A 125115-nucleotide genomic window follows, 5' to 3' on the forward strand; every position below is an offset into this window, starting at 1 on the left:
GGAGCACTCAGGTGTGTGTGTGTGTGTGCATATTAAACTATATAGTGTATGTAGTACACACCAGAAATCTCACATCAGTGTAAATGTGTTTGTGTGTTTTCAGTTCCTTCAATAACATTCTGAGTAATGTTGGGTACGTGATGCTGGGCCTGCTCTTCTTACTCATCGTTCTTCACAGGGACATCCTTCATCAACGCGCTCTCCAACGCAAAGACACCGCAGCCCTGGTGAGACACACCACCAGCACCAGGTCACACAACCCTACACACACAAAGAGTATCATCATAGGAAGGTTTGTGTGTGTTTGTGTTTCAGGAGTGTGGTATTCCAAAGCACTTTGGCTTGTATTATGCGATGGCCACCGCTCTCATGATGGAGGGTCTGCTCAGCGCCTGCTACCACGTCTGCCCAAACTACACCAACTTTCAGTTCGGTAAGTGTGTGAATGAATAGATAAATACACAATTTGTTTTATTTGTGTTGATCTGCACCGGTGTTGTGTTGTATCTAACAGAAGTGTGTGTTTCAGACACGTCATTCATGTACATGATCGCTGGATTGTGTATGTTGAAGCTCTATCAGAAGAGACACCCGGACATCAATGCCAGCGCATACTCAGCATACGCCTGTCTGGCTGCTGTTATATTCTTCTCTGTGCTGGGGGTGGTGAGATCACACACACACACACACACACACACACAGCTGTGAGATATCACACCGTACATTACCATCACAACAAAACCCATATGTGACTCTAACTTCATTGAAACACGAGAGAAGATATTTGGAGAAATGTCTCAGTGGTTTTGTGTTTAGTCAATGGAGTTCAGTGTTGTTCAAAATATCTTCCGTTGTGTACTGAAGAAGAAACAAACTCAAACAGGCTTGAAGTGAGGACGACTGAAGGAATGTTCAGACCATCACTCAGATCTCATCGTCCACTATTCACAAGTTTGTGTTTGTGCGTGTCAGGTGTTTGGTAAAGATAACTCGGCATTCTGGATTGTGTTCTCCGTCATACACATTCTGGCCACACTGCTGCTGAGCACACAACTGTACTACATGGGCCGCTGGAGACTGGGTGAGTCACACAAACACACACACGTGTGTTGTGATCTGTTGATTTAGTCGTGATCTGTGGCCTGTGTCACGAAGCCAGATGAACAAAGGCTGTCACACAAATTTGGGTCCGAAATTTTTTGTATTTGGCACTCGTTTATATGGTGTCTCTGAATTGTCAAAACACCTATCAAAATCCTTTTTACGGATGCGAAAACGTGAAAACATGACGTTGTATTTATTTTTTAACGTGCAGAAATTTGGGTCTCAATGTGCAATAGGCTTTAGCAGAAAAATATTTTCCCTCTAACATATTTGTTTTAAATCCGGGTGAGAGATACGAGGGGTGTGGCTTCACTGCGTCACAAAAACGTCCCTTCCTCACAGCTGATTGGTCCAGTTTTGGTTTGCGATCTTTAACCCAAATAAAAGCCTGCCGGAGCAGTCTAGCCTAAGTTACCATGGCGACGAAACCCGCTCCAAACCAATCCAGCTTCTTGAGCCTGAAAACTGGGAGTATGCTCAAACTAAACGCAAACTTACCTGGATAAAAACCCAAACTGGCTTCATGATACAGACCACTTGTGATGTTAACTGTGTGTGTCTGTTTGTGCAGGGGTGTGTTTACCATTTTGGGGGCCCTCGTTTGTCTCTGAAACATACCATGAAGTTTGCTTTTAACGCTATCTTGAGCCAGCGTCTTGTTATGATACAATTTTGTTGTCATTGCAGCCTAAGGTTTTCTGCAGCAAAACTTACGCTGCATGACTCCACATAAAGAATGTTGTTCCTGTTAATTTTAGCAATATGTAATAAACGGATGATTGCGCCTCTGGCTGAGCGTCAAAGTGAGGGTAACCCACCCTCTAGCTTTTGAAGTTTTGATTGGTTTAACAGATTATGGTTATTAGATGCGTCCGCTGCAGCGCACGCAGGCCGATTGGCGTCAAAAGCAAGCATCAAACAATTTAAGCGCTTGTAGCTACTAGGGGGCCCCAGAGCTTGCGGGGCCCTACCCATCTGCGTTATGTAGTGGTTAACACCGCTACTATGTGTTTGTGTGTGTTTCAGACTCTGGGATTTTGCGCAGGATGTTGCATGTGATCTACACAGACTGTATACGACAGTGCAGTGGACCCATGTACATTGTGAGTACGCACGCACGCACACACACAACTGTCAGAGTCAATGTGTGTTTGATAACTGTGTGTGTTTTTAGGATCGGATGGTTCTGCTGGTGATGGGAAACATTGTGAACTGGTCTCTGTGAGTAACATGTCAAATCTCTCTGTGAATCACATAAAAGCCACGTTTGTGAGCCGTGTGTGTGTTTTATAGGGCAGCATACGGCCTCATCCATCGACCCAATGACTTCGCCTCGTACCTGCTGGCCATTGGTATCTGTAACCTGCTACTTTATTTTGCCTTCTACATCATAATGAAGGTATGACTCTCATATTGGCTGTCACGATTATGAAATAATCGCCTCAACGCGATCGTTTATTCACTTGTTCTGCATTGTCTGTATATGTGTTTCTGTATGTGTATAGTTGCGTAGTGGTGAGAGAATCCAGTTTCTAGCTCTGGTGTGTGTTCTCTTCACTGCTGTGGTTTGGGGCTTCGCTCTGTTCTTCTTCTTTCAAGGTCTCAGTACATGGCAGGTGAGACACACAAACATACTTGATCTCGCTATAATCAGTCTGGCGAATTGTTTTGCTATAAATGCTAATTGGTCAATAGAGCTTTGAATTTGTGCTAAAATACTCACCATCAGACGATAACATTATGTTTTGATTTGAGCTTTAGTTTTGTGGCTGCGTGCGTGTTTAACAAATAAAACACGAGACCTTATTGATTATATACGAGGACTTTCATTACCTGTGTGGAGGTGTACTGATCCCAATCAAACTGTGTCGCCAGAAAACTCCAGCCGAGTCTCGTGAACACAATCGCGAATGTATCCTGCTGTCGTTCTTTGATGATCATGACATCTGGCACTTTCTGTCGTCAATCGCCATGTTTGGATCCTTCTTGGTGAGTGCAGAGCGTTGGTCCAACCTGAAGAAACCAACCTAAAATAATACAGTCAAATGAACACTTTTCTGTCTCTTAGGTTCTTCTCACTATGGATGACGACCTCGATACGGTTCAAAGAGACAAAATCTACGCGTTCTAACGATCAGCTTTCTACTGACCAACACAGAGACGAGGTGTCCACCAATGAAATGAATATCTTAAACTAACAGTCAAAGGTGGTGGAAGGAGCCTCACACGGGAACTAATGCTATTAAGACATTGAATGTGCCAATCAAACTGCCAGTGCTCCTCCTCGCATTGCCATGGTGACGGTTGATGTAACTAAGTTACTCTGCAGGGCTGTATTTTTGTAACGGTTGGTTGTTTTCTCTTCGCGTTGGTGTCAGTCTGTGGCCTTATGTGTCGTGGTTTTGGATCCATGTGGTTCTGACTGTAAATCCGAGCCGAGTTGCTTCCATCAATGATCTAATGATGATTCTAATGAGAAAAACTGCACTTCTTACAAATCGTGTTTTTACATAGAATGGTTAATAAATAAAGACTTTTTACAGTTGGGTTTCACTGTGTTATACTGTGCATGAATATTAGACAAACATTAGTTTATATGCTTAAGTTTGACAAGGAGTGTTGCTAGCTGTGCCACCAACTTAAACCTAAAAGCTGTTGTTTATTGAAAGTAACTATTTACTCTTCTTATCACTAACATACTTCTTCTTCTGAATCAGAAAATATCCTAAATAAGAAAAAGCATGCGCGTCTGTACGAGTTTAACTGCTCCACCGAGCTTTAATTTTATTTCTCTTTTACATTCGCTTCAGCAAATGATTTGTCTGAATAGTCTGAGACGTATATTCATCATTTAGCTGTAAAAACGATTTTACATATCTACGAGTAAAACAACCCATAATAAATAAAGAAGAATACTAGACATATATTTTATATATATATATATTTCATGATAATTTGCTGAATACGGTGGTGTACGTTTGGGGATTAAGTCAGGTACATCACTTGTATGTTTTTATTTCCTCATTCCCACCAGTTGAATTACAAATGTTATGCTAATAATACTCTCACGTGCTACTTATTTAGTTATTATTAAAATTAGTCGAAAAGTAAGTGTCTTACCTCAGTAAATGGCAGCCTGCTACAGACCATGCGCGAGCTCAGAACCGTCGATTTTGGCGCGCTTAGCTGCTGCACGTCTCCTGCGCGTTGAAACCGTTGAGTGGCCTTTTATGGAACGCGAACGGGGACAATATGTATAACGCGAAACGCGTGAAATTTGGACGCGTCAACACGATCAATTTGTACGAGTAAATACGAATGTTGAGCTCGGGTGTTCGCGTCAGACCGTACACCAGCCAATAGCGTTGCTCTATTTAACATTATATTTGCATTTGTGATGCGATGGCACGTTGCTATATACGTATATAAACATCATACGACCATTTTTTGCGTGAGAGATGAGGCGCTGTTAGGTAATCAAATACCTATGCAAACGTCACACGTAACATTTGTTCGCGAATGAGATCGTAATTGTACGTTGGCATGTTCGTAAGCAAACGTAGAAGTTCTGAGTGATACGTTGGTTGTGATGTCAGTCATGTCATGGGTTGTCATCTCATCTTTCGTCCCAGAATCCCCGTTTAAACTTCTACTGTCAATGAACCTTTACGGACTGCATTGGATTGGCTTCCTCTTATCACACAGGGTGATTTTAATATTATCAAGCTTGCCTTACGTTTACTTTGAAATTTGCCCTGCACATAACATACAGACAGGCCTATGAAGAGATATAGTATGGTGGTCAAAAGTCATACATCTGATTCTTAAAGTACAGTGAGACCTGGAAAAATGATGACAGTGTGTGTGTGGTTTTGTGATAGTTGTTTAAGGGTTTAAAGTTGTCCTGTTCCATTAAACTGTTCCCTGGTCTTTGATTTTCAGCACTTTCTGCATGTTTGTCCAGCTGTGACTATACAATGTTAGATTCATTTTTACAGACTGACAACAAGCACTCATACACAACTATTATATGTCAGTGTGTAAAGATCAACTCAACATCAGAGTTACTGCAGGGCAGAGGTCGGACATGCAGAAGATACTGAACATCAAAGAACATGTGCAGGACCTGGAGGATTTCTCTGAAGATCAGTGTACAAGTTAAATGGCTCATAAACAAAAACTCTTAGACAACAGTCAGACAACACAAACTATAATTGATTGTCCAGGTACATCAAACAGTATTATAAGAATAGGCAATATGTAAACTTTTGAACCGGGTGATTTTTTTTATATATTCAGGTTTTATTCTGTTTTGTGTAATATGTGTGAAATAATTTGTTCAAGGCAGTACTAAAATAAAAACAAATCTTTAAAAGTTCAGTTATTTGAATACATTTAATTTCAAAAGTTTTTAGGATTTTGCAAGGTGTATGTAAACTTTCGACCACTGTGTATTTTCCATATGATATCATAATAGAAATGATGACAATGAAAACCACACACTCTTTTATTTATTCTTATTTTTTAATATCAGAATCAGAAAGAGCTTTATTGCCGAGTATGTATGTTAGCACATACAAGGAATTTGTTTTGGTGACAGGAGCATCCAGTACACAGAGACCATAACACAATAGAATACAGTACACAGATGATTTAAATAAAGGCCTATGGGTATAAAAATAAGAAATACAATATAATAAACATAAGATTTAGACGTAGAGAGTAAAGCTATGTGTGTATGTAAATATACAGTTGTGTTCAAAATTATTCAACCCCCACTGAAATAGATTTTTTTGGTCGGTTTGACATTGATTATGATCATTCAGTCATCCTGCTTACAATTAAATCAAAGAGGCACGTGTAGGTCAGACAAATATAACATAACATTTATAATGAAATAACCACAAATGTCTTTTCTGAGCTCACATCATTATCAGTTTTATTCAACCCCCAAGTGACATTCAATCTTAGTACTTAGTACAACATCCTTTTACAGTTATAACAGCTTTTAAACGTGAAGCATAGCTTGACACAAGTGTCTTGCAGCGATCTACGGGTATCTTCTCCCATTCATCATGGGCAAAAGCCTCCAGTTCAGTCACATTCTTAGGCTTGCGCACTGCAACTGCTTTCTTCAAGTCCCACCAGAGGTTCTCAATCGGATTTAAGTCTGGTGACTGCGATGGCCACTTCAAAATGTTCCTGCCTTTAATCTGCAACCATGCTCTAGTGGACTTGGAGGTCTGCTTGGGATCTTTGTCCTGTTGAAAGGTCCAACGTCTTCCAAGCCTCAGGTTTGTGACGGACTGCATCACATTGTCATCCAATATCTCCTGGTACTGAAGAGAATTCATGGTACCTTGCACACGCTGAAGCTTCCCAGTACCTGCAGAAGCAAAACAGCCCCAAAGCATGATTGACCCCCCGCCATGCTTCACAGTAGGCAAGGTGTTCTTTTCTTCATAGGCCTTTTTCTTCCTCCTCCAAACATAGCGTTGATCCATGGGCCCAAACAGTTCTAATTTTGTTTCATCAGTCCACAGAACACTATCCCAAAACTTCTGTGGTTTGTCCACATGACTTTTGGCATACTGCAGTCGACTCTTCTTATTCTTTGGGGACAGCAAGGGGGTGCGCCTGGGAGTTATGGCATGGAGGCCTTCATTACGCAGGGTGCGCCGTATTGTCTGAGCAGAAACTTCAGTACCCACATCTGACAAATCTTTTCTCAGTTCCTCAGCAGTCACACGGGGACTTTTCTCCACTCTACGCTTCAGGTAGCGCACAGCAGTCGAAGTCAGCATCTTCTTTCTGCCACGACCAGGTAGCGTTTCAACAGTGCCCTTTGCCTTGAATTTGCGAATGATGCTTCCTATGGTGTCTCTTGGTATGTTTAACATCTTTGCAATCTTCTTATAGCCATTGCCCTTCCTGTGAAGAGTAATCACCTGTTCTCTTGTCTTCCTGGACCATTCTCTTGACCTCACCATGTTTGTAACCACACCAGTAAATGTCTAGAAGGAGCTGAGTATCACAGTCATTTTAAAGCTGCCTAATTGGTGCTTATTAGGCTTTATTGCTGCTCCCTGATATCCACAGGTGTTTTCAATACCTGATTTAAAACACTTCATTGAACTTCTGTTCTTCTTTAAGGGGTTGAATAATTATGTCAATGAAGAATTCACAAAAGAAACATTTACTACTGTATTACAAAACTAATTGTTGTCATTTTAGTTGCATATGGTTCTTTAAGAAGTCCTTGTAGGATTTCATTCTGAATACAATTACAATTGTACACTAAATTCCCTAAAACCATTTACAGCATTGGGGGTTGAATAATTTTGAACACAACTGTACAAGTAAAAACTAATAATCAACTATTGTAATACAAGGTATGTGCTATGTACAGCAGAATTAAATATAATCTACATAAAAAGTTGTATTAAAATAGATGGTGTATAATCTGGAGGATATAATTAATATTGCACTTAAGTATTATTGCACAGTTATTAATTGCACGGTGGGTATAAAACATTGAACAGATCAAGAGGTAGATGGCGTGAGGGAAGAAGCTATTTTTGTGTCTGGTTGTTTTGGTGCTCAGTGCTCTGTAGCGCCGACCAGATGGCAGCATTGTGATGAGATGATGGCTTAGATGTGAGAGTTCCAGGGTGATTTTCTGAGCCCTTTTCCTCACTCTGGATGTATAGATGTCTTGGAGGGTGGGCAGGGGAGCACCAATGATCTTCTCAGCAGTCAGAACCGTCCTCTGTAGTCTTCTGATGTCTGACTTTGTGGCTGAGCCAAACCACACAGTGATGGATGTGCAGAGGACAGACTCTATGACCGCTGAGTAAAACTGTTTTAACAGAGTTTGTGGTAGGTTGAACTTCTTCAGCTGATATAAGAAGTACATCCCCTGCTGCGCTTTTTTAGCAATGGAGCCAATGTGATTGTCCTACTTCAGATCCTGAGAGATGGTGGTGCCCAGGAACCTGAATGACTCCACTGCTGCCAGTGCTGTTCATGATTGAAGAAGCTGGAAGTTTTTAAGTTAATGCCTGGAAAGGTTGTCCTTTTAGGGCTGTTTATCTCTCCTTGAATCAGTACAACGGTCTCTTTAATGTCCTTTGGTATTCTAACCATGCCTTTAATTGCTCCCTTATCCACATACGTGCATTTTGGACTTAATGGTTACATTGAAGCATGAAAAACATAGTTTAAACCCTTTTCAACAAACACATTTTATTTGATAAATATCTTCTTTAAAATTCTGTATTAAAACGTATATAAGACATAAGTGATGTTATAGGCAGTAATATGTGTGTGCAGTGACCTTTAAGTTGTAAATAAAAACGTAAACATATGTAAGTTATACACCATACAACACAGGATAGAATATAAATATATGTATGCCACAAAATAACCAATTAAATAACAGCGATATATAATTAGTGATTTGAATTTATTTATTGACCTCAAATTGTCAGCAGTTCAACTAAAACAGAAAGATTAGTATGTCACGTTTATGAGAGTCAAAATATTACACGCTAAAAAATGACCTGTTTACACGACAAAAACGTTCATTTAAACAAAACACGGCCAAAAAGATTGCGTTATGGCGATACAAACGATAATGTCTTCAATAAATGTTTCGCGTTTACACGGAACAAAAAGTCACGTTTAAAATTGTACGCGTCCAAATTTCACGCGTTTTGCGTTATACATATTGTCCCTGTTCGCGTTCCATAAAAGTACGCGTATACCACGCGTGAAAAATCGATGCATACTCTACACGCAAACAATGCGAGTAGAGTACGCGTTGTTGAGGCGTTAAAATTCGCACGTTTTTGACCCTCCTGGCGTTCCATACTGCTTTGATATGATGCAAAAAGCGCTGTAAAATAAACCTTCATAGACTTGTGAGATTTACTTTATTAACGATTAACTTAAGTGGACGAATAATGTTCCACATCAAATCACGATGTGACGTTGCCTGCCTGTTGTTGTTGATATTTTGTCCCGTTGAAACGTCTATCTATTAAACCACGTTCCACGTAAATTTAATAACTTCTCAAAATATAAGTTTGAAAAGAAACCAAAACATTTTTTAATTTTAGTCTATCAAATGTTGTGATTGTTTCTAAGGGTCTGTACATGGATGCTGGGTTGGGTATGGAAACCTTACCAGGGTAAGACACCTGAGCACAAGTTTTGTTCAAGGGCCGGGTTTGCTTTTCATTTGATGATGTTTGAGGAGAATTTGAGGAGAATTTCTGTGTTTATTCTGGGTTTTACAAATATATTGCAGTCCCATCATGATGATCCATGAAAATATTTACGCCAAACAAACTACTAACGTCATGAATGGATATCATAAATGTCTTAAAGGACCAAAAAATGGTCCCCATTGACTTTCCATAGTAGGACATTTTCACGTTAACAAATAAATATTTGCAAGTCAACGGGAACATTTATTGGTCAACTATTTCTTTAAATATGTTAAAAAAAACTCCATTCACACAGCTCATTGCTAAAAAACACAGACAGTTTTACCTAAATACAAACAATTTATTGAGAGTACTTACAAAAATATTGTACAAATGAGATTTATACATTGCACACAGAAAGTGTGTGTAAATCCTGACTAGATCTTACAAAACACCTGCTGAAGAAGACATGATGTGTTTGGTGAGATGCTGAAGTGTTGCGTGTAGCTTTAGTAATGATGAACTTTGATCTGGTTGTTGTCGTCTAGGCTGAGCTGCATGAACCCGCTGCTGCTGGACGGAGTTCTGAGGTTTGGGAACAGAGGACTGTGATGCTCAGGAAAACAACACAAGAGGAACAAATAAAAACATGACAAACATTTACTTTATTTCTCAAGTGTGTAAAGATACATGTTGCGGTTTTTCCGTTGGGCCTCCAGCCAACGTTTATTTCCTTCAATGAGACTCTGCAAACGGTGACCTTCGACCTCGGCTGACGGACGCAGAGATGACAGACTGCACAGACAAACAGATAATCTGCCTTCATGCTCAACAGCTCGTATCACAAGAAAAGCACTTTCATCTGTTCATTTATAGGAGAGAGTGAATGTGAGTCCTCACCTTGCTGGTGTGTATCCTGAGTAGGTCATGTGGACTCGGCTTGTTTCTATGGAAACAGAGATCAGGTATTCAGTTGATACTGCAGGTGCGTGTGATGTAAGCGTGTGTGTTACCTGTGTTCCGGGCGGACCAGGTTGTCTGCAGCAAATCCGTTGGTCTGTGTGTATGAAGTGAGGGGGAGGGGTTTATAGGCCACGCCCACGAGGAACAGGGTAGTTGAGTGGTGGTCAAAGAGGGAGGGTTCTGTTTTTGGTTGAGTGACCCCAAAGCACCCAAAACTGAGTTTAGCTGTCCTGAGATCACCTGCAGGGAATCAGCCAACTGCTGCACCTTTACAGGAACTGACACACACACGCACACGTTTATCCCTGTACACCTAATCATCAACTGAAAGCGTGATTGGTTGATAAATATTAAGACACCTGTGATGTGTGTCTCACCTGTTCCCTCGTGTCCGTACACACTGCTCGTCTCCGACTCAGTCACATCAAATGTCACTTTACGATCAGCTGACCTCTCGTCATCCTCACACGACACCTCACAAACACACACAGACCATGAGTATCATGAATATGTAATTGTGGTTTCATCATGTGACTAGGAGGAAGTCACTGAAGTGGTCAGTATCAGTGATCAGTACTGATGATTTTATATGAGTGAATGTCAATAAACCTGTAGTGTGTGTGAGTGTGAGTGTGTGTGCCCATGTGTGGTGTGTGCGTGTGTGTGTGTGTGTCGTACCTCTTCAGTTAGTGATGTTTCCAGCAGGTTTAATTTTTCCTCTTTTTCTTTGAGTAAACTTTGGCCCTTCTGAAGTGTCTCTCTCAACTCAGACAGATCCTTCACCTCCTACAGACAGAAAGACAGACAGACAGACATGTTTCTTATGTCTGAGCATACGCACCACACTCAGGGTTTTTCTAGTTATGAAAAAAATCATTTCTGGTTGTGGTTTGATGAGAAACACACACACACCTGCTGCAGGTTGTGGTAGAGCTGATGTTGTATGGCGGAGCTCTCAGTCGTGGGGTCCTTCAAACTGCTGTGAGCTGCCTGCAGTGCTGCCTGTCTGTCTGACACATGATCACTCTGTCTATTCAGAAACTGACGGGCTCTGAAGAGAGAGACGCTCTCATTCCACATGTACTGTCTCACACTGACAGAGAGAGAGAGATCACTTCAACAGGTGCAACAATAAAAAAACAACACAAACACACAAGAGTGACACACACACACCCGTCCACACTAGTGTCACTGTCTGAAGGTGAACTGGCCGGAGCCTCGAGATCCTCCAGACGAAGATGATTCTCTCTCTTCTTCATCTTCTTCTGCTCGTCCACTGCTTCACCTTTAACCCTGGACACTGTGTTCTTCTGCTCCAGTTCACTGCACACACGCCAACAATAAATGTAAACACACACACAGAAAATAAAATGTGATCCTGAATGTGTGTGTTTGTGTGGTACCTGACTCTGGAGGTGAGTTGTTCACATCTCTCCTGTAGGGGTAACAGTCTCTTCTCCAAGCGCTCTCTCTCCTCCATCACTCTGCAGCTCTCTCGCTCTCTCTCTGCTCTCTCTTTCTGAACATCTGCTCGTGCTCGCTGCAGCTCATCATGAAGATCCTGATTCTCCTTCAGCAGCAGCGGTAGAGACTGAGACACACACACGTTTCATCTCACAGTGATTTACCCCCCCCAACACACACACACACACACACACACACGTTTGTTACATCTGTGTGCAAACACTATAGATTATTTACGTCACACACACCTGTACTCCTCTCTGAATGTCATCGTGTTCCTCACACAGCTGTTGTCTTCTCTTCCTCACGTCTGATTCCTGAAAATGTCAACATAATTCATCAACACGGTTACGATCATCACATCCACACAAAACCTAATAAAACCTTTAAAACTGACTCACGACAAATCTAAATGAATGAACCCTAACAACAACAAAATACACAACTAGAAAGTCTCATGATTTAAAAACTCAAGTGAAAGGTTCACACACTCTTGCCTGCAGTTCAGTCTCCTGTGTGTGAAGTTCTTTGGTTTGTATCTCCAGTTTCTTCATCAACTCCTGTAACACTGACTCCTACACACACACACGCACGCACACACGCACGCACACACAGAGATTAGCATCTTGTCTATATTTCTGCAGTTGATGTGTGATGATTGTGGAGTTGTGTGAGCGCTGACCTTTTGTGTGTGTGTCCTGCGGATTTCCTCTAGTTGTGTGTCCAGCATATTTTGGAGTTTGTGTAGTTGTGTTGTGTGTTTAGAGATGAGAGTCTCTCTCTCCTCCTGAAGAGAATGTAGTAAACGCTCTCTCTCTCGGCTCTCCTGCGCACACACACACACACACACACACACACAGACAGACAGACAGTTATATATAGTTATATCTTACAGAAGTGTGTGTGTGTGTGTGTGTGTGTGTGTGTGTGCACCTGTTCCAGATGTGTCTCTCTCAGGTTTTGGAGTTCATGTTGATGTTCCTCTTTCCGTTGTTGGAGTTTTCTTCTGTGATCTCTCTCAACTTCCTCGCGAACTTCCTGTAGCACGTCAGTCAGCTGACAGACACACACACTTACTCACGTTGTGTTTTATGGGGTCTTTTCATAGATATCATTTATACTGTACAAACTATATATTGTGTTCTGTGTTTGTGTACCTCTCTCTGGTATTCTGCTAAAGGTTGTTCTGGTCGTGGACTTCGTAAATCTTTCTGTCTGTCACTCAGTTTAGTCTGAAAAACACAATGATGTTGTGTGTGAGTATTTTGCTCTTGGTACTCAATACAGCAGTGTAACTAAATAACATCACACAACACACTCAATGAAAGTGTTTAACTAGTATGAACAACATTTGCAGTACACACACACACACACACTTCTAGTCTGATGGAGGTCAGCTGCTCGTCCTTCTTCTCCAGAAGCCGCTTCCTCTCTGCTCTGAGCTCCTCCTCTGACTCCGCCCTCAGATGCTCCAGACTCCGCCTCATCTCTGTTTCCACCTTATCACGCTTCACCTCCAGTTCTGAACGCAGATCTCTGAGTTTCACCTCACTCTCATCCCTGCACACAGCAGAACGACATTTATATGTTTGTGTGTGTGTGTGTGTGTGTGTGTGCGCATGTGTGTATGCGGGTGGTTGTGTGTACCTGACTCGTTGAAGTTGTGTGTGTCTCAGTGTGTTTAATTTCTCCTCCTCGTCTCGTGTCTTTCTCAGCAGCTGCTCCTTCAGTAATCTGACGCACATGAAGCAAATGTATTTGACACACCTTAACATGACATCTACTGTTCGGTTCTATAAGAATCTCCCCACCGAACAGGGCGTCAGGAAAAGACACGTTGTTATAACTCGTTGTGGTTTTTATTAAGTCCACAAAAGCAGCCACAAAAAGCAGGTTATAAACCTGTAGAAATAAAAGGGCTACAGTGTAAACAACAATATTGATAGTCATATACACCATAAATTCTGAATATACAAATATTAATAAGTATAAATTCCAATATGGTCAATATTTAATACTATAATTATACTTGGTGTTTAAACTGAATGACTAAACAAAGCACATGCATCTAAACACAGAAACACAACTTCACACACACCAAGTACACAAAAGTCAATGCCACACATCAAACCAATAGCCAAAGGTGCCCTCAGCATGTTAGCTTAAAGTGAAAACAGTGAGTGTAGTTTTAAGTATCATCGCTGAGCATAGTAATCCATTACCAATGTAAAGTGGTTAACTACATTACCCATCCAGCACCGCAAACAGGAAGTAAATCGTGTGACAGTGAAACGCTCCAATTTCAAACATTTGCTTTTATAGCCACGGATACTATCGAGCCGACAACATTAAACATTCGACCGCTCCCAAGGTTTTATCATCGTGACCAAAATAGCAGTTATTAAGAATGTAAAAACCGCGCAAACATACAACGGCCGCACAGCAGTAGCGCAACAGACAACAAACTCAATTGATAGAAACAGCAGCTTACCGGTGGCGTATCTCTCCTGACGAGGAAACATGCCGAACTAATACTCGCTCCCACTTATAGCCCGCATATAATCATTTCTGGATCCTAACACCTATCCTGCGTTACATTTCCACTGAACACCAGTGACGTAGTGAATGCGACACCTCCCACTTGACCGATTGATCATGTGATTCAAGGCGGTCACAGACAAAACATTACATTACACCACATAATATACACTTTTTTTTTTTTTTTTTTTTTCATGAAGAATAGGGCACCATTGTCACTGTTCACGCACCTCCCCTGACAGATGTATTCTATTCTGCCAGGTTTGGTAATATGGGGTATGTACTCTTCATTCTTCGTGAATGGTGGTGCATGTGGTGGTGAAGGCAGCATAGAGAGAGAGAGAGAAAGAGAGTGAGAAAAGGAGAAGCATCCTTAGGTAATGCCTTCAGAATTGGGGTTTGGGCGTTTAGGCAGCGCCTACAGAACTGGTGGCCGAAGAGACGGGATCTAGGAGTTACTGGTCTTCCACAGGTATGAGGACTACCAGTCTCCTCACGTCTCTCCGTAGGATGACTAACATCAGCTGCTGAGTATTTCTCTTAAGTTGCCCAACTATTAGGGAGGCGGAGGGGCCTGCACACGTCTTAACGTCTGCGTCTCTCACAATTCCTTTCTTGTCAGGATACACGGCCTGGATCCGTCCAAGCCGGAATTGCCCTCGCAGTGCGTTTTGATCAGCGATCCAAACAATGTCACCGATTGCTACATTTCTTTGAGTCCGGTGCCACTTTGGCCGAATGAATAGATTAGGTCCGGCAAGTTCACTCCACTTCTTCCAGAACATATCTACACCAATCTGGATGGATCTGAGACGGCGCCAGGGATGGATGCACAAGTCAATTCCTCCTGTATCTCGTCCTTGCCTGGTCCTCCCGAGAAGCAGAGTATTGGGGGTCAAATACTCTATAGAGTCTTCTTGTTCTTGTGCCCGGGCGTCAATTGGCCTTTCATTGGTGAGGTTAGCTGCCTGGTAGAAGAGGGTTTGTAGCTCACCCCAGGTGAGTGAGCTTGTAGTCCCTCCGAGGCTAGTGAGAGCCCTTTTTATGAGCTTAACTGCAGCTTCCGCAGCCCCGTTGCGATGAGGTGCGTCAGCCGGATGAAAGTTCCATGCCCACACTGTCCCATTCTTGGCGGCTTTGTCCTCTATGGATGCTTCCCGTAAGCTAGACAAGTGCCTATGCAAGTCTTGTAGGGCAGGTTTTGCCCCAATGAAATTGGTTCCCCTATCTGACCACAATTTTCTGGGACTGCCTCTCAATGCTACGAAGCGAGAGTACGTCTGGAGAAAGCTTTCAGATGACTGGTCGTCAACAAGGTCCACATGGACTGCCCTTGATGCCATACAGCAGAATACTATGCCGCAAACTTTTTTTTCCTGTTCTTTTCTTTACAGAATCCTTGATTTCGAAGGGGCCAAAGAGGTCTAGTGCGGTATACTCAAATGGGTTAGCACGCTGTGAGCGTTCTGGTGGCAGATCACTCATCATCTGCTGGCACATTTTCCCTTTCAGTTTGCGACATGTAATACAGTCGTTTGCAACTTTCTTTACTATCCTCCGACCTTGCACAATCCATACTCTCCTCCTGGTGCGCAAAAGCGTGGCAGCAACGCCTTCATGATTTTCGTCATGAGCTTCTCTTGCCAGTAGTGTTGCGAGCCATGAACGAAATGGAATTAAAGGAACAGCTGTTCCATCCTCTTTCCAGGACTGGATTCGTCCTCCACAGAGAAGGATTCCTGTCCTCCTGTCCTTGTGGACCACCAAGCGGTTCAGTGTTGAGTCCAGGACCTGACTGCCATCCTGGGCTGCGAGGACCAGGTCTCGGAAAGCTTGCGCTCTCTCCTCAATAGACAGGATAAAGCGGTTTACCTCCCACTTTGAGGAGTCTAGTGCCTGGCGTTTTCTCAGCCAGGTTTCTGCAGCCCGTCGAGTCCAAGCTATGGAACCACACAGTTTAGACAGAGAACTGAAGCGTTGAGGTTCCACAAGGCGTACCAGACTAATTGCCCAGGGCCTTCTCTGCCTGTCTGCCGCTGATTTTGCACCCGGAACAGCTGGTGATGTCGGTCTACCTGATTCTCCATACCTAAGGTCCGCCTTGATGTCAGGCTCGTCAAGGGCAGTTCTTTCTTTTGACTGAGCTCTGGTGACCACTGCTGAGAAGGCTTTCCGCTGAAGTTTTCCCACATCTTCAGCAGCAGAGGATGCAATCTCACTGGCCATCTTCATAGGCCAGTTGGTCTTAGGCCATTTCAGGAACTCAGGACCTTGCTGCCACTCTGACCCTTCATTAAGTTCCTCAGGAGTTGCACCTCTGGTAAGTATGTCAGCAATGTTTCGTTTGCCTTCAATCCACCTCCAATCTTCCACATGTCCGGCTTTCTGAATCTCACCGATTAGATTTGCGAAAAAGGTCTGAAAGCCGTAGCTATCCTTTTGGATGGCTGCCAGGATTGTTTGGCTATCCACAAAGTGAATCCATTGCTTGACTTTAATGAGGCAGTGCTTCTCAAAATACTTTTTTAGGCGTGTAGCGAAGACTGCGCCACAGAGTTCTGCTTTGATCACATCTCCCTTTTGGTCGAGAGGGGTGAGTTTAGCCTTGGATTCCACCAACTTTATTTCAACTTTGTTTCGGGTTTCCCACCGCAGGTAGTGTACAGCTCCATAGGAGGATTCGCTTCCATCTGAGAACGTAATCCCTGTTGGTGGGCATGTGGCTCCAGGCGGCGTGAGGCTTCTCTCAAACTTTACCTGGCCAAGTCTCACAAATTCTTCAAAAAGCGTTATTGCGCCTTCTCGAAGTTTTGGTGAGAGAGGGACATCCCATGTATCTTTAGATGGGTTGTCCTTGCCAGCTTCCTGAAATGATTCTCGTACCAACATCACTCCCTTCTGTTTGGCTGGTGAAGCAAGACCAACCAGGTCGTATAATGCGGCAATCTGGCTAAGAAGTATGCGTCGGGTAAGGGGATTTGGGGTTCCCTGTCATCCTCCATGCTCAGATTTAATCCTGTCCTCATTTTCCCTCTTTTCTTAGAGAAGTTGATAGAAGTCAGCAACCGAAGCTTGTCTGTCTCAGGTTCGTAGCCGACCCCAAGCGCTCTGTTCTCCCATCATGCATTTGGTTGGGCAGTACCAGGGTCCTGGGTACAGTTGTTTCAGAAGGGGCTCCACTCCTCCCACTTTGGCGTGACAGAACCCACGGTTTGAGGAAGAAGCCTCCCGCTTTTAAAATCTCCTCAACCCCTTTGGTTATCCTTTCAAGCGTTTTGAGGTCATCGTGTGATGTCAGGATGTCATCCACATAGCTGTCCTCAGTCAGAGCTCGCCGTTCTTCAATCATATCAGCAAACTGAGGGAGGTTGGCCGTCTCCTTCATTGCAACATGGGCGATACATCCTGCGGGTTTATCACCGATATTTACTCTGACGACTGCAAACACCTCAATGTCGTCCTCAGGGTTGTCTCTCCAGAGAAAGCGGTGGAGGTGAACTTCATCTTCTTTTAACCAAACTGAGTTATACATCTTTTTTACATCACCCAATGCAGCATGGAGTCCACTCCTGAATCTCAGAAGGACACCTCTGATTGGATTGAGTACTTCGGGACCCTTGTGAAGGAGATCATTTAGACTTATGCCTCGGAACTCTTGGCTACTATTCCACACAATTCTCACAGGGGTTGAGGAGGAGTGAGGGTTTGGTGCAACCAGATGGCTGATGTACCATTTAGGTCCTTCCCAGTTGTTAATTTCCTCCTGTGAGTTTTGCCGCAGCCCCTCTTGAAACCATTTCATGTATTTGTTCTTTGTATGCAGCCTTCCACACAGGTTCCTTCTCCAGACGTTTCTCAGTGTTTCTGAAGGTCGCCTCCACTGCCTGCCGATTGTTTGGCAGTGTTTTGAGGTCTGTCTTCCAGGGATAAGCTGCGTCCCAGTGGGGAGAGTTGCTGTGTTTATCCGCCAGCACGTATGTTAGGCATTCTTTTATCTTTTCCAGGTCCCGCTCTTCCTTAAGGGTCATTTCCTTTCCACCAGGGGGGCACCTACCACACTTGCAGCCGCCACATTGAGGACTGCACGCAGCTCCGATGCTGTCCCACCTGAACCACTCGAATACCTCTTTGTTGGCGGTTGCGGTGCTCTGGACAGGCGCATTTCCTTCCTCCTCTTGAGGTATGATGGTCTCTTTATATGCCATAGAGGCTGATCTCATGGTTCTTGCAAGGTGAGTTTCAGAGTAGTACACAGCCAGGTCGACTGTCTCAATGAGATCGGGATGGGTTCCCCCAACAGTCTTCCCTAGCGGACCGTCCCAGAGAACGAGGTCTTCCACAATCCTGATTGGCTGGGGAACAAGACGACCTTCCCGATGGCTGATAAGGAGGACAATCTTTGTGGGACGGACTAGTTCGACTCTGGGTACATTTGGGAAAAACTTCTGCAGTTGCTCGGCAGTGACTGATTGAGTCACCTCCGCAATATTTTCCAGGCCATAGCAAAGAATTCTATGCTCTGCCACTTTTCCCTTCGATGTCTTCACCTTCAGCCGCAGTGAATATCTTTTGGTCAGGACAGTCTTCTTCATCCCCCCGATTCCATGGACTATAAGCCTGATGTTCTCACCGCACAGTCCAAGGCGATTGGCAGTTTCATGGGTGATATAATTGGTATCAGATGCGAGGTCGATTAGGGAACCAATAAGGCAACCCGAGTTTGTCGTCACTTCCATCAGCATCATCACCACTGGATGTTCTTGCAGTCCATCTTCAACCTTGGCACATACAGTTGATGATATTTTATTTGAGAACGCATTCTTGTATTTCTCTCTTTGTACTGGAGTAAGTTCTGCCAGGAACTCCTCTTGTTTGTTGGTTAGGCCAAGTTTCTTTCCTCCAATTTTATGGTACTCTGCTCCTCACTGCTGTTGTCCTTCTTTGGGGTCGGTGGCTTAGGACACAGAAGGTAATTGTGGTCCGACACCCCTTCTCTCCGACAGTCCACTTTTGGGCAGAGGTATCTGGGTGTGCATCCTTTACCATCCTTAGGGTGGGGCCGCAAACACTTGGAGCACAACCCTAGCTTCTTCACATGGGCCCTTTTTCTTAAGAGATCTTGCTCCCTGAAGATCTTACACGCAAATAGCTTGCCGGCATGAGAGTCATCTGCACAGACAGTACAGCTGGGATAGTTGTCCTTCTGACCTGCTGTGGTTTTAGTGAAAAACTTCCTGCCTCTCATATCTGGGTAATCTGCAGCACCCTTTTCCACAGGGCCTCTATCTGCAGGGCTTGGTTCCAACTGATCCAACTCCTCAAGAATCTCCTCCTGTCTTTTCAAGAATTTTAGAAGGCAATCAAAATGATACAGTGGAGAGAACTTATTTGCTGGGTCAGTTTTGTGCATAATCCACTCCTTCTTGAGTGAACTGGGAAGCTTGCTTTCAAGAGATTGAGCAACAACACGGTTCTTCACGGCATCCTCTTCACCAAGAATCTGGAGGTTGTACAGTGCCCTTTCAACAGCTTGGATCAATTCAATGGTTCTTCTTGGATTATTTCCTTTGACGGGGGGAAGAGACTGGACCTCGTTGGTGATCATCAGGACTATTTTCGCTTTGTTCCCGTATTTGCTGTCCAGCAGCCTAAACATATCGTTGGCGGATCCACAGCTAGATAGAACGAGATCCTTCTTGACCTTTTCGTGGAGACTATTCAATAAGTGGAACTTTTTTATACATTCCACACCTTGTGGGTTACCCAATTCTTGTAGGTCCTCCCACTCTGTCTTCCAGCGGTAATAGTCCCTTATGTCACCAGAGAAAGTGGGTAGCCGTGCTCTTTCAAGGCTGATTTGAGGCTTGAGATTAAAGCTTTCTTCGGACCTTTCTGGGCTATTTTGCTGTGAGAGGGGCCGGGTGTTCATTTTCAATCCCCCCGTGTACGTTTTGGGCTTCAGCTTGAGACCGGCAGACATGTCAGGGAGAGAGAGAAAAGAAGCATCTTGTGTCGGATCACCAACCGCGCTGCTATCATCTCCCAGATGACTTTCTCTACCCTTTACTTGGTCAGCTTCGTCTTGGTTCAGTTTGTCAGACAACGCCAGGACCCTCTTCTTTAATGTCTTGTAGCGTGTCCTGAGATCTAATGCCTTTGGACCAGGAACCAACTCCTTCCACTCTTCCAGCATTTCTTCGAGTTCACTGACCTCTCTCTCAAGACCTCTATTTCTCAGCCTGCGGTCCTTGATTGAATTCCGAGGGTTAACTTCCTCTTCCTCTGCCTGAGTGATGGCCGACTCCGCTGTTTTAGCCTGCTTAAAAAACGCCTCCTCTGCGTAGCTGGCCCAAAAGGTTTCCTGGGTGGCATTCTTTACCTCAAGGAACCTGTTCTCACACTCCGCTGTCTTTACATCAATTTGGTTTGCAGATTCTATGACCTCCTTATCTGTTGACTTCCTCAGGGCTTCAACATACTCATGTCCCGCATCTATGGTTCTAGAAAAGTCTGTCCTGAAAATCTTCCATTCCCTGAGAACTTCAGTTGATTCCAAGAGTCCTGGTTTGGTGAGAGTATGAGCCCTTCTTGTGAATGAAGCCTGTGCTCTTGATCGCACACTTTTAAGCCTTTCCAAGTCTGCCATTGTTACTCCCTTTGTGTTGACTGGAGAGCTGTCCATGCCAATGTGCACACGTGCTCCTTTGTCCCTGATCAACGGGCAGCTTGATTAATGATAAACTTGGGGTCAGTCTCAGAGGTGAGAGGCCACCTGAACCTGGGTTGATTAAGCTTCCTTAATGAAGCAGTCCGTGGCTGTTTTTTAGCTGCATTCAATTTAGTGCAGCGGGCCGCGGTTTATAACTGTTCGGTTCTATAAGAATCTCCCCACCGAACAGGGCGTCAGGAAAAGACACGTTGTTATAACTCGTTGTGGTTTTTATTAAGTCCACAAAAGCAGCCACAAAAAGCAGGTTATAAACCTGTAGAAATAAAAGGGCTACAGTGTAAACAACAATATTGATAGTCATATACACCATAAATTCTGAATATACAAATATTAATAAGTATAAATTCCAATATGGTCAATATTTAATACTATAATTATACTTTGTGTTTAAATTGAATGACTAAACAAAGCACATGCATCTAAACACAGAAACACAACAATTTCACACACACCAAGTACACAAAAGTCAATGCCACACATCAAACCAATAGCCAAAGGTGCCCTCAGCATGTTAGCTTAAAGTGAAAACAGTGAGTGTAGTTTTAAGTATCATCGCTGAGCATAGTAATCCATTACCAATGTAAAGTGGTTAACTACATTACCCATCCAGCACCGCAAACAGGAAGTAAATCGTGTGACAGTGAAACGCTCCAATTTCAAACATTTGCTTTTATAGCCACGGATACTATCGAGCCGACAACATTAAACATTCGACCGCTCCCAAGGTTTTATCATCGTGACCAAAATAGCAGTTATTAAGAATGTAAAAACCGCGCAAACATACAACGGCCGCACAGCAGTAGCGCAACAGACAACAAACTCAATTGATAGAAACAGCAGCTTACCGGTGGCGTATCTCTCCTGACGAGGAAACATGCCGAACTAATACTCGCTCCCACTTATAGCCCGCATTTAATCATTTCTGGATCCTAACACACCCTTTTGGGATTTTACTGGTCCACGTTTCACCTTTTGACTGGTCTGTGCTTCAATCAGGTAAGTGAACCTCCCACCTATCCTGCGTTACATTTCCGCTGAACACCAGTGACGTAGTGAACGCGACATCTACTCACAGAAATAATCCACAATGCAACAGGTTGCTTACTCACCTCAGCTGCTCAGCGCTCTCCTCCCTCATCCTCAGCTCCTCCTCTTCCTCCTCCTTCATCAGAGTGGCTCGCAGGAGCTGCAGTCTCTTCTCCTTCTCATCTGTCAGTCTCCTGCTCTCCTCCTGCATCCGTCTGTCTCTCTCCTCTTCATCACTCTTCCTCTTCTCCTCCAGCACTGTCTGTCTGATGGCCTGTCGCTCTTCTTTCTTCTGCTCACTCTTGTCTCTATCACCATGAGTGCTGATGTCACTGCGGCCGCGAGCGGTCGAGGGTCGGCTGATGTCTGCAGACTGCAGGATCTTGGCAGACGTCACATCCTCCAGCCTGTGAGCACAAGCACAAATACACCAATCAATCATAATCATCACTTCATCATTATCATGCACAACATGTGGACTGCAGTTACACAAACAGAATGGATTCAAGTCACAGTTTGTTTCTGTGTGTGCAGCAGTGTGTGTGTGTGTGTGTGTGTGTGTGTGTGTGTGTGTGTGTGTGTGTGAGACTCTCACCTGATGACATCATCAGAGACCTTCCAGCTGTCCACCTGTAACACTCGCTCTGCCTCGTTACTCTTCTAAGAGAGAGAAAGAGAGAGTGAGAGCGAGTGAGAGTGAGACGTGTGGTTGGTGACATCGTCAAAGGTAAAAATGACAGTTGTTAATGTTTGTAGAGAATAAATCCATCAGTCCAGTCAAGCTTTAGTTGATGACACGTGCATTGATGTGTGTGTGGTACCTCTGCAGGTGACAGCTCCATCAGGTCAAACACATTCTCTGAGAACTTTGTGTGAAAACTACCCTGTTGACACACAGATAGAGATGTTCATGTTCATCTGACACATACACTTATATGTGCCGTGTGTGTGTATGAGGTCATACCTGGACATCATCAGTGAAGGACAGTGACTTCACAGGCTCGATAGCCTCAGATTCCTGTCACAACACAGGAAATGACATCACACATTACATTTATCTGAAGTAATTTAGAGTAATTAAGGATTTTTTTCAGGTATTTATCTCACTATATTTACTACTAACACAATTGAGCTGCAGAATACAGATACACACACAAATGAACTGAAACATTACAACAAACTCACACTGACACAAAACACACACCCACAGATAGCACACAACAAGCGAATGACTGAGAAAGACAGCCGGAGAGGATTCTGGGAATGAATGAGTGCATGGGTGGATGGGCAGGGCGGGCAGCACACACAGCAGTCTCTGACACACTGATCGTCTGATGCATGTTTACACTGGAGTGTCTGATAATCTGATGCATCAGCTGATGTTTGTCATGAATTCAATGTTTGCACTCATGAATCTCTGCATGTTGATGTTGAAATGTTTGAAAGATGAATCAGATCAAATCACAACACTGCGTCACATCAACACAACACAATCAAAGCAGCTGCAACACAGTGAAGGGAGGGGCCAGGTAGCGTATGTGGGCGTGGCTTCACAGGAAAGGGGCGGGACACTCAGTCATACCTCACTGCACACAGGATTCCACTGAGGAACAAACTTGCGTGTGTCTGATTTCATGTTTGTTATACGAGCAGGAGTGTCAGGACTGTGAAAGAGCTCGATCTCTCTGTCGGTCTGATGTTTGCCGTCTCTCTCGTGACGTGATTGTGAACTCATCAGGTGCGATGTGCTCTCGGCTCTTTCCTCACTCTGTTCTTCTTCATCCCTCTCTCTACACTCTTCCTCCACAGAGCAAACACTCTTCTCACTCTGTATTGTTCTCTCTCTTTCATCCTCTAATGCTTCTGCTTGTTTTCTCTTCTCTGCCTGATCTTTTTCACTGTCTGATCTCTTCTGTTTCTCCTCTATCTGATCTCTCTCTAACTCTGATTTTTCCTCTGTCTGATCATTCTGATTATATGATCTATCTTCTGTATGATCTCTCTGATTGTCTGATCTGTTTTCAGTGTGATCTCTCCAAGTTTTTGATCTGTTTTCATTTTGATTTCTCTGGTTGTATGATCTGTCTTTAGTCTGATCGTATGATCTGTCTCTAGTCTGATCTTTCTGAGTGTATGACCTGTTTTCAGAATGATCTCCCTGATTGTATGATCTGTTCTCCATCTGATCGTCTAAATTGTCTTCAGTATGATCTCTCTGATTGTGTGATCTGTATTTAGTCTGATCGTTTGATCTGTCTCTAGTCTGATTTCTCTGATTGTCTAATTTGTCTTCATTTTGATCTCTCTTAGTGTATGATCTGTTCTCCGTCTGATCAATCTGATTGTTTATTATGTCTTCAGTATGATCTCTCTGATTGTTTGATCTGTCTTTAGTCTGATCGTATGATCTGTCTCTAGTCTGATGGTCTAATTTGTCTTCAGTCTGATAACTTGGAGTGTATGATCTGTTTCCAGTTTGATCTCTCTTAGTGTCTGATCTGTTTTCAGCCTGATCTCTCTTAGTGTGTGATCTGTTTTCAGTTAAATTTCCCTGGTCGTCTAATCTGTCTTCAGTCTTATCTCTCCGAGTGTCTGATCTCTTCCGTGTCTGGTCAGGTCTGCTGAAGCTCTCTCTCTCGTCACTGTCTCTGTTGTTCCTGGCGTTCTCCTCATCTGCACATGTCTCCTCCATCACCTCCTCCTGCACTCCTTCGCTCCTGTCACTCATTTCCTCGTCTTCCTCTCGGACACTAGACGCCGCAGCCTCAGAGGTTAACGGGCAGGAGGCTATGCTGCTGTACTCCCTGCTGCCCCCCGGTGGTGTGGATGGGAGGTGACGTCCACCCGAGGAGCCCTTGCAGTTAAGGGACGGAGGTTAGAGACAGACAGACACATGCACACACTCCTCGCCACAAACAAACAGACCAATTATTAATAAGCCACACAGAGACAGGTGAGAGGAACACAAAGAGAAGAGTCAACATCAGGCATGTCAGAGACAGACCTCTGGGCTGTGATCTCCAGATAAAGCCAGATCTTGTAGTTCAGGTTCTGTTCTTTCTTCAGGCGGAACCGTGCCACTGACCTCACTCTCCTGAAACAAACACACAACGACCCTTCACATATTTCTGCCAGTTGCGGCCATCTTTTTCACAGCAGGAACCTTGTGATGGACACGTGTGAGGTGCCTTGAGGGAATACGCCAGTCCAACAATAAACAGACATCAAACTAAAAAACAGCAAAAAAGAAGGTGGATGACGGCCAGTGTCTGCTGTTCACCTCGTACAGAAGACCTCCGCCCAGAGCATCCAAATCCAGATGAAGGTTGTGTAGAAGCCCACCGGAGTCCCGCAGTCTCTACAGACACACACACACGGATGAGTTTCTGTTGAGGTCTGTGTGTCTGATGTTTAATGTGTTTGTGTAACACACCTCTTGCTCAGAGTCTTCCTCAGCGCTCCGCTCCTCGTGACGGCTCACCCTCGCTCCCTGACACACACACACAGCATGACTTATACACTCACCCAAAGACACGATTCATGAGTGAAAGATGATCCTGTTTTACCCCTAGAGATGTTTTAAGAGGCTTTAGTCCAGACAAACTGCCCAAGGCACCTCTGAGAGGAGCAGCAGAACCCTCAGACAGACCCCGGATGGGAGCCAGAGCACCTGACACCTGACACACACACAGAGAGAGAGAGAGAATCAAGAGAAGACGAGGTAAACACACACTTCTGTGAGCTGACAAAAAACACGAAGGATTTGTGTCATTGATTTAACAGATGACATCGCGTGAGGAGGCGAGAGATGCCGATGAGCAGACTATATGATTGTATAGTTTGTCTTCAGTCGGATCCCTCCGGTGTCAGATCTGTTTTCAGTCTGATCTCTCCAAGGTTCTGATCTGCTTTCAATCTGATATTTTTTATAGTCTAATTTGTCTTCAGTCTGATCTCTCTGATTGTCTGATCTGTCTGTAGTCTGATCGTATGATCTATCTCTAGTCAGATCTCTCTGATTGTCTGATCTGTCTTTAGTCTGATCTGTCTCTGGTCTGATTGTATGATCTGTTCTCAGTCTTATCTCTCTGATTGTCTGATCTGTCTTTAGTCTGATCTGTCTCTGGTCTGATTGTATGATCTGTTCTCAGTTTTATCTCTCTGATTGTCTGATCTGTCTTTAGTCTGATCTGTCTCTGGTCTGATTGTATGATCTGTTCTCAGTCTTATCTCTCTGATTGTCTGATCTGTCTTTAGTCTGATCTGTCTCTGGTCTGATTGTATGATCTGTTCTCAGTCTTATCTCTCTGATTGTCTGATCTGTCTTTAGTCTGATCTGTCTCTGGTCTGATTGTATGATCTGTTCTCAGTCTTATCTCTCTGATTGTATGAGCTGTCTTTAGTCTGATCTGTCTCTGGTCTGATTGTATGATCTGTTCTCAGTTTTATCTCTCTGATTGTCTGATCTGTCTTTAGTCTGATCTGTCTCTGGTCTGATTGTATGATCTGTTCTCAGTATTATCTCTCTGATTGTCTGATCTGTCTTTAGTCTGATCTGTCTCTGGTCTGATTGTATGATCTGTTCTCAGTCTTATCTCTCTGATTGTCTGATCTGTCTTTAGTCTGATCTGTCTCTGGTCTGATTGTATGATCTGTTCTCAGTATTATCTCTCTGATTGTCGGATCTGTCTTTAGTCTGATCTGTCTCTGGTCTGATTGTATGATCTGTTCTCAGTCTTATCTCTCTGATTGTATGAGCTGTCTTTAGTATGATCATCTGATCTGTCTCTAGTCTGATCTCTCAGATTGTACGATCTGTTCTCTGTCTGATCTATCTGATTGTCTTATTTGTCTTCAGTCCGATCTCTCTGATTGTCTGATCTGTCTTCGCTCTGATTCCTCTGGTCGTCTGAACTGTTTTAAGATGCCGATGGGCAGACTCACCACCGGAGCTCTTACACTCTCCTGGTCTTTTCTCTTCTCCTTCTTCTTGTCTCTCTTCTCTTTCTTCTTCTTCTCTTTGTTTTTCTTCCCCAAAGCGAGTGCGGGCGCCACCGGAGCGGTTCTGGCCTGCTGGGCACGCTCCCGCTCCAGAGACACAAGGTGACGGTAATGCTCGTCGCAGGGGTGATCCCAGGTGGACTGACCCGTGGAGAAGTTAAAGTAGTACACTTCACCCGTCACGTCCTGACTACAGAAAGCACAAACACACACCCTCACTTATTGTCTCCACATCAAACTCCACTGTGTTGTCACGGAAACGTGGGTTACCAGGGTTTCCATTCGGGCGGTAGGAGGGCCACCCTCCCCTCTCTGGCCAGCCATAGCAGCTCAGGCTCTCGCTCGGGGTCGATGCCGATCTCTGTAGCATACTCGTGGATTTCTGAGAGACACAGAGGGGAAATTCGTCCTAATCCCCCACGTGACACTGATCCCATACCAGGGCACCACTGAGACATTTAATGTTAGGTTTGTTTGTGGTTATCAGTTAAATAAACAAACAAATATGGTCACCTTGCTCAGACGGGATGTAGTTTTCATCATAGTCTTCCTCGAGGACGAGCTGGTCTCCGATGTGAAGCCCCGTGGTTGTCATGGTGACGCCTGGAGGAGCGGGCACAGGCCTTCTTTGAATAATCTCACCTGATAAATCTTACAAAGAAACGACTGTCATCAAAACACTATTACATACAGAAAACTTCTGCTCAATAAACAAAATCTATTCAAAACGTATCAATCATATACAAATGATTCTGTGATATTGCCAATAAGAGTTGAGGCGATTAGTTTAATCCACACCTCTCTCGCGCGTTCACGTGTGCAGGGGTTATCTCATTGTTCTGGGTTTACAGCTCATGTAACCTGTGCTTCAGATAGTCTCCGTTTTAAAGAATTTCATGAATTTAGAAGAAAAAGTTTAAAAAATGAAGCGCCGCGTCTCCACCACAGCAACCAGAGACAAACATGGCGGCCGCCTCAGCCGCGCTTCAAAATAAAAGTCACTCAACCATTGACCGTACGCGAGAGAACATTCACATTTAGAAGCTTTTATCCAAAGCGACTAACAAATGTGGAAAACAATAGAAGCAATCAGAACCTAACCCAATATATTTAGATATATAAATACTATTTACATACAATTTCTTTTGTAATGTATAGAGAAAGTGTAAACGACATCGAAATCGGTGTCTGTAATGTGGGGTCTGGTGTTGACGAAAAGATCTGTCTTTGGGAAACTTCCATACTGACAATAATTTTGAGCAAGATCATTAAAAAAAATCTAAGAGATACAGGAAGATCAAACGGTTCGCCATAACTTTCATTAAAAATGCATTCTTGCACTTGCTGAGTAAAAAGTATGTTTAAAGTATTTGGTATTTTTTAATAAAAAAACATAGAATCATTAAATTGGACAAAAATGCAAACAAGAACACACACAAAATGCCCCCACAAAATATCAAGTTTAATAATATGTGCTTTTATTACGTCCTACACAGCAGTGGAATTATTCACACTAGATTTTAATAAATCAAAACGTACATTTTAGGCAAAAGAAAATAAATAAACATCAGTGTAAAAAACGAGGCAAGCTGTGATAAGAGATGCTCTTGAAAAAGTGCACGATGGTCCAAAATCTTCCGACAATCACCATAAGCTCTTAACATCCTCACCGTCTGCTCACTCATTCACATCTATCCAGACTCGACCTGTGCGGTGACTCGTCTACATGTACAAAATATTCAGTAAAAAACAGCAAGTTAATTTTATAAATCTGCTAACCTTGTTCCGTTTTCGCGAGATCTTCATGTCACTTCAGAGAAAAACTGGGATGCAAAAGATGCTTTTTCCCTTTGTACTGTCTCCAAGTCAATGAAATATTTTTTTGTCAAACTGTTCAACACACATGAAATTAATCATTTACATTCTAATATAGTGTTGATGAGACGTTTCATTTAAAGATGAACAGAGAATGATGTTTCTCAAACTTCATGTGTAGATTCTCACTGGCACATCCGCATGTGCAGCAAACAGACGCAGAATCCCTCATGAATAAAAAAAACACACATGCAAACGTTTGCATGTGTGTCTCTTGGTTAAATGTTGTTGATTTGTTTACTCAAACATGTATGTCGACACTTGATCTGTGAATGTATTGAGTGATCCAGACAGCGGGACGGAGCTTCAAAGATGATACATGGTTGGTCCACGACATCAACATTCACGTCAAACTAATAAAGATTAAACCAAGTCCACTCCTTCACCTAATGTAGACTATCAGCGGTACCGCCTGACCAATCCATAAGCACCAGTTTCCAGTGACGTTTCATCCAGTGGCTGCCTGTGATATGTGTGATCCAGCAGCGAGAAGATCATTTATGAATCTATAAAACATTTTATGTCCTAGAGGAAACTCACGTGCACAGAGGAAACCCACGCAACACTCTTCTTGATAAAAACAAAAATATTGTAGTTGCAGCGCTGTGTTAAAGGGACAGTTTAACCCAAACACGACAGTTCTTTTCTACCTCCTCGTGTCCTGCATGAGTTTTTTTCTTCTTCAGGACACAACAGAAGATGTTTGGAAGAATGTTGATCATCGAACTCCACTGATTTCCCTTGTACAAAACCGCAGAGACATTTCTCAAAATATCTTCTTTCGTGTTCCTCTGGAAAATAAAAGCCTTGCATACAGAGTGAGGGGGAATGAATGACTTTCGAACGAATCGTCTCTTGAGATACTTGAACCCTTCGATGCTAACATGAGGAGGAGGAGTTACACCGCAGAACGTCAATCAAACATCAGAAAGGCACTCGCATCTTTTGTGTGCAACAGAGGGTCTTACAGGAAGAGGAATGGCACTTTTGGTCTCGTTCCAGACGTCTGTCTCTCACTCCCACCAGGCGTCCAGCCTGCGGATGCGAACGCGCTGCTTGTAGTGATACTCCTTAAGGTGCTCCTTCAGCGAGTTGGGGAGCGGCAGCGCATTGATGCCGTCGTACGTGGTGCAGCCGCTGATGACGGCGCGGCAGATGTGATGCAGGCTGAAAGGATGCGTCCGGTGTGTGGGGGTGGACAGCAGCGGCTCGAAGAACATGCATGAGTTGGGATCCTTGTAGTGCTCCAGTAGGCCCGTGACGGTCGGCGCGTGGAACACGCTGGGGTCGTGCACGTCGAAGCTGAAGTTGTGGTTCCACTGCTCGATGCGCGCGTGCAGCGAGCGGCCGTACCGCCGGAAACTGACGGAGAACAGGTAATCCTCCTGTGCGGAGTCGCGGAGCAGAAACGTGCCTTCGGGTTTGCCCTCCAGCAGGGTCTCGGCCTGGTATCGGTCCATGACGCCCCAGTAGCAGGGCAGGTTGGTGATTTGGAGCAGGTCAGGCACCAGACAGTGGATGTAATCGATTTGCGTGTGCACGCGATGCTGTCCGTCTTGCGATTTGGGGCTTTCCGTCTGAACGAACGTCACCCCGGTCAGGGAAGGCGCGGAAGGAGAGGCGGCGGCCAGTTCGACGTCGGCCGTCATGGAGGATGTGGCGGCGACCTCGTCCAGCGTGTCCAAACAGCTTTGCAGAAGCAGCTGGTGCAGCGTGGCCCGCTCGTCTCCGGCCAGCTCGTTCATTCCGTGTGCCAGTTTGGGTCCCAGTTTATACTGCGGGTTTATCTGAGCCGTCACCTCGAACGTGTGGATCAGGGCGTTAGGCGGCGGCTCCACGCCTTGCTCGATGCTTATTCGTCGTCTCTCCCTTAAACGATCTTCCTCATCCTCCACGGGCGTGGCGATGAGCGTGGTGGTGGTGGCGGAGGAATCTGGGATGGGCGCTTGAGAAAGGGGAGCTGTGTGCTGCTTGATGAGGTTCCATTTCTGGGCCAGGTCGGACCCGGGCGGGAACGGACAGCTGTCCAGCATGAGCTCGCTCAGGAGGATCTTACGTCTGGAGGAACACAGGGCTGTCGCTGGGGCAGGCTGTGACAAACCCTGGCTGTGGCTCTTGATGGGGAAACACTGTCCTACAGCGTCCTGGATCTTCTGCCGGAGCGTGCGGCTACCACCAGAGGACTTGCTGTCCGCGTCACAGCCGGGGTCGGAGGCGGGCGAGCTTATCGACGGTCCGGCAGAAACCTTCTCTGATAACAAGGATCCCGATGAGCCCAGGACCTGCCATCTCCTGTGTTCTATTACGGGAGAGGAAGAGCCGCCTTCGCTGGATCCGTGCAGGCCATTCAACAGATCGCCGTACTCGAAGCCATCACTCACGGGCCGCACGGAGGTCAGGTCATGTGACGGGTGGTTTTTCTTTTTCCCGCTCCCCCCCTTTCTCCTTGCCCCGTCTCTTCTCTCCTCGGACCGGCTCTGGCGTACTTTAGGGCGTGCGCCGCGCTCTCTTTCTTTCCCGCGATCCTCGGGCAGAGACATGACGGCAGTGTCGGGATTCAATTCAACGTTCAGGAGACGAGAAACAATTCTCAATCAGCAGCAGACACATGGGTCACTTCACATCTGCTGAAGACACAGATTTTCCATAGGTCAGGAGAGATGCAGAGATCACACGCAGACCACGATGTCAATCTGCAGAAATTAAACACATCTTTATTACACTGGTGTACTGTTCACTGTGCTCTTATTATATAACGTGTACATACAGATAATATCACCTATGTACTACATCTTTACATTTGCAGTACTTTGTGTACAGAACTCACAAAAAGTTTGTTTTCATAATTATATTTCCATTTTATTCTTAATATATCTTTATTTATTGCTTTTTTATTACACCATGTGTTTTCTGTACATCTGCTTTGAAACTCTTAAAGTCTCTATTAAAATTAACTTTGTTTAAAAATGTTCAGTGTAGAATCACTGTCAGTGCCCAAAAAACACCGATGAACCGTCATAAGCCCATGTGACGTGATCAAAAATAAATAAAATAAATATCTCAGCTTTCAGAGTTTACTTATGTCACTAACACATAAAGAGTTTGATATCAGTTGAGAGAAAAACATGAGACATTTCTAATACAAACAGTGAATAACAGAGATATTGTGTACAATATTACAGTGACGGTATCATACGGTAAATAACTAACGTTGACGTCATCATGATGAATACATGAAAGATGAATAATGGACATACGAAGAATGACTGATGAATAATGACTGACACACGCACCTGCACGCGCACTCCGCGGGCTCGCGCTGAGACACATAACTTCTGACTGATCAAAATCTTTATCGATAAAACTGGCTGAACAAAACCATATTCATATTTCAACTTTAACGAATAGCTAGCCTTCACCACAACCCTTGCTTTACTGTAGTGTTTACGTCATTTCCTGGAAAGGCAAACACACTTCCGGGTCAAATTCAAAGCATTCATTTTGCCGATTTTTCTCCTCATTCATTAGATCAGGGTTTGTGTAAAATTATTATGTTTCCAAATACTTTAATTTATTTATAATAGCATCCAAAGGTTTGTGAAAATAAAAAGGATTTTTTAAAATACGCTTTAAAGAGATTCGGCGCTGCGCACACCTATCGCGTTCTACATAGAAGTGTCGCGATAGCGATCCGAAAGCATATGGAGCATTCCGTTATCGCGATACTTCGATGTCACTCTGCGGTCTTCGCCAGACACGAGTGTTATTTGGAATGTTTCCGGAAGCGCTGCAACAGAGTGATCGTGTCGTGTAACTTAACTTCATTCCGTTTGTTATTGTTTCATGAGTTTCACTTCCTGTCAGCACAGATTCACGCAGTAAAGTTGTATTTATTGTGTTTGTACGTACACGCACACAGACTCGTGTCTGCTTTCTGTAAAGACATCATAATATTGATTTGTGGCAGTGAGTTATCAGCGTGTTTATCGATTAACACCTTATTTGCCTCGTTCTTCACCTTATTCACGTGTATGTCGATGTGTGTGCGCGCGCCCGTGTGTCTGTAGTGATACGGAGTGTGTGAAAATGCTGGTGTTTTTCTGTATTTGTCAGGTGTGTGATTGACTCTGGTGTTTTTCTGTATTTGTCAGGTGTGTGATTGACTCTGGTGTTTTTCTGTATTTGTCAGGTGTGTGATTGACGCTGGTGTTTTTCTGTATTTGTCAGGTGTGTGATTGACGCTGGTGTTTTTCTGTATTTGTCAGGTGTGTGATTGACGCTGGTGTTTTTCTGTATTTGTCAGGTGTGTGATTGACGCTGGTGTTTTTCTGTATTTGTCAGGTGTGTGATTGACTCTGGTGTTTTTCTGTATTTGTCAGGTGTATGATTTACGCTGGTGTTTTTCTGTATTTGTCAGGTGTGTGATTGACGCTGGTGTTTTTCTGTATTTGTCAGGTGTGTGATTGACGCTGGTGTTTTTCTGTATTTGTCAGGTGTGTGATTGACTCTGGTGTTTTTCTGTATTTGTCAGGTGTATGATTTACGCTGGTGTTTTTCTGTATTTGTCAGGTGGGTTGTATGATTGACTCTGGTGTTTTTCTGTATTTGTCAGGTGGGTTGTTTGATTGACTCTGGTGTTTTTCTGTATTTGTCAGGTGGGTTGTATGATTGACGCTGGTGCTTTTCTGTATTTGTCAGGTGTGTGATTGACGCTGGTGTTTTTCTGTATTTGTCAGGTGGGTTGTTTGATTGACTCTGGTGTTTTTCTGTATTTGTCAGGTGTGTGATTGACTCTGGTGTTTTTCTGTATTTGTCAGGTGGGTTGTTTGATTGACTCTGGTGTTTTTCTGTATTTGTCAGGTGTATGATTGACGCTGGTGTTTTTCTGTATTTGTCAGGTGGGTTGTATGATTGACGCTGGTGTTTTTCTGTATTTGTCAGGTGTGTGATTGACGCTGTTGTTTTTCTGTATTTGTCAGGTGGGTTGTTTAATTGACGCTGGTGTTTTTCTGTATTTGTCAGGTGTATGATTGACGCTGGTGTTTTTCTGTATTTGTCAGGTGTGTGATTGACTCTGGTGTTTTTCTGTATTTGTCAGGTGTGTGATTGACGCTGGTGTTTTTCTGTATTTGTCAGGTGTGTGATTGACGCTGGTGTTTTTCTGTATTTGTCAGGTGGGTTGTATGATTGACGCTGGTGTTTTTCTGTGTTTGTCAGGTGGGTTGTATGATTGACGCTGGTGTTTTTCTGTATTTGTCAGGTGTATGATTGACTCGGGTGTTTTTCTGTATTTGTCAGGTGGGTTGTTTGATTGACGCTGGTGTTTTTGCTGTATTTGTCAGGTGTATGATTGACGCTGGTGTTTTTCTGTATTTGTCAGGTGGGTTGTTTAATTGACGCTGGTGTTTTTCTGTATTTGTCAGGTGGGTTGTTTGATTGACTCTGATGTTTTTCTGTATTTGTCAGGGGTGTGATTGACGCTGGTGTTTTTCTGTATTTGTCAGGTGGGTTGTTTGTTTGACTCTGGTGTTTTTCTGTATTTGTCAGGTGGGTTGTTTGTTTGACGCTGGTGTTTTTCTGTATTTGTCAGGTGTGTGATTGACGCTGGTGTTTTTCTGTATTTGTCAGGTGTGTGATTGACTCTGGTGTTTTTCTGTATTTGTCAGGTGTGTGATTGACGCTGGTGTTTTTCTGTATTTGTCAGGTGGGTTGTATGATTGACGCTGGTGTTTTTCTGTATTTGTCAGGTGGGTTGTTTGTTTGACTCTGGTGTTTTTCTGTATTTGTCAGGTGTGTGATTGACTCTGGTGTTTTTCTGTATTTGTCAGGTGTGTGATTGACTCTGGTGTTTTTCTGTATTTGTCAGGTGTGTGATTGACGCTGGTGTTTTTCTGTATTTGTCAGGTGTGTGGTTGACTGGTTTTTTTCTGTATTTGTCAGGTGTGTGATTGACTCTGGTGTTTTTCTGTATTTGTCAGGTGTGTGATTGACTCTGGTGTTTTTCTGTATTTGTCAGGTGTGTGATTGACGCTGGTGTTTTTCTGTATTTGTCAGGTGTGTGATTGACTCTGGTTTTTTTCTGTATTTGTCAGGTGTGTGATTGACTCTGGTGTTTTTCTGTATTTGTCAGGTGTGTGATTGACGCTGGTGTTTTTCTGTATTTGTCAGGTGGGTTGTTTGTTTGACTCTGGTGTTTTTCTGTATTTGTCAGGTGTGTGATTGACTCTGGTGTTTTTCTGTATTTGTCAGGTGTGTGATTGACTCTGGTGTTTTTCTGTATTTGTCAGGTGGGTTGTTTGATTGACTCTGGTGTTTTTCTGTATTTGTCAGGTGGGTTGTATGATTGACGCTGGTGTTTTTCTGTATTTGTCAGGTGTGTGATTGACTCTGGTGTTTTTCTGTATTTGTCAGGTGGGTTGTTTAATTGACGCTGGTGTTTTTCTGTATTTGTCAGGTGTGTGATTGACTCTGGTGTTTTTCTGTATTTGTCAGGTGTGTGATTGACTCTGGTGTTTTTCTGTATTTGTCAGGTGGGTTGTATGATTGACGCTGGTGTTTTTCTGTATTTGTCAGGTGGGTTGTATGATTGACACTGGTGTTTTTATGTATTTGTCAGGTGGGTTGTTTGATTGACGCTGGTGTTTTTCTGTATTTGTCAGGTGTGTGATTGACTCTGGTGTTTTTCTGTATTTGTCAGGTGGGTTGTATGATTGACGCTGGTGTTTTTCTGTATTTGTCAGGTGGGTTGTTTGATTGACTCTGGTGTTTTTCTGTATTTGTCAGGTGGGTTGTATGATTGACGCTGGTGTTTTTCTGTATTTGTCAGGTGTGTGATTGACTCTGGTGTTTTTCTGTATTTGTCAGGTGGGTTGTTTGATTGACGCTGGTGTTTTTCTGTATTTGTCAGGTGTATGATTTACGCTGGTGTTTTTCTGTATTTGTCAGGTGGGTTGTATGATTGACGCTGGTGTTTTTCTGTATTTGTCAGGTGTGTGATTGACTCTGGTGTTTTTCTGTATTTGTCAGGTGGGTTGTTTGATTGACGCTGGTGTTTTTCTGTATTTGTCAGGTGTATGATTTACGCTGGTGTTTTTCTGTATTTGTCAGGTGGGTTGTATGATTGACTCGGGTGTTTTTCTGTATTTGTCAGGTGGGTTGTTTGATTGACGCTGGTGTTTTTCTGTATTTGTCAGGTGGGTTGTTTAATTGACGCTGGTGTTTTTCTGTATTTGTCAGGTGTGTGATTGACTCTGGTGTTTTTCTGTATTTGTCAGGTGTGTGATTGACTCTGGTGTTTTTCTGTATTTGTCAGGTGTGTGATTGACTCTGGTGTTTTTCTGTATTTGTCAGGTGGGTTGTTTGATTGACTCTGGTGTTTTTCTGTATTTGTCAGGTGGGTTGTATGATTGACGCTGGTGTTTTTCTGTATTTGTCAGGTGTGTGATTGACTCTGGTGTTTTTCTGTATTTGTCAGGTGGGTTGTTTAATTGACGCTGGTGTTTTTCTGTATTTGTCAGGTGTGTGATTGACTCTGGTGTTTTTCTTTATTTGTCAGGTGTGTGATTGACTCTGGTGTTTTTCTGTATTTGTCAGGTGGGTTGTATGATTGACGCTGGTGTTTTTCTGTATTTGTCAGGTGGGTTGTATGATTGACACTGGTGTTTTTATGTATTTGTCAGGTGGGTTGTTTGATTGACGCTGGTGTTTTTCTGTATTTGTCAGGTGTGTGATTGACTCTGGTGTTTTTCTGTATTTGTCAGGTGTGTGATTGACGCTGGTGTTTTTCTGTATTTGTCAGGTGGGTTGTATGATTGACGCTGGTGTTTTTCTGTATTTGTCAGGTGGGTTGTTTGATTGACTCTGGTGTTTTTCTGTATTTGTCAGGTGGGTTGTATGATTGACGCTGGTGTTTTTCTGTATTTGTCAGGTGTGTGATTGACTCTGGTGTTTTTCTGTATTTGTCAGGTGGGTTGTTTGATTGACGCTGGTGTTTTTCTGTATTTGTCAGGTGTATGATTTACGCTGGTGTTTTTCTGTATTTGTCAGGTGGGTTGTATGATTGACTCGGGTGTTTTTCTGTATTTGTCAGGTGGGTTGTTTGATTGACGCTGGTGTTTTTCTGTATTTGTCAGGTGTATGATTGACGCTGGTGTTTTTCTGTATTTGTCAGGTGGGTTGTTTGATTGACGCTGGTGTTTTTCTGTATTTGTCAGGTGGGTTGTTTAATTGACGCTGGTGTTTTTCTGTATTTGTCAGGTGTGTGATTGACTATGGTGTTTTTCTGTATTTGTCAGGTGTATGATTGACGCTGGTGTTTTTCTGTATTTGTCAGGTGTGTGATTGACTCTGGTGTTTTTCTGTATTTGTCAGGTGTATGATTGACTCTGGTGTTTTTCTGTATTTGTCAGGTGTGTGATTGACTCTGGTGTTTTTCTGTATTTGTCAGGTGGGTTGTATGATTGACGCTGGTGTTTTTCTGTATTTGTCAGGTGGGTTGTTTGATTGACTCTGGTGTTTTTCTGTATTTGTCAGGTGGGTTGTATGATTGACGCTGGTTTTTTTCTGTATTTGTCAGGTGTGTGATTGACTCTGGTGTTTTTCTGTATTTGTCAGGTGGGTTGTTTGATTGACGCTGGTGTTTTTTCTGTATTTGTCAGGTGTATGATTTACGCTGGTGTTTTTCTGTATTTGTCAGGTGGGTTGTATGATTGACTCGGGTGTTTTTCTGTATTTGTCAGGTGGGTTGTTTGATTGACGCTGGTGTTTTTGCTGTATTTGTCAGGTGTATGATTGACGCTGGTGTTTTTCTGTATTTGTCAGGTGGGTTGTATGATTGACGCTGGTGTTTTTCTGTATTTGTCAGGTGGGTTGTTTGATTGACTCTGGTGTTTTTCTGTATTTGTCAGGTGGGTTGTATGATTTACGCTGGTGTTTTTCTGTATTTGTCAGGTGGGTTGTATGATTTACGCTGGTGTTTTTCTGTATTTGTCAGGTGGGTTGTTTGATTGACGCTGGTGTTTTTCTGTATTTGTCAGGTGTATGATTTACGCTGGTGTTTTTCTGTATTTGTCAGGTGGGTTGTATGATTGACTCGGGTGTTTTTCTGTATTTGTCAGGTGGGTTGTTTGATTGACGCTGGTGTTTTTCTGTATTTGTCAGGTGTATGCTTGACGCTGGTGTTTTTCTGTATTTGTCAGGTGGGTTGTTTGATTGACGCTGGTGTTTTTCTGTATTTGTCAGGTGGGTTGTATGATTGACGCTGGTGTTTTTCTGTATTTGTCAGGTGGGTTGTTTAATTGACGCTGGTGTTTTTCTGTATTTGTCAGGTGTGTGATTGACTCTGGTGTTTTTCTGTATTTGTCAGGTGTATGATTGACGCTGGTGTTTTTCTGTATTTGTCAGGTGGGTTGTTTAATTGACGCTGGTGTTTTTCTGTATTTGTCAGGTGTGTGATTGACGCTGGTGTTTTTCTTTATTTGTCAGGTGGGTTGTATGATTGACGCTGGTGTTTTTCTGTATTTGTCAGGTGTGTGATTGACGCTGGTGTTTTTCTGTATTTGTCAGGTGGGTTGTATGATTGACGCTGGTGTTTTTCTGTATTTGTCAGGTGTATGATTGACGCTGGTGTTTTTCTGTATTTGTCAGGTGGGTTGTTTAATTGACGCTGGTGTTTTTCTGTATTTGTCAGGTGGGTTGTATGATTGACTCGGGTGTTTTTCTGTATTTGTCAGGTGGGTTGTTTGATTGACGCTGGTGTTTTTTTATCAGGATGGTGTGTGAGCTGCTCCTGTCCTGCATCTGGTTCCTCTTCGTGATCTTCTGGTTGGAGAGCATCAGTGTTTGGCTCTTCTTGTGTCTGTATTATCAGGACCGAATTTTCTACCATTGGGGTTCCCAGTGAGTGAAGCAGTAGAGCAGATAATTCCATGATAATACCAGTAATAAACTGACTTTGGCTGTTGTTGTTTTGCAGGGAGTTAGCAGATGAACCTGGTCTCCTGTATGTGTTGAACAGGTAACAGAAGTGCTTAATTAACCACGAGGTTTGTGTGTTTGTGTTCTCGCAACCTTTGTGACTTTGTCGTTTTATCTCCTGGCACAGAGTCGATTTCTTTACACAAACGCAAACGTGAGAATATGATGTCGTGCCAACCAAGAGGGACGTGGATGGACCAGAGGGTCAGAGGTCATGGTTATGTCATCACCTTCCAAAGCACTCGAGGTGCGACAGCTGTGCTGGTTGAGTGCCTGAACGAGTTTCTAGAAACTACCTTTAGATACACTTCACTCCACAGCCTGTAGTTTCATTGAATCCTTTCTCTCATCTGCATGTTTCTATGAGACATTTGAGAAAATTTGTTTTTGAAAGAAAGTAAAATTATACATTAATCAGCAACGTGTAAAATGTGTGTTCTTTATCATGAAACTAGTTTTGTTTTAAAACACAAACCCTATTTGCAGTTTATTGAAGCAACACAATGGAATGTTTGATTGATAAGATATAGATATGATCATAGTATATATCTTTACATGATTTCACATGTTTATAGGAGTCAAATGCTCACATGACTGTCACACATTTATATTTCAGGATTGACAAGGTTTTCTTTCTCTTAATCTTATTTCTATTTTGTCATTTTTCAAGAAAATAAAAATAAAGCAGTCTGTTTTGCAATGAGTGTTTCTTAATACATGTTATGTTGATAAGCCTCCTCATTTGAGGTCTGATGAGAGTTCTGCTGGCCATTCATGTCCAAATCCTACCAGCAGTATCTTCATAAACACAGTCTCATTATGATTTATGTTCTCATAACTCCTCATGAGGAAATAGCGACGCCTAATAGAGCGGTCAAGTATATCGAGATTATATGAGTAGTTGGAGACAAAACTCCGTGGAGATCGTGAACTATTGAAATAGGATTATAGACGTAAACGCATTACAGGACAGCTTGCCCGGTCCAAAATGGCGGCGCCGTTGACGGTTCACATCAATCCAACAAATCACCTCATGTATTCATTGATTTAACTTCTTTATTTCAAAAGAAAAAGTCTTATTTTTTCGTACCGAAAAACATAGTTCGTATTAACCACAAAATCATTGTTTGTGTTCGGTGAACGCGTTGCGTGTTTGAATCAGGCAGCGCTCTAGGCAGCTGCGCGCGGGGTCCTGTAGTGAATGTCCTGTACGGGCTGCACTTGGTTTTTCTCTACACTTGCTGGAGGTCTTAAAAACTATTAATTTTCTTTCCGGTCGCTCTTTAAACTTCATTTTCTGCGCAGAGACGCGTTTATTTCTCCATGGCTCCCACGATACAGACGCAATCGCAGCGCGACAACGCGCACCGGTGAGAACGTCAACGCATGAATAACATTAGCTGCAAATCACATATGACACATTCAACACATAAATTGCTCGCATGTCAATACAACATATCAGTGATTGACTGGTTTTATCATTGAATGAGGTTTAAACTTGCTGATGTTGAAGTATTGTGCTCATGTGTCACGTGTGTGTAGTGTTTAATGAGTGTGTTTTGTGTATGTTTTTTGCAGGAGTTCATCACACAGGAGTGTCCCAGAGAGGTAGAAAATATTCACACAAAATCTGTGTGTCTGTGTGTATATATATATATATATATGTGTGTGTATAATAAACTCTCGTGTGTGTGTTTTGCAGGTCTGGTGTTGTGTGCCGAGTGAAATATGGAAATAGTCTTCCTGATATCCCCTTTGACCCGAAGTTCATCACCTACCCGTTTGACCAGCACAGGTACTGATGTGAGATCAGTCTGATGTTTGTGTCTTTATCCACACCGCTGTTAGAGCTCTTGAGATATTTGTGCTGTTGTGTTGCAGGTTTGTGCAGTACAAAGCCACTTCACTAGAGAAACAACACAAACACGAGCTGCTGACTGAACCGGACCTAGGCGTCACTATCGATCTTATTAATCCTGATACATACCGCATAGACCCCAGCAGTAAGAAACCACACACACATATAATATCAAGCAAGGAATGACTCTTATTCAGCCTAACACACACTCACAAACACACACTCCTCGCAGTGTGTGTCCAGTTGACTGTAACTCATCGTAGGTGTGTGTGTTTGTCTTCAGTCTTGTTGGACATTGCTGATGAGAAACTGTTGGAAGAAGACATTCAGGCTCCCTCCAGCTCAAAGAGGTACTAAAGAGATTCTTTTTCTTGGACCTCTTACCTTTAACCTGTAGTGCTGACACAGGTGTGTGTGTGTGTAGGTCGCAGCAGCATGCGAAGGTGGTACCATGGATGAGAAAGACGGAGTACATTTCCACAGAGTTCAACAGATACGGCATCTCCAATGATAAGGTGGAAGTCAAGTGAGTGAGACACAGCAGAAACCTGTCGCACTGACACCTCCAATGATTGTTTTATCACCTGACATGTGTGTGTGTGTGTGTTTGTTTGTAGGATCGGTGTGTCAGTGAAACAGCAGTTCACAGAGGAGGAGATCTATAAAGACAGAGACAGTCAGATCGCAGCCATTGAGAAGACGTTTGAGGACGCACAGAAGTCGGTCAGCAGTAATCTGATTCTGTCTGATATCACACGTCTGATCACATGCTTCCACACTCATTTCTTCATTTGAATCTTTTAGATTACTCAACATTACAGCAAACCAAGAGTCACACCTGTGGAGGTGCTGCCCGCCTTCCCAGACTTTAAGGTTAAACACACGCACACATCCACACACACACAAATAAACACACATGTCATCGTAAGAGCCAAAATATTACCATATCACACAATACTACAATACAATTATAGTGCACAGAGAGCAGAACACACACTCATCTCTCTCTCTCATACACACACTGTGTTCACATGTCTCTCTCTCTCTCTCTCTCTCTCTCACTCACACACTGTGTTCACATGTCTCTCTCTCTCTCTCTCTCTCTCTCTCACTCACACACTGTGTTTCACATGTCTCTCTCTCTCTCTCTCTCTCTCTCTCACTCACACACTGTGTTCACATGTCTCTCTCTCTCTCTCTCTCTCTCTCTCTCTCTCTCTCACTCACACACGGTGTTCACATGTCTCTCTCTCTCTCTCTCTCTCTCACTCACACACTGTGTTCACATGTCTCTCTCTCTCTGTCTGTCTGTCTGTTGATTCACAGATGTGGATTAATCCATGTGCTCAAGTCATCTTTGATTCAGACCCAGCACCTAAAGATGTGTCTGCACCTGCAGGAGTGGATATGATGTCACAGGCCATGATCAGGTGTGTGAGGTGATCTGTGAGAACAGATGTTTGTGTGAATGCAGAGATGAATGCGTGTCATGAACATGTGGTCATGTGTTGTGTGTGCACAGGGGTATGATGGATGAAGAAGGGAACCAGTTTGTGGCGTACTTTCTGCCCAACGAAGAGACGATGCGCAAACGCAAGAGAGACGTAGATGAAGATGTGGAATTCATGCCTGATGAAGTGTAAGATACACAAACACACAGGAACACACTCACAATCTCACAAACGGTTATCTGTAATGTGTGTGTGTGTGTGTGTGTGCGCGTGCAGGTACGATTACAAGATCGCTCGTGAGTACAACTGGAACGTGAAGAACAAAGCCAGTAAAGGTTACGAGGAGAATTACTTCTTTATCTTCAGAGACGGAGATGGAGTTTATTATAATGAGCTGGAGACCAGGTAAGCACTGACTCCGCCCACAAATGCAAATCTCTGCCGTGTTATAGAGAGCTTTAGTGACCGTGTGTGTGTGTGTGTGTGTGTGTTAGGGTGCGTCTGAGCAAGCGTCGTGCGAAGGCCGGAGCTCAGTCATCCACAAACGCTGTGCTGGTGTGTAAACACAGAGACATGAACGACAAAGAGCTGGAAGCTCAGGTCAGTACACAATTTTTGTTGTGTAGTTTTTGAAATTAAGGTTTGTTGTATTGATGTGTACATGGTTTGATTTTCGTCTCATGTAGAGTGTTTCATCATTTAGTTGTTTTCTTGAATAAACCGGTTGAATTTAGGGTCATATAAACAATGAGAATCCGTATGTTAACACAACCTGATGTGTGTGTGTGTGCGCAGGAGGCCCGCAAGGCTCAGCTGGAGAATCACGAGCCAGAGGATGAAGAAGAGGAGCTCAACATAGACAGAGACATGCCGGACTCTGGTAACATCATCATCACATGTGTGCGTGTCATGAATGTGTTCTTAGCATGTGTCATTAATGTGTGTGTGTTCAGGTGAGGAGAGAGAGAAAGCGAGCGAATCCGAGAACTCTGAGAGCGAGTCCGAGCGTGAGGAGGAGGAACGGCCGGCAGAAGAGGATCTTCCTGAGAAGAAGGCCAGCAGCAGCGAGAGCGGTGAGGACCGGCAGGCGCGTGATGAAGAGGAGATCTTCGGCAGTGATATTGACAGTGAGGATGATGATGATAATGATGGTGACAGGCGAGCGAGAAGCAACACCAGCAGCGAGAAGCAGAGCGGCAGTGAGGGAGCGTCAGAATCCAGCGACGCCAGCGACAGCGAATGAAAGCCTGACACATCACACACGGCCCCTCCCTGCCTCTCTCTCTCTTTATTATAAGCTGAACGAACATCTCTCGGTTCTTCTCAGATACTTTGTTTCTCCGTCTAGATGAAATCTATTTTTGTTCTGATTGGGTTCTTTTTTAGTCTTCAACACATCACTCTGTGTTGTTTTAGTGTTGTGCAGGCATATTACATTAGAACACGTCCAGGTCACTGTTCACCCTAAACATTTAAAGGATCATAATTACATTTTGCTTGAGGATAAAGAATGCTCCCCATTACTGTAATGCAATATAATGAAAGCAATCTGCATATGGTGTATGTCAATACATAAAGCTTAAACTGCTACAAAACTACCATGATGTACTATTTAAATCATAAAAATAAATAAATACAACTGTTCACAAAAAAAAGGTTTCGTTAAGGTTTAGGGTGAAATCTGGATGGATTTCGTCTGAATACGAAAAATGAAACTGTATAAGAATTGAAGTGAGAGAGGGTGTTTGAATGAAGTTATACTTCAGATTTTGATGTGCCGGTTGTTTTCATACATAAGTGTAACTGTATACGCATTGTAAATAAACAAGGATTTTGTTAAAACCGAGTTTGTATTTTAAATGAAGCCTTTAAAGAGTATAACATGAGATCTTGAGATTAACATTTCATGCGGTGTGTAATGTTGTTGTGTTTGGAAGTAAGCAGTCTGCCAAGTTGTAAATCCGAAGGTGAATGAATAACAAAATTATAGGCTTGGTAAAAAGAGAATCAACTCTGAATCACGCAAACGAGTCGTCTCTAGTCCGATTCGTGAACCGCGGCGGATGTACGTCACTACATATAGTCCCCGCTTATGTTTTGCTAGGACTGCCCGCCAAAACTTCACTCTTCTCCCCCAAACACTGTAGCTTGTGCGTCTCATTCGCGGCAGACCAATCACATCAGACTAGATCATCTGACCACTCACATCAGACTAGACCATCTGACCAATCAGACCAGATCATCTGACCACTCACATCAGACTAGACCATCTGACCACTCACATCAGACTATATCATCTGACCAATCACAGCAGACTAGATCATCTGACCAATCACATCAGACTAGACCATCTGACCAATCAGACTAGATCATCTGACCAATCACAGCAGACTAGATCATCTGACCACTCACATCAGACTAGACCATCTTACCAATCAGACCAGATCATCTGACCACTCACATCAGACTAGACCATCTGACCAATCACAGCAGACTAGATCATCTGACCACTCACATCAGACTAGATCATCTGACCACTCACATCAGACTAGATCATCTGACCACTCACATCAGACTATATCATCTGACCACTCACATCAGACTAGATCATCTGACCACTCACATCAGACTAGATCATCTGACCACTCACATCAGACTATATCATCTGACCAATCACAGCAGACTAGATCATCTGACCAATCACATCAGACTAGACCATCTGACCAATCAGACTAGATCATCTGACCAATCACAGCAGACTAGATCATCTGACCACTCACATCAGACTAGATCATCTGACCACTCACATCAGACTAGATCATCTGACCACTCACATCAGACTATATCATCTGACCACTCACATCAGACTACATCATCTGACCACTCACATCAGACTATATCATCTGACCACTCACATCAGACTATATCATCTGACCAATCACAGCAGACTAGATCATCTGACCAATCACATCAGACTAGACCATCTGACCAATCAGACTAGATCATCTGACCAATCACAGCAGACTAGATCATCTGACCACTCACATCAGACTAGACCATCTGACCAATCAGACCAGATCATCTGACCACTCACATCAGACTAGACCATCTGACCAATCACAGCAGACTAGATCATCTGACCACTCACATCAGACTAGATCATCTGACCACTCACATCAGACTAGATCATCTGACCACTCACATCAGACTATATCATCTGACCACTCACATCAGACTAGATCATCTGACCACTCACATCAGACTAGATCATCTGACCAATCACATCAGACTAGATCATCTGACCAATCACATCAGACTAGACCATCTGACCAATCACATCAGACTAGATCATCTGACCACTACATCATCTGACCAATCACATCAGACTAGATCATCTGACCAATCACATCAGACTAGACCATCTGACCAATCACATCAGACTAGATCATCTGACCACTACATCATCTGACCAATCACATCAGACTAGATCATCTGACCACTCACATCAGACTAGATCATCTGACCAATCACATCAGACTAGATCATCTGACCAATCACATCAGACTAGACCATCTGACCACTCACATCAGACTAGATCATCTGACCAATCACAGCAGACTAGATCATCTGACCACTACATCATCTGACCAATCACATCAGACTAGATCATCTGACCAATCACATCAGACTAGATCATCTGACCACTACATCATCTGACCAATCACATCAGACTAGATCATCTGACCAATCACATCAGACTAGGTCATCTGACCAATCACATCAGACTAGATCATCTGACCACTACATCATCTGACCAATCACATCAGACTAGATCATCTGACCACTCACATCAGACTATATCATCTGACCACTCACATCAGACTAGATCATCTGATCAATCACAGCAGACTAGATCATCTGACCACTCACATCAGACTATTTCATCTGACCACTCACATCAGACTAGATCATCTGACCAATCACAGCAGTCTAGATCATCTGACCACTCACATCAGACTAGATCATCTGACCACTCACATCAGACTAGATCATCTGACCACTCACATCAGACTAGATCATCTGACCACTCACATCCTACTAGATCATCTGACCACTCACATCAGACTAGATCATCTGACCAATCACATCAGACTAGATCATCTGACCACTCACATCCTACTAGATCATCTGACCACTCACATCAGACTAGATCATCTGACCAATCACATCAGACTAGATCATCTGACCACTCACATCAGACTACATCATCTGACCAATCACATCAGACTAGATCATCTGACCAATCACATCAGACTAGATCATTTGACCAATCACAGCAGACTAGATCATCTGACCACTCACATCAGACTAGATCATCTGACCACTCACATCATACTAGATCATCTGACCAATCAGACTAGATCATCTGACCAATCACAGCAGACTAGATCATCTGACCACTCACATCAGACTAGACCATCTGACCAATCAGACCAGATCATCTGACCAATCACAGCAGACTAGATCATCTGACCACTCACATCAGACTATATCATCTGACCACTCACATCAGACTACATCATCTGACCACTCACATCAGACTATATCATCTGACCACTCACATCAGACTATATCATCTGACCAATCACAGCAGACTAGATCATCTGACCAATCACATCAGACTAGACCATCTGACCAATCAGACTAGATCATCTGACCAATCACAGCAGACTAGATCATCTGACCACTCACATCAGACTAGACCATCTGACCAATCAGACCAGATCATCTGACCACTCACATCAGACTAGACCATCTGACCAATCACAGCAGACTAGATCATCTGACCACTCACATCAGACTAGATCATCTGACCACTCACATCAGACTAGATCATCTGACCACTCACATCAGACTATATCATCTGACCACTCACATCAGACTAGATCATCTGACCACTCACATCAGACTAGATCATCTGACCAATCACATCAGACTAGATCATCTGACCAATCACATCAGACTAGACCATCTGACCAATCACATCAGACTAGATCATCTGACCACTACATCATCTGACCAATCACATCAGACTAGATCATCTGACCAATCACATCAGACTAGACCATCTGACCAATCACATCAGACTAGATCATCTGACCACTACATCATCTGACCAATCACATCAGACTAGATCATCTGACCACTCACATCAGACTAGATCATCTGACCAATCACATCAGACTAGATCATCTGACCAATCACATCAGACTAGACCATCTGACCAATCACATCAGACTAGATCATCTGACCACTACATCATCTGACCAATCACATCAGACTAGATCATCTGACCAATCACATCAGACTAGGTCATCTGACCAATCACATCAGACTAGATCATCTGACCACTACATCATCTGACCAATCACATCAGACTAGATCATCTGACCACTCACATCAGACTATATCATCTGACCACTCACATCAGACTAGATCATCTGATCAATCACAGCAGACTAGATCATCTGACCACTCACATCAGACTATTTCATCTGACCACTCACATCAGACTAGATCATCTGACCAATCACAGCAGTCTAGATCATCTGACCACTCACATCAGACTAGATCATCTGACCACTCACATCAGACTAGATCATCTGACCACTCACATCAGACTAGATCATCTGACCACTCACATCCTACTAGATCATCTGACCACTCACATCAGACTAGATCATCTGACCAATCACATCAGACTAGATCATCTGACCACTCACATCCTACTAGATCATCTGACCACTCACATCAGACTAGATCATCTGACCAATCACATCAGACTAGATCATCTGACCACTCACATCAGACTACATCATCTGACCAATCACATCAGACTAGATCATCTGACCAATCACATCAGACTAGATCATTTGACCAATCACAGCAGACTAGATCATCTGACCACTCACATCAGACTAGATCATCTGACCACTCACATCATACTAGATCATCTGACCAATCAGACTAGATCATCTGACCAATCACAGCAGACTAGATCATCTGACCACTCACATCAGACTAGACCATCTGACCAATCAGACCAGATCATCTGACCAATCACAGCAGACTAGATCATCTGACCACTCACATCAGACTAGACCATCTGACCAATCACAGCAGACTAGATCATCTGACCACTCACATCAGACTAGATCATCTGACCACTCACATCAGACTAGATCATCTGACCACTCACATCAGACTATATCATCTGACCACTCACATCAGACTAGATCATCTGACCACTCACATCAGACTAGATCATCTGACCAATCACATCAGACTAGATCATCTGACCAATCACATCAGACTAGACCATCTGACCAATCACATCAGACTAGATCATCTGACCACTACATCATCTGACCAATCACATCAGACTAGATCATCTGACCAATCACATCAGACTAGACCATCTGACCAATCACATCAGACTAGATCATCTGACCACTACATCATCTGACCAATCACATCAGACTAGATCATCTGACCACTCACATCAGACTAGATCATCTGACCAATCACATCAGACTAGATCATCTGACCAATCACATCAGACTAGACCATCTGACCAATCACATCAGACTAGATCATCTGACCAATCACATCAGACTAGATCATCTGACCACTCACATCAGACTAGATCATCTGACCACTCACATCATCTGACCAATCACATCAGACTAGATCATCTGACCACTCACATCAGACTAGATCATCTGACCAATCACATCAGACTAGATCATCTGACCAATCACATCAGACTAGACCATCTGACCAATCACATCAGACTAGATCATCTGACCACTACATCATCTGACCAATCACATCAGACTAGATCATCTGACCAATCACATCAGACTAGACCATCTGACCAATCACATCAGACTAGATCATCTGACCACTACATCATCTGACCAATCACATCAGACTAGATCATCTGACCACTCACATCAGACTAGATCATCTGACCAATCACATCAGACTAGATCATCTGACCAATCACATCAGACTAGACCATCTGACCAATCACATCAGACTAGATCATCTGACCACTACATCATCTGACCAATCACATCAGACTAGATCATCTGACCAATCACATCAGATTAGGTCATCTGACCAATCACATCAGACTAGATCATCTGACCACTACATCATCTGACCAATCACATCAGACTAGATCATCTGACCACTCACATCAGACTATATCATCTGACCACTCACATCAGACTAGATCATCTGATCAATCACAGCAGACTAGATCATCTGACCACTCACATCAGACTATTTCATCTGACCACTCACATCAGACTAGATCATCTGACCAATCACAGCAGTCTAGATCATCTGACCAATCACATCAGACTAGACCATCTGACCAATCACATCAGACTAGATCATCTGACCACTACATCATCTGACCAATCACATCAGACTAGATCATCTGACCACTCACATCAGACTAGATCATCTGACCAATCACATCAGACTAGATCATCTGACCAATCACATCAGACTAGACCATCTGACCAATCACATCAGACTAGATCATCTGACCACTACATCATCTGACCAATCACATCAGACTAGATCATCTGACCACTACATCATCTGACCAATCACATCAGACTAGATCATCTGACCAATCACATCAGACTGGACCATCTGACCAATCACATCAGACTAGATCATCTGACCACTACATCATCTGACCAATCACATCAGACTAGATCATCTGACCACTCACATCAGACTAGATCATCTGACCAATCACATCAGACTAGATCATCTGACCAATCACATCAGACTAGACCATCTGACCAATCACATCAGACTAGATCATCTGACCACTACATCATCTGACCAATCACATCAGACTAGATCATCTGACCAATCACATCAGACTAGGTCATCTGACCAATCACATCAGACTAGATCATCTGACCACTACATCATCTGACCAATCACATCAGACTAGATCATCTGACCACTCACATCAGACTATATCATCTGACCACTCACATCAGACTAGATCATCTGATCAATCACAGCAGACTAGATCATCTGACCACTCACATCAGACTATTTCATCTGACCACTCACATCAGACTAGATCATCTGACCAATCACAGCAGTCTAGATCATCTGACCACTCACATCAGACTAGATCATCTGACCACTCACATCAGACTAGATCATCTGACCACTCACATCAGACTAGATCATCTGACCACTCACATCCTACTAGATCATCTGACCACTCACATCAGACTAGATCATCTGACCAATCACATCAGACTAGATCATCTGACCACTCACATCCTACTAGATCATCTGACCACTCACATCAGACTAGATCATCTGACCAATCACATCAGACTAGATCATCTGACCACTCACATCAGACTACATCATCTGACCAATCACATCAGACTAGATCATCTGACCAATCACATCAGACTAGATCATTTGACCAATCACAGCAGACTAGATCATCTGACCACTCACATCATACTAGATCATCTGACCAATCAGACTAGATCATCGGACCAATTACAGCAGACTAGATCATCTGACCACTCACATCAGACTAGACCATCTGACCAATCAGACCAGATCATCTGACCAATCACAGCAGACTAGATCATCTGACCACTCACATCAGACTAGACCATCTGACCACTCACATCAGACTAGATCATCTGACCACTCACATCAGACTAGATCATCTGACCACTCACATCAGACTATATCATCTGACCACTCACATCAGACTAGATCATCTGACCACTCACATCAGACTAGATCATCTGACCAATCACATCAGACTAGATCATCTGACCAATCACATCAGACTAGACCATCTGACCAATCACATCAGACTAGATCATCTGACCACTACATCATCTGACCAATCACATCAGACTAGATCATCTGACCAATCACATCAGACTAGACCATCTGACCAATCACATCAGACTAGATCATCTGACCACTACATCATCTGACCAATCACATCAGACTAGATCATCTGACCACTCACATCAGACTAGATCATCTGACCAATCACATCAGACTAGATCATCTGACCAATCACATCAGACTAGACCATCTGACCAATCACATCAGACTAGATCATCTGACCACTACATCATCTGACCAATCACATCAGACTAGATCATCTGACCAATCACATCAGACTAGGTCATCTGACCAATCACATCAGACTAGATCATCTGACCACTACATCATCTGACCAATCACATCAGACTAGATCATCTGACCACTCACATCAGACTATATCATCTGACCACTCACATAAGACTAGATCATCTGATCAATCACAGCAGACTAGATCATCTGACCACTCACATCAGACTATTTCATCTGACCACTCACATCAGACTAGATCATCTGACCAATCACAGCAGTCTAGATCATCTGACCACTCACATCAGACTAGATCATCTGACCACTCACATCAGACTAGATCATCTGACCACTCACATCAGACTAGATCATCTGACCACTCACATCCTACTAGATCATCTGACCACTCACATCAGACTAGATCATCTGACCAATCACATCAGACTAGATCATCTGACCACTCACATCCTACTAGATCATCTGACCACTCACATCAGACTAGATCATCTGACCAATCACATCAGACTAGATCATCTGACCACTCACATCAGACTACATCATCTGACCAATCACATCAGACTAGATCATCTGACCAATCACATCAGGCTAGATCATTTGACCAATCACAGCAGACTAGATCATCTGACCACTCACATCAGACTAGATCATCTGACCACTCACATCATACTAGATCATCTGACCAATCACAGCAGACTAGATCATCTGACCAATCACATCAGACTAGATCATCTGACCACTCACATCAGACTACATCATCTGACCAATCACAGCAGACTATATCATCTGACCAGTCACATCAGACTAGATCATCTGACCAATCACATCAGACTAGATCGTCTGACCACTCACATCAGACTAGATCATCTGACCAATCACATCAGACTAGATCATCTGACCACTCACATCAGACTAGATCATCTGACCACTCACATCATACTAGATCATCTGACCAATCACAGCAGACTAGATCATCTGACCACTCACATCAGACTAGATCATCTGACCACTCACATCATACTAGATCATCTGACCAATCACAGCAGACTAGATCATCTGACCACTCACATCAGACTACATCATCTGACCACTCACATCAGACTAGATCATCTGACCAATCACAGCAGACTAGATCATCTGACCACTCACATCAGACTACATCATCTGACCACTCACATCATACTAGATCATCTGACCAATCACAGCAGACTAGATCATCTGACCACTCACATCAGACTAGATCATCTGACCAATCACATCAGACTAGATCATCTGACCACTCACATCAGACTAGATCATCTGACCACTCACATCAGACTAGATCATCTGACCACTCACATCAGACTAGATCATCTGACCACTCACATCAGACTACATCATCTGACCACTCACATCATACTAGATCATCTGACCAATCACAGAAGACTAGATCATCTGACCACTCACATCAGACTAGATCATCTGACCACTCACATCAGACTAGGCTAGCGGAAACGAGGGGATTAGATAGATGAATCGCGGAACGAATCATTTGAGAGTCAAGAAGTAAGGTAAGAATTAGTGCCTAGTATTACGAAATAATAGTGTTTTTATATAAATACATACATTTGTTGCTGGACATTCCATAAACCAAAGTAGGACCTTAAAAATCACATGGTACTTAAATTTTCGTATGCGTTTTTTCGTTTGAAAGGTGTCTCTGAATTGTCAAAACGACTCTCAAAATGAGATTTAAACAACATGTATTAAAAAATGAAATGATTTTGTGGTTGTGATGAAACGAAGCACATTTACTAAACAAATAAATGTTGGATGTTTGATGTTTTTCCCCGGGCGCTGCAGTGATAGCTGCCCACCGCTCCAGGTGTACATGTGTTCGCGACTTGCTGTGTTCACTATTCTGGATGGGTTAAAAGCAGAGGTCACATTTAGGGTATGGGTCACCGTATCTGACTAATAGGTCACTTTACTTTTCACTTCACTAATAGGATAGAAATGCTGACTCTGCCCATCATTCGATAACACATTTGTTTATTCTGATAATGGAAGTATTGTTCAGACAAAACGTTGATTCAATAGCTTTAAAAAGAATAAAACATTTTCAACAATTTCAATTATAAAGAGTGTCTGATCAGAAATCAGAACGTTGCCGGTCACATTTCAGCGAAAAAATGAAAGTTTCTCCTTCAGCCAATCCTCAGTCAAGTCATCTGGATTACGAACCTCAAAAATCTAAAATAAGAGACACACGGATGAGAGAAACAAAACACGTTGTTTGGTTCGTCAGAGATTGAGATATGAAGGTTTTGTTGACCTTCGTGAGATCAGCAGACTGCACCAGACGGTTCTTACTGCCCGCGTACATCATCTGCTGCTCGGGTTTACAGCCTGTCACAGGAGAAACACACAAACACCCCGAACCATCATGATGACCGTGAACGACACACACGTCACGTCAGATGATGAAGTTTCACTCACCCACAGGACTGGAGAAGATGAAGCAGAGAGGATACGAGATCCTGCCGTCCCCATGGGTCAGTTTGTAGCTGTAAACTATAAACGTGCACGTGACTTAAGGAAAACAAACTGGTGTTTTGGTTACAGAGCTCAAATGAAAGCAGAGCGTTAGATAAATGTCACAGTCAGAGAGGATATCGAGGTTGACGCTCTGGAAGTTCTTCTCTGATCTCATCCAGTGTGATATTCTGAAGCACACAGAACACAGAGGTCAACATTTCACCTTCAGAGCTGCACACACCGTAATGAGGACAGAACAGTGTTTATTTGACAACATTATTTGCCTAAAAATGGTGAAAAACAGTTTATGAAAGAAGAATTTTGTTGTTGTTTGCCTCTTTAAAAGGGATAGTTCACAAAAATATTTCATTCTTGCGTGAACACGAAAGAAGATATTTTGAAGAATGTTGTTGACTTGTCCCCGTTCACTTGCATGGGTTTTGTGTTCATACAAAAGATGTCAGTGGGGTCCAGTGCTGTTCGCTGACCATCTCAAAATATCTTCTTTTATCTTATGCACAAGAAAGAAAGTCATGCATGTTTGACATGACAAGAGGTTGAGCAAACAACAACATTTACATTTAGGCATTTGGCAGATGCTTTTATCCAAAGCGACTTACATTGCTTTATCCTATACATTTATACTTAGGCATCTGCAATCCCCTGGGATCAAACCCACTACCTTGCATTGTTAACGCAATGCTCTACCACTGAGCTAATTTAGATTTTAGTTTTATTTAGTTTTATTAATATTTTTAATATTAAAATAATATTTTAGTTAAAGTTTTAGCAATTGGGATATATGCTTTTGTCATTTTATAATTTATTGGTTTATTTTTAATGTTGCTATATAAGATTAATAAATCTTAGGGATGCACCGATACCAGTATGAACCTGAACGCATTGTGCTTGTGAACCTTTAAAGCCAGCGTTTCACTGCAGGAGGACATGAACACATAAACAAACACCATTTACAGATCCGTCAAAATAAAAGTCAGGTTAACTTAAACAAATGCTCTTTGCGGTGTTCCGTCAAAATAATAGTCCCGTTGACTTGAACAAGTTATAATACACTCACATTTTACCATACTAACCCCCTTGAATTTTTTATAATTTGCCACAGAGTATATTGTTTACTTTAGCAAACTGAAGTAAATGTGCTAATAAAATTGTGCTACTTATTATAATTTTCTTAACTTAATTTAAAAATAGTACTTAAATTAAAGTAGACCTAAAAACAAAAGAAAAGAAATTACCAGTAAGATACTGGTTTATGAACATAATTTTACATTATACAGGCATGGGTTATAAGTACCGGTATCGGTGAATACCAGAAAAAATATCGGTACTCGTACTCGTAAAATGTTATTGGTGCATCCTTAATAAATTTGTATTTTATTTTAACTTTACTTTAGTTTTTGTTTATTGTTATAATTTTACTGCTTTAAACTTAATTCAGTTTATCTTTGAGGCAACATAATTTTTTTCCTGAAGCTAAGTTTTTCCTATAATTTGAAGGTCAATATTTGATTTGATTTCAATGAACAGGAACATTTTCAAAGTAAACTAAAGCACAACACGCGTGATTAATTCCTATGATTGCATGATAAACATGACACTGACCTCAAACTCTTCCTCCAGGACCACCAGCTGCTTCTCCATATCGATCTTCACTAAACACAGAAGACATTTCATTCAGCAAAAGTCAAACGTGTGCTCAGATGTGTTCAAAAGGACTAATCTTGTGTCGCTCACTCAGAATGGCGGCGTTGTTGGTCTCCTTACGAAAGCGAAACTTCTTCAGCTTTTCCTGCAGACTTGCGTCCACCTCACATACCACTAAAGAACTTGACTGAAGAGAAAACAACGACGTTGAGTTACTCTTTCACACCTGAACACAAACCGTCCACTCTCTCTCGTTTGGATAAAGCGTCTGTTACGTGATCGGTGAACATCACCAGGAGTCTCATGCTGAAACATCTGAACTACAACCTTAAAGATCTCAAAAAAAGGAGAAGAATAACATTTCATACTGTATAATTTTAAGAATATCGTTTAAAAAGTGCATTTTAAGAGCGTGTCAGAGGAGAGGAAATGCTGTTGCTGTAATTCTACTTCCTGTTTCAATGAAAGCCAGAGCCACATCACAACTAGACTTTCTCTAGATGCTCATTTAAAGATGTGAGAAGATGAAGGAAAACTTTCCTTGAGACTGTCTTACCATCCTGCAGGCCTGAGCTGTCTGTGGCTGTCTCGTGTGTGTGTGTCTGTGTGTGTGTCTATGGATCTCAGCTGTCTGTGGCTTGTCGTGTGCGTGTGGGTCATGTGACAGGATGCTGATAGTGAGCGGGGCGGCACCTTTGTGTCTACTAGTATTATTTCATGCATTTTTCATTAAAAAGAAACACTTGGTTGTGTTTGGTGATTATTTATCTTGAAGGTTTTCAAGAGTTTGTTATATTTGTTAGTTTTGTGGTTACCGTTGTTCAGAAAAGCGTAGCTTTGGGCGTATCTTGGGGACTCAAGATGTGTTATTTGCATGTTTGTTGAGTTTTTTTATGTTGGCTTTATATAAAATATGCATGTATATGACACAAATTTATTTAATCAAGACTATTAAAACAATTAATTTCATACAAAAAGATTATAAAAGTTAAAAACACCCATACCTTAAATGCTGTTTTACTCAAATTAGAGAATCAGCTCCTGCTTTTATTGTAATTTGAGATATAAAATAAAAAAGTGTATTTGCAACCAGTGTCTCTGCTTAAAGCAGTATTAAGAACAACAACTTATTAATTTCAATAACAAGCAACAATTTTTAAGTCGGTGTTATTTAGAAACACATTTCATCTAAGAGAAAAAAGTAATGACGCAATGTAGTTTGTTGGATGAACTTAATTTTGTTCGATTTCGCAACTCAAAAATATTTATGCAAACTTTTGTGGACATTTTTTGTTTGTTTTGCCTCACAATATTTTTACTTAACTTAAGTTAACTTCAATTTCTAATTTTTAAACCTGTATATTTTCCATGAACCTGATCATGTTTGGCATTAAAAAGCGCCGTATGATGGCAAGAATCTACAAAAACAGACATAGTGAGAGCAGAAATTCGTTTCGATCAACAAACTTAGTCTTTGTTTGGAAGGTTAGACTCTGGTGTTTCACAAAACAAGTTATTTAAGAAATGCAAATGAAAGATATTGACATGTGAAGTTTTATTTGGTTATTATTTGCTTAAAAAAACAACTATTAGTATTTGTAAGCGAAAATAATGATTTAATCACTTTTTTAGAAGGTAAATCTTTTAAACCATGGTCTTTTTTCAAATTCAGTTGAATGCATCTCCCTATGGTTCAACTTGCCCCCTGACGTGGATCAACTTTCCCCTATCATGGGGCAAACTAAGCCACTGGAGCACTTTTTACCATGTGTCAGAGATGTGTTCTTATATTTAGAATCTGAAATTAGATGAAATACTTTTATTGCACGTTTATCTCGTTTCTTTCATCTTGAGGACCACACACGTAAAACGTGGCTCATCTTACCCCACTCATCCCCTTTATTGTTTGAAATATGCAGTTTATTGTGGTTTTGTATGTCACTTGTTTCTGATGAGAGAGAGCGCGCGCGCACACACACACACATACACACACACACACACAGTAGTGAGAGAGAGTGAGTGAGTGAGTGAGTGAGTGAGTGAGTGGATGAGCTCGAGCTCCAGTGATCTTCAGGCCTGCGTGTCTCTCTCTCTTTCTTACTCTTGTCTGTCGGACCCGCGCCTTTCCACGCATTCATTTCACACGCGTGTTGAACAGTAAGTGTACGTGCATGAACAAGTGTGTGTTAATTGAGTATGTGTTTGAACAGATCCACTGTGTGTGTGTCTGTGTGTGTGTATGTGTGTATGTCTGTATGTATGTATGTATGTATGTATGTATGTGTGTGTGTGTTTGATAGCTCTCTTGTTTGCGTGTTAGTCTGTGCTTGGATGTGTGTCCTTATGATCTGCGTGTAGTCTAATGTTGTTGTTGCTGCTATGATGTGTTGTCGTTGGTGTGTGTTTGCGTTTCTATGCTCCAGTCAGACGTCTGTTAGCATTAGCATTAGCACCAGGCCTGTTAGCCGCGCTTTACTCTTAAGCTTTATTGTATTTCTGCTCTGACGGGAGACTTATAAACATTAAATCACAAATGTTGTCACATTAACATCTTTATTTACATCAGTGTGTGTATTCGGGGGTTTGCATCGCTTGTGTTGATTAGTGTTGTGTAAAAGTGTTTTAAAGCTAACATCGGCTATAGATAAACCGCTGCTTCACACACATATTATTCACATCAGCTGTCAGAATTGACCCCTCTACCTGACAGAATTCACCCCTCAACTGACACAATTTACCCCTCCATTTGACGGAATTAACCCCCTCACCTTACAGAATTCACCCCTCAACTGACTCAACATACCCCACTACCAGACAAAATTGATCACTTATGATCGTGTGTGTGTGTGTGTGTGTTTGTGATGTCACACATGATCAGACATGTGTGTGATGTCACAGGTGATCAGACGTGTGTGTGGGTGATGCCACACATGATCATATGTGTGTGTGATGTCACAGATGCTCACACGTGTGTGTGATGTCACAGATGCTCACACGTGTGTGTGATGTCACAGATGCTCACACGTGTGTGTGATGTCACAGATGCTCACACGTGTGTGTGATGTCACAGATGCTCACACGTGTGTGTGATGTCACAGATGCTCACACGTGTGTGTGTGTGTGTGTGTGTCATGTCACAGATGCTCACACGTGTGTGTGTGTCAAGTCACAGATGATCAAACGTGTGTATGTGATGTCACAGATGCTCACACGTGTGTGTGTGTGTGTGTGTGTGTGTGTGTGTGTGTGTGTCAAGTCACAGATGATCAAACGTGTGTGTGTGATGTCACAGATGCTCACGCGTGTGTGTGTGTGTGTCAAGTCACAGATGATCAAACGTGTGTGTGTGTGTGTCAAGTCACAGATGATCAAACGTGTGTGTGTCATGTCACAGATGCTCACACGTGTGTGTGTGTCAAGTCACAGATGATCAAACGTGTGTATGTGATGTCACAGATGCTCACACGTGTGTGTGTGTGTGTGATGTCACAGATGCTCACACGTGTGTGTGTGTGTGTGTGTGTGTGTCAAGTCACAGATGATCAAACGTGTGTGTGTGATGTCACAGATGCTCACACGTGTGTGTGTGTGTGTGTGTGTCAAGTCACAGATGATCAAACGTGTGTGTGTGTGTGTGTGTCAAGTCACAGATGATCAAACGTGTGTGTGTGTGTGTCAAGTCACAGATGATCAAACGTGTGTGTGTGAGATGTCACAGATGCTCACACGTGTGTGTGTGTCAAGTCACAGATGATCAAACGTGTGTGTGTGATGTCACAGATGCTCACACGTGTGTGTGTGTGTGTGTCAAGTCACAGATGATCAAACGTGTGTGTGTGTGTGTGTGTGTGTCAAGTCACAGATGATCAAACGTGTGTGTGTGATGTCACAGATGCTCACACGTGTGTGTGTGTGTGTGTGTCAAGTCACAGATGATCAAACGTGTGTGTGTGTGTGTGTGTGTGTCAAGTCAAAGATGATCAAACGTGTGTGTTTGATGTCACAGATGCTCACATGTGTGTGTGTGTGTGTGTCAAGTCACAGATGATCAAACGTGTGTGTGTGATGTCACAGATGCTCACACGTGTGAGTGTGTGTGTGTGTGTGTCAAGTCACAGATGATCAAACGTGTGTGTGTGATGTCACAGATGCTAACACGTGTGTGTCAAGTCACAGATGATCAAACCTGTGTGTGTGATGTCACAGATGCTCACACGTGTGAGTGTGAGTGTGTGTGTGTGTGTGTGTCTGTGTGTGTGTCAAGTCACTCACAGATGATCAAACGTGTGTGTGTGATGTCACAGATGATCACATGTGTGTGATGTCACAGATGCTCACACGTGTGAGTGTGTGTGTGTGTGTGTGTCAAGTCACAGATGATCAAACGTGTGTGTGTGATGTCACAGATGATCACATGTGTGTGATGTCACAGATGATCAGACGTGTGTGTGATGTCACAGATGATCACACGTGTGTGATGTCACAGATGATCAGATGTGTGTGTGATGTCACAGATGATCACACGTGTGTGATGTCACAGATGATCACACGTGTGTGATGTCACAGATGATCAGATGTGTGTGTGATGTCACAGATGATCACACGTGTGTTTGTGTTTGTGTGTGTGATGTCACAGATGATCAGACTTGTGTGTGCGTGCGTGCGTGTGATGTCACAGATGATCAGACTTGTGTGTGCGTGCGTGCCTGTGATGTCACAGATGATCAGACTTGTGTGTGCGTGCGTGCGTGTGATGTCACAGATGATCACACGTGTGTTTGTGTTTGTGTGTGTGATGTCACAGATGATCAGACTTGTGTGTGCGTGCGTGCGTGTGATGTCACAGATGATCAGACTTGTGTGTGCGTGCGTGCCTGTGATGTCACAGATGATCAGACTTGTGTGTGTGCGTGCGTGTGATGTCACAGATGATCAGACTTGTGTGTGTGTGCGTGCGTGTGATGTCACAGATGATCAGACTTGTGTGTGTGTGTGTGCGTGTGATGTCACAGATGATCAGACTTGTGTGTGTGTGTGTGTGTGTGTGTGATGTCACAGATGATCAGACTTGTGTGTGTGTGTGTGTGTGTGATGTCACAGATGATCAGACTTGTGTGTGTGTGTGTGATGTCACAGATGATCAGACTTGTGTGTGTTCGTGCGTGTGATGTCACAGATGATCAGACTTGTGTGTGTGTGCGTGCGTGTGATGTCACAGATGATCAGACTTGTGTGTGTGTGCGTGCGTGCGCGCGTGTGATGTCACAGATGATCAGACTTGTGTGTGTGTGTGTGTGTGTGTGATGTCACAGATGATCAGACTTGTGTGTGTGTGTGTGTGTGTGTGATGTCACAGATGATCAGACTTGTGTGTGTGTGCGTGCGTGTGATGTCACAGATGATCAGACTTGTGTGTGTGTGTGTGTGTGTGTGCGTGTGATGTCACAGATGATCAGACTTGTGTGTGTGTGTGTGTGTGTGTGATGTCACAGATGATCAGACGTGTGTGTGATGTCACAGATGATCAGACTTGTGTGTGTGTGTGCGCGTGTGATGTCACAGATGATCAGACTTGTGTGTGTGTGTGTGTGTGTGTGATGTCACAGATGATCAGACTTGTGTGTGTGTGTGTGTGTCTGTGTGTGTGATGTCACAGATGATCAGACTTGTGTGTGTGGGTGTGTGTGTGATGTCACAGATGATCAGACTTGTGTGTGTGTGTGTGTGTGTGTGTGTGTGTGTGTGATGTCACAGATGATCAGACTTGTGTGTGTGTGTGTGTGTGTGTGTGTGATGTCACTGAAGATCAGACTTGTGTGTGTGTGTGTGTGATGTCACAGATGATCAGACTTGTGTGTGTGTGTGTGTGTGTGTTTGATGTCACAGATGATCAGACTTGTGTGTGTGTGTGTGTGTGTGTGTGTGTGATGTCACAGATGATCAGACTTGTGTGTGTGTGTGTGTGTGTGTGTGTGATGTCACAGATGATCAGACTTGTGTGTGTTTGTGTGTGTGATGTCACAGATGATCAGACTTGTGTGTGTTTGTGTGTGTGATGTCACAGATGATCAGACTTGTGTGTGTTTGTGTGTGTGATGTCACAGATGATCAGACTTGTGTGTGTTTGTGTGTGTGATGTCACAGATGATCAGACTTGTGTGGGTTTGTGTGTGTGATGTCACAGATGATCAGACGTGTGTGTGTGTCTGATGTCACAGATGATCAGACGTGTGTGTGTGTGTGTGTGTGATGTTACAGATGATCAGACGTGTGTGTGTGTGTGTGTGTGATGTCACAGATGATCAGACTTGTGTGTGTTTGTGTGTGTGAGATGTCACAGATGATCAGACTTGTGTGTGTTTGTGTGTCTGATGTCACAGATGATCAGACGTGTGTGTGTGTCTGATGTCACAGATGATCAGACGTGTGTGTGTGTGTGTGTGTCTGATGTCACAGATGATCAGACGTGTGTGTGTGTGTGTGATGTCACAGATGATCAGACGTGTGTGTGTGTGTGTGTGTGATGTCACAGATGATCAGACGTGTGTGTGTGTGTGTGTGTCTGATGTCACAGATGATCAGACGTGTGTGTGTGTGTGATGTCACAGATGATCAGACGTGTGTGTGTGTGTGAGTGTGATGTCACAGATGATCAGACGTGAGTGATGTCACAGATGATCAAACATGTGTGAGTGTGATGTCACTGATGATCAGACGTGTGTGTGATGTCACAGATGATCAAACATGTGTGAGTGTGATGTCACTGATGATCACACGTGTGTGTGTGTTTGTGTGTGTGATGTCACAGATGATCAGACTTGTGTGTGTGTGTGTGTGTGATGTCACAGAAGATCAGACTTGTGTGTGTGTGTGTGTGTGTGTGTGTGTGATGTCACAGATGATCAGACTTGTGTGTGTGTGTGTGTGTGTGTGTGATGTCACAGATGATCAGACTTGTGTGTGTTTGTGTGTGTGATGTCACAGATGATCAGACTTGTGTGTGTTTGTGTGTGTGATGTCACAGATGATCAGACTTGTGTGTGTTTGTGTGTGTGATGTCACAGATGATCAGACTTGTGTGTGTTTGTGTGTGTGATGTCACAGATGATCAGACTTGTGTGTGTTTGTGTGTCTGATGTCACAGATGATCAGACGTGTGTGTGTGTCTGATGTCACAGATGATCAGACGTGTGTGTGTGTGTGATGTCACAGATGATCAGACGTGTGTGTGTGTGTGTGTGTGATGTCACAGATGATCAGACTTGTGTGTGTTTGTGTGTGTGAGATGTCACAGATGATCAGACTTGTGTGTGTTTGTGTGTCTGATGTCACAGATGATCAGACGTGTGTGTGTGTCTGATGTCACAGATGATCAGACGTGTGTGTGTGTGTGTGTGTGTCTGATGTCACAGATGATCAGACGTGTGTGTGTGTGTGTGTGATGTCACAGATGATCAGACGTGTGTGTGTGTGTGTGTTTGATGTCACAGATGATCAGACGTGTGTGTGTGTGTGATGTCACAGATGATCAGACGTGTGTGTGTGTGTGAGTGTGATGTCACAGATGATCAGACGTGAGTGATGTCACAGATGATCAAACATGTGTGAGTGTGATGTCACTGATGATCAGACGTGTGTGTGATGTCACAGATGATCAAACATGTGTGTGTGTGATGTCACAGATGATCAGACTTGTGTGTGTGTGTGTGTGTGTGTGATGTCACAGAAGATCAGACTTGTGTGTGTGTGTGTGTGATGTCACAGATGATCAGACTTGTGTGTGTGTGTGTGTGTGTGTTTGTTTGATGTCACAGATGATCAGACTTGTGTGTGTGTGTGTGTGTGTGTGTGTGTGATGTCACAGATGATCAGACTTGTGTGTGTGTGTGTGTGTGTGTGATGTCACAGATGATCAGACTTGTGTGTGTTTGTGTGTGTGATGTCACAGATGATCAGACTGATGTCACAGATGATCAGACGTGTGTGTGTGGGTGTGTGTGTGATGTCACAGATGATCAGACTTGTGTGTGTGTGTGTGTGTGTGTGTGTGTGTGTGTGTGATGTCACAGATGATCAGACTTGTGTGTGTTCGTGCGTGTGATGTCACAGATGATCAGACTTGTGTGTGTGTGCGTGCGTGTGATGTCACAGATGATCAGACTTGTGTGTGTGTGCGTGCGTGCGCGCGTGTGATGTCACAGATGATCAGACTTGTGTGTGTGTGTGTGTGTGTGTGATGTCACAGATGATCAGACTTGTGTGTGTGTGTGTGTGTGTGTGATGTCACAGATGATCAGACTTGTGTGTGTGTGCGTGCGTGTGATGTCACAGATGATCAGACTTGTGTGTGTGTGTGTGTGTGTGTGCGTGTGATGTCACAGATGATCAGACTTGTGTGTGTGTGTGTGTGTGTGTGTGTGTGTGTGTGTGATGTCACAGATGATCAGACGTGTGTGTGATGTCACAGATGATCAGACTTGTGTGTGTGTGTGCGCGTGTGATGTCACAGATGATCAGACTTGTGTGTGTGTGTGTGTGTGTGTGATGTCACAGATGATCAGACTTGTGTGTGTGTGTGTGTGTGTCTGTGTGTGTGATGTCACAGATGATCAGACTTGTGTGTGTGGGTGTGTGTGTGATGTCACAGATGATCAGACTTGTGTGTGTGTGTGTGTGTGTGTGTGTGTGTGTGATGTCACAGATGATCAGACTTGTGTGTGTGTGTGTGTGTGTGTGATGTCACTGAAGATCAGACTTGTGTGTGTGTGTGTGTGATGTCACAGATGATCAGACTTGTGTGTGTGTGTGTGTGTGTGTTTGATGTCACAGATGATCAGACTTGTGTGTGTGTGTGTGTGTGTGTGTGTGTGATGTCACAGATGATCAGACTTGTGTGTGTGTGTGTGTGTGTGTGATGTCACAGATGATCAGACTTGTGTGTGTTTGTGTGTGTGATGTCACAGATGATCAGACTTGTGTGTGTTTGTGTGTGTGATGTCACAGATGATCAGACTTGTGTGTGTTTGTGTGTGTGATGTCACAGATGATCAGACTTGTGTGTGTTTGTGTGTGTGATGTCACAGATGATCAGACTTGTGTGGGTTTGTGTGTGTGATGTCACAGATGATCAGACGTGTGTGTGTGTCTGATGTCACAGATGATCAGACGTGTGTGTGTGTGTGTGTGTGATGTCACAGATGATCAGACGTGTGTGTGTGTGTGTGTGTGATGTCACAGATGATCAGACTTGTGTGTGTTTGTGTGTGTGAGATGTCACAGATGATCAGACTTGTGTGTGTTTGTGTGTCTGATGTCACAGATGATCAGACGTGTGTGTGTGTCTGATGTCACAGATGATCAGACGTGTGTGTGTGTGTGTGTGTCTGATGTCACAGATGATCAGACGTGTGTGTGTGTGTGTGATGTCACAGATGATCAGACGTGTGTGTGTGTGTGTGTGTGTGTGATGTCACAGATGATCAGACGTGTGTGTGTGTGTGTGTGTCTGATGTCACAGATGATCAGACGTGTGTGTGTGTGTGATGTCACAGATGATCAGACGTGTGTGTGTGTGTGAGTGTGATGTCACAGATGATCAGACGTGAGTGATGTCACAGATGATCAAACATGTGTGAGTGTGATGTCACTGATGATCAGACGTGTGTGTGATGTCACAGATGATCAAACATGTGTGAGTGTGATGTCACTGATGATCACACGTGTGTGTGTGTTTGTGTGTGTGATGTCACAGATGATCAGACTTGTGTGTGTGTGTGTGTGTGATGTCACAGAAGATCAGACTTGTGTGTGTGTGTGTGTGTGTGTGTGTGTGTGATGTCACAGATGATCAGACTTGTGTGTGTGTGTGTGTGTGTGTGTGATGTCACAGATGATCAGACTTGTGTGTGTTTGTGTGTGTGATGTCACAGATGATCAGACTTGTGTGTGTTTGTGTGTGTGATGTCACAGATGATCAGACTTGTGTGTGTTTGTGTGTGTGATGTCACAGATGATCAGACTTGTGTGTGTTTGTGTGTGTGATGTCACAGATGATCAGACTTGTGTGTGTTTGTGTGTCTGATGTCACAGATGATCAGACGTGTGTGTGTGTCTGATGTCACAGATGATCAGACGTGTGTGTGTGTGTGTGTGTGATGTCACAGATGATCAGACGTGTGTGTGTGTGTGTGTGTGTGATGTCACAGATGATCAGACTTGTGTGTGTTTGTGTGTGTGAGATGTCACAGATGATCAGACTTGTGTGTGTTTGTGTGTCTGATGTCACAGATGATCAGACGTGTGTGTGTGTCTGATGTCACAGATGATCAGACGTGTGTGTGTGTGTGTGTGTGTCTGATGTCACAGATGATCAGACGTGTGTGTGTGTGTGTGTGATGTCACAGATGATCAGACGTGTGTGTGTGTGTGTGTGATGTCACAGATGATCATACGTGTGTGTGTGTGTGTGTTTGATGTCACAGATGATCAGACGTGTGTGTGTGTGTGATGTCACAGATGATCAGACGTGTGTGTGTGTGTGAGTGTGATGTCACAGATGATCAGACGTGAGTGATGTCACAGATGATCAAACATGTGTGAGTGTGATGTCACTGATGATCAGACGTGTGTGTGATGTCACAGATGATCAAACATGTGTGTGTGTGATGTCACAGATGATCAGACTTGTGTGTGTGTGTGTGTGTGTGTGATGTCACAGAAGATCAGACTTGTGTGTGTGTGTGTGTGATGTCACAGATGATCAGACTTGTGTGTGTGTGTGTGTGTGTGTTTGTTTGATGTCACAGATGATCAGACTTGTGTGTGTGTGTGTGTGTGTGTGTGTGTGTGATGTCACAGATGATCAGACTTGTGTGTGTGTGTGTGTGTGTGTGATGTCACAGATGATCAGACTTGTGTGTGTTTGTGTGTGTGATGTCACAGATGATCAGACTGATGTCACAGATGATCAGACGTGTGTGTGTGTCTGATGTCACAGATGATCAGACGTGTGTGTGTGTGTGTGTGTGTGTCTGATGTCACAGATGATCAGACGTGTGTGTGTGTGTGAGTGTGATGTCACAGATGATCAGACGTGAGTGATGTCACAGATGATCAAACATGTGTGAGTGTGATGTCACTGATGATCAGACGTGTGTGTGATGTCACAGATGATCAAACATGTGTGAGTGTGATGTCACTGATGATCACACGTGTGTGTGTGTTTGTGTGTGTGATGTCACAGATGATCAGACTTGTGTGTGTGTGTGTGTGTGTGATGTCACAGAAGATCAGACTTGTGTGTGTGTGTGTGTGTGTGTGTGATGTCACAGATGATCAGACTTGTGTGTGTGTGTGTGTGTGTGTGTGTGATGTCACAGATGATCAGACTTGTGTGTGTTTGTGTGTGTGATGTCACAGATGATCAGACTTGTGTGTGTTTGTGTGTGTGATGTCACAGATGATCAGACTTGTGTGTGTTTGTGTGTGTGATGTCACAGATGATCAGACTTGTGTGTGTTTGTGTGTGTGATGTCACAGATGATCAGACTTGTGTGTGTTTGTGTGTCTGATGTCACAGATGATCAGACGTGTGTGTGTGTCTGATGTCACAGATGATCAGACGTGTGTGTGTGTGTGATGTCACAGATGATCAGACGTGTGTGTGTGTGTGTGTGTGATGTCACAGATGATCAGACTTGTGTGTGTTTGTGTGTGTGAGATGTCACAGATGATCAGACTTGTGTGTGTTTGTGTGTCTGATGTCACAGATGATCAGACGTGTGTGTGTGTCTGATGTCACAGATGATCAGACGTGTGTGTGTGTGTGTGTGTGTGTGTGTCTGATGTCACAGATGATCAGACGTGTGTGTGTGTGTGTGTGATGTCACAGATGATCAGACGTGTGTGTGTGTGTGTGTGTGTGATGTCACAGATGATCAGACGTGTGTGTGTGTGTGTGTGTCTGATGTCACAGATGATCAGACGTGTGTGTGTGTGTGATGTCACAGATGATCAGACGTGTGTGTGTGTGTGAGTGTGATGTCACAGATGATCAGACGTGAGTGATGTCACAGATGATCAAACATGTGTGAGTGTGATGTCACTGATGATCAGACGTGTGTGTGATGTCACAGATGATCAAACATGTGTGTGTGTGATGTCACAGATGATCAGACTTGTGTGTGTGTGTGTGTGTGTGTGTGATGTCACAGAAGATCAGACTTGTGTGTGTGTGTGTGTGTGTGTGATGTCACAGATGATCAGACTTGTGTGTGTGTGTGTGTGTGTGTTTGTTTGATGTCACAGATGATCAGACTTGTGTGTGTGTGTGTGTGTGTGTGTGTGATGTCACAGATGATCAGACTTGTGTGTGTGTGTGTGTGTGTGTGATGTCACAGATGATCAGACTTGTGTGTGTTTGTGTGTGTGATGTCACAGATGATCAGACTGATGTCACAGATGATCAGACGTGTGTGTGTGTCTGATGTCACAGATGATCAGACGTGTGTGTGTGTGTGTGTGTGTCTGATGTCACAGATGATCAGACGTGTGTGTGTGTGTGTGATGTCACAGATGATCAGACTTGTGTGTGTGTGCGTGCGTGTGATGTCACAGATGATCAGACTTGTGTGTGTGTGTGTGTGATGTCACAGATGATCAGACTTGTGTGTGTGTGCGTGCGTGTGATGTCACAGATGATCAGACTTGTGTGTGTGTGCGTGCGTGTGATGTCACAAATGATCAGACTTGTGTGTGTGTGCGTGCGTGTGATGTCACAGATGATCAGACTTGTGTGTGTGTGTGTGCGTGCGCGCGTGTGATGTCACAGATGATCAGACTTGTGTGTGTGTGTGTGTGTGTGTGTGTGATGTCACAGATGATCAGACTTGTGTGTGTGTGTGTGTGTGATGTCACAGATGATCAGACTTGTGTGTGTGTGTGTGTGTGTGTGTGTGATGTCACAGATGATCAGACTTGTGTGTGTGTGTGTGTGTGTGTGTGTGATGTCACAGATGATCAGACTTGTGTGTGTGTGTGTGTGTGTGATGTCACAGATGATCAGACGTGAGTGATGTCACAGATGATCAAACATGTGTGAGTGTGATGTCAGTGATGATCAGACGTGTGTGTGATGTCACAGATGATCAAACATGTGTGTGTGTGATGTCACAGATGATCAGACTTGTGTGTGTGTGCGTGCGTGTGATGTCACAGATGATCAGACTTGTGTGTGTGTGTGTGTGATGTCACAGATGATCAGACTTGTGTGTGTGTGTGTGTGTGTGTGATGTCACAGATGATCAGACTTGTGTGTGTGTGTGTGTGTGTGATGTCACAGATGATCAGACTTGTGTGTGTGTGTGTGTGTGTGTGTGATGTCACAGATGATCAGACTTGTGTGTGTGTGTGTGTGTGTGTGTGATGTCACAGATGATCAGACTTGTGTGTGTGTGTGTGTGTGTGTGTGTGATGTCACAGATGATCAGACTTGTGTGTGTGTGTGTGTGTGTGTGTGATGTCACAGATGATCAGACGTGTGTGTGATGTCACAGATGATCAGACTTGTGTGTGTGTGTGCGCGTGTGATGTCACAGATGATCAGACTTGTGTGTGTGTGTGTGTGTGTGATGTCACAGATGATCAGACTTGTGTGTGTGTGTGTGTCTGTGTGTGTGTGATGTCACAGATGATCAGACTTGTGTGTGTGTGTGTGTGTGTGATGTCACAGATGATCAGACTTGTGTGTGTGTGTGTGTGTGTGTGTGTGTGATGTCACAGATGATCAGACTTGTGTGTGTGTGTGTGTGTGTGTGTGTGTGATGTCACAGAAGATCAGACTTGTGTGTGTGTGTGTGTGATGTCACAGATGATCAGACTTGTGTGTGTGTGTGTGTGTGTGTGTGTGTGTGTGTGTGTTTGATGTCACAGATGATCAGACTTGTGTGTATGTGTGTGTGTGTGTGATGTCACAGATGATCAGACTTGTGTGTGTTTGTGTGTGTGATGTCACAGATGATCAGACTTGTGTGTGTTTGTGTGTGTGATGTCACAGATGATCAGACTTGTGTGTGTTTGTGTGTGTGATGTCACAGATGATCAGACTTGTGTGTGTTTGTGTGTGTGATGTCACAGATGATCAGACTTGTGTGTGTTTGTGTGTGTGATGTCACAGATGATCAGACGTGTGTGTGTGTCTGATGTCACAGATGATCAGACGTGTGTGTGTGTGTGTGTGTGTGTGATGTCACAGATGATCAGACTTGTGTGTGTTTGTGTGTGTGAGATGTCACAGATGATCAGACTTGTGTGTGTTTGTGTGTCTGATGTCACAGATGATCAGACGTGTGTGTGTGTCTGATGTCACAGATGATCAGACGTGTGTGTGTGTGTGTGTGTGTGTGTCTGATGTCACAGATGATCAGACGTGTGTGTGTGTGTGTGATGTCACAGATGATCAGACGTGTGTGTGTGTGTGTGTGTGTGATGTCACAGATGATCAGACGTGTGTGTGTGTGTGTGTGTCTGATGTCACAGATGATCAGACGTGTGTGTGTGTGTGATGTCACAGATGATCAGACGTGTGTGTGTGTGTGAGTGTGATGTCACAGATGATCTAACGTGAGTGATGTCACAGATGATCAAACATGTGTGAGTGTGATGTCACTGATGATCAGACGTGTGTGTGATGTCACAGATGATCAAACATGTGTGAGTGTGATGTCACTGATGATCACACGTGTGTGTGTGTTTGTGTGTGTGATGTCACAGATGATCAGACTTGTGTGTGTGTGTGTGTGTGTGTGTGTGATGTCACAGAAGATCAGACTTGTGTGTGTGTGTGTGTGTGTGTGATGTCACAGATGATCAGACTTGTGTGTGTGTGTGTGTGTGTGTGTGTGTGATGTCACAGATGATCAGACTTGTGTGTGTTTGTGTGTGTGATGTCACAGATGATCAGACTTGTGTGTGTTTGTGTGTGTGATGTCACAGATGATCAGACTTGTGTGTGTTTGTGTGTGTGATGTCACAGATGATCAGACTTGTGTGTGTTTGTGTGTGTGATGTCACAGATGATCAGACTTGTGTGTGTTTGTGTGTCTGATGTCACAGATGATCAGACGTGTGTGTGTGTCTGATGTCACAGATGATCAGACGTGTGTGTGTGTGTGATGTCACAGATGATCAGACGTGTGTGTGTGTGTGTGTGTGTGTGTGATGTCACAGATGATCAGACTTGTGTGTGTTTGTGTGTGTGAGATGTCACAGATGATCAGACTTGTGTGTGTTTGTGTGTCTGATGTCACAGATGATCAGACGTGTGTGTGTGTCTGATGTCACAGATGATCAGACGTGTGTGTGTGTGTGTGTGTGTGTGTGTGTCTGATGTCACAGATGATCAGACGTGTGTGTGTGTGTGTGTGATGTCACAGATGATCAGACGTGTGTGTGTGTGTAAGTGTGTGTGTGTGTGTGTGTGATGTCACAGATGATCAGACGTGTGTGTGTGTGTGTGTGTCTGATGTCACAGATGATCAGACGTGTGTGTGTGTGTGATGTCACAGATGATCAGACGTGTGTGTGTGTGTGAGTGTGATGTCACAGATGATCAGACGTGAGTGATGTCACAGATGATCAAACATGTGTGTGTGTGATGTCACAGATGATCAGACTTGTGTGTGTGGTGTGTGTGATGTCACAGAAGATCAGACTTGTGTGTGTGTGTGTGTGATGTCACAGATGATCAGACTTGTGTGTGTGTGTGTGTGTCTGATGTCACAGATGATCAGACTTGTGTGTGTGTGTGTGTGTCTGATGTCACTGATGATCAGACGTGTGTGTGTGTGTGAGTGTGATGTCACTGATGATCAGACGTGTGTGTGATGTCACAGATGATCAAACATGTGTGTGTGTGATGTCACAGATGATCAGACTTGTGTGTGTGTGTGTGTGTGATGTCACAGAAGATCAGACTTGTGTGTGTGTGTGTGTGATGTCACAGATGATCAGACTTGTGTGTGTGTGTGTGTGTGTGTTTGTTTGATGTCACAGATGATCAGACTTGTGTGTGTGTGTGTGTGTGTGTGTGTGTGATGTCAGAGATGATCAGACTTGTGTGTGTGTGTGTGTGTGTGTGATGTCACAGATGATCAGACTTGTGTGTGTTTGTGTGTGTGATGTCACAGATGATCAGACTGATGTCACAGATGATCAGACGTGTGTGTGTGTCTGATGTCACAGATGATCAGACGTGTGTGTGTGTGTGTGTGTGTCTGATGTCACAGATGATCAGACGTGTGTGTGTGTGTGTGATGTCACAGATGATCAGACGTGTGTGTGTGTGTGTGTGATGTCACAGATGATCAGACGTGTGTGTGTGTGTGTGTGTCTGATGTCACAGATGATCAGACGTGTGTGTGTGTGTGATGTCACAGATGATCAGACGTGTGTGTGTGTGTGAGTGTGATGTCACAGATGATCAGACGTGAGTGATGTCACAGATGATCAAACATGTGTGAGTGTGATGTCACTGATGATCAGACGTGTGTGTGATGTCACAGATGATCAAACATGTGTGAGTGTGATGTCACTGATGATCACACGTGTGTGTGTGTTTGTGTGTGTGATGTCACAGATGATCAGACTTGTGTGTGTGTGTGTGTGTGTGTGTGTGTGTGATGTCACAGAAGATCAGACTTGTGTGTGTTTGTGTGTGTGATGTCACAGATGATCAGACTTGTGTGTGTTTGTGTGTGTGATGTCACAGATGATCAGACTTGTGTGTGTTTGTGTGTGTGATGTCACAGATGATCAGACTTGTGTGTGTTTGTGTGTGTGATGTCACAGATGATCAGACGTGTGTGTGTGTCTGATGTCACAGATGATCAGACGTGTGTGTGTGTGTGTGTGTGTGTGATGTCACAGATGATCAGACTTGTGTGTGTTTGTGTGTGTGAGATGTCACAGATGATCAGACTTGTGTGTGTTTGTGTGTCTGATGTCACAGATGATCAGACGTGTGTGTGTGTCTGATGTCACAGATGATCAGACGTGTGTGTGTGTGTGTGTGTGTGTGTGTCTGATGTCACAGATGATCAGACGTGTGTGTGTGTGTGTGATGTCACAGATGATCAGACGTGTGTGTGTGTGTGTGTGTGTGATGTCACAGATGATCAGACGTGTGTGTGTGTGTGTGTGTCTGATGTCACAGATGATCAGACGTGTGTGTGTGTGTGATGTCACAGATGATCAGACGTGTGTGTGTGTGTGAGTGTGATGTCACAGATGATCAGACGTGAGTGATGTCACAGATGATCAAACATGTGTGAGTGTGATGTCACTGATGATCAGACGTGTGTGTGATGTCACAGATGATCAAACATGTGTGAGTGTGATGTCACTGATGATCACACGTGTGTGTGTGTTTGTGTGTGTGATGTCACAGATGATCAGACTTGTGTGTGTGTGTGTGTGTGTGTGTGATGTCACAGAAGATCAGACTTGTGTGTGTGTGTGTGTGTGTGTGTGTGATGTCACAGATGATCAGACTTGTGTGTGTGTGTGTGTGTGTGTGTGATGTCACAGATGATCAGACTTGTGTGTGTTTGTGTGTGTGATGTCACAGATGATCAGACTTGTGTGTGTTTGTGTGTGTGATGTCACAGATGATCAGACTTGTGTGTGTTTGTGTGTGTGATGTCACAGATGATCAGACTTGTGTGTGTTTGTGTGTGTGATGTCACAGATGATCAGACTTGTGTGTGTTTGTGTGTCTGATGTCACAGATGATCAGACGTGTGTGTGTGTCTGATGTCACAGATGATCAGACGTGTGTGTGTGTGTGATGTCACAGATGATCAGACGTGTGTGTGTGTGTGTGTGTGTGTGTGATGTCACAGATGATCAGACTTGTGTGTGTTTGTGTGTGTGAGATGTCACAGATGATCAGACTTGTGTGTGTTTGTGTGTCTGATGTCACAGATGATCAGACGTGTGTGTGTGTCTGATGTCACAGATGATCAGACGTGTGTGTGTGTGTGTGTGTCTGATGTCACAGATGATCAGACGTGTGTGTGTGTGTGTGTGATGTCACAGATGATCAGACGTGTGTGTGTGTGTGTGTGTGTGTGTGTGATGTCACAGATGATCAGACGTGTGTGTGTGTGTGTGTGTCTGATGTCACAGATGATCAGACGTGTGTGTGTGTGTGATGTCACAGATGATCAGACGTGTGTGTGTGTGTGAGTGTGATGTCACAGATGATCAGACGTGAGTGATGTCACAGATGATCAGACGTGAGTGATGTCACAGATGATCAAACATGTGTGAGTGTGATGTCACTGATGATCAGACGTGTGTGTGATGTCACAGATGATCAAACATGTGTGTGTGTGATGTCACAGATGATCAGACTTGTGTGTGTGTGTGTGTGTGTGTGTGATGTCACAGAAGATCAGACTTGTGTGTGTGTGTGTGTGATGTCACAGATGATCAGACTTGTGTGTGTGTGTGTGTGTGTGTTTGTTTGATGTCACAGATGATCAGACTTGTGTGTGTGTGTGTGTGTGTGTGTGTGTGTGTGATGTCAGAGATGATCAGACTTGTGTGTGTGTGTGTGTGTGTGTGATGTCACAGATGATCAGACTTGTGTGTGTTTGTGTGTGTGATGTCACAGATGATCAGACTGATGTCACAGATGATCAGACGTGTGTATGTGTCTGATGTCACAGATGATCAGACGTGTGTGTGTGTGTGTGTGTGTCTGATGTCACAGATGATCAGACGTGTGTGTGTGTGTGTGATGTCACAGATGATCAGACGTGTGTGTGTGTGTGTGTGATGTCACAGATGATCAGACGTGTGTGTGTGTGTGTGTGTCTGATGTCACAGATGATCAGACGTGTGTGTGTGTGTGATGTCACAGATGATCAGACGTGTGTGTGTGTGTGAGTGTGATGTCACAGATGATCAGACGTGAGTGATGTCACAGATGATCAAACATGTGTGAGTGTGATGTCACTGATGATCAGACGTGTGTGTGATGTCACAGATGATCAAACATGTGTGAGTGTGATGTCACTGATGATCACACGTGTGTGTGTGTTTGTGTGTGTGATGTCACAGATGATCAGACTTGTGTGTGTGTGTGTGTGTGTGTGATGTCACAGAAGATCAGACTTGTGTGTGTGTGTGTGTGATGTCACAGATGATCAGACTTGTGTGTGTGTGTGTGTGTGTGTGTGTTTGATGTCACAGATGATCAGACTTGTGTGTGTGTGTGTGTGTGTGTGTGATGTCACAGATGATCAGACTTGTGTGTGTGTGTGTGTGTGTGTGTGTGTGATGTCACAGATGATCAGACTTGTGTGTGTTTGTGTGTGTGATGTCACAGATGATCAGACTTGTGTGTGTTTGTGTGTGTGATGTCACAGATGATCATACTTGTGTGTGTTTGTGTGTCTGATGTCACAGATGATCAGACGTGTGTGTGTGTCTGATGTCACAGATGATCAGACGTGTGTGTGTGTGTGTGTGTGTGTGATGTCACAGATGATCAGACGTGTGTGTGTGTGTGTGATGTCACAGATGATCAGACTTGTGTGTGTTTGTGTGTGTGAGATGTCACAGATGATCAGACTTGTGTGTGTTTGTGTGTCTGATGTCACAGATGATCAGACGTGTGTGTGTGTCTGATGTCACAGATGATCAGACGTGTGTGTGTGTGTGTGTGTGTGTGTGTCTGATGTCACAGATGATCAGACGTGTGTGTGTGTGTGTGATGTCACAGATGATCAGACGTGTGTGTGTGTGTGTGTGTGTGATGTCACAGATGATCAGACGTGTGTGTGTGTGTGTGTGTCTGATGTCACAGATGATCAGACGTGTGTGTGTGTGTGATGTCACAGATGATCAGACGTGTGTGTGTGTGTGAGTGTGATGTCACAGATGATCAGACGTGAGTGATGTCACAGATGATCAAACATGTGTGAGTGTGATGTCACTGATGATCAGACGTGTGTGTGATGTCACAGATGATCAAACATGTGTGAGTGTGATGTCACTGATGATCACACGTGTGTGTTTGTTTGTGTGTGTGATGTCACAGATGATCAAACATGTGTGAGTGTGATGTCACTGATGATCATACGTGTGTGTGATGTCACAGATGATCAAACATGTGTGAGTGTGATGTCACAGATGATCAAACATGTGTGAGTGTGATGTCACAGATGATCAAACATGTGTGAGTGTGATGTCACAGATGATAAGACGTGTGTTACGTCACAGATGACCAAACGTGTGTGTAATGTCACAGATGATCAGACGTGTGTTACGTCACAGATGACCAAACGTGTGTGTAATGTCACAGATGATCAGACGTGTGTGTGTAATGTCACAGATGATCAGACGTGTGTTACGTCACAGATGACCAAACGTGTGTGTAATGTCACAGATGATCAGACGTGTGTTACGTCACAGATGACCAAACGTGTGTGTTATGTCACAGATGATCAGACAGTTGTGTGATCAGTATGTGTGTGCTCTGTCTGCAGGCGGTGGGATCTCTGCATGTGCGGTGATGCTCTAGAGACGTCCTCTGCACTCTCTCACTGGATTACGCCTGTTTCCGCCAGTGACCTTTGAACTCTGGAGCGGGACGCAGAAAGACATCTCGGTCTTGGTGACGTCCACTCAGGGCCAGAACCATGTGAGGGATTATTGGACAGATCTGTGAGTGGACTGGAGCACTGCCTGCTACCCCGCCCCAGTTTATAGAAGCCCCGCCCCTGCCTTCAGCCCCTCCTGTTCCCATAGAAACTCGTCATGATGTTCCGGGATCAAGTGGGGATTTTGACGGACTGGTTTAAGGGCTGGAACGAGTGCGAGCAGACAGTGGCCCTGCTGTCGTTGTTGAAGCGTGTTTCGCGCACGCAGGCCAGGTTTCTGCACATCTGTCTGGATCACTGGTTGGCCGACTGTACAGAGATTCACATACTGGAGGCCGAGGCAAACAACGCAGGTAAACTCCAGTCGTGCCGCACATTCTCACGTGTGTTTTTTGCTGATGGTTTCCTAGCGGTATAGGTATATATCAATATCTGATAGATCGTGCAGCCCTAATCTGGTTCCTCACCAAACTTGAGAAACGTTATTTCCAGTTCCTCAGCTATCACTCAACGTCAGATCTCATTGGTTTGAGCTAAGGGCATCGTCATGTAACCGTAACAGTATTCACAATAGGCCCTTTTCACAATGACGTAACTAAACTTCAGCTTTACGCAAAGCAGTGTATCATAAAAACCGTCTTGCAACACACAAGAGTTCTTTTAGTATTCTTTTTATACATTTGTATACATTTGTATTCTTTATCTAGCTTCGATCTTGTCATAAGCGAAAATGTGTCTGCAAGATTTTGTACATCATCTAGTTGTATTTGTGGCAGCTGTGTAAGGGGTTTGGTAAAATCAATTCTGAGTGCTAGCGGAAGTAACGCTACACTGCTTTGCAGCAGACCGGAAGATGCGTGACGTAATGTTAAATGGGCCTATAATGGTGTATGTAATAATAACTGTGATGATTGATATTGATGAATGTAAATAATTCCGTTTTCATTGATGAATTTGGCTGATTGGATCATTTTGTTTATTTAATTTCATTGGATAGAGGGGTAATATTGTTATTTTGGCCAAAATAATCCTGTACTGAAAACATGATATTTGTACATCCCTGGCTTGAGCTCTTTCTGTGTTTCTAATGAATGATATCTTTTTAGTCTGTTGTTATTAATAAAAGCTGAACTATAGCTTCAAAAAAAACATATAGCCTAAAGGATAAGAATGCTTTTGTGTAGTGATGCACGATATTGGATTTTTGCCGATCTCCAATTTGCCGATAATTTCCACCTCAATTTAACTGATAGCCCATGCCGATATATGCTGTATATCCACCAGGCGTTTTACGCAGCTAAAAGCGCCATGTGCTGGACATCTTTTTTCAACCAAGGTGCTCTGGTTGTAAATTTAAGCTGCACGAAAAAAATTAATAAATATATCAAATAGGCAGTGCGTGGCTAACGCACGCAGAGATGTATTTCTTTGCGAACACGGTTAATGGGCGAATCTGCTTCTTTTACAAGTCTGCAATAACTATTGCTATTTAAATATTCTAAGAATAAAACTGTGACACCACAAGTTTAAGTTATAGCTCTAGAACACCTATAGAGTTGTCACGTCTTTGTCTTCGCTTTAACTGTAATGATCTTATAATATACAGAAATTAAAGAAATATAATTTGTATGTGTCCTAAATGTCTTTGTTCATTCAGATTTCAAGCTAGTTTAAATATTTAAAATTTACACACCGGATGCTCGCCTCACATCCCCATGTTAAAATGTTTCAAAACTTCTGAGCTACAGAACTTGTTAACAATACTTACTCATTAGGTATAAATATTTAATAATATTTAAAAAAAACTCTTCACAGGATATAATATTAATGCGTTATGAATATTAAATGATAATTATAAGCTTGATGTGAAATTGTGACAAAATAAAACGTAACAAATTACGTCATTTGTTAACTTATTAACTTATTAAATTTTCGTTTTTCTTAAGCTCAAATATAAAATTATTGAAAAATGCCCAACCATAATTTAAATCCTGCCCCCCAAATAAATACACCATCGACATGCTCGCTGTAGCACAAACACGCAAATTGAGGCAAAAGCATATTAATCAACACAGCTTCATATCGGTTAGGCATATCAGGGCATATCGGGCCGTTGCCGATAATTCATTTCTAAGCCATTATCTGCCGATACTATCTGCCTTGCCAATAATATCGTGCATCCCTACTTTTGTGATATGTTCTTTAAAGCAGGGGTTCTCAAACTGTGGTACACACAACACTACTGGTACTTGATTACTACTGATACTCTTCTGTGAATACCTGACAGACAAATGAAAAAAAACTCACTAACACTTTCTCTCAACAGGTAGTGGTCTAGCTTTTGTTGGAACAAGTAACTTTGTATTGGCACTTAATGTATTATGGCTCCTGTATGAACTATCGCTTATTGCTCCTAATCTCTTTGTAAGTCGCTTTGGATAAAAGCGTCTGCTAAATGTCTAAATGTAAATGTAATGAAGCAAAGTCCCTGGTGGTAAGTGAGGTGACGCAAAAGAAAATTAAAACTTTACGCATTTTAAATACAGTTTCAAATGTTTAATACGCCTACATAATCGATAAATACCGAATACATCTCGGCCTACGTGCAATTTTAAACTAGTTGTATGAATGATTGTTTATTGATCATTGGTGGATGTATCTCACCTCAAAAACAGACTCTCGACGAGCTGCGCGCAAATGAAGTTTCTCATGTATTTTTGGACATCATAATCAGGTCACTACTAAAGCTTATTGGTTAACCCACCGCAAATTTTTACCAAAATTCAGATTTTTCAACTCGGGAGACTCACACGTTACACGCTTCAAACTCTCAATTCGCGCCATATCATTCACACCACCTCATTCACGTGAATTGCACCACAGGATGTCCTATCGCGTCTTTGCATTGACTTAATGTGTAAATCACTCGCGCTAATCGCGTCATTCACATTTGGTGGGGTTAGGGATTAGATTTTCTGCCTATTTTCGCATCCGTAGCGAGTAGAGAGACACCGTAAAAAAGAGCACTACATACGAAAAAACACATAGGAAAATATTGGACTGTATGTGCAAAGACCTTAAAAGTTTACAGAGCCCTGTTTACACTACAGAAAAGTGTTTTGTGTCCACTGTTACTGTTGAGTAACATGAAAACATGGAAAAAACATGTTCTTTAGTTTGAATACAGCTGGTACATTAAGTGTTTGTATTATTAATAATACATTAGAATTGGAGGACAAGGTGATTCACAGCACAGGTGTTTATTCATGTGTTTTCTGTGGCGGACATTAGGCACTTGGAACAACTCATTTTATTTAAGGTGGTACTTGATCTGAAAAGTTTGAAAAGCGCTGCTTTAAAGCGATAAGCCTTGAGAAACCGTGGTTTACATTTAGAACTTTGGGTCAGTGAGCGTCACTGATCAAGGATGTTTTTCTTCCTCATTTTGTAGCGATTGTGAGTCAGTGGCAGCAGGAGCCGAAGGAGAAAGTGGTGTCTCTCCTGCTGTCTCACCTCCCCCTGCTGCAGCCACGGAACACCGAGGCCAAGTGTGAGTACATGAACCTCCTGCAGAAAGTCTTGAGTCACACCATCGAGAGCAGTCTGTTCGTGGAGGAGAGCCGTCAGCTGCTGTCTTACGCCCTCATTCACCCCGCCACCACCATTGACGACCGAAACTCTCTGGCCATGTGGCTCAATCACCTGGAGGAGCATCTTTCATCGCGGCCGCCCCCGTCCGGACCGTACCAACATGCCCGGCAGGGATCCGACGAGTGGCCGGGTTCCGCAGAGTCCTTGGAGCCGTCGTACGGCTGGCAGGAGAACCTCCCGTCCACGTGCAGCTCGCCGGCCGGGCAGAACGGGCACGTGGCTTTTCCCGGTATGGGCGGCGTTACCTCGCCCGTCAACAGTGCCGGCAACGTGGGCTCAATGGGGCTGCAGGTACAGCCCAGCCCGCTGAAGCCTTGCATGTCACTCACCCCTGCCAATCAGCTCGCCTGCAGCTCTGATTGGCTGAACCAGGAGGAAGGGGGTGGATGCCAAGGGGGTGCGGGAGCAGAACACGCCCCTCTGTCACCCCAGAGCAGCGTTGCATCATCGGGGAGCGAACAGACGGAGGATCAGAGCAACACACGCAACACTTTCCAAGAGGATGGCAGCGGAATGAAAGGTGACGACACACACAGACACACTCATGTGCACACACACACTGATACAACTCCATTCTTAATTTTCATCTTTTGGTTGTGTGTGTGTGTGTTTCAGATGTGCCGGCATGGCTGAAGAGTCTCCGTCTGCATAAATACGCGACACTTTTCTCTCAGATGACATATGAAGAAATGATGATTTTGACAGAACGACACCTAGAGTCTCAGGTGAGCTCCACCCTGTCTGTTTGTGTGCACATGAGTGTGTGTGTTGTCTGAAGTGTGTGTGTGTGCTCATGAGTGTGTGTTGTCTGCAGTGTGTGTGTGGGATCTGACGGCAAGATTTCAGTTGAGAGTAAGTCAGTAGATGTTGTTCCCCCTTTGTAAAGTCAGGGATGACCAAACTACTCACAGCAGGGGAGATGAAGATGAAACTTGTGAGACTTGGTTTATATATTATATTTCATTTCAGTCAATACATCCTCATAAAAACCCACATTGCTCCTTTAAAAGAGAGAAGGAAGGAAATTGTAATCAAATGTAAGTGATGAAGCTCTCACATTCAACGGTCAGAGTTTATTGGTTGTGCTGTGTTTGTGTCTTACAGAATGTGACAAAAGGTGCTCGGCATAAGATCGCTCTGAGCATACAGAAGCTCAGAGAGCGACAGAGTATTCTGAAATCTCTTGAAAAGGTGAATAAGTCCTCTAGAATCTCACTCATGTCAAGAGAAGCGTCCGCTGACTGCAGAAACTCTCCGTTACAGGATATTCTAGAAGGCGGAAACGTTCGCAATGCTTTACAAGAACTACAGCAGATCATCATCACGCCAATCAAAGCTTACATCACACCCACTGCTGCCCAGAAGGAGGTGGAGCCTGGAGTTACACCTGCCAATAAAGCGGCCAATCCCGGCGAGGAGAAGGAAACGGAAGTTTTCCAGACCCACAATCCTCCTCCGTGTGATGGAGAGTCCTCGTCTGCACCCATTTATGACGGAGATATTGCTGGACAGTTCACACGTGTGATGGGGAAAGGTAGTTCATGTTCTTTGGGTTGTGTTGTTGCTGTGTGTGTGTTGTTCATGTTCTTTGTGTTGTGTTGTTGCTGTGTGTGTGTTGTTCATGTTCTTTGTGTTGTGTTGTGTTCTTGCTGTGTTATTCATGTTCTTTGTGTTATTTTGTTGCTTTGTGTGTGTTGTGTGGTTGATTTGTGTTTGTTGTTCATGTTCTTTGTGTTGTGTTGTGTTGTTGCTGTGTGTGTGTTGTTCATGTTCTTTGTGTTGTGTTGTTGCTGTGTGTGTGTTGTTCATGTTCATTGTGTTGTGTTCTTGCTGTGTTATTCATGTTCTTTGTGTTATTTTGTTGCTTTGTGTGTGTTGTGTGGTTGATTTGTGTTTGTTGTTCATGTTCTTTGTGTTGTGTTGTGTTATTGCTGTGTGTTTGTTTGTGTTGTTCATTTTCTTTGTGTTATGTTGTTGCTGTGTGTGTGTGTGTGTGTGTGTGTGTGTGTATGTATGTGTGTGTGTTGTGTTGTGTTGTTGCTTTGTGTGTGTTGTTCATGTTCTTTGTGTTGTGTTGCAATGTGTGTGTTAATGTTTACCTCTGTGTGTTGTGTTGCAGTGTGTGTGTTCATGTTTTTCTTTGTGTGTTGTGTTGCAGTATGTGTGTTAATGTTTATCTCTGTGTGTTGTGTTGCAGTGTGTGTGTGTATGTTCATGTTTATCTCTGTGTGTTGTGTTGCAGTGTGTGTGTTCATGTTTTTCTCTGTGTGTTGTGTTGCAGTATGTGTGTGTATGTTCATGTTTTTCTCTGTGTGTTGTGTTGCAGTATGTGTGTTAATGTTTTTCTCTGTGTGTTGTGTTGCAGTGTGTGTGTGTATGTTCATGTTTTTCTCTGTGTGTTGTGTTGCAGTATGTATGTTAATGTTTATCTCTGTGTGTTGTGTTGCAGTGTGTGTGTGTATGTTTATCTCTGTGTGTTGTGTTGCAGTGTGTGTGTGTATGTTCATGTTTTTCTCTGTGTGTTGTGTTGCAGTATGTGTGTTAATGTTTATCTCTGGGTGTTGTGTTGCAGTGTGTGTGTGTATGTTCATGTTTTTCTCTGTGTGTTGTGTTGCAGTATGTGTGTTAATGTTTATCTCTGTGTGTTGTGTTGCAGTATGTGTGTTAATGTTTATCTCTGTGTGTTGTGTTGCAGTGTGTGTGTGTATGTTCATGTTTTTCTCTGTGTGTTGTGTTGCAGTATGTGTGTTAATGTTTATCTCTGTGTGTTGTGATCAGTGTGTGTGTGTATGTTCATGTTTTTCTCTGTGTGTTGTGTTGCAGTATGTGTGTTAATGTTTATCTCTGTGTGTTGTGTTGCAGTGTGTGTGTTCATGTTTTTCTCTGTGTGTTGTGTTGCAGTATGTGTGTGTATGTTCATGTTTTTCTCTGTGTGTTGTGTTGCAGTATGTGTGTTAATGTTTATCTCTGTGTGTTGTGTTGCAGTGTGTGAGTGTATGTTCATGTTTTTCTCTGTGTGTTGTGTTGCAGTATGTGTGTTAATGTTTATCTCTGTGTGTTGTGTTGCAGTGTGTGTGTGTGTATGTTCAAGTTTTTCTCTGTGTGTTGTGTTGCAGTGTGTGTGTGTGTATGTTCATGTTTTTCTCTGTGTGTTGTGTTGCAGTATGTGTGTTAATGTTTATCTCTGTGTGTTGTGTTGCAGTGTGTGTGTGTATGTTCATGTTTTTCTCTGTGTGTTGTGTTGCAGTATGTGTGTTAATGTTTATCTCTGTGTGTTGTGTTGCAGTGTGTGTGTGTATGTTCATGTTTTTCTCTGTGTGTTGTGTTGCAGTATGTGTGTTAATGTTTTTCTCTGTGTGTTGTGTTGCAGTGTGTGTGTTCATGTTTTTCTCTGTGTGTTGTGTTGCAGTGTGTGTGTGTATGTTCATGTTTTTCTCTGTGTGTTGTGTTGCAGTATGTGTGTTAATGTTTTTCTCTGTGTGTTGTGTTGCAGTGTGTATGTTCATGTTTTTCTCTGTGTGTTGTGTTGCAGTGTGTGTGTTCATGTTTATCTCTGTGTGTTGTGTTGCAGTGTGTGTGTGTGTATGTTCAAGTTTTTCTCTGTGTGTTGTGTTGCAGTGTGTGTGTGTATGTTCATGTTTTTCTCTGTGTGTTGTGTTGCAGTATGTGTGTTAATGTTTATCTCTGTGTGTTGTGTTGCAGTGTGTGTGTGTATGTTCATGTTTTTCTCTGTGTGTTGTGTTGCAGTGTGTGTGTTCATGTTTTTCTCTGTGTGTTGTGTTGCAGTGTGTGTGTGTATGTTCATGTTTTTCTCTGTGTGTTGTGTTGCAGTATGTGTTAATGTTTTTCTCTGTGTGTTGTGTTGCAGTGTGTATGTTCATGTTTTTCTCTGTGTGTTGTGTTGCAGTGTGTGTGTGTATGTTCATGTTTTTCTCTGTGTGTTGTGTTGCAGTATGTGTGTTAATGTTTATCTCTGTGTGTTGTGTTGCAGTGTGTGTGTGTATGTTCATGTTTTTCTCTGTGTGTTGTGTTGCAGTATGTGTGTTAATGTTTTTCTCTGTGTGTTGTGTTGCAGTGTGTGTGTTCATGTTTTTCTCTGTGTGTTGTGTTGCAGTATGTGTGTTAATGTTTTTCTCTGTGTGTTGTGTTGCAGTGTGTGTGTTCATGTTTTTCTCTGTGTGTTGTGTTGCAGTATGTGTGTTAATGTTTATCTCTGTGTGTTGTGTTGCAGTGTGTGTGTGTATGTTCAAGTTTTTCTCTGTGTGTTGTGTTGCAGTGTGTGTGTGTATGTTCATGTTTTTCTCTGTGTGTTGTGTTGCAGTATGTGTGTTAATGTTTATCTCTGTGTGTTGTGTTGCAGTGTGTGTGTGTATGTTCAAGTTTTTCTCTGTGTGTTGTGTTGCAGTGTGTGTGTGTATGTTCATGTTTTTCTCTGTGTGTTGTGTTGCAGTATGTGTGTTAATGTTTATCTCTGTGTGTTGTGTTGCAGTGTGTGTGTGTATGTTCATGTTTTTCTCTGTGTGTTGTGTTGCAGTGTGTGTGTGTATGTTCATGTTTTTCTCTGTGTGTTGTGTTGCAGTGTGTGTTTTCATGTTTTTCTCTGTGTGTTGTGTTGCAGTGTGTGTGTTCATGTTTTTCTCTGTGTGTTGTGTTGCAGTGTGTGTGTGTGTATGTTCAAGTTTTTCTCTGTGTGTTGTGTTGCAGTGTGTGTGTGTATGTTCATGTTTTTCTCTGTGTGTTGTGTTGCAGTATGTGTGTTAATGTTTATCTCTGTGTGTTGTGTTGCAGTGTGTGTGTGTATGTTCATGTTTTTCTCTGTGTGTTGTGTTGCAGTGTGTGTGTTCATGTTTTTCTCTGTGTGTTGTGTTGCAGTGTGTGTGTGTATGTTCATGTTTTTCCTCTGTGTGTTGTGTTGCAGTATGTGTTAATGTTTTTCTCTGTGTGTTGTGTTGCAGTGTGTATGTTCATGTTTTTCTCTGTGTGTTGTGTTGCAGTGTGTGTTTTCATGTTTTTCTCTGTGTGTTGTGTTGCAGTGTGTGTGTTCATGTTTATCTCTGTGTGTTGTGTTGCAGTGTGTGTGTGTGTATGTTCAAGTTTTTCTCTGTGTGTTGTGTTGCAGTGTGTGTGTGTATGTTCATGTTTTTCTCTGTGTGTTGTGTTGCAGTATGTGTGTTAATGTTTATCTCTGTGTGTTGTGTTGCAGTGTGTGTGTGTATGTTCATGTTTTTCTCTGTGTGTTGTGTTGCAGTGTGTGTGTTCATGTTTTTCTCTGTGTGTTGTGTTGCAGTGTGTGTGTGTATGTTCATGTTTTTCTCTGTGTGTTGTGTTGCAGTATGTGTTAATGTTTTTCTCTGTGTGTTGTGTTGCAGTGTGTATGTTCATGTTTTTCTCTGTGTGTTGTGTTGCAGTGTGTGTGTGTATGTTCATGTTTTTCTCTGTGTGTTGTGTTGCAGTATGTGTGTTAATGTTTATCTCTGTGTGTTGTGTTGCAGTGTGTGTGTGTATGTTCATGTTTTTCTCTGTGTGTTGTGTTGCAGTATGTGTGTTAATGTTTTTCTCTGTGTGTTGTGTTGCAGTGTGTGTGTTCATGTTTTTCTCTGTGTGTTGTGTTGCAGTATGTGTGTTAATGTTTTTCTCTGTGTGTTGTGTTGCAGTGTGTGTGTTCATGTTTTTCTCTGTGTGTTGTGTTGCAGTATGTGTGTTAATGTTTATCTCTGTGTGTTGTGTTGCAGTGTGTGTGTGTATGTTCAAGTTTTTCTCTGTGTGTTGTGTTGCAGTGTGTGTGTGTATGTTCATGTTTTTCTCTGTGTGTTGTGTTGCAGTATGTGTGTTAATGTTTATCTCTGTGTGTTGTGTTGCAGTGTGTGTGTGTATGTTCAAGTTTTTCTCTGTGTGTTGTGTTGCAGTGTGTGTGTGTATGTTCATGTTTTTCTCTGTGTGTTGTGTTGCAGTATGTGTGTTAATGTTTATCTCTGTGTGTTGTGTTGCAGTGTGTGTGTGTATGTTCATGTTTTTCTCTGTGTGTTGTGTTGCAGTGTGTGTGTGTATGTTCATGTTTTTCTCTGTGTGTTGTGTTGCAGTGTGTGTTTTCATGTTTTTCTCTGTGTGTTGTGTTGCAGTGTGTGTGTTCATGTTTTTCTCTGTGTGTTGTGTTGCAGTGTGTGTGTTCATTACACTTTACATTTAGTCATTTGGCAGACGCTTTTATCCAAAGCGACTTACAGTGCACTTATTACAGGGACAATCCCCCTGGAGCAACATGGAGTAAAGTGTCTTGCTCAAGGACACACTGGTGGTGGCTGCTGGGATTGAACCAGCAACCTTTTGATTACCAGTTCAGTGGTTTAACCCACTAGACCACCATCTCCAATACGTTCATGTTTTTCTCTGTGTGTTGTGTTGCAGTGTGTACTCAGTTGTTGGTCTCCAGGCCGGATGAGGAGAACATCAGCTGTTACCTGCAGCTCATTGAGAAGTGTCTGACACATGAGGTGAGATGCATTTTACAGTCGACCTCGCTGATGTGCGCTATGCTCCGTGTGTGTTCATCTTTTTCTCGTTTGTATTGTGTCTTCATCAGGCATTTACAGAGACGCAGAAGAAGAGGCTTTTGTCATGGAAACAGCAGGTCCTGAAGCTGCTCCGCCTCTTTCCAAGGAAAGCTGTGATGGACAGCGGAGTGTACCGGAGAGGGTGTGTGTGCGCTTGCATACAGCCTGTCGCTCGCTCTCGTGTGTTTGATTCTGACGTGTGTGTTTGCGCAGGTGGCCAGCGTACGGCTCCAACTCTCTGCCCACAGCTGGTTCTGTGAGCGCGGGTTTGGGCCGGCGGGCACAGCGTCCGTTCCAGATGCCCCCGCGTGGAGGAGCTCCTGCCCCCCGGAGCATGGGACTGATGACTGCCGGTGGTCTGACGGGAGCTTCACCTCGACACTCGCTCACCAGCCCTGCGGCCGTCACGGCACAGGGACGACAGGTCAGAACAACACACAATACTGGTGAAGTGACTCTAGTGCGAGGAGAAGAGAGGTGAACTACCTGACCAAACATCAAGAGTACGTCACTGTGTTTCAGAATTTGTGGTTTGGGAATCCAGGCGGCAGTAACAGCATGCCGAGCCAGAGCAGAAGTTCTGTTCAGAGGACGCACTCGCTGCCCGTGCACACGTCTCCACACACCATGCTTCTGTTTCAACAGCAAGGTACTGACACACTTTCGCCCCCCAAAGGTAAAGTTACATGTGTTTGGCGTGTTATTAGTTTCTCATGCATGTATTAGACACGTAAAATGACACAAATGAAAGTGTGTGAAGAAAAGATGCATTCAATGTAAAAGCGAATGAAACACCTGGTGTAACCACACCCCCACAAATCTACATCCATTGGTGGTCTGATTTGACTAAGACCGCCCAAATGTATATGCAAGTAAGGTGGTGTACCTGTCAGTACAGTTTAAGAGGAACCTGATGTTCCAAATATGGTCAGAGGCGTCACATTTCCCTCACACACTTAGAATATTCCACCAATCACTACACACTCGTGAACTGACCAATCAGAGCACACCTTACTTTTCTGTGACCCCTTTAAGAGCTCCATGTGAGAGCTAGTCTGACCTATGAGTCCAAGCGTGCACGGCTTAATACAACACACACACACACATAAACAAGGCAACACCGAAAAGAGAACACTGGCTTACGACAGGAGCACATCAAACATGTATGTGTTGTTACGTTAGCAGAAGCACTTTGTCTTTGGCTTTTTTATGTCGAGAGTCAGTGTAAGAGTGTCAGATGTTAGCATGTGGTTTAAGTTTCAGTGTCTGATTTCTGATTTCTGCCAACTTATGTTTGTTCCCAGAATGCCAATTGCCAGGAACGGATTTGGAGATCAACCCCACTCTGGAGTCTCTGTGCCTCAGCATGACGGAGCACGCTTTAGGAGGTACGACCAATCGCAGCTCTTTCATTTGCGGTCATATCTCACTCAATTTGCAACGGTCTGTCTGTGTCTCTGTTTGCAGATGGAATGGACCGAACATCAACGATATGAAAACAAACCCCGAGGCCGCCACCGAGTCGTCTGCCCCAGTAGCCCGACACACACGCTAACAGCGAGCCAGCGTTAGCAGTCACTACAAAACCACACCAAACTAACTGTGTATATGTGCTCTAATATTTTTCTACTTTATTGTACTAAGTTTATTATAAATGGAATACAAAAGAACTATTATATTGGCGGGAAAGACCGAAGCTCGCAGCTGATTGGCCGGAGGCGTGTGAACCGTAAGGAGGTCGGTAGCCTGTGGTATGAACCGATGGCCGTTTACATCCGCTTGCTGTGTTCACCTGTCGCTGCTGTGTGTCTGGGACGGACGTCTGCACCCTTACATCTGTATATTTATCCGTGATAACGTGGAGGTACAAGAGGCGTCTTAGCACTTATGCGTGACATGTTTACCGCGCGTCACTCCGGCTGCGCAGCCATTTTGTAAATTCACAGGAATGGAAAAATCACAGGAGTCTTTATGAAGATGACTTTTATACGCAAATGTCTGTGTGGGGGATTGTGGGAGCCGTGGTTTCAGAGAGATGGAGCTGCGCTCGTCCCTTCAAACCTTTGCTCCTCTATGACTGACAGGGACGACGACGGACGACTGACCGACTGACCGAACTCCATAAATTTCATCATCTCCCTGTCACGAGAGGCCACTTCAGAGTTTCCATCAATTGCAACGGTGCTTGTCAACAGCAAACCTATGTTTGAGGGCTGTTGTGCGGTTCATCGCGACTAATCGATTGCAAAATAAAAGTTTTTGTTTACTGTTAATATGTGTGTGTACTGTATATAATAATTATGTATATATAAATACACACACATCCATGTATCTTTTTAAGAAAATTTATATTTGTATATATTAAATATTCATGTTTATATACAATATAAATTATATATAAATATAAAAATGTATATACATGTGTAAATATTTCTTAATTGTACATATTTGTATATTCATAATAATTATATACAGTACACACACATATATTTTATGTGAACAAAAACTTTTATTTTGCAAACAATTAGTCTTGATTGTTCGCGTGACAGCCCTGTGTCTATTCATGAGGGTTTGTGTTCTTGTGGAATGGTACAGACCCATCGGACCTCACAGCAGCATCAGACGTGTGTGTGTGTGTGTGTGTGTGTGTGTGTGTGTGCGTGTGCGCGCGGTCGAGGTCTACCTGTTTTTTACGTCTCACGCAGATATCGAGAAGCGTCTCTATATCCAGTAAAACTTTATTGACTGAAAAAAGTTTCTTTGTTTTTGTTCAAACTCATTTTGTGTTGCTTCACAGTTTACTGCTTGAACTTTATACGGCACGAGGAAGGTCTTTAGGACGAGATCTGGGTTCATGAGGATTTTGGTGTTGTGACGTTATTGTTCCCCCTCTTCTAAAAAAACTTGTCATTTGTAGAAAATGCATCTTACTTCAAATCTTTTTTGACATTTGTTCTGGAACACAAGACAAAAAGACCAAGTAAGAGAGTCATTTTGTGCAGCGCAGTTACAAATGACAAGGTTTTTTAGAAGAGGGGGCGCAATAACGTCACAATTACCAAAAACCTTGTCGATTGTAACAGTGCTGTACAAAAGGACACTCTTACTTGGTCTTTTTGTCTTGTTTTCCAGTACAATTGTCTAAAAACATTTTTGAAGCAATATGCGTTTTCCATCAAACTGACCTAAGAAAGCAAGTCTTGTTTTTAGTTAAAACATACAAATGAACTAAAAATAATTATTTTCTTAGTCAGTTTGATCATCAATAAAACGCATCTTGTTTCAAATGTTTTTTAGACATTTGTACTACAAAACAAGACAACATGACTAAGCAAGGGAGTTATTTTGTATTCTGCGTAACAAGGCAAATGGATAAAAGAGCAGATCCATGCCGAGAGTTCTGTCTGGGTGTTTTCTCGAAGCTTTTGATGTGAAATCTAAGCAGGACGTTAGGCTCTCCACTGATGTTGTGCTCATCTGTTCGCTCAGGATCATCTCGCTATGCAACTTCACGGACGTTTCTGTCATCGTGACCGCAGATGAATTCGGTATGACACTTATTCCCAGCCGATGAAGAGAATATTCAGAACAGTTTGAAATTGAAAAGCGGTCACGTATGCTAAAAGATCAAATGCCGATGAGAGAAATCATGGCCAAATTCTCCAGCGCACACAAGTCTTGTATCGGACCTCACTGTGTTTGTGTGTTTTACTGGTGTGTGTGTGAGTGTGTGTGAGAACAGCCTGGTGCTGCAACCTTCATCATGTTGTTCAGTGTGAGAGAGTGAGACGGGGTCAGGAACCCTTGGATGGTCAAAATCTTCCTCTGTGTTCATGGGGTGACCGGTCAAGAAGCTTTAAACGAGAGAGATTTAAGGTGGCAGCATTGTCTTCTACTTATGTCTGCTGTTACACGTTCTGTCTGTCAGCCACGGAGACCTCTGACTGTGAATCTTTGTGAAGGCTGACTGCAGGACCCTCTGCTCCAGATCAGACACAGATGAACAGCGCTTGGGATGAGCTGCTATTATGATTATGATTATTACTGACATCTGGAGTGATGGGACTTGTGTGTGTTGCTCTGTTTGGTTGAATTCTTCTAATATCTTTGTCATGCTTCTTATATGGAAATAATAAACTGTTCCTGTTTTGCTATTGGGGTTTTCTTTCACCGAACATTGAGTGAATGTGTGAGACGTGTGTCCATGTTACTGTCATAAACATGTGTTAGGTGGGTATGTGCTTGTCTTGATCTTCATTTTGGTCTCTTTTGCTATAATACATTAAAAACTTAAGGGATAATCCACAGCTAGCCGCGGATTTAAGGGTTTTAATGCACAACGTGGAGGCCTGGAACCACACGACCCCAGGTGTAAATCCTTTAATGTATGGCTAGATGTGAATTATCCTGCTTATACCATGGTAATTTGCCATGTTAAAGCTTTTATTGATGTTTACAGTGCAATTTTAGATCAAACAGGTGAAAATGACAGTTATTTTTAATGTAATCAAATTAACTTGAGCTACCCGTGCCTTAAAGGGTTTTAATGCACACCCACCATCCAATCAGAATCGAGGATTCAAACAGACCATTGAATAAGGTGTTATAATAGCAGGGCAGTCACCATTTTTGGCGTAGGGAAAGCGGTTTGCTCATAAATGTTTTTATTTTGACACCAGGAATTGTTACATTACATTTTTTGCAGTTTATTTTTTATGACATTGATGCATAACATGACATCTGTTAATCATCATTTACATATATAATATATTGTTGACACAGTGTAACAAACCCATAGAAAACAATGCAAGAAGAAACAGACATTCCACATTTTCATTACAAATCGTCATTTCTAGATGTGTTGTGTTCATTTCAGTCCATTGTCTGTTGAATTTTAACTAACTCAAACCTCAGGAGTGATATAAAGTCATCCAACAGCAGTGTGAAAGACAGCTGAAAACTGTGATTATGTCCAGAAAAAAAAACATTTAGATATTTTATTAAATACACATAGAAATATGACTGCTGTATTGCTTAAATTTAAGCGCATTATAAATAAAATGCATTCATATTATTATTAAAAGAGAGTCCAGTCGGCGCCAGGTTGTGCTGCAGCACTTCCGGTGACCCGAGTTCGGCTCGTGGTCGTTTCCCGCCTTCCGATTCCCTCTCTCTCGTCCCATAATTTCCTGTCTCACTCTCCTTTCTATATTATATAAAAGGCCAAAAAAGTGAATCTGAACTTCTTTGCTTTGCGGTATTTGAAGACACACAAATCAAACAGCATCTTTTCTGTCATTTTACATTTTCCTCCTGTTTTTATTTTCTGCAAAGTGAAGCAATATTTCATTTGAAATGTGGGAGAAATGTTGTTAGTAGTTCACAAAATAAAACAAAAATGACCAATTTACCCAAATTTTTATTTTTAAATATTAAATTGTGTCGTAAAGTTCGCGTTAGTTTTAGTCATGCATCACCGATCGAAATCATTCAGTTGAGTTTGAGGATGAAAGAAATGTGAACCTGCTGATTCGAGTTTATACTATAAAACCGCTTCGTTGTAACTGGTGTGTGTCCATATTTGTCGCATCGGTCGCTGTCGCGTAGGTTTAAGCGCGCGCGCGCGCGCACGCCCACATCTCAACAACAGCGCCGTGCGCGCCCAGACAGGCGCTGGATTTAGCAGTGCTCGGGAACGCGCAGGATTTATCATGTCCTTCAGGTTGAGTCTCCTGTGACACACGTGATCAAATCTTCATCATCATATCTATCATCATCATCGTCTTTAACACCTCTTCTCCTACGCGCGTGCGTGTCTGTATGTGTGTATGATGCGCGTACTCGTCTTCTGCACGGTGGTGTGTGTATTACTCGCCGAAGGTGAGTCTATACTTCATAGATACGCACATATGTGTGACATATATGAATTTAAAGCAGATATGAGTGAACACGAGTTTGTTTCGTGTACAGATTCATTCAGAGTTGTGTAGATGTTTGAGGTTTGTGTTGCGTAACAGACTCAACAGAAGAAGAATCAGGCCTGTCGTTTTTTATTCGGGATAGATGTGAGCTGAAATATTTCTATTATTATTCTCGAGAGATGTGAAGTCAAGAGTGTGTTTAACGCGTTAATCTCGCGCAGGGGAAGAAGCGCGCGCTCGAGTCTTCTGTGCCAAACTGAGAGAACACTTCATGTTTAAATGCATCATTCAGGAACACAAACACATGAGATGATTTCATCAGACATCAGCAGAATCACCGAATCTCGCGGAAGTGATGCTTCTCTCCAAACCATTCCGCTGAAAAAATGCATATTTATCTAAAGAATCAGTGAGAGGATTTGATGAAAGTTTGTGATGTAAATGACACGAGATCTTATGAAGATGTGTGTGTGTTCTTCTCTTTAGTGAGATGTCTCCCTCTGGTGGATGTGAAGGTCAGAGACGTTTTATTGTCATTCTCTCTCACTGTTTATTATAGTCAGTGTTGGGCAAGTTACATCCAAAATGTAATAAAAGAATCATGACTTAGTTACTGTCATTTAAAAGTAATTAATTACTTTACAATATTACTATCTTTGAATTGCGATACTTTTGAGTTACTTTACTCAAAATAACCACGAAAGTATGACTTCCCTTCTAAAAACAAACACCACATTGTATTTCATTAAATACCTTTTTGTCGTGTGTTTTGGACATTAATTGATTGTGATTTAATGGTCTTTTGTTTCCATCATAACCAATACGATTCCCTTCGTAACCATTAAATCCAGCAGAATTTGTGTGATGGTTTCTATCGCTTTTCAGCAGTGTATATGCATTCTAAAATGCTCAAAAATATTTTCTTGCTGCCGATTTTAGATCCAGTGGAGGGCGCTGTGTTAATGCATAATGGTTGTGCTCTTCAATGTCCCTTTTTGCTCGGCCATCCAATCACAGCGCAGGAGGGGCGGGACAAATACCGCATCAACCAATCGGCAAATACCTGTAGGCTATAGTGATGGGAAGTTCGGATCATTTTATTGACTCGGACCTTTGAGTCTCGTTCAGCAAAATGAACGAATCTTTATTCGAGTCATATCGTTCCTTTCGTTCAGTTTAGCAAAGTATAATTAAAATGTTACATGTCACTTTCCTAACAAATCTACTACTTATGCAAAGGTTCAATTCAATTCAATTCAAGTTTATTTATATAGCGCTTTTCACAATGTGTATTGTTTCAAAGCAGCTTTACAGGGGCAAACAAGAAAAACAGAAAAGTTAAAACACAGCACAGTGCATGGTATTTATACAACGAGTAAGTTCATTCTAATAAATAACATCTAATTTCTAAATAAATAAATGAATGAATGCAGTCTCCCGGTGAGCAGGCCAACACTGCCCTGCTGTGGCGAGGAACCCAAACTCCAATGATTGATTAATGGAGAAAAAAACCTCGGGAGAAACCAGGCTCAACCGGGAGGGCCAGATCCCCTCTGACGTGTCATAGCTGCACTCAGACTGGTGACATGTGATTTTAGTTTAGCATTTAATACCAAATATTGTAACTTCAGCATTAATAAGACAAATAGTCCGTCTTTGCTCTTGGTTGGGGATGTAGTGGTCTGAGCTGGGATGGTCCGATGGTCATATTTCTCTTGGCAGCTGGTGGAATTGCCTTAGATGGAGCTGGGATGGTCAGTCAGTCTGCAGCTGTATCTGGTGTAATCTCAAATTGGGGATGGGCATCTGTCGGTCGTCTGGACATGGTGGAACTTCTTCCTACCTCGGGATGGGCATCTGTCGGTCGTCTGGACATGGTGGAACTTCTTCCTACCTCGGGATGGGCATCCCGAGGCAGAGGCGGAAAGAGAATAAAGAGAATAATTAGCGTAGCTGCTGTTCATTAACTATGCATTAAGTGAAAGCTTGGCTGAAAAGATGTGTCTTTAATCTAGATTTAAATTGGGAGAGTGTGTCTGACCCTCGAATAGTATCAGGAAGGCTATTCCAGAGTTTAGGTGCTACGTATGAGAAAGCTCGTCCACCTTTGGTGGATTTTGTTATTCTAGGTATTGTCAAAAGTCCTAAGTTTTGAGATCTCAGCGAGCGTGATGGGTTGTAACGTGATAAAAGCTCGGTTAAGTAAGTAGGTGCTAAACCGTTCAGGGCTTTGTAAGTAATTAAAATAATTTTAAAATCAATGCGATACTTAATGGGTAGCCAGTGAAGCGATGATAAAACTGGGGTTATGTGATCGTATTTTCTTGACCTAGTAAGAACTCTGGCAGCTGCATTCTGAACTAACTGTAGTTTGTTTATCGATGATACAGGACAACCACTAAGTAGAGCATTACAATAGTCAAGCCGTGAGGTCACAAATGCATGAATAAGCTTTTCTGCGTCTGCAACACATAAACTATTTCGTAATTTGGCAACATTTCTAAGGTGGAAGAAGGCTGTTTTTGTGATATTTGAGATGTGATTTTTAAATGACAGGTTGCCGTCTAATATAACGCCTAGGTCTTTAACTGTATTTGTTGGAGTAACAGTGCAGCTTTCAATTTGCAGGCTGTAATCGGAGATATTCGGTTTACTTAATTTTGGTGCTATAAGTAATATTTCTGTTTTGCTAGAGTTTAAAAGGAGGAAATTACTAGTCATCCAATGTTTTATGTCCTCGATGCACTCTGCCAGTTTGGATAGCTTAAAGGAATCATCTGGTCTTGATGAGATATATAGCTGAGTATCATCTGCATAACAGTGGAAGCTAATTCCATGTTTTCTAATAATGTTGCCGAGGGGCAGCATGTATATGGAGAAAAGCAAGGGTCCTAAAACCGATCCCTGTGGTAATCCATAATTGACTTGCGTAAGATTTGACGATTTCCCATTTAAATGGACGTATTGATATCGGTCTGTTAAGTAAGATCTGAACCATTGCAGTGCCTGTCCCTGAATACCGATATAATGGTGTAAACGATCTAGTAGTATTTTATGGTCTACAGTATCGAAAGCAGCACTAAGGTCAAGCAGGACTAAGAGTGAGATGTTTCCTTTATCTGAAGCAATAAGAAGGTCATTTGTAATTCTAACGAGCGCAGTTTCAGTGCTGTGATGCGGTCTAAAGCCAGACTGAAACTTTTCGTGCATGTCATTATTTTGTAGGAAGGTACACAGTTGAGTTGACACTACTTTTTCTAGTATTTTAGACAAGTACGGGAGATTTGAAATCGGTCTATAGCTTCCAAGTTCATTTGGGTCTAAATTTGGTTTTTTGATAAGAGGCTTAATTACAGCCAGTTTAAAGGGTCCTGGGACATGTCCTAGATTAATAGACGAGTTGATTATGTTACAAATGGGCTCAATTACAGCAGGTAGTAACTCTTTTAATAAAGTAGTCGGAATGGGGTCTAATAAGCATGTCGTCGGTTTGGATGTTGCAATAATTTTAATTAAATCTTCCTGATTTATAGGAGAAAAACACTCTAGCTTTTCTTTTTGTCTGACGGTTGAAACTAATTCTTCCGACAAACTTGGAGGTTTGGTTTTAGCTATGTTGTCTCGTATTATTTCGATTTTCTCTGTAAAAAATTTCATGAATTCATTGCTACCAAGGTGCGGCGGAATACCCAGGTCAGGTGGAGTCTGTTTGTTTGTTAATTTAGCAATTGTACTAAATAAAAACCTTGGATTGTTTTTGTTATTTTCTATGAGGTTACGGAAGTGCTCGGCTTTTGCTGCTTTTAGTGCCTTTTTGTAACAGCTTGCACTCTCTTTCCATGCAATTTTAAAGACCTCTAATTGGGTTTGTTTCCATTTTCGCTCCAGTTTACGCGTTTCTCTTTTTAGGGCGCGAGTGGTGTTATCATACCATGGTGCTATGTTCTTTTCATTTATCCTTTTTGACTTCATAGGTGCGACCGCTTCTAATGTATTAGAGAAAATAGTGCCCATGTTGCTGGTCATGTCATCGAGCAATTTTATATTCGTTGGAAAGGTAATTAGAGAAGTCAGATCTGGCAAGTTCTTTACGAAACTATCTTTAGTAGTTGAGGTGATTGTTCTACCTTGTCGATAACGAGATATACAACTGATTTCTGCAGTGCGCAGTGTACATATTATAAGATGGTGATCGGAAACATCGTCGCTTTGAGGTATAATATCGATATTGGTTAGATCGGCTCCGTGAGATATAATCAAGTCTAGGGTATGATTAAGGCGATGAGTAGGTCTATTGATGTATTGTGTTACACCACAAGAGTCTAGTAGTTCTTTAAACGCCACAGCTAATGGATCGTTAGCACTGTCTACGTGGATATTAAAATCTCCAACAATCAGTACTTTATCGACGTTAACCAATAGATCCGATAAGAAGTCTGCGAACTCTATCAGAAAATTAGTGTAAGGCCCAGGGGGTCTATACACAGTAACCAATGTAAGAGAGACCAATGATTTTTTACTTTTGTTTGGAACTGTTATGTTCAACGCAAGCATTTCAAATGATTTAAATGTATGCATTGTTCTCAGAGTAACGGTAAGAAAGTCTCTAAATATTGTTGCGACACCACCACCTCGACCAACCGGACGTGGCTCATGAATATAACCGTAGCTTGGAGGAGTAGACTCATTTAGACCAAAATAATCATTTGGCTTAAGCCAGGTTTCAGTGAGGCAAAGTATATCAAAACTGTTGTCTGTGATCATTTCATTTACAATAACTGCCTTTGAATTTAGTGATCTAATATTAAGTAGCCCAAACTTTAGGCGTTGGTTTTGCTCATTAAATATATTGTCTTTTGGTTTAATCATGATAAGATTTTTTCTCTGACTTTTAAATAAATTATTATTTGGTTGTATTATTCGGGGGACAGACACAGTCTCTATGCATTTGAAAGCAGTAACATTCTTAACAGTTGGGTGAGAAGAACACAGACTGTAGTTAAAATTTGTACTTACTAGTCAAATGGTGCGTAACGTCTTTGAGATGTTGTCAGACAGAATTTCCGCTCCAATGCTGCTGGGGTGCAGCCCGTCGGGGCGGAAAAGCCTTGGTCGCTCCCAGAACAGATCAAAATTATTTACAAAGAGCAGCTTCTGTTCAATACACCATGACATTAACCAATTATTAAGCGTAAATAGTCTACTGAACTTTTCGTTCCCTCGTCGGTAAGTTGGAAGCGGCCCTGATACGATGATCCTCGCCGTGGGCGATGCGTTGCGAACAGTATCGACCAGACTCCTGAAGTCCCTCTTCAGGATCTCCGACTGCCGCATTCTCACATCATTCACCCCCGCGTGCAGAACTACGGCTCCTACTCTTGCATCCTCCTTCAGAATCGCAGTTACCTGCGCAGACACATCGAGAACACGGGCGCCAGGAAAACAGTGAGTGCGCACCTTACCTTCATTGAAGGAGGCGCGTACGTTCCGGACGATTGAGTCTCCGATGACCACAGCGTTGGATTTCGTCTCGCAGAGGGCGGCAAAGCGATTTCTCGTAGAAAAAAGGTTGATCTCATTAAAACCAATACAAAACTATAATGCTATAATAAACAGAAAAGATTAATTACTTGTTTACTTTGGTATTTCGTCTATGATTAGCTCACCTCACCTCTTATCTTGATTAATTTATCATTTCACTGTCTTTGTCTATCAATTAACAAACACTAGGGCTAGGCTATGCACCCGTTTCTTATGAAGGTTGTAAATTAGCTAATTTATGTGTCCAAAGCTGTCATGTCACATTACAAAAGACCGAACGACTCGAACCCGAAGACTCAAGAGGTGAACTAATCAATTCTCTTTCCGGCTCTGATTGCATTTGTTAAACGTCCGGAGCATGTTGCGCAATGCGCATGCGCGACTGAACGAATCACGTTCCATGACGACTCGTTCTTCCCGAGTCACATTTAAGATTCGAATCGTTCACGAACGACCCATCACTAGTAGGCCAGAACCGCATGTCTGTTAGCGGTGGGCGATTTTGTATCGATCCGATACCAAGTAAATGCAGTACCAGTATCGCCGATATCGATACCAAAACCAATACTTTTAGAAGCATTTACTTTCCTGTGGATGAAATGTCATAATTTATCAGAGGAATGCATCATTAATTTGCTAAATCTGAATACATTTTCAATGACCACTAAAATATTTTGTGATTTGTGCTCTTAATGTGCCTATAGGCTAATTAATCATGTAGATGTTAAAACACACGGCATCGTATAAACCAAATAAATATATTTATTTAGTAATTTATTCCTGTAAAAGAATTTGCAAGCATGAACTTTACACCAAATTATTACTGTAAAATAGTAACAATAACGGATTAACAGAACAGAAAACCGATATAAAACAAAACAGTTTCTCCCTATCCCAGAATTACTTGTCTAGCTTTAAAAAAAACAAAGTGCACAAAAAAATTACTGAAGAACAAAGCTTTTAAAACTGCTTTTCCGTTTTTGTTCAGTGTTATGTTTAGGCACAATAATATAACAAATTAACATGTTTCCCTTTCATTTCACTTTTTTAAGTGAATTTCTAAACAAAGTTCCACAATTGTTTGAGAAACAAAATAAATAAAGTGTTTAAATAATAAAGTACTTTTAATCTTTGGATTTTATCCCCATAGGCCCACTGTCATACATCGCAGTTCGCCGTGTTTTATTCACAGAGGTGAAAAATCTCCACACGATGGCTGCAGCTGCTGAGTCACGTGATAGCGTATAGGTGTATGGGAAATAAATAGTTCTTCTTTATTATTAAATTAGTAGCTACATTAGTAAATAAATAAAATCTGTAGTAAAAACACATTAGTATCGATGTTTTCATGTTAGGATCGATCGTTTTCGATACAACCTAAGCACCGTAAGTATCGGTATTTCAGGATCGATCCGCGCACCCCTAATGTCTGTCTACAATGGCTAAAACTAAACTTTAGGATTCGAGTGTCAATGTCTGTATCAGGAGAAGTCCCTTGACTACCACAATAATAAAACATCTTAATAATTAAACAATTACTAAGTATTAGGACAACACTTAGGCGGTCATTCCGTATCAAGGCAAACAAAATGTGCATCAGCATGCTGTCGAGCGCCCAATGTCGGAGCCTCAGATGCCAGAATTTAACTTACAATCGCTGTCAGAATCGCAAAAGTAGACAAACAAACGATCATCTGTTGAATAATGTTGGAGGTGGAGCCCACTAGAATAACACCTGTAGCCTGATGAACCTCTTGATTTACTTTCGTTTTCGCTGCATTCTTATAGAATCTGTTGCATTAAATACAACCATCGGATTTCAGTCACAGGAAATAATATTACAATCATAATATTTTAATCACAGATTAGTTTTTTCTGGGGATGGAATGTGTTAGTAAATTATTTAAAGAAATTCAGGGGGGAAATACGATGTTTTAATGCACGTTACTGAGATTGTGACGGGAATCATTTTACAGCAAAAACTAATTGTAGTAGAGAAGCGGGGCGAGACCGTGGTTCGAGTCCGGTGAGTAATTGTGAATTAGCGCCAGCTGTGCGCACACCGGGCTCGAATCACGTAGGAGATGGGAGCATAAAAGGAACGAGCGACCGGACCGTCGAGGAGAGAGGACCGGGCCCGAACTTATGTTATGTTTGTATTTATATTATGTTTTGTTCGCCGGCGGTCGTCCGTGAGGGGCCGCCGGCTGTTATATTACTTTATTAAATGTTTAAATGTTTGCCGGTTCCCGCCTCCTTCCTTCCATTTTATTGAGATTTGTTACATTGGTGCCGAAACCCGGGAGGAAGGAGAGACATGCTGTCGGAGAGTCCTCGCCGCCGAGTGGCCTCGCGGTGCCGGAGAGTTCGGGCAGCGCGGACGAAAGGCGTCCGCCAGTGGCTGCCCGAAGCGGTGGCTCTGGGGAAACGGAAGTGCACAGTGCGGCCACCGTCAAAACTTCGGTGGAACGGCGACCTTTGCTGCCGCGCCCCTGGGTCGAGGTGGGGTGGCTTTCGTCCAAGTGGGAGCGGGGGGGTTGCCGCCGTCCGCCAGAGGCCGGAGCCTGTGTCCGTCCCCAGAGGGGGAGGAGCAGGGGGCGGAAGTGCCGGGTGAGCCACCGCCTGCCAGAGGCCGGAGCCTGCGTCCGTCCGCCCAAGGGGGAGGAACAGGGGACGGGGAACCCGCCCCGACTCCCGGATAAAGGAGGAGCCACCGCCGGCCGCCAGGGGGCGGACGGTCGAGCCGTCCACCGAAGCCCCAGGGCCACCGCAAGGCACCGCGAAGGAGAGTACTCCGGCTGGTTGAGGAACGAGCGGCAGCATGTCGGGGAACCAGATTTTTTTTTCCTCTCTCCCCTCCCTCTCTCCGGTCGCTCCGAGGGCTCCCGTCTCCGTTGTCTCGTCTCGTCGCTGCATACCCCCCACCCCACCCCCCCCGAAGGAGGGGGAGGGAGCTTGCACAGTCGCGGGGGTACCCCCCGGCCTGTGAGGGGTGATGGGGGTATGTAGTAGAGAAGCGGGGCGAGACCGTGGTTCGAGTCCGGTGAGTAATTGTGAATTAGCGCCAGCTGTGCGCACACCGGGCTCGAATCACGTAGGAGATGGGAGCATAAAAGGAACGAGCGACCGGACCGTCGAGGAGAGAGGACCGGGCCAGAACTTATGTTATGTTTGTATTTATATTATGTTTTGTTCGCCGGCGGTCGTCCGTGAGGGGCCGCCGGCTGTTATATTACTTTATTAAATGTTTAAATGTTTGTTTTTGCCTCCTTCCTTCCATTTTATTGAGATTTGTTACACTAATGTACTACTGTAATCTCGTTACTTTTGTAACGCGTTACTCCCAACACTGATAATAGTACTGATGCTTTCCAAGCTCGGTCAACTAACTGTCTACGTGTGTGTGTGTGTGTGTGTGTGTGTGAATGCGTGTGTGCGTGCGTGCACGTGTTTGTGTGTGTGTGTATAGCAGGCTGCAGGTGAATGTGGTCCTCATGATGTCACTACTCAGACGAGCAGAGCGCACACAGGGTGTGATGTACAGGAGACAGGTGAGGTCATCCTGAGGTCATTCTAACTCTAACCATTCCTCAGACTGATTCAGGATTGTGTTCACGATTGAAAATGTCCTGATGATGTCATGTGTCCTCAGATGATGTTCTGAACGCTAAAGAGAGACACGAGGGTCTTCTGAGAGAATTACAGGAACTAGCAGAACACGGTCAGTAACACACACACACACACACACACAGGTGAGCGCACACACACTGATGTGTGTTCAGGTCAGGTCTAACACACGTGTTCATTATGATCCAGAAAGCGAGAGAGAGAGAGATTATGGCCGTGACGTAGACGACGGGTTTGAACAGAAGGACACTGACGGAGAGGAAGATGAGCGCGTGATAAAGAAGGAGCAGAACGAGAGAGATCTGGAGGAGCTGCTGGAGACGAGCGACAGAACGCAGGATGAAGGAGAAGAAAAGATGGAGACGGAGGAGCTGATGACGGAGGTACAGAAGGTGAAGGAGGAGCTGAAGCTGCTGGAGGAGAAGGAGGAGAACGACACACAGAGCAGGAACAGAGAGCAGGAGAAACATCAGAAGAAGGAGGAACTGCAGGAGCTGCTGAAGAAGATGAGTCAGGCCACGAATCAGACACAACAGAAGAGAGAGATGGAAAATGCCAGCGATGAAGCCACGCGACAGTTCGAGCGAGAGAGAGACAGACAGACGGATGAAGATGAGGATGAGGTCGGTTGAGATGATTCCTACAGAATAACACCGCAGTTAAAGATTTAATGCGTGTCATGACGGATGTGTTTTCTTCACGTGTGTGTTTGATCAGGAGCTGCTGGAGATTGAAGCTGAATTGAGAAAGGTGGCAGCAGAGCTTCGTCAACTTCACAGGGGTTAAATGCACACACACACGTGTATACTTGCATCTGTGTGCATAGCAAACTCATCCACACAGACACACACACGGTCATGATCATCACGTCAACTTAACGTTTGTCAAATACCATTCTTTTTGTCTTAGATGTAAGACGCTATTACTGTCAAAACATTTAGAGGCGGATTCACGAACAGTAAAATTAGGATATTAAGTCTCTGTTTTACAGACACGGTTTAATACAGGACTTATCTTATTTAGTATTTTTGTCTTGTTTCCCATTACAAATGTCTCAAACAAATTGAATCAAGATGCAGTTTCTTGATGAGCAAAATGACTAAAAAGAAGCAAAAAATCTGCCAATGGGGTAAAAAAAGGAATGTTAAATTAAGGTTTACATTTTTCTTAGTCTCTAAATTCCATATTATTTTTCTTACCCCATTGGCAGATTTTTTTTTTGCTCGTTTTAAGCACAAATTCTGTGAAATTTCTTTTTTTTTCTTAGGTGACCAAGATTACCTAAGAAAACAAGTCAGTTTTTTGTCAAATTTAGGGAATTTGTGAAGAAAAAGAAAATGTTTTGACTAAAAACATTAAAGGTCATTTTGCACATCAAGGAAATGCATCTTGATTCTTTTTGACATTTGTATTGGAAAGCAAGACAAAAATACTAAGCAAGAAACTACTTTTTTAAGTGTAGTCCTTAGTCGAATGAAGATATTTATGTCGCTTTTATAAAAATACATTACTGGTGCACATGTCCAGAAAAAACAACAACAATAATAGATTTTGTTTAAGGTGCCTTACAACCACCCAAGGCCACCGTACATCAGAAGTCACAGAGAAGACAACAGCTAATATCAATATCAATATCAATAAAACACAAAGAAGAAAAACAGTAGTTACGAAAAAAAATGTCAGAGAAACCGCCAATTAAAAATATGACTGACTAAAATAACAAAAACTGTTCAAACTAGAAACACATTCTTCAGTTTCACACACACACAAAGGCTGCGTCCGAAATGGCCTACTTCTATACTATATAGTAGGTGAAAATGAGTATGATCACAAATAGTATGTCCGAAACCTCAGTATGCACAAAACAGTAGGCGAGAAATACCCGAATGGTCTACTACTTCTGTCAATATTTCAAAAGTAAATCAAATAAATATAGTGGAAAACTTTAAGGGGGACGTCCGATTTTAATGTAAGTGGCAATAAATTAATTTCTCGTGACTAAATGTTGTTTTTATCAACACTCACGTGTAGGATGTTGTAAATACGTCATGTCAAAGAGCATAAATGCATACGGGTCACACACAGTATGTCCGTATACAATATTCATATTACTCCCATTCATACTATATAGAACGTACTGTTTTGAAGGCCAAAGGAAGATACTTATTCAAATTCAGTACGTACTGTCTCAGTATGCCATTTCTGACGCAGCCACACATTCCCCGTTACAATCCAATGAATCGCTTTCTGAACAAAAGTTTGTGCTTACATATTATATGTCTGTGTAGTATTTTGAATTAATAAACACATACATATACATTCATATATTCAAAAAATATGTACAATACATTTTTATAAACGTTTATTTTTAATTTCAATTATTGGTAAATGTAAATAAATACATAAATATATACATGTATGTTAATGTTTGTGTGTTTATAAATACAAAATGAATATGCACAGTACACAGACATATACTATGTAAACAAAAACCGTTTGACAGCCCTATAAATTAGATGCATCTCTAAATGAACAAATGTAAGTATAAAGGAAACATTACACACGATAATAATGAGTTAATAAATACTTTAATGGAACGAGAGCTGTATTTTGATGTGTGTGACAGTTATTGGCCACAATGTTGTCTAGGCAACAACGGCGACTTCCGCTTCCTGTTCGTGTGTCCCAGTGTGTGGAGTCTCTTTTGCCATGCACTCAAAAGTACATACTATTCCCTACACATAACACTACCTACTATTAGTGCAAGTATAAGTATGAGAATTGAAACGCAGGGAGATAATCAGTCCGCGGGACGTATCTCACGTGCCACGCCCATTACTGACGTCACGCAGTTTAAACGTTCATAGCTTCATTCATTTGAATATTGGTTGTATTGTGAGGAAACACATCAGTGAGTGTTATAATAAGTGTACTCGTGTATATAACTACATGTGTTATTGTGCTCTGGACTGTTACTGTAAACACATTGTGCTCTGCTCGGCTGTGAACTGTTAAAACACATTAAGACTGATCTGAGATCAGAACACAAATCCTTTGACGTCATGCTCAGAATATAACAGGGTTTGATTATTAATACTTAATAATCTGCACAGAACAATCACTGTTTGCACAGGAAACGCTTGTGTTCTTCTCTCTGTGTTGCACTTTTCTATAAGCAAACAATGATCACACAACGCGGGTTCAGCAATAACAGTTTTGTGAAATCTCTTCATATTTCGTTTGACTGTAAGCAATAGATGAGCAGACAGTAAATGATAATGATGCTGTTTGTGTGTTTAATAAAAGCTGCTGTGTGAACACACACACACACACACACACACACATGTGTCTCCTCGTCTTCTTTGAGTGACGTGTTGAGTGTGAGTGAAAGAGAAAGTAAAAGTATAAAGCGCTTATTCACTCTCACTCGACGGCCTGTCGACATTTCACTCGACATCTCTCTGTTAATGTGTGCACGCTGAGTTTGTTGAGTCGCTCAAGTGTGTATTTGTGTTGTTGTGAAGATGTCTCGAGGTTCAAACGCGGGATTTGATCGCCACATCACGATCTTTTCTCCTGAGGGAAGACTCTATCAAGTCGGTAAGAGATTTATACACGAATGAAACTCATTCAAAGACTTTCACTCACATTAAAGTCGACAGAAAGACGAATTGTGACCGTTTGAGAATAAATCATCTGTGTTGTTTTACAGTGTTCACACATGTGTGTGTTCATGTGAGTTTAGTCAAAAGTTCATAAATCTGCGCGAGCACGCGCGCGTCTCTCACACACACACCTGTGTATATATTGACCATCTCTGTATATTCATTCAATATAAAAATGAAGCTTTATTATCCCTCTTACAACAGGTGTGATCTGAATCATATGTGTTATTTATTCTTTAAGATGAATTACTATCGTTTTCCTTTCGTCTGATAAATGTGCACAAATTCACTAATGAATGCTGTCGTTGTGTTGTGTGTGTTTTAATGTGTTTTAATTGGACAGAATACGCGTTTAAAGCGATCAGTCAGAGTGGATTGACGTCTGTGGGCATCAGAGGACCAGACTGCGCTGTGCTCGTCACACAGAAGAAAGTGCCGGTAACGCGCGCACATACACACGCACACCCACTCAATCACTCACTCACGCACACACACATACATACACACACGCACACCCACTCAATCACTCACGCGCACACAAACACGCACACACACACTTACACGCACACACAATCACGCAGGCAAACAAACACTCACGCATACACACACGCACACCCACTCAATCACTCACGCACACAAACACGCACACACACACACACACACACACACAGATGTGGAAGATGCAGTCCAAACAGGCAATGCAGATGTTGTGATGCTCTTAAATTGTGCTGAGTCGTGTGTGTGTGTCATGTGATCATCATCTCTTTTTCATTTTCTTTGTGTGCAGGATACACTTCTGGATGCATCAACAGTTACAAACATGTTCAAACTCACTCCACGCATCGGCTGTGTCATGACAGGACATTACGGTGTGTGTGTGATTATACACTTTCTTATTTTCAGGATCAGATTAATTTTCACACACACATCAGCATGAGCTCAGAGCTCATCTCATGTTGAGAGCAGTGTTCCTTACATGAGCAGCACTACATAGTGAGCAGAGAGACTACACACTATCAGACTACACACTATCAGTTGTGTTCACTATTTCCAGAGCACTTTTGACTGTGTTACAGAAAATTCAGAAACAAAAGAAAGTGAAAATGATATGCAAACATAACAAATGTGCCATGACAGCATCATTACGCGTTCATTTACATGACAAACTGTACAGAACTGCTCTATAGACGGTTTCATCGGACACACGCACACGCCTGGCCTGAAGTTAACTTCCTGTCTGCGTTTGTTTAACCGTCTGGCTAGTTGCTAATCATCAAACTATTTATATTTGAATCAATTTGTATCATTATTACACTGTAAAAATAGTTGCTTAAACCTAAAAATAGTTTCCTTCAAAGTTTAAGTTAATTCAACTTAAAAATATTAGTCAACTCAAAAAGAAATTAATAAAGTTGAATTAACTCAAAATTTTAAAGCAAGCGGTTAACTTTTAATTTTTTTAAGTTGAACCAACAATTTTTTATTGTATCATATGCATTCAATTTGTGGGAATTTTATTCAAAATTAATTTTATTTAATAAACAATTTGTGAAATGGATCACATTAAAGTTTAGCAAAGTAACGCTTCTTCTACTGGTATCCCAAAATAATACTCGCTAGACATACTTTTAACTTTCTAGCCAATGCCGTTCACTTGTTCCCTCTTTTGCTTGTCATCAGAAATAATCAGTAAGATTGTGTCTATATTGGTGTGTGCAGCGGACAGTCGCTCTCAGGTTCATCGGGCTCGTGTGGAAGCAGCTGAGTGGAAGTATAAGTTTGGTTATGACATCACAGCAGACATGTTGTGTCGACGCATGGCAGACATCTCACAGGTTTACACACAGAACGCAGAGATGAGACCTCTGGGCTGCTGTGAGTGTGTTCATCATCCACACACACACACACATGATTGTGTATATCTCTGTGAGGTGTTGTGAGTGTGTCGTCTCGTCTGTCTCTCAGGTATGATGTTCATCGCTATGGATCCTCAGCTGGGGCCGATGCTCTATAAATGTGACCCTGCTGGGTATTTCTGTGGCTTCCGGGCGACATGTGTTGGGGTGAAACACACAGAGGGCAACAGTTACCTGGAGAAAAAACTCAAAAAACAGCCTGAGCTCACCTACGACAGGACCGTAGAGGTGTGTGTGTTGGGTTTTAACACTACTTGTGTTGTACATTTTCTATAGACTCAACTCAATGTGAAGGTCTTTTACAATGAAAAAAATTACAGTACATGTAGAATATTTGTGCAAATTGTTACTGTTACTGATTTTTTGTAAATAAAATGTGCGATAATTCAAGTAAAACTCACTTATCAGAATGAAGTCAATTCTACTTATTGAATGAAATGATTTTTTTTTTATTTTGAACATGTAAACATTTTTTTTTTTTACCAAATAAATAAATCAATAACGAAACAAAATAATACTGATGTATACATATCCGAAAAGGAGCAGGAAGAAGCATGTGCTTGTGTAATCCATCCCCCTTCTCAACTGCTCAAATAAGATCATCCTTTTATCATTATGATTATATCACATATGCATATCAATTTAAAATTATCACAATTATTCGTTCCTATCAGAATTAAAAAAACCCTCATAGTTCCATTTATATCCAGCATGAATAAGAATAATGTCCAAAACTAAACTAAACCAAACAAAACAATCAAAAAAACAGCCAAAGCCGAAAATAAAAAAAAATAACAATAAATAAACAATAAATATACAAATTAATTGGTGAAGACACCCTGTCAAAACCCTTCTTCCTCCCTACACCTTGTAAAAAACTATTTTTAGACCTCTATAAAACTAAACATTGCTTGATCACCGGACTTAATTCAATTCAATTCAATTCAAGTTTATTTATATAGCGCTTTTCACAATGTGTATTGTTTCAAAGCAGCTTTACAGGGGCAAACAGGAAAAACAAAAGTTAAAACACAGCACAGTGCATGGTGTTTATACAACGAGTAAGATCATTCTAATAAATAATATCGAATTTCTAATTAAATAAATAAATGAATGAATGCAGTCTCCCGGTGAGCAGGCCAACACTGCCCTGCTGTGGCGAGGAACCCAAACTCCAATGATTGATTAATGGAGAAAAAAACCTCGGGAGAAACCAGACTCAACCTGGAGGGCCAGATCCCCTCTGACGTGTCATAGCAACACTCAAACTGGTGACATGTGATTTTAGTTTAGCATTTAATACCAAATATTGTAACTTCAGCATTAATGACATTTACATTTAGTCATTTAGCAGACGCTTTTATCCAAAGCGACTTACAAGTGGGGTAGGTAAGGTAGTTTTTTTTTTTTATAATGGGTAGAGAAGAAAAGAGTAGAGAAGAAAATAGAGTTAGAACAGATCAGTCAGATGTTGACGGAAGAGATGTGTTTTCAGACGTTTCTTAAAGATGGCTACAGAATCTGCAGATCTTGTAGCAGCAGGCAGATCATTCCACATAGGTGGAACAGATCCGGAGAAGGTGCGCGAGAGAGATTTTTTATGAGATGGCACCACAAGACGGCGTTCGCTTGCAGAGTGTAGGGATCTGGCGGGTACATATGTCTGTATTAGGGAGCGAAGATAAGGTGGTGCCGAACCAGTGGTGGTCTTGTAGGCCAGGAGCAGAGTCTTGAATTTGATGCGAGCGACTATAGGGAGCCAATGTAGCTTAATGAGTAGAGGAGTGACGTGTGCTCTCTTCGGTTATTTAAGATAACTCTTGCTGCAGCATTCTGGATCATCTGTAGAGGTTTGGTTGTGCAAGCTGGAAGTCCACCCGGTAGCGCATTGCAGTAGTCCAGTCTGGACAGGACCAGAGCCTGTACTAGGACTTGTTTAGCATGCTCTGATAGGAAGGGTCTAATTTTCCTGATATTGTAGAGGATGAATCTACAGGACCGGGCGGTGCTGGCAACTTGATCCGTGAAGTTGAGCTGATCATCGATCATCACTCCTAGGTTTCGTGCCTTTCTGGAAGGTGTGATGGTTGATGAGCCCAGTTGAATGGAAAGGTTGTGATGAGTCTTTGTATCAGCCGGGATTACAAGCAGTTCTGTTTTTGAAAGGTTCAGCTGTAGGTGATGGCCGTTCATCCAGAGCGAGATGTCGGCTAGGCAGGCTGAGATGCGTGCAGAAACAGTCGGATCATCTGGGCGAAAAGACAGGTAGAGTTGTGTATCATCCGCATAGCAGTGATAGGAAAAGCCATGTTTCCTAATGACAGAGCCAAGGGATGTCATGTATACAGAGAATAGCAACGGACCAAGCACTGAGCCCTGAGGGACACCTGTGTCGAGATGTTGGGACTCAGACACCTCACCCCTCCAAGATACTCTAATGAGACAAATAGTCCGTCTTTGCTCTTGGTTGGGGATGTAGTGGTCTGAGCTGGGATGGTCCGATGGTCATATTTCTCTTGGCTGGTGGTGGAATTGCTTTAGATTGAGCTGGGATGGTCAATCAGTCTGCAGCTGTAGCTGGCGTAATCTCAAATTGGGGATGGGCATCTGTCGGTCGTCTGGACATGGTGGAACTTCTTCCTACCTCGGGATGGGCATCCCGAGGCAGAGGCGGAAAGAGAATAAAGAGAATAATTAGCGTAGCTGCTGTTCATTAACTATGCATTAAGTGAAAGCTTGACTGAAAAGATGTGTCTTTAATCTAGATTTAAATTGGGAGAGTGTGTCTGACCCTCGAATAGTATCAGGAAGGCTATTCCAGAGTTTAGGTGCTACGTATGAGAAAGCTCGTCCCCCTTTGGTGGATTTAGTTATTCTAGGTGTTATCAAAAGTCCTAAGTTTTGAGATCTCAGCGAGCGTGATGGGTTGTAATGTGATAAAAGCTTGGTTAAGTAAGTAGGTGCTAAACGGTTCAGGGCTTTGTAAGTAATTAAAATAATTTTAAAATCAATACGATACTTAATGGGTAGCCAGTGAAGCGATGATAAAACTGGGGTTATGTGATCGTATTTTCTTGACCTGGTAAGAACTCTGGCCGCAGCATTCTGAACTAACTGTAGTTTGTTTATTGATGATACAGGACAAACACTAAGTAGAGCATTACAATAGTCAAGCCGTGAGGTCACAAATGCATGAATAAGCTTTTCTGCGTCTGCAACACATAAAATATTTCGTTATTTGGCATATTTCTAAGGTGGAAGAAGGCTGTTTTTGTGATATTTGAGATGTGATTTTTAAATGACAGGTTGCCGTCTAATATAACGCCTAGGTCTTTAACTGTATTTGTTGGAGTAACAGTGCAGCTTTCAATTTGAAGGCTGTAATTGGAGATATTCTGTTTACTTGATTTTGGTGCTATAAGTAATATTTCTGTTTTGCTAGAGTTTAAAAGGAGGAAATTACTAGTCATCCAATGTTTTATGTCCTCGATGCACTCTGCCAGTTTGGATAGCTAAAAGGAATCATCTGGTCTTGATGAGATATATAGCTGAGTATCATCTGCATAACAGTGGAAGCTAATTCCATGTTTTCTAATAATGTTGCCAAGGGAAAAGCAAGGGTCCTAAAACCGATCCCTGAGGTAATCCATAATTTACTTGCGTAAGATTTGGCGATTTCCCATTTAAATGGACGTATTGATATCGGTCTGTTAAGTAAGATCTGAACCATTGCAGTGCCTGTCCCTGAATACAGATATAATTGTGTAAACGATCTAATAGTATTTTATGGTCTACAGTATGGAAAGCAGCACTAAGGTCAAGCAGGACTAAGAGTGAGATGTTACCTTTATCTGATAAAGGTTTCTATTCCACAACTATTTTTCCTGTAGCTCAGTGGTAAGAGCATTGCGTTAACAACACAAGATTGTGGGTTAGATACCAGGGGATTGCACATACATATGTATAAATGTATAGGATAATGCAATGTAAGTCATCAAAGAGTCTGCCAATCACCTGAATGGTAACGAATTTTAAATTTTTATTCAACAAATTTTTTTTATTAACATAAAATATATAAATGCCCCAAAAGTCTATATAAAAATAATCAATGTTTTCATGCGCAAGGGCTTAAGGGTATCCCTTACAGTATTTTTGCTGATGATATTAAATGTATGTTAGGTTTACTTAATTTTAACTGTAGTTTGCACAACTCAAATTTTTCCATTCACTTTACGCATATATTTGAGCTTTTCTTGTCATTTATATTTTTTTGTTGCATAAACAAAGGATTTTAAATTAAGCAAAAAATGTTACAAATATGTTTATTTTTAAGTTAAAGCTACTTAAAATAATACAATATGGTTGTTGAGACAACGTTTGTAGGGATAAAGACCGCTCTTCTGAAAAACAGTAACAACTTAAACCACTTAAAACTAAAACAAATAATTACTTAAATATAATACCAAAATCTCAAAGATTAATCAATACAAAATGAGATCACACAGTCTTTCTTTTTCCTGAAAAACACTTCAATTGACAATTCATCTGGAAAATTAATCTCCAAATATCCTAATTGCCAATGTAGTTATATCCACAAAAATATTTATGTAGTCTCAACTATAAACTTAATTTTAGCCAAATTAAATTGGTTATATTATTAAAACCGAGTTGCAATCATATAATAATCTGTTTAATTAAAATTACTCTAACAAAATAATTAAAATATTAACAAGCAAAATTAGCATAATTCTATGAAGTATATATTTTTTATCACATCTTTTTTCAGTCTTTGTGTTTAATAATGAAAAATGCATAACGAACAGTTTCTGTCAGTAAAGTGCAGTGTGTTTCCCGTCCACCAGATGGCGATCACGTGTCTGTCTTCCATTTTTGCCATGGACATCAAATGCAGTGAGCTTGAGGTGGGAGTTGTGACCAAAGAAAACCCCAAATTCAGGTGCTGAAACCAGAAGGAACTTGATCAGTTCTCTGCATATTCACATGAAGTCATGTTCACGTCTGTATCTGTGTTGATTTCAGGTCTTTATCAGAAGCAGAAATCGAGCGTCATCTGGTTGCGATCGCTGAGAGGGAATAGTTTGTCAGGTTAACAAACACACAATTCTACATTCACATTCCTGAAGCGTGTGTATGTCAGTTTAAAACATTGAGATTTTCTTTTGTGTCTGTTACTTGATGTTAATGACAAACCTGATGTATAAACCAGCAAACCACCAATTTATCAAATAAAAGAATCTTATAAAATACCTTTTATATCATTCAATACTGACCTTATAATAAACATACAGATTCCTTTGTGATATCTTTGATGTTAAATGAATGATGATGGAAATGAAGACGAAGAGAAGGAATGTGTAGAGCTATAGAGAAGAGTTTATATGATTACATCTCAAATTAATTACCTTGATTATTTATATTTCACATTCTGTGGATGTGGTTTATTACTATGATCTCAACACAAAGCAGCGTAACTCGAATTAATTTATTTGACCTCATGAAATACTGTGTGTGTGTGTGTGATCACCTTCTTCAAGGTGTGTCTAATTGTGTCATACCCAGGGATTTACGTCCAATCCGTCCGTCTGTATCTGTAAAGTGCTGACAGAGAGGCCACAGATTAGAACAGAGACACAAACAAACACGCACGCGCATAAAAATGTTTGGTTTCCATGTTTAATGGGGACATTCCATATACACAACGGTTTTTATACCGTACGAACTTTACATTTGTCCCCACACCGTAAGGTTTACCCTGTCCACACACACAGACGCACACAAACACACACAGACACTTACACACACAAATGCAGACACACACACACATGCATGGAGAGAGAGAGAGCAGTAGGACAGAGCAGACAGGACAGACTCACACTTCAGAGTTTATTTTTGTAGTTGTGGTTTATATAGGAGGACACATTTGACTGACATTTAAAGTGACCAATGACAGTCGAGATTCATGTAAGAGCAGATTTAACTCAAACATCACAGCAGAATCAACAGGTAAATACATCAGCCGTGTGCTACGTGACACACATCAACATATACAACTTTAAAAACACACGTACAGTATATGACATGTCTGTGTGTTGTAGTAAATGTCACTGCTTATTTCAACAGAATCAGATCTACCGGTGGCTCTCAGATATGAGCTTTCTGCAGCTGATTTTAGTTGATTAAAACGACAATGTTGAAAACCTTTCTGTGTGTTGAAATCAAGTAGAATATTGAGATCAAAATGATTGGAAGAACTTAAACTAAACGGAAAATTGAAAAGTTGCCTCAAAAATAAACTGAAATAAGTTTAAAGCGCTAAAGTTATAATAATATGCAAAAACTAAAATTAATCTAGAATAAAATAAAATTAACATTAGTAAGCAACATTTTAAAAATATACAAATCAATTATAAAATGACGAAAGTTCACAGCACAATTGCTTAAACTAACTTAAATGAACATAAAAACAAAAAATAAAAACTTATTTAAAATATTAATAAAACAAAATACAACTATTAGCCAAAAACATTGTTATCCCCCCACACGTGTTTACTTGGAGGCAATTTCATAGTGGTCTGATGTGTTTGTATGAAGTTAATATGACTGCAGACTGACAAACACAGTGTGTTTTGTGAGCAGTGAGTCAGAAGCGTGTCACATGACTCATTACATCACTGGATTGAGGTCAGAGCTGGATTATACGGCACAGAGAATGAGAGATTATCAGAACTGCTCACAAGAGAAGAGAAAGAGACCAGAATGAGAATGTGAGCTTTACAACACACACACAACACTTCTCCTGCTTTAGTGTTGTGTTGTGCTGAAAACATATAAACACAATATTCAGAATGAGAATGTCAGAACAAAATGTGATCAAACACAAGACCTGTCCGTCTCTGCGTTTCAATGTCCTTCTTTAATGTGTGTGTGCTGTGTTCACGTGACAACCCAATGAACACGTGTGTCGCCAGAACAGCATTGAAAGAAAAAACTGATTTGTGTTCAGTAATACAATGAATGTCGTAAATAGTGTCGCTATCACCACAACTATAGTTTTACTTGTTCATTCTTATTCATTCTCACAGTGTATGTGTGTGCGTGCACGTGTGTGGTTGTGGGGATTAGAACTCGATTAAAGGAAATTGTATGAACTCTGTGGGGGGGGGGGGGGGGGTGAAGCATGTCTGTGTGGATTAAAGCAAAAGAAATGAATCATATTTTAAATCGTGAGTCTCAGAGACAGTAAACACAAACGCACACACACACCCACTCACACACCATATGCTCCATCCACAGATTACACACACTTTGTAGACAGTGTTGGGTAAATTACTCTGAAAAAGTAATCTATTACTAGTTACTCATTACATATTCAATAGTGTAATTAAATTACTGAACAAATTAAAATCTTCAAAAAGTATTTAATTACTTTCTAACTCTCATATTAATCTTGATTAGTTTAGTGATTCAAGGATAGACATGAAACGACCCTTTTTTTATTCATTCATATAAATAATATAAAACTAAATTAATTAATTCATGCATTTTAAAGGTAGACTTTGAATTTTAATTACAATTCCACTATTGTCTATATTACACATTCAATTACATCAGAAGTAACTGTAACTCTGTAACTGTAAGTAAGTAATTCCTTACTTTACTATTTTGAGGGAAAAGTTATTAAATTACAGAAACTAATTAGTAAAACTAAACTAATTAACTATAAAAGTGTGAAGATGTCACCGATACACTGAACACACACACACACATCTTCTCTCAGTTTTCTCAATCCAAAACACATTGCAATAAATATAAATAAAATGTGTATTCATCTTCATCTTGATTTTTGTGTTTGGATCATTTCCCTAAAGTGATTTTAACTGTTCATGTCAGAATGATCCTGTTTATTCTCTTTGAGGGAAATCTGTGTTGTTTTATGAGGGAATCTTACAAAGTTGGCAATACTCAAACATTTTGAGTTTTAGAGGTTCTTGGTTTAAGCAGAACTCTCACATTTTGATTACTGTTAAGTTAAAGTTCTTACCAAATCTAAGCAAGTGCGACTTAAATATTTAATTTTTCCTTTTTTATGAAATTAGGTAGACAGAACTAGGTACACCAAAATTGCGTTTATGAGTTAACTAAACTAAATTCTTTCAGTTTTTTTTTATTTGACATATTTCTTAGTCTTAATATGGATAAATCAAGCACTTCCACTTATGAAATCCAAAATGAGCAAGAAGAGACTGATCTCAGACCTGACATTAGCACAGGTACTGTTCACTGGTATCATAACACAAGTCAAATGTAGCTTCACAGAGAGTAAGCACATGCACCACACTTCTGAACAATGGTGACCACAAAACTGAAAAATATGTCAAACTCTTCTTAATATCTAAGAGAAGTGAACACTAAACACTAACAAGTCTTTAACTTTAATAAAAACGTATAAAATAATCCGATTATTTATTTACTCTCCAAACACAGTCTGACAGAAAGCATGCTGGGAATTGGAAATCCAATTGTGTTGAATTAACATGTTTAAATTAAGTAAACAGAACAAATTAATTTTTTTTATGTTTTAGTCAAAACTTCAAGTTAATAAAAAATAATCATTCTACTTTACTCAAAAGTAAAAACTTAAAACATGTAAGTAAGTAGAATATTAAGTTTACATTACTTAATCTGCTTGATTATTTGTAACATCTGGGTTTACAGTGAAAGGGGATATCATTCGTTTAAGATTAATGGAAAGAAAATGTTTATTTAGAAGAAGATACATACGCCTCGAAACTACAAGAATCGATGTGCAATCACAACGGAAACGCTACAAACCAGGAGGAGATTTCACGTCAGACAGAGAGTTGATTTATAAACATGATGATTTGTACAAATATGAACAGCATTGCAGTCTAAAATCTCTGCATCTGTTAGCAAAAGCCCTGAGTTGGAGATGATTGGCAGTATCAGACACACACAACGTTTCGTGTTGTCAAATTGCATGAAACGCACGAGATCATCAAGGAACAGTTTCAACAGAGACGAAAGTTACAAAAATTCATTAAAAAGTTATCATCAATTGAACACAAACGCCAGATCTACACAATGATTTACGGTAACACATCAAACAGAAATGAAGAATCTTCTTCATTGACATTCATTAAAACACAGCAGTGAGCGGCTGAAGCAATCCCAGCATGCTTTGAGCTCGCTGGAGTCTCGCGCTGATGTTCGCCCGCTTCCGGAAGTTTCGTTTCAGTCAGTGAGAGAATCGTCGATCATTCCCGCTCAAATCATCTTCCGGCTTATTCATAAATAACAAAAAGATGAACATGAACATTCAGCTTTTTTAAAACACAAAACTTCTTTTACACATTCGTCGTGACTAATGTCTCTCTGGTCTACAGGACCTGGAACTTCCACGAGTTTTGATCCTTGTAGTCCAGACAATCGGCCGCGTTGAAGTTCAGTTTCCACGTCGCTGTCTGGTCTTTGTAGTCCAAACAGTCGACGGCGCTGAAGCCCAGAGACGCGGCGGCGTAGCCCTGTGACGTCAGCGACGCCGGAGACTGACTGAGCGGCCCGCCCATCGAGCTCGCGCCGATGGGACTCAGCGCGCCCCCCGTGGCGGACAGCTGCGGGTGCATGGGTGACAGGTACGAGCTGCAGTCCAGCCCGGTGAAGTACGAGGACGAGGCCGCGTAACCCTGGCTGTAGGCCGGGGCCTGTGCGTACGTCATGGGGTACGCGTTCGAGCGCTGGAGGCAGGGGTTGCTCGACACGCACAGGGGGTCCGACAGCGGCGAGATGGACGCCGGGCTCCAGATGGACACCGTGGCGCTCGTGCTGCTGGCCGCGATGACCGGGGCCGGCGGGCTGTAGGGACCGTTGGTGCTGACGCTGGCCTCGCTGACGCTGGCCTCTCTCGCGGGTGATGACGTCTTCTTCTTCGGCGGTCTGGGTTTGCTTTGGCCGCTCGTCTGCTGCTGTTGTTGTTGACGGCATTTAGCGCGCCGGTTTTTAAACCACACCTGCGAAACACGTCACAGTTAAAGGAACAGTTCACCCGAAAAGGAAAATCTTGTCAGCGTTCGCTCGCCCTCAGGTTGTTCTGCCGAACCCAGAGGAAGATGTTTGGAAGAATGGGAGAAAGCAGACAAATCTCATCTCCCATTTACTGCAGTAGTTGGGAAAATAAATACTATCAATTTAATCTTCCTGTGTGTTCAGCAGAACAACATGAGGGCGAGTAAACGATGAAAGACTTTTTTTGGGTGAGCTGTCCCTTTAAGATCGAAAATTTCCACAGGAACATTAGCTGTGGTTTTACTGTAGTAATAATGTTTTCGCCTCTTGTTTTGTAGTAAATCCACTGTTGGTTTATTGGATCCACTAAATGATGTTTACTATGGTGAAGTGTAGTAAATGAAACACTGATGTATAGATCACGTGCTTGTGATCTGATGAATTCACCTGAACTCTGGACTCGGGCAGGTTGATCTTGAGCGCGACCTCTTCTCTCATGAAGATATCCGGGTATCGCGTCTTGGCGAACAGCGACTCGAGGATGTCGAGCTGCGCGCGCGTGAACGTGGTTCTCTCGCGCCGCTGTTTGCGTGGAGTGTCTGAAAAATAATACACGCACAGAATTTGACATCACTCTTTCTTCAAAATGAAAGTGCTTTTTGAAGGTCAAATGTTTTTGAAAGAAGGATTTATTTAGGCCTAATAAATCTTTACATGCCTTTTACTTCTATGAAACAGAAATGTTCTGCGTGTTAAGAACAATTAAACATTTTATTTTTAAGAGTGTAACGCAATTATAATCGTTATTTCGTTTAAGTCCAAGCAAGGTCAAATGAATGAAATGGATTCTATAAAATGAAACATTTGATTCAGTCATTTTCTTTAGGTGAAATGCTTTTGCGTAAGGAATATAACATGTAAAAACGTTTACTTATCCTACTGAACAAATGTATAATATAAGGGCAAAATAATCAAACCGTTCAGAAGATAAACTTCACATTTTGTTCATGAAGTGAAATGAAATCAGATCAGAAACGCGCAAATGAACCAGAACTGCTTTTTTGCAATGATTCTTGGTCTATTTCTTTTCACATTTAAAACCTCTTTTAGGCCTTAATTAAAAAAATACAATTTAAAATTCGATCTTTACATTTTAATGGAAATATTTTAATGTGTGTTGAGTAATGTAGGACACAAACGCAATATTTGAATCGCAGTATCGGAATGAGAATGAATCTCAAAACTAAAGAATACAGAAATTATTCGTTATAACAATAATATCTAACTTTAATAGTAATTATAATTATACAAATCATTATACAAATCAAAATGTAATAATCATTTTAATTAAAAATCTTAAAAAATGTAATCTTATTCAAAATATGTTCGTGCGAATAAATGTTTAAGATTGATGTTAAAACATATACACTTATGTTAGGTTTAAAACACATATACTCTGACTGAAGTTAATCACTTTACATTATATGTTCAGTAATACACGAAAAAGTAAATACACAATGAAATCAAAACGATGATAAACATGAACTCACTGGGGTAACCGACAGCAGAGTGCAGGAGATCCATCCCGGTACCGGACAGAGTCAAACCGTTCACAGAGTAATGAGGCTTCATATAAGACATCATGACTATAAACTCTCTCTCTCTCTCTCTCTCTCTCTGTCTCTCTCTCTCTGTGCTTGAATCTGACGGTCAGTGTGAAGTTAGTTTCTCGTGTGTCTGTTTGTGTCTCAGTGATGCTCTCCTGACATGAAACAGTCGCTTCCGTTCGGCAGGTGCGCGCCGGTGTGTCCTGTCTGAAGTCTGAGCGCGAGGTACAGTGAGTTAAAGTGATGATGAGGAGGAGGAGGAGGCTAATTAAACACACACACACACACCCTCCCTCCAAATCTCTCTCTCTCTTATGCCTCTTTCTTCTCTCTCTCTCTCAGAACCTTATGGGGAAGTTTAGCATAGTCTCTATGCACTGTATAAATTCATAAAGTCTTTATTAACACAACCTGTTCAGCATTTTAACACTTCACCGTGTGTGTGTCTTTACATTCAGACAAATTCATTTCTTTCTCATCTTATTTTCGTTGTTTAAACATTTTGTCTGTGACTCTGAAGACGTTTAAATGTCAGCAGGAGTTTTATATGTTAATAAATACATATATAAATAATACATATATGAATATAATAGCCAAATAATATATCTCATAAAACATACATAGGCATTTAATCATAATATATAACATTATGTGATCAGATATTAACCTTGTGCTCATCCAATCGACAGAAGATCGTTTTTTATGGTGAAATGTGGAGATCTGTTTTGAGCTCGAAATCTCTTAGAAAGGATCACGACAGAAAAACACATTTCATTATTTGCATTCAATTGCAAAATACAGAAATAATTGGAGTCAGTGTGAGGCGACGTGGTGGGGGGGGGGGGGTGGAGTGGAGTAGGGGGTCAAACGGGATTAAAGTAACAAAAGGACCCAGTGTTGAACAAATCCTTCAAATATCCATCATATGGACCATCAACTCTCTCTCTCTCTCTCTCTCTCTCGCTCTCTCCCTCTCCTCCCTCTGTGATTTATTATTATGTGAGTTCATATTTGTAGATTGTTGTGGTTTATTGATCAACGTCTTTTTTTTTAGTTAAATTATATTTAAGTCACTAAACATATGATTGATATATATTATGAATTATATATTTTTTTACCATTAACATTTTTAAGCGTGTATGTTTGACTCCCGTCCGAGGTTTTTCTTTTTATTCCTTTTTAATTTCCTTTAAATTGTTTAGATCAAAAAACGTGCTCGTTCATACTGAGAAATGAAGGCTGAATATAGTTCATGATTGAAGAATGAAGTGTTTGTGATATGACAGTATTATGATGTGAGAAGCGCGTGTAAAGCGGATTCTCTGCGCTTGTTAATTGAATCGGATTTCTTGTAGTTTCAAATCCACAGAAACTCTATAAGGGGTTTATCTGAGCAGATATAAAGAGAGACAGACAATATCACAGCCTCCATTCAGAAAAATCTCGATTTTATATCTTCACCTGCTGCGTCTGAGGAATATCTGAGAAAACACCGACGGCTGAAGAATCTTCATCATCATCCTCATCGTCATCATGACAGCCAATGTCAGCGATTTCAGACGTCTGCGCTTTAACTGGTGAGTTTCAGAATGAGTTTTATGCCTGAAGGAAACACACACACACACACACACACACACACACACACACACACATCTAAATAGAATGAGAGAGAGAGAGAGAGAGAGAGAGAGAGAGGGGGAGAGAGAGAGCTACCTGCTACGCATTTATATCTTTCATTCAAACTTTATACATTTCTATGAAGCCTTGTGTTCATTATTTTAAATATAAAGTATTTAAATACAAGCCCTTCTTTATTATACATTCTCTTAAACACTCAGAAATAACATAAACAATTTGACTGAAAAGCGTATTTAAATATTAAAAATATGTATTCATATATATTCGGGCTGTCAAACGATTATACGCGATTAATCGCATCCAGAATAAAGGTTTGTGTTTACATAATATATATCTTTGTACTGTGCATGTTCATTTTGTATTTATGAAAACAGAACATATACATACTTGTCTATTTATTTAGGAAATATTTAAATGTGTTAATTTATACTTACTAATAATTGAAATTCTAAAAACACGTTTACTAATTGTTATATTTTATATTTTTATGAAATATATGCATTTATGTGTAAGTGTTTAAAAATACAAAATTAAAATGCACAGTACAACAACATATATAACGTAAACACACTCTTTTATTCTGGATGCGATTAATCATGATGCATAGAATATATGTGTGTGTATGTGTATATATGTGTATATGTGTGTTTATAAAAATAAATACATTGTGATTTCTGTTTTGTGTATTTTTCTATCTCTATATTGTGTTGTGCTGGAATTTTCCTACACGCAGTGAACCGGTGGCTTTAGGACCCAGCAGACACTGAAATTAAGGACACGTCCACCACATAAGAAGCTTACTATTTAATCTGCAGGGCCTAGAAAACACCACAAACACGCACGCACGCGCACACACATGCACACACATTGAACTTGTATGTGTACTATTGTATAGTCTTTACAGCCATGCCATACTCAAAGGTTCTCATAAGAACTTTTTTATTTCATTTTTACACTGTAAAGAATTGTTTGTCAACAAGCAAGATGCTTTTGTGTTTCTCTGATGTTAAAGTTTCATGCAGCTCAAACCTGCTCTTCTATGACTTCCATGAGTGCTGGGGACAGTTGTCTGGTTTGTGTGTTATAGATGTTGTTCATATGATGATGACGGACTTCATCTTCAGATCACACTGACAGTTTTAAGAATCAGAGTAATGTTGATGTTTAGATGTGTTTTATTGTGTCTTTGTGAAATGGATGTGTAATGTTTTCTGTGCAGTGAATGATCACAGACAGAATGTGTGTTTGTGAAGTGCATGTGATGTAAAGCTCTCTCTGACACGCCATCACAATATTCACACACACACACGCTGTTCAGCCGATTTGTCATAATATGCTTTATCTGAAAAGTAAGTATCTTACCGGGATAAACGGAGGAAAGAGGCATTTGTTGTGAGATTGTGAGCGGATGACACCGCAGAGAGACACACAGAGAAACTGATGTTTGTGATGGAACTCAGGAACATTATGTGTATGGACGGAAGCAGATGAGAAAACGTTTGACACACAAATGGAGACGAGATGGATGAAGGTCATGAGGTGAGCGAGACCTGAGGAAGACGGTGGGCGGGGCTTATCTTGCGTGTCTCGTGAATGTTTGTGTGTAGAGGTTTAGTTCTGTTATTCTGTCAGAATAATATTGATCTTTAAATGATGCTTTGAAAGAAATAATGAAACATCTGGACTCACAGATTGATGATAGATTGCAGACAGAAGCAGGTGGCCCACTGTGTGTGTGTGTGTGTGTGCGCGCGTGTCCAACAAATGTCCATTTAGAAGTGTCTGACAGGTCACAGCTAGAGAGAAATGTTATTTGAATGTTTTCTTCAAACGTGATATGAACTTCTCGCCGTTAAAAACATAATTCAACGCTTGGTGTAGTTTTCTCATCGACGCGCGCGCGCCTGACCCCCTGCGGTTTGGCCAGTGTCTAAAAATATATCGATTTAATATTTGATTTATGTTAATATAAATGTATATGTTCATTTTATTGTATAATAGTTTTATTAAATAAATGATTTGTTAAATGTTAATTTTATTAAATAAACATTTTGTTGAACGGGCCTGCGTCCAAATAGGCCTACCCCACTTTAGGTCATGGCCACTTGAGAGCGCGTGCACGCGACAGGAAGTAAGAGCGCAAGTGTGTCCAATGTCTTAAAAACGCCGAAGTTTTTATTTGTTTAATGTATATTTGTTCAAATATTACGCAAATTATTTAGAGTTGATACAGCCATTAAAAGAACGAACATAAGAGACAAATAAAATAAGTAAAGAACATTTAAATTGTAAATAAAAATAAATCACGTTAATAAACAAAAACGCCAAAGTGCAGTGCTCTTAACGCACACTAAACCCGCACTATCTTGAATACCGCATCCGTACTGTATTCAGGGCCAAGAATCTCCCATCATGCATCACGTTCTGGATTTAAAATGTTGGAGAGGCAAATTTAGCCAAGTGACGATTCTTCTCGGTTTCTTTAGATTGTCGTGGATATTTATCTACAGACGCTCTATTGTTTGTGAATGTGTACCGGAAGTGAAGGTGGGCTCACGTTTGTTTATGTTGTTGAGCTTGATTTAAATTGTATTATTATTTTTAATCTTAATTAACTTTGTTAACGTTTGGAATGATGTCATCTTATGCAGTTTGATCCGGTAAGGTTGGGGAAGGATTTGAACTTAATATACACGCAAAAAACATGATCTTATTAGTGGCACTTTTCAAAACATTGGGAAATAATGTTTTCATAGTCACTTAATACTAATGTTAGCAAAACATTTTTCTAACATATTTCTGTGTCTATGGTGCTGTGAACAGGTGCTTTTTTATATTTCACAATGATTTATTAAGAGTATGTGAGTTTCAGCTATGATGCTAAAAGTCTGAATACTCTTGTTAAAACTATTGTGTGTGTGTGTGTGTGTGTGTGTCATTTAAACAGACTGTTCTATTCTGTAAATTGTGGCACGCGTCTCGAACACACACACACACACACACACACACACTCTCAAGCCATGTGTTCCAGTGTAAGCCTTCATGCATGAGTGCACATTGTGTTTGGGTACATGTGTGTGTGGGCTGCTGGTGGACGGGGGGTCCGGGGTGGTGCTGGTGGTACAGGGGTATAAGCGGGACGCGTGTGTTTGTGTCCAGATGGCTTTGAGATGAGAGAGGACACAACAATAATGATGCAAGTGGAACAGAAGTCTTAATCTTCTTCCACCACACAGACACACACACGCACACACTATCATCAGAACATCCCATAAAAGACGATAACATAAAATATGTTTGAAGCTTTACATTATTATTCATGAGTATGTGTGATTTAGTTTTGTGTGTTTAGGGCACAAATCTTGTGTTCTTGGGTCTAAATAAGTTTTATGAATCAACATTTAAATCTCACATTTCTCTTTACTGTCCCTTTAGAAAAAAAGACTTTTTAATACTTGTAGCACTTTTTGAAAAGTTTTGTTGTACGTTCAGTAATGGCAGTACACTACTAGTTCAGAAGTGTTTATACTGTTTTTTGTAAGTGTACTTCACATCATACTTACAGTTTATGATTTATACATTAGTTTTGCACTTTATGTATGCTACTATGTTCATATTCAGGGCTACTCAATAAAAAGAGTAAACTCAACTCAAGTCAAGTCAAGGCAAGTATACTCAGAAGTCATTACACAAGTTTATCGCCAAGGATTGAAAGCAATTATTCGATTGTGTAGGTCAAGTACAATAACTGTGAGTGTCTTTTTAAGTATAGAAGAACGTGAAAACGCTGAAAGTACACACACACACACACACACACACAGTCTCACAATGGTTCTCTGACTCTTAATTGGCATTATAATCCTGAGGAATGTCTCTAATTAGTCAATTCTAAAGTTCAGATTCTTATCAGCCCGTTTCTGCTCAAAACACACGCACACACACATTTATTTAGCTTTAGAATTACTCTACGTGGACACACACCATGGGCTAACAATAATAACTCAGATGTCAAAGACGCACCCCACACATATGAGTAGTTGACAAGGTGTAAATGTGTCCTAAAGTGTGACAGCAAAATAAAGGAAACAAATGAAGAGAGATTTATCTTTGTTGTTGTTTTACATTATATTTAATAGTATTAACAACAAATAATATATTATTGTTGTGCTAACTTATAGTACAAACAGTTTTTTTCAAATCTTTTGTCACACCATAGGACACTTGTACGGTAAATTTGTCGACTACGCAAACACAGACAGACCAGAGAGTGAGAGACTGAGGTTAATCTTCAAGTGTGTGTGTGTGTGTTGACCAACTAGTGGTGGTAAATCCAGATTAGTGTATCTAAAACAGGTTCCAGGACTGCTGCATTAACCCTTAAACAAACACTGCTGTCACCCTCAGTAACACACACGCACACACACACACATGTTGGGTTTCCATATTTTCTGGGGACATCCCATAGACACAATGGTTTTATACTGTACACACTGTATATCATATTCCCACCTCCTAAAGTTAACAATCACCTTCTGCTCTTTTAGATTTTGAAAAAAGTTAATTGTGTGTGATTTATGAATGTCCCGACAAGGACAAGATTTGGATATTGCCATCTTTGTGGGGACATTATGTGCACACAACACACATGAACATTCACACATGTGTGTTTTATCATCT

General features: G+C 42.0%; 9 protein-coding genes and 1 long non-coding RNA gene across 16 annotated transcripts in view; 5 read left to right on the plus strand and 5 right to left on the minus strand.

The window, feature by feature from the left end:
• The window catches only part of sidt2 (SID1 transmembrane family, member 2), an 11725-nt gene extending 8079 nt beyond the window's left edge, over window positions 1-3646 (plus strand). For all 3 annotated transcript variants that reach the window (XM_056756593.1, XM_056756595.1, XM_056756594.1), the window contains 11 exons: window positions 1-11; window positions 104-227; window positions 316-433; window positions 530-666; window positions 973-1081; window positions 2131-2207; window positions 2279-2325; window positions 2398-2503; window positions 2610-2720; window positions 2980-3093; window positions 3173-3646. The exon at window positions 1-11 is cut by the window's left edge and continues 63 nt beyond it. In XM_056756593.1, coding sequence (XP_056612571.1) covers window positions 1-11; window positions 104-227; window positions 316-433; window positions 530-666; window positions 973-1081; window positions 2131-2207; window positions 2279-2325; window positions 2398-2503; window positions 2610-2720; window positions 2980-3093; window positions 3173-3235 — 1017 coding nt within the window. In that variant the 3' untranslated portion in view covers window positions 3236-3646. The remainder of the gene's footprint in view (window positions 12-103; window positions 228-315; window positions 434-529; window positions 667-972; window positions 1082-2130; window positions 2208-2278; window positions 2326-2397; window positions 2504-2609; window positions 2721-2979; window positions 3094-3172) is intronic.
• Window positions 1-5409, minus strand: part of LOC130428500 (uncharacterized) — a 10527-nt gene extending 5118 nt beyond the window's left edge. The window contains exons 1-3 of one of the 2 annotated variants that reach the window (XR_008907478.1): window positions 4225-5409; window positions 2938-3131; window positions 125-261 (exon numbers count right to left, since the gene is read on the minus strand). This is a non-coding gene — a long non-coding RNA (uncharacterized LOC130428500). Of the gene's footprint in view, window positions 1-124; window positions 262-2937; window positions 3132-4224 lie in introns of those variants that run through there. The other variant, XR_008907479.1, reaches the window with a different exon arrangement.
• Window positions 5410-9660: 4251 nt separating this feature from the next.
• LOC130428724 (centrosomal protein of 164 kDa-like) lies at window positions 9661-28003 on the minus strand. 3 transcript variants are annotated; one of them, XM_056756929.1, is made up of 29 exons: window positions 27835-28003; window positions 27550-27687; window positions 27307-27418; window positions 26980-27226; window positions 25602-25712; window positions 25469-25525; window positions 25316-25393; window positions 25040-25129; window positions 23618-24889; window positions 23000-23053; window positions 22857-22919; window positions 22631-22695; window positions 22119-22442; window positions 13389-13475; window positions 13118-13301; window positions 12899-12973; window positions 12675-12797; window positions 12424-12567; window positions 12233-12316; window positions 11990-12058; window positions 11681-11868; window positions 11451-11600; window positions 11190-11370; window positions 10956-11063; window positions 10655-10751; window positions 10328-10555; window positions 10215-10260; window positions 10005-10109; window positions 9661-9920 (listed from the first exon to the last, which is right to left on the minus strand). In XM_056756929.1, exons 2-29 carry the CDS (start codon window positions 27629-27631, stop codon window positions 9824-9826), a joined length of 4521 nt encoding a protein of 1506 aa, XP_056612907.1. In that variant the 5' UTR covers window positions 27632-27687; window positions 27835-28003; the 3' UTR covers window positions 9661-9823. The 3 variants fall into 3 exon arrangements, with proteins under 3 accessions (XP_056612907.1, XP_056612906.1, XP_056612908.1); XM_056756928.1 differs by having other exon boundaries at window positions 10005-10130; XM_056756930.1 differs by having other exon boundaries at window positions 9661-9899; window positions 9979-10130.
• A 489-nt stretch (window positions 28004-28492) lies between these two features.
• socs9 (suppressor of cytokine signaling 9) lies at window positions 28493-32344 on the minus strand. The gene is made up of 2 exons (XM_056756527.1): window positions 32205-32344; window positions 28493-31604 (listed from the first exon to the last, which is right to left on the minus strand). Exon 2 carries the CDS (start codon window positions 31449-31451, stop codon window positions 29925-29927), a length of 1527 nt encoding a protein of 508 aa, XP_056612505.1. The 5' UTR covers window positions 31452-31604; window positions 32205-32344; the 3' UTR covers window positions 28493-29924.
• A 7565-nt stretch (window positions 32345-39909) lies between these two features.
• Window positions 39910-44041, plus strand: paf1 (PAF1 homolog, Paf1/RNA polymerase II complex component). Its single transcript, XM_056756528.1, has 14 exons — window positions 39910-40256; window positions 40465-40494; window positions 40589-40681; window positions 40768-40889; window positions 41028-41094; window positions 41169-41270; window positions 41362-41467; window positions 41549-41617; window positions 42071-42174; window positions 42267-42383; window positions 42472-42600; window positions 42690-42795; window positions 42991-43075; window positions 43149-44041. Exons 1-14 carry the CDS (start codon window positions 40210-40212, stop codon window positions 43436-43438), a joined length of 1467 nt encoding a protein of 488 aa, XP_056612506.1. The 5' UTR covers window positions 39910-40209; the 3' UTR covers window positions 43439-44041.
• A 9402-nt stretch (window positions 44042-53443) lies between these two features.
• gmfg (glia maturation factor, gamma) lies at window positions 53444-56265 on the minus strand. The gene is made up of 7 exons (XM_056757223.1): window positions 56168-56265; window positions 55702-55798; window positions 55570-55619; window positions 54085-54134; window positions 53908-53990; window positions 53744-53817; window positions 53444-53661 (listed from the first exon to the last, which is right to left on the minus strand). The coding sequence occupies exons 1-7, from the start codon at window positions 56168-56170 to the stop codon at window positions 53590-53592; spliced, it is 429 nt and encodes a 142-aa protein (XP_056613201.1). The 5' UTR covers window positions 56171-56265; the 3' UTR covers window positions 53444-53589.
• A 1369-nt stretch (window positions 56266-57634) lies between these two features.
• Window positions 57635-90631, plus strand: LOC130429044 (protein Smaug homolog 2). The gene is made up of 12 exons (XM_056757401.1): window positions 57635-57768; window positions 76164-76630; window positions 79729-80448; window positions 80544-80653; window positions 81033-81119; window positions 81192-81462; window positions 86334-86419; window positions 86509-86621; window positions 86693-86903; window positions 87002-87128; window positions 87784-87867; window positions 87947-90631. Exons 2-12 carry the CDS (start codon window positions 76435-76437, stop codon window positions 87973-87975), a joined length of 2034 nt encoding a protein of 677 aa, XP_056613379.1. The 5' UTR covers window positions 57635-57768; window positions 76164-76434; the 3' UTR covers window positions 87976-90631.
• Window positions 90632-92115: 1484 nt separating this feature from the next.
• Window positions 92116-104908, plus strand: LOC130428423 (golgin subfamily A member 6-like protein 25). 2 transcript variants are annotated; one of them, XM_056756442.1, is made up of 6 exons: window positions 92116-92359; window positions 92887-92915; window positions 101411-101492; window positions 101594-101662; window positions 101758-102191; window positions 102286-104908. In XM_056756442.1, the coding sequence occupies exons 1-6, from the start codon at window positions 92308-92310 to the stop codon at window positions 102352-102354; spliced, it is 735 nt and encodes a 244-aa protein (XP_056612420.1). In that variant the 5' UTR covers window positions 92116-92307; the 3' UTR covers window positions 102355-104908. The 2 variants fall into 2 exon arrangements, with proteins under 2 accessions (XP_056612420.1, XP_056612421.1); XM_056756443.1 differs by having other exon boundaries at window positions 101414-101492.
• Window positions 104909-104952: 44 nt separating this feature from the next.
• On the plus strand, window positions 104953-112416 carry psma6l (proteasome 20S subunit alpha 6, like). Its single transcript, XM_056756440.1, has 7 exons — window positions 104953-105168; window positions 105577-105671; window positions 106021-106102; window positions 106953-107108; window positions 107199-107377; window positions 112012-112106; window positions 112190-112416. Exons 1-7 carry the CDS (start codon window positions 105093-105095, stop codon window positions 112245-112247), a joined length of 741 nt encoding a protein of 246 aa, XP_056612418.1. The 5' UTR covers window positions 104953-105092; the 3' UTR covers window positions 112248-112416.
• A 4152-nt stretch (window positions 112417-116568) lies between these two features.
• otx5 (orthodenticle homolog 5) lies at window positions 116569-118837 on the minus strand. The gene is made up of 3 exons (XM_056757220.1): window positions 118744-118837; window positions 117641-117792; window positions 116569-117198 (listed from the first exon to the last, which is right to left on the minus strand). Exons 1-3 carry the CDS (start codon window positions 118835-118837, stop codon window positions 116569-116571), a joined length of 876 nt encoding a protein of 291 aa, XP_056613198.1.
• Window positions 118838-125115: the final 6278 nt, after the last annotated feature.

The sequence above is a fragment of the Triplophysa dalaica genome, chromosome 9, assembly GCF_015846415.1.
Source record: "Triplophysa dalaica isolate WHDGS20190420 chromosome 9, ASM1584641v1, whole genome shotgun sequence".
Lineage (NCBI taxonomy): Eukaryota > Metazoa > Chordata > Actinopteri > Cypriniformes > Nemacheilidae > Triplophysa > Triplophysa dalaica.

Excerpts from the sequence above, each read along its gene's own strand:
- LOC130428724 (XM_056756928.1), bottom strand. The coding sequence starts at position 27,631 with ATGACAACCACGGGGCTTCACATCGGAGACCAGCTCGTCCTCGAGGAA. Across the intron at positions 12,317-12,423 it reads GCAGGACACACACACAAAAG|GAGTCAGTGTTACAGGAGTT; the intron begins GTCAGCGCTCAC and ends GTGTGTGTGTAG. Across the intron at positions 11,064-11,189 it reads TCTACCACAACCTGCAGCAG|GAGGTGAAGGATCTGTCTGA; the intron begins GTGTGTGTGTGT and ends TTCTGTCTGTAG.
- socs9 (XM_056756527.1), bottom strand. The coding sequence starts at position 31,451 with ATGTCTCTGCCCGAGGATCGCGGGAAAGAAAGAGAGCGCGGCGCACGC.
- paf1 (XM_056756528.1), top strand. The coding sequence starts at position 40,210 with ATGGCTCCCACGATACAGACGCAATCGCAGCGCGACAACGCGCACCG. Across the intron at positions 40,682-40,767 it reads TACCCGTTTGACCAGCACAG|GTTTGTGCAGTACAAAGCCA; the intron begins GTACTGATGTGA and ends GTTGTGTTGCAG. Across the intron at positions 40,890-41,027 it reads ATACCGCATAGACCCCAGCA|TCTTGTTGGACATTGCTGAT; the intron begins GTAAGAAACCAC and ends GTTTGTCTTCAG.
- gmfg (XM_056757223.1), bottom strand. Across the intron at positions 53,991-54,084 it reads CTTCCAGAGCGTCAACCTCG|GTTTATAGTTTACAGCTACA; the intron begins ATATCCTCTCTG and ends AGTCACGTGCAC. Across the intron at positions 53,818-53,907 it reads CATCTTCTCCAGTCCTGTGG|GCTGTAAACCCGAGCAGCAG; the intron begins GTGAGTGAAACT and ends CTCCTGTGACAG.
- LOC130429044 (XM_056757401.1), top strand. The coding sequence starts at position 76,435 with ATGATGTTCCGGGATCAAGTGGGGATTTTGACGGACTGGTTTAAGGGC. Across the intron at positions 80,449-80,543 it reads GGATGGCAGCGGAATGAAAG|ATGTGCCGGCATGGCTGAAG; the intron begins GTGACGACACAC and ends TGTGTGTTTCAG. Across the intron at positions 87,868-87,946 it reads GACGGAGCACGCTTTAGGAG|ATGGAATGGACCGAACATCA; the intron begins GTACGACCAATC and ends CTCTGTTTGCAG.
- LOC130428423 (XM_056756442.1), top strand. The coding sequence starts at position 92,308 with ATGATGCGCGTACTCGTCTTCTGCACGGTGGTGTGTGTATTACTCGCC. Across the intron at positions 92,360-92,886 it reads GTGTGTATTACTCGCCGAAG|TGAGATGTCTCCCTCTGGTG; the intron begins GTGAGTCTATAC and ends TCTTCTCTTTAG. Across the intron at positions 101,663-101,757 it reads ACAGGAACTAGCAGAACACG|AAAGCGAGAGAGAGAGAGAT; the intron begins GTCAGTAACACA and ends ATTATGATCCAG.
- psma6l (XM_056756440.1), top strand. The coding sequence starts at position 105,093 with ATGTCTCGAGGTTCAAACGCGGGATTTGATCGCCACATCACGATCTTT. Across the intron at positions 107,378-112,011 it reads CCTACGACAGGACCGTAGAG|ATGGCGATCACGTGTCTGTC; the intron begins GTGTGTGTGTTG and ends CCCGTCCACCAG. Across the intron at positions 112,107-112,189 it reads AAAGAAAACCCCAAATTCAG|GTCTTTATCAGAAGCAGAAA; the intron begins GTGCTGAAACCA and ends TGTTGATTTCAG.
- otx5 (XM_056757220.1), bottom strand. The coding sequence starts at position 118,837 with ATGATGTCTTATATGAAGCCTCATTACTCTGTGAACGGTTTGACTCTG. Across the intron at positions 117,793-118,743 it reads CTCTGCTGTCGGTTACCCCA|ACACTCCACGCAAACAGCGG; the intron begins GTGAGTTCATGT and ends ATTATTTTTCAG. Across the intron at positions 117,199-117,640 it reads TGCCCGAGTCCAGAGTTCAG|GTGTGGTTTAAAAACCGGCG; the intron begins GTGAATTCATCA and ends CGTGTTTCGCAG.